General features: G+C 36.5%; 1 protein-coding gene and 1 pseudogene across 1 annotated transcript; both read right to left on the bottom strand.

The window, feature by feature from the left end:
- Nucleotides 1-11,480: 11,480 nt before the first annotated feature.
- On the bottom strand, nt 11,481-13,097 carry LOC141686176 (DNA polymerase-like). The gene has a single exon (XM_074491226.1). It carries the CDS (start codon nt 13,095-13,097, stop codon nt 11,481-11,483), a length of 1,617 nt encoding a protein of 538 aa, XP_074347327.1.
- Nucleotides 13,098-13,753: 656 nt separating this feature from the next.
- LOC141686175 (putative DNA-directed RNA polymerase) lies at nt 13,754-84,499 on the bottom strand (annotated as a pseudogene).
- Nucleotides 84,500-122,648: the final 38,149 nt, after the last annotated feature.

Below are 122,648 nucleotides of genomic sequence, written 5' to 3'. Positions count from 1 at the left end.
AGGATAGCAAGTTCCATCTCAAGTCTCAGGTGTAAGGCGGATTAGGAAATTAGATCCGGGCACGCGCAAAAGAGACAAGTTTTGGTCTCCTTTCAATGCTTATATATAATTCTCTTTACTCCATAGTTGGAGGGAGAATTGTTCGAAAAACCCGTGCAACTTCACTTACGGTTTTTCGGTGACAATAGAAGCTATATAAGGAGTCCCATCTTTCTGAGGATAAGAAGCCGCAAATAGCCCCCTTGCAAGCGCAGTTGACTTCCATAGAATGGCTTCCTTCGTTGACCTTTGTTACTGAACACCTCTCGGATTCTCTCTTTCTAGAATAGTGGCAAGATGAAACCAGCTCCTTGTCGTATTTCAACCCATATCTGTCATAAAGTCTGTCATAAAGGATCAAGACGAGAGTGTCTAGGAGTTCCTGCTATTTTAATGAGCTAGGAGCTTGTGTTGCTCTTGCCTATTGTAGTTCCTCCTGTCTTTATGAGGAGAAAAAGAAGCTATGCCCTCTTTTAGTAACAGTATTTGCGCCAGAGAATGTTCGCCTTTTTCTTTATTTTCCGAACGAAGTGGTTGGCCGACGAATGTGTGGAGCCTGATAGCTCACTCAAGTGTGGGTGGACTCGATTTCTTCCGGTTTGAAGCAATCCCTCTTTCTCATGCTTCACCATATGGATTACCTATCTTTCGGTTTCCTCCTGTAACTCCCTCCGGTCTCCTTTAGCTCTGGCGGGCGTGGTTCTGTAGTTCTTCTGGCCTTCCTTCATGTCGTAGCCTTAGCTTATCGACGGGTCTTGCATTATATACAACATTATTTTCTTTTACTCATGCCTTGGAAAAGAGCGTTCTTTGTTTGAGTTTGAAGTCGTTACCTTACGGGAGCCACCTGGGCGAGACCTTCTCTTCTTTCATATTTCAATATGGTATGTTGGATCCCCTGTGAAGTCGACTTCACTTGGCCGTGTCTGCTTCAACTTTACCCTAGACTCGTGTCGTGTAGTGTAGCAAGACTAACAAGTGGTCGAGTGGATTTATGAACGAGCAACTATTATAAGCAATACCTTTCTATTTTTAGATTCTTTCTCCACGGGCAAATAGAGTATACTACACTCTTTCTTGGCTGGTATAGTAAACTATATTATAGGTCATTCGGAAGGCCCCCGTAGAGTTTTCTTTTATGGCGTAACGTTGTGGTTGTTCCCTCGACTGACCGATAAAAAAAGTGAAAGAGGCATCTTCCATTCATATCGATTTGGGTTTTTCTGCACCATATTTTGATCTGCCTCTTCTTTGATCCGGAATTCCCAGCAAATCCTTGACTCCTCGAATACAATGGGATTTCACACCCGGCGAATCTTTCACTCTACCCCCTCTTATTAAGACCATAGAATGTTCCTGCAAATAATGACCTTCGCCTGGAATGTGAGCAAATATATCATGTCGATTGCTCAACCGTACTTTGGCTATCTTACGTGGAGCTGAATTAGGTTTTTTCGGTGTTCTCGTTGGTACACGCGGGCGTACTCCTTGCTTCTGGGGACATTTATCCGAAGCTCGAGTACAGTCCGTGCGCCGTTTTTCTTCTCTACCATGACGAATCAATTGATTTAATGTAGGCATCGCTCTTTCCTTTGTATTTCCCCCCGATTTTTGCCCTATCACTAGTGGTTACTCCCGATCCGAAGCACCCCTTTTCCATTCATAGAGAGATCCAATCGTCAAAATCAATAAAAAGGCCATCATGGACCAAGATCCAAACGGATCAATCTTGTTGAGAGGTACTGCCCAAGGAAAGGAAAAGGTTACTTCCGGATCAGGGATAATAAATAAAATTGAAACAAGATAAAATCGTATATCAAAACGACTTCTGGCATCACCGAAAGGATCGAAACCACATTCGTAGGCCGACAATTTGTCTGGATAGGTCGAACTATTGGAAGCAAATAGAAAAGGAACACCAAGTGGGATCAAAGAAACTAGCGGACTGATCACTAAATAGATACAAATAGGTGCAAATTCTGACATCACCACAGCCCGCTTGGTTCTATCGCTCCTTGCTCGCGGAGCGGCATACCGGAAAAAAAGAAGGATTCAATCCAGCCCATAGGTTCTCCCTACAGCTACCTTGTTACGACTTCACCCCAATTCTTAGATGCGGCGAAATCATTTGTTTCAGAGTCCACTGTCTTTGTCTTTGTTTGAACACCAACCCAAGACGAAAACAGTTACTTATCGCATTTCAAGCAAAAAGCGTGGTTTCTTATCTAAGAGATTTCTTATGCACCTACGGTCTTATAGAAAGAGTATATAAGCTGTGAGGTTACGTAGTATCTCGACTGTAAGGAACGTAGTATCTCGACTGTAAGGAAGAGGAAGAGGCTTCGCCGACTGAGAACTAGAGCTCAGGGTAATGGCTAGTTTAGAGTCCTGTTCTATGGCAAGTGAGTAACCACGTAAGAAATGGTATACGAACGATAAAAGCAAGAATAGGAAGCCTACGATCTTTGATCTGCCATACATAGTATACCCGTTGGAAGAGTTCGAATTCTAGCTCTTTCGCATCATACGGCTGGATCTGGTTTCTTTGCAGATGAATGATATGTACTCCAGGAACACAAAAGAGATATTTCACATACGAGGTGCTTTTTGACTTATTCATGAATTCCGGTTTCTTTGCACGTGAGACAGGTCCACAGGTCAAGAGATATTTGCAGATCTGTTCCAATGCATTCTTTTTGATCTTGTACCCTAGGTTTAGGCTTGAATGTAATGATAACACCTATAAAGAAAAGGAGTCCCTTTTGCGCGATAGAGGCTAAATAAGTAGGTTGAAGAACGAAGTCTAGTGCCAGTGGTAGAATCTCTTAGTTGTTAACAACTGCCTTCACTCCTTCAGTACTTTTCGGACTTCAGCCCCCACTCCGGAACCCAACTTTTAGCTTGACTCTTTCAGTCAGTTTTGAATTCTCTTAGCTCAGACAAGAACGAAATTAGATTAGTCCCACTTCCCGCAGGAGTACGCAAGCACATTCATTGATGCAGCGAATGCAAGCTCCTATCGAACTGGTGGAAGGTTTGACATGAGAATCCGCATCTACTGCTATCGAATCCCCTGTTTTCGCAAGTGAATCAGAGCTGGAAAGGGCTAGCCGATGTGGGACTGATGACTTTCCTGGATTGGATTCCTTGCTTGCATCCTGTAACTAGCAGTGTTGTGCAACAAGAAGGCGAAGAGTCGCTTTTGCTTGAGAAGAAGCTGTTGGAGGAAGGAACTGAGATATGTTTTCATACTGGTCACCTAACTCATGTTTAGGCACTCCCCCTACTAATAGGAATGTGACTGTCCTCTATCCCTAGTTGTAACTGACCTTTCCCGAGAAGAAGAGGATATAGCTAGTAAATGGAACTCCAACTCCCTCGCTCCTCTCACATTTTTTCGAGTGGCTTCGCTCCTAACTCAACTATGCCCAGATAATCTACTAAAGAACTTCATTCGTTGGCCGAAGCCGGCTCACTTCATTCTGATACTCCTCTTTCTATACTTAATCAGAAGAACTAGAAATCTTTTCTTTACACTTTGTCCTAGAAGCCCGGGACTAGCAACCAATAGGAGAAGAGGGCCCTAGCAACAATAGCAAGAGCAGCCCTGCCTGCGAGTAGAAGAACAAGGATACTAGCATCCGTAGAAGGAGCAGGGTACATTTCCAATTCATTCTTTCGGGCTTCTCATCATGTTGATCCTCTTTCAAGAGTCTGTAACTAGCATGTGTTGATTCTAAATACATAGTACCCCTTTTCGTTTCATATAGCTGCAAAAGCTACCTTTTTGATTTCCCCTAGGGATAAGCTTTCAAAACAGTCTACTTTTCTCGTTTTATATAGCTGCAAAAGTTACTCAAGCCATTTCCCTAGCGGGAAGCTAGAACTTGAATTCTTTTTTTCGTTTTCCCGGTATTTTAGGCAGCAAGCCATTTTCCGCCCGTAGATGCTATAACTTGAACTCTTGTTTTCGTTTTCCCGTGTTTTTGGCTTGTTTTTGAGCCATAGATAATCACTCTCTTTCCTGGTACTCCTGGTTGAAAGCATACCTTTGATAGAACTCCAATACTTATTGTCATCCAGTTCAAGCTAATGAGTTCTTTCAAGAATGGCTCTCTCTCCCTCAATCCAGCATATGTTCAATGGCGTCAACTCGACACCAGGGTTCTTACTTCTTACATGGATCAACTCCACCATCACCGTTGAAATCCTTTACTATGATCCTACCGGTACCACTACTGCCAAGAAAACTTGGGATGTAATCCACAAGCTTTATGTCGATCAAGCTGCTGCTTGTCAAATAAGCTCAAGTTTTACCTTACCTCTTAAAGAAAAAAAAAGAAGGATACTAAATATATGCATGAGTATCTCACCAAAATAAAAAACTCTTCGGGATTCTCTTTCAACTAGAGGAGTGTAAGCTACTTGACCGATAGGGAAAGGAGCTGGCTAGAAACAAGGGTGTTATCCTTAGTCACCTTTATAGTCGTTGTGCAGTCGTAGTTGTTCTTTAGCTGTATAGCGAAGCAAGGAATTTAGCCAAAGGCGACAGGGAAGGGGGGAATTTGAGTCGACAAAGAAGCTCACTTCTGGCTTTCTAAGGCTAGCGGTAGCAAAGTGGTCTCCTGCATCTATCTATAAAGTCGTATTAGTTCATTAGCCGCCCTACCCTATTAAGTCAGTTCGAAGCAAGGATTTCCGCTAGTAGCAGAAGGGTGAGAAGCATTCGTCTAGCTAAGAGTGAAGCGCTTTAGGTGGTTGTACGACACATGTGTGGAAAGGAAATATGCCCTCCTAAAACTAAAAAAGGGGCTATCGTCAATCTTCGCTTTCCTTTCCCGCTGGTCGAGTAAATAAATTACCTTTCCATCATGCTAGGTGCAGTAGTAGTAGCGCAGGCCTTAGGAGAAAAAGTCTCCACATTATAAGCTAAGCAAAGGCTAAGGTTAGAGTAAAAAAAGACTAGCTTGATGAGTCTTTTCTTTCAAATATTGAGTAACTTGTAGCAAGGGAATCCCGGGGAAGATGGTTATATAAGATGTTGTACAAGTGGTCTCGACTGAGTTCCGGCTGAGGAGAGTTGCCTACATACCTTCCGTGAAGAAGGATCAAGTCGAGTGTAGGTCGATCCACATTGTTAGGGGTATTGGGGTCGCAACAGAGCGGAGCGTTGCTAAAGTAGGTGCGCGCTCTGCCCGGGTACGAGAGGCTCATGACATTGTGCTTCTCCTAAAAAAGGTAAGAAAAGAAGATGGCAATGTATCCAGCTCTTATATACGTAACCGGTTGGTTACGGCTGAGGCCTATATTCGCGGTTCGTAGGTGGGTTCGGGTGGAGGTGGTGGTATAGGGGGAGTCGGGAAAGAATACTGGTTACAAGTAGAGCCTTGGTTCGTTTTTTGGTTATTTACCATAAATGGACAATCGAAAGAAGCTCTTACGGAATTGAGATAGACTGGGATCAGACCTTCGTCCCAGCCAGAACTCGATCTACGGCGGAATCCCTACTGTCCAGAGGCACTTTAGGCAAGGGCCATTCGGATCTATCTATATCTATATAAATAGATAGTGGCAATTCCCCCTCTACACCAGGACACCAATAAAAGAGTGGAATCGTAGTAAGGCGGGCTACTGATGGGACTGAGTAAGTTCCGAGCTTATTCGAGAACATCGTCGCAAACAGCCTTACTTAGCTCTAGCTGGATTCGTGTAGCCAGCTGAATAGGCTCTTCTCTTTGCAAGAATTAGCTCTTCGAGAATGCGCTGCAAGCCTAGGATTCGTATCATCTAGCGTAGAATCCCAATTGGCGGAATTGGCTCTGGATTCTCTTAGGTTCTTGGCTTTCCTTTTTGAGAAGGTAAAAGAATCAAGGTATGAAGTCGCTTATTATAAGCTTTTGGACAGAACTTTGGAACTTTTATAATATCGGCTTTGTTGCTTGCTCTTCACACGCCGCTGCTTTGTTAACAACAACCAGCCGAGCCGTTGAGACTCTCTTTCTCAAGCCAGCAGCATACCTTTCAGAACCAAAGTGACCCTGCGGCAAATCAACCAACGTCATGGATGGTAACTAAAGATCGGAATAGAGATCCAGTGCGAGCTAACCGAATTTACCCTGCTGCTATTGAACCGACTAGCTGAGCTACCTATGAAGCTACCGTCTCTGCTGCTGGTGCTGGTGTAGTAACCTTATTAGAGAGGAGCTTACCACGTGAGTTTACTCTGGACCTTCTACTTTCCTCAAGCGGGCTGATGAGGCCTGCTATGAAAAGGGATAGAAAGTCACTACGCCTAACTAGGTACTCCTATGGCGATATACATGCCATCTGGATACGACCCAAGAATCAACCATGATCTATCTTCCTAGTACTTTTGTCTTAGTACAGTTGACTCTCTTAGTTATAGTCCTTGTTCAGTTAAGATGTAAGGGTACGGTCATTACGCAGCAAGAGATCTTCTCCCCTGGCCTGGAATGGAATGGGCGCGTATGGTAAGATGAGATACATCCTTTGGGCTTAAGTCGATCCTAAAAGAGTCTCCTCGATCTGGATACAGAGGCTGCATCTAGGTAGAAAGAAAGAGGTTTTCTCCCAGCGAGGGAGAGATGAAAGAGGTGGTGGCATCGTATATAAGAAGAAAGTGTAATCGTTTTATCTAAGAAGCTTAGCTAGCTTAATCCGAGTACACGATCTTCGACGGAAAGGCACTCCCGGCCACCGTTACATAGGTTCTTCACTTCGGAAATGCGGGACCGGACCATACCAAAAAGTTTCATGATCACGAGCTGGTCATAGACCCTACGGAACCAGATCCATCCGAGCCAGACGTGGCAAAAGCAAAAGACAATGGCTTCGCCAGTAGCATAATCGTCGTTTAGGCACTCAAGCAGCACAGCGCAGCACCTGGTTCTATCAAACCAGACTTCATCCCTGGAAAAAGAAAATCACTTTCCACCGGCTCAGAGACTACGATCTCCAGTCTCTCTAAGCAGGGCCTTCTACTTTTCTTCTTCGATTTGGTCGCTACGCTTCGCTTTTGTTGGTACCTTGGTGCGGGCAAAAGAGGAGAAAGCTTGCTCACTCAAGAACTCATTCTTTGCCTTCTCTCTTTGAGCGGACTCTCACTTGCATTCCCAGATCTTAAGCACAAATCCATTCTATCGCGCAAAAGGGACTCCACAGGTGTTATGTGTTACATTAAAGCATAAACTACGGATGACAGCTTTCTTTAGCTGCATATCGAGGTCGGAATGGGAACGAAGAGGACGTTGTACATTGCCCCCCGCTCTAGGATAATGAAAATACAGACTATCTAACCCATAGTATCATGGTAATTACTTATATAGAGTATAGATGGGGCCTGTCTCTATAATGAACCCTATCTTTGGTTCTATTATCTATAGAGGGGATACAAAATCGAGGGTGGTGCTGTCCTTCCCATAGATGGGTATTGTTTTGTGTCCAGGTAGTCGGCCCCATAGTCAGCGTTTTGCTCTTTCCTTTAGAGCTTCTATACTCTAGTAATAGCATTCTATTAGCCTCATAGCTATGATATATAAATGGTATATTCTAGATACTAGAAGCAAATATCGGAATTAGCAGGCTATGCAAAATCCAGCCTATACTCTGTATAAACAGAAGTTGTCTTATGACCGTTCCAAGAATGAATGAATTACAGAATTATGTTCTCACGCAGCTAACGTTCTTAATAGAGCAGCATCTAATAAATGTTATTCCTAACGAGGTCCTTTATAAGATTGTCTGGGATGCAGCCCAAATGAATGGTATTACAATGAAGAGTTGTCATTATGAGTTACACCGCTGTATAGTTACTAGGTTGAAGAATGAAATCTATTTTGACTCATTAATTCCGTTCCTAACTCTCAGGAATGTCAAAATACCCGATTATTGGGTGTTTCCCAGTGATTTGTTTGAGGTATTGGAGCCTCATGTTGACATATACACTGTTAAGGGTGTAACAACTATTTACAAAAGCTTGGATGATTTGGGGCCGGAAAGCCCGTACTTTAAAATAGTTCTTGCTTTTCTAGAGTCCTCTCCCAAGTCGGAGAAGGGCGAGAGCGAAGAATAGGCCATTTCATCCCGGATAGTTCTTTTTCTCTTCTTTCTTTTTGCACCGGGGACACCAACTCATTACAGCCTTAAGTGCTGTTTCTTAAGTAGTACATATCTGCCTTCTCTTTCAAGTTTGTAATATTTTGAAAGCTATCTGCTATAAGTAAGTCAAAAAGAGCTGTAGATAAGCCTCTATCGTTCGTATACCATTTCTTACGTAACCTAGAAATGGTTACTCACTTGCAATCGTTCATTCGCGGATACAAGCTAACGCTTTGGGCTAACGCTTGTCTCCCCGCATTCACTAGCCAAAAGCACTGATGAAACTAGCACTTGTGAGCCTACCTCTAGCTCTGGCAATGAGAGCTCTGGTGGCAACAACACTTCTTCTATTACTTCTGATGCCCGGGAGCGGGTGCAAGAACGAATCAAAGACCTAGATGACCCATGACCGAGATCAATGTTGTTGAGTCTGAGGTCTATGGCAATGGCAGAGCGTGAGAAACGAGAAGCTACTAGAAGGGCTCACAAATTACCTTGATTTATCGAGCTCTTGATTCTATGGCTAGAATTGAGCGTTATATCGCCATTATGATAACACATGGGTGTTACGCTACATTCAAGCCTAAACTACGGATAGAAGCGGCAAAGAACAGCCGTTAGGACGAAGAAGACGTTGTACATTGCCCCAGCTCTCGGATAATGAAAATACAACCCCACACCTTAGTTGCATAAGATAAGTGTTCTAGAAGCTTTCTTTCTTAAGTGTTCTCAGTCGGCGAAGCCTCTTCTGTTCTCAGTCGGCGAAGCCTCACTGCAGTGGTACCACAGTAGTTGCATAAGATAAGTGTTCTAGAAGCTTTCTTTCTTAGGTGTTCTCAGTCGGCGAAGCCTCTTCTGTTCTCAGTCGGCGAAGCCTCTTCAACTCAGTCGAGATACTACGTAACCTCACATCCAACAGTGACGAAAGAGCACATGCAAGAGGTTTCTTTCTTTGATCGTTCTACTGCATAGCAACATCCTACTCGAATCAAATACAATCAAATCGATCTTCCCCACGTTCTAACGTGCCATCAGGTGCAATACGCAAGACTTTCTTGACAAGTCCTATTCTCGAGTACATACATCCTAAAGTATCGATAGACTTTATATAGCCGTTGATTAGATCAAGATCTGCCAGCATATCTTCTATCCCGGAGAAAGCCTGTTCTTGTTCATCGTCTTTAATAAAGATAAAAACAGTATCATAATACCTCTCAAACTCAATACTAGGATACTTTCGAGCAAAGCCAAGATCAAAGCTTTCGGCCAAGAATAGATTGAATAAGACTCTGCATATTTCACCTAGAGTTGGTATACCATAAGGTGATGGTGGATAATACATATCCTTATAGAAGATATTGAGTTCCAATAACTCTGATATGAGTCTATAGACAGACCTATCAAGAAGGATAGGAGACAGCGTCTCTAATAAAAGCCTTTTTTGAATGAAATTCAAGGATTCATCTAATTCAATAGAGTATAACCTTTGAACCCTTCTACCTAGAAGACTTTTATAGAATGACTCGATACTTGATTGATTCAATATTCGGCATTCCTTATTATGCGGTAAGCTACCACAAGAGAGACGATACAAGAAACGTGCTAAACCAGTGTAGACCACTACATCATCATTATGCGGTAAAAGAACCTCTATAGAACCAGGATGCTGTCGACATTTTCGAAACATGATATCAGGGTATGATAATACCAGTTCTTCGACAAAAGACTTTTGAAAAGCATACTCCGGGATAAGAAGATATCTTAGTAGAGATAGATGGTATTCATCCGATGCTATTTGTCGTAGAATTGATTCGAATTGATCAAGAGGCATAGACCATCTTGTAGTTGTAGTTAAATCGTTATAAACAAAGAGAATATCTTCCAATAGCTGTTCACGTCTACATAAAGACGAGTTAAAGCGCTTTAGAATACAATCTTCAAGGTTGTTGTTTTGAGAACGTAAGACGTTAGACACACTAAGTGAATGAAGTACAATGCCCATTTTGATCCTTCTATACATTGTTCATTACATTACTCATATCTACTACACCTATAGTAATTAAGAAGGCAATCATTATGCCTAAACATACATTCCGAAGAACCACACCACTAGCCGGGATATTCATCCCAGAAAACGGGGGAACATTCACAAATGATGATTTGATCTTCTCAGATATATCCTTTTGAGCTGTAAACTCAACACAATTGTAGGAGGGATCCAAAAGGTCCATATTATTGATAGGATCATATGAGACGATAGGTGTAAAGAGCTCCATAGGAACTTGACCATCAATACATGGGAAAAATTTATACCACACTGTGCAACCAATCCCCGAACAGGTTAATATTAAAAAACGTCCAAAGGTACCATTAAAGAGGGTTATAACCTCCACTAAGTTTTTATAGTAATTCAAATCTAAGACACTTCTCATTCCATCCTGGCGACTAAATGAACACAACTCCCGTGCCGATAACATCTTCTTACTCATGGATAAATGAAGCGAATTCATCCAGCAAGTGTAACTCATCTTCATCAACCTAGATGGAAATCGAGCATCATGCATGATAAACTCTGATTGGCCTGGATTAAAACGATATCCTAAACCCATAAAGGTTGTTCTTTGACTTTCGAATAGACAGTCTATCAAACCATGAGGAAAAGTCAACATAGGGGGACTTTGAAAGTGCGCTTGAGAACGAATATTCTTCATGTAATTACAGACATACGACATATGGGATCCCAGAACACTCTTAGGCATTATCTGAGTTCTATCTCGATTAATCGTAATATTACGAGGAATACGACGTGAGACAACATTGGAGGATGATGATTCATCAGATGGTTGATCATTACCCAGAGAGAGGTGTGCAACCTTATCGGGTAATCTAGCTACACCCGATGTCATAATATTTTTCTTGAGAAAAGCTATCGTAGATCTCATATTCCGACTGGTGGTATAACGATATAGCAAAACAGATACTGAAGGAGTAACATTAGATCCAGAATCAACAGACATATATGAACAGAACATATGATTTGGTCAGATTAAAAGCCAGAGTATAAGCCTTGGATTTTAGCATAGCTCTATGATATAGGCTATGTGGCCGCCACCGCTGTGACCGTGGTGTACTAGACTACCCCCTATATGCAGGGAGAGGCTGGAATCAATCAACATCCTCTATGCTTTCCGGGATTGGGCATCCATATGTTGAGACCTTATGAGTCTCTACTCTATGGACTTGGATCTCTTTTAAACGTGAAGTAGCTAACCCATCTCCCCGTTGCCCTACGACCACTAGTTCTAGTATCCAGCGTCCACACTCTATAGATGATAGAACCCTGGATAGAATTCACTATAGAGATATACCATATCATCTGAGAGTGGGTTACCAAGAACTATAGAGTCTGTGTCTGTGTAGTAACAGTCCTCTCTTGCTATATATGGATACATATGGATCCTTGCACATGCTGTAATAGCCGCTGCTAGTTGGACTGCAGCATTCTTAGGCGGGTCCCAACTATTTGTTGAACAATCTTTATTGAAATTCGCTACGTATGTATCTTCGTTCAGTTTGTCCCCATTTATGAAAGTATCCTTTCTTACTAATTGATTGTAACAATCTTGATCGCAGATCTCGGTAATAGTCATTTTTGGATTGATACCAAATCTGCCGTAAAGAGAATTCATAAGGATTTTGTAAACATAAGACATTCCTTCATTCCCATCTTTCTTAGCCTTTAACCTGCTATTATATAGATCATTGACAAAGGTCTTGAAAGGGCTTTCCGTCTTCTTAAAGAGATAGCCACGTAGAGGGTAGATGGTGTAGCCCAAATCGCGAGCATATTTCAACTCCTCGCTATAGTAAACACCTACAAAGTATCCTGTTGGAAAAATGAGAGATCCATTAACCTTTTCCCTATAGGATAGAAATGGGTTTTTGATAGAATCCGGGCATTTCACAAAAGCCTCAATAAATCCATAGAGGGTGTCTAAATCCTTCTTCCTCAGATCTCCATTCCAGGTTGGTTTACCAGCAGGCATTGGGTATTCTTGCATCACATAGGGATAGAGAGAGTTCACATCATAGTAGTACAAGTTCTCACCTCTTGGTTTATAGACATCAACATGACCTCCGTAGTAGCCCTTCCTGATGAATTTGTCTTCATTCACGTTTGGGATGTGGATTGGAAAAGACGAAGCATCATAATATTGAATACGAAAGATTCTCATAGCTAGGGATGATATGGTCAAGACTGTATTTATGTTCACATTATAGAGATTCAAGATGATCTCTTGAGCTTTTTTCAACACTCCTCCAAGTAGAAGCACATCCTGCTTCAAATACTCAAGCAATTCTTCTTCCCTAAGAGAGAGATCTTCCACAGTTTTGAGTTGCTCATGATCGAAATCATATTTACCCCCAAGATCCGGACACAGGCTCTGTGCCAGGGTAGCCAGTTTTCCAGGAAGTAGATTTAACGAATCTTTGAAGGAGAATAACAGAACACCTTTCTTATCAACCATCTTTTCATCCACCTCTTGTTGCATCTTTTTGTAGACTTTGATCTTGTAAATTCGATGGTTTCGAATCAGAGGTTTCATTATGTAGTATGGATGATGACAGATTAAGTGCTTAAGCAAGATTATTCCATCGAATCGTGATAAGTTATGGAAGTATATAGACAACGCTATCTTATACTGTTTAGTAGCTACTACATCAATCCATTTAACCATCTCATATAGGATCTTCTCGCTCCTATCTTTGAAGGATGAATAGATTTCTTTGTAAAGGAAATCCTCGCTATAGAAAGTCACAATATCCGCTTTATCCACTTCCTTTTCAGGTAGAACCACCAGTAAACCTACTGCGTATGGAGTCTGCACTTCCATCCCCGTATCATCCTTCATAAGGATTGTCTCAATATCGGCCACCATAAAGGGTCTAACAACTTTTGGATTTGAAGAAAGGATTTGTGATATATTACTATTATAAGTACGTTTCTTATTCGAAATAGGTTTAGCAACAGGGGGTTTTACATCTCTTTTGTCGTTTAAAACCAACGAAAGAAGACCAACACTGTTATTGCTATCGTTGTTGTTTCCAACATTGTTGCCATTATCACTACCGTCCCAGTCTGAATTGTAGCCATTATCATCATGAGAAAGATCCTCTAAAAGGGTATCAAGTACCTTTATGATTTCATCTTTTGATGAGAGATGTTTTTCAAGATTTTGACCAGTTAGAAAGATACGCAGGGCTATTTTTGTAATGATAGCACCTTTGTATTTCTCAAAAACTTGGATAACAGCCCTATAGATATAACGAAATAGTTCCTTATAAGGAAAGAACGCGCTACCATCTAGTGGAGTCAATGGTATTGCATCACATATAGTATATGTAATATCCTTACCATCCTTATCAATTAGGGTCAAGGTAATAAGGAATTTGGAATATCCTTCTACCGATGAGAAGACATAACGAATTAGAAGATCGAAAATAGCGTTGATTATTAAGACGATTTCCAGAACGGTGAAGCCCGGGTCTATATCATGTGCAGCTTGAATCAAAAAAGGATGTGGAGAAGCATATGTTGTATGACGAATACGCGTATAGAATAGATCAGAATCGAAGTAACGGCTTTTGTATGTAGTACAGTATGAACGGGTTGTATGAACCCTTTTGTATGCCCCCTTTTTGACTAACATGCTAATACTGTAAACAATATAGATCGGAAAGCTCTTTTTTGAAAGAATTCCACTTTTGCTCATGAGCCTCATATCTGGTGGCTAATAGGGTGGCTACAGATGCATTTTTTGTATCACTATCGATAGGACCGCATACAGCATTAATATAGGTATTATATGCATTCACTATAATTGTTTTCTTTTTATTCCAAAGATTGTTTTTCTTCCTAAGCTCAGCTGGAATACAATTATTTAAGAGAGATTCGAGTTCCCGAGAAGGAATAACTTTTTTTAATTTTTCTGGATCATGGTAACCTGGTTTGGTTAAATTCATATAGATGAACTCGTTGATCACTAGAAGAGGTGGACCCATCTCCTTATAGGCGTAGGTATAAAACAACGGTAATATAGAGCTACAGTCAGCTGTTGATAGAAAGTTGTCGTGAACTGTGTAGATAGGGGTAGAAGAATCAGAGAGTAAGAAATTGACTACACTCATAGCGAGACGGGCATCCTTTTGATGAATAAAGTTGACGAAGGTTGATGACATCGTTTTTCGACTATCTCGTTCCTCCGAAGGTATTGAGAGAGTTACCTTCTTCCTCGAATGTGTGCTTTTTGAGTAGACCCATATATGAGTCTCAGATGATTTTCGATAATCTTGTATTGTTGTAAATAATGGCACTTTATAGCAAACTGGTTGACCCCTCTCTAATGAGAACCAACCAATATTTTGGATCATATTCATCAAGCAATTCAGTCTAGAATATTTCTCCTTAAAGAAGTCATAAAAGACTTGAGCCACGGCGTTCTGGCACTTACCCAGATCGAAAGAGAAACTCTCTTGCAGAAAGATACCCGCGCTCATTATTGTTTTTCCATATATCATAGGCATAAAGATTCCTTTCACTATCTTACGCGTCAGCTTACTACCTACAAAAAGAATGAGTGAATCATTTTGATATTTCTTAGTCTCATTTATGTAGACTTGCACTTCCTCGAGAAGGTATTCATAAATATCTTGGATATTGGAATCACCCGGCCGTTGTATAAGATTTATATTCTTAGCCAGATCTTTATCTAATAAAAAGTAGCTCATTAGCTGATAAGCACTCGCGGAGGCGTCCTGGGTTATAGGATGAGATGTTATAACTTGTAGAACTTGAGTCGTTAAATACTCTTTAAATACAACAAGACATGACAGAAACTGTAATGGTTTTTTCGCATCACAAGCTAATCGGGTTAATTCATCATTAGAAGAGACTCGCAAAACTTCTATCATATTATTATCAAACCATTCCACAGCAGCCTTGTTATTCTCGAAAGATCCGTAAAGGAAGGATGCTGCACAAAAAAAGGAATCTTTGATATTCGAGGTTCTTTGAACGTCTTCTTTTGCAAAGATGACCAGACTTCTGGCTAGATCACGTTCGTGGAAATGTAAAATACCACTGCGGTAAATTCGACCTCGGAAATCCATAAAAGCTGGCAAATAAAAACGGTAGCCCTCGTAGGCTATTGCTAATTTCAATATGTATTGCTCATAGCCTGCACGCTGGATGAGTTTCATCAATTCTTTCAATAAGGTGGCAAGGCGTACACTCTTTGAGAAATGATATGAATAATACAACTTCTTCAATTTCTCATAAATATCCTTAATTTTCAATTTCGATAGAAAACTTGGTAGTATTAAACCCTGCTCAACCAATAGAGACTCATTGGTATGAATATATGACAAGAAAGAGCTATTTACCTTAAATGGTTGATTTTGTAGTTTATTCATGATACCACATAATTCAATGGAAGAATTCTCATGTAATTCGATATAAAAATTATCTAGGTTCTTTGAGCTTAACAAGCGGTAACGCTCATCTACATCCGCAGTTAAACTACTTAAATAACCACCCCTTAGATCTGATAGATACTTAGGCTTTTTATTATCCTGGAGAATACTTTGCCAATCTTCTGGTTTGCAGACCATGGGTAAACTAAACCTTATAGGTAAATCGGATGCGGGGATTTTGCAGTGTACGTAATAAGGTTTAGCTAAATAAAATTCTCCATTTTTCTTACGGATGGGTTCATCTTCAATATTCCCAATAGTCGATATTTCTATCAAATCCCTTATTTCCAAGAATGAAGCTAATTCATTACCAAAATGAAAGGTCCTTTTCGGCGACTCATTAACATTCGGTTTCGGAGCACCAGCTTTAGCAGTAGATATGGATTGTTCATACCTAGATTTACGATTCTTTAATAATTGGATCTGAGAGCGCACAGTAGTATCTAGACGATCTATTAGAGTCGATAGACGAATGACTGAATCTGATTCCACTGAATTAAACAAGACACTTAACACATGGATGAGTAAAACTTCCAACGTATGTTGACCAAAGACATTGAGTGAGTCTTTCTCTTCAGCAGTGAGCTTAGAACTTTGCAAAAGATAACTCATTGCAGATGAATCATAGCCTTTCTTGACTGATTGAAAACCGCCTTTCTTTCTCTTTCCAGATGAATTCTCAACAGTCGATTCCTCACCTCGCAGAATCAACATTTTGACTGCGTTAGGTACTGTCTTATACATCGATTTCTCATCAAATTCCAAAGTGGAGTCCTCGATGAAGAATTGAAGATTTCGTAACTGCTCATCGCTAAGATCTGCTCCCCTACATTCTTCCAGACGTTTGAATACAATCTGTTTGTAGATCGAATCATTTTTTGTAGGAAAACATTCAAGGTAGCTTGAAATAATCTCACTATTTTCTATGACCCAATAGTAAAAATCAGACCAGAATTGAATAACTTTAGAACGATCATTACTTCCGATAGGTGGCAAAAGCTCATGGGTTTGAGTAATCCAGGTTCTCTCCTGGGAATCTTTATGTAGATTAATCATATGATTTGGTCAGATTAAAAGCCAGAGTATAAGCCTTGGATTTTAGCATAGCTCTATGATATAGGCTATGTGGCCGCCACCGCTGTGACTGTGGTGTACTAGACTACCCCCTATATGCAGGGAGAGGTTGGAATCAATCAACATCCTCTATGCTTTTCGGGATTGGGCATCCATATGTTGAGACCTTATGAGTCTCTACTCTATGGACTTGGATCTCTTTTAAACGTGAAGTAGCTAACCCATCTCCCCGTTGCCCTACGACCACTAGTTCTAGTATCCAGCGTCCACACTCTATAGATGATAGAACCCTGGATAGAATTCACTATAGAGATAGGCCAGTCTTATCTCTATAAGGGGTATAGGGTGATATATTGTATTTTGTTACAACTATGGCATTAGTGGACACTTTGCAAGTGAGTGTAGGAAGCCAAATTTTGAGAAAAAGAAATTTGAGCAAGTTGATTACAAAAGAAAGTATTTTGATTTGCTCAAACAAAAGGAAAGAGCTTTTCTCACTCAAGATGATTAGGCAGCAGATGGGGTAAATGAAGATGATGATGTGGAATATGTCAACCTAGCCCTGATGGCTAATTCTGATGAAAATGAAACTAGTTCATCAAGCAACCAGGTAATTACTACTGATCTCTCTCAGCTTTCTAAACATGAATGCAATGAAGCCATAAATGATATGTCCAATGAATTATATCATTTGCGTGTTTCTCTTAAATCACTAGCTAAAGAAAACACTAGGATTAAAGAAAATAATGTGTTTTTAAGTGATAGGAATGCTGTGTTAGAGAGTCAGGTAATTGAGCTTGAAAAGATTAAACTTAAATGCTTGACTGTTGAGAGTGAACTAGAAGAAGCTGTTAAGAAAGTAGAAATTCTTTCTAAACAGTTAGAAAGTGAGCAAGAGGTAATCAAGGCCTGGAAAACATCTAGGGATGTTGGTGTTCAAATTGCCAAGGTTCAGGGAATTGAATCATTCTGTGAGGATGCCTGGAAGAAAAACAAAAAGAAGTTAGAATTAATTGATGGATTGTCAACGGATGTGGAATCAACGGATGATGAAAGTTATCCGTTGAAGGAAGAAAAGGAGCATCCGTTGAAGGCTCATCAATTAAAACAGGCAAGTTCTTTTAAAAATAAAAAAAATGATTCAACTCTCAAGAACTTTGTCAAAGAAGGAGCTAGCACATACAGAGATGTCAGTAAGGTGAATATAGGACACATGACTTTAGATCAGTTGAAAGATAGGCTTAAGTTGGTTGAGGATAAGAAGGAAACTAAAAGAAAATCTAAAAGAAATGGGAAGGTAGGGATTAATAAACATAACAATTACACACCTGATAGGTATGCTCCTAGAAAAAGCTGTGTACATTGTAAAAGTGTTAATCACCTATCTGATAATTGCAAATCTGTTAAAAATGCTCCCATGCCTTCAAATCCCTCCATGCCTAACATGTCTATGTCACCTCTGCATGCTATGCCTGTTATGTCTCACCAGAATCCCCATGCACATTTTGCAAACATGCCATACATTAACAATCCTTACTGTATGCCTCAAATGCCATACAATATGCCTATGTGGAATAACATGTTTGCACAACCTATGCCTTATCAAATTCAATCAAATGTGTTAAATGATTCTGTGACTAACCCTACACTTCAACCAACCACATCTGAGACCAAGGTTGACCCAAAGTTACCTAAGTCAAAAGATGCAGGAGGAATGAAGTCTAGGAAAAAGACTAACAAGGCTGGACCCAAGGAAACTTGGGTACCAAAATCAACTTGATTGATTTTGTTGTGTGCAGGGACAAAGAAGGAATCTATGGTACTTGGACAGTGGTTGTTCAAGATACATGACAGGAGATTTCACCCTGCTCACAGAGTTTAAGGAGAGAGCTGGCCCTAGCATAACCTTTGGAGATGACAGCAAAGGATTCACTATGGGATATGGCTTGATTTTAAAAGAAAATGTCATCATTGATGAAGTTGCATTGGTCGATGGTCTCAAACACAATTTATTGAGCATCAGTCAACTATGTGACAAAGGGAATACTGTTTCCTTCAATTCTGAAGCCTGTATTGTCACAAGTAAAAAGGACAATAAAGTGGTTCTAACTAGAGTTAGAAAAGGGAATGTGTACTTAGCTGATTTCAACTCTACAGATGCAGAATCCATTACTTGTCTTCTCAGCAAAGCAAGTCCAGTTGAAAGTTGGCTATGGCACAAGAAGCTGTCCCATTTGAATTTCAAGACAATGAATGATCTAGTCAAAAAGGACTTAGTTAGAGGAATGCCTCTAGTGGAATTCACAAGGGATGGACTGTGTGATGCTTGTCAGAAAGGAAAGCAAAAGAAAGTATCATTCAGTAAGAAGCTTGAATCTGCAATTGATGAACCACTGCAACTTCTACACATGGATCTTTTTGGACCAGTCAATGTATTGTCAATTTCAAGGAAAAGATACTGCCTAGTGATTGTAGATGATTTCTCAAAGTTTTCATGGGTTTATTTTCTTGGATCAAAGGATGAAGCTAGTGAAATCATCATCAATCATATCAAGCAAGTCAACAATCATCCTGATTTCAAAGTAAGGAATATTAGGAGTGACAATGGAACTGAGTTCAAGAATTCAACCATGAAGATGTTCTGTGAAGAAAATGGGATCATGCATGAGTTCTCAGCTCCAAGAACTCCACAACAAAATGGTGTGGTGGAAAGGAAGAACAGATCACTAATTGAAGCTGCAAGGACAATGCTTGAGGAGTCAAAACTCCCAACTTATTTTTGGGCTGAGGCTGTTAACTGTGCATGTTACACTCAGAATATTTCTCTAATCAATCAAGCAAAATGCATGACTCCCTATCAATTATTCAAGAGAAGAAAACCAACTTTAAACTTTCTACATGTCTTTGGTTGCAAATGTTACATCTTAAGGAATCAATCTGATCACAAAGGAAAGTTTGATGCAAAGGCTGATGAAGGAATATTTGTTGGTTATTCTGCTGGAAAATTATATAGGGTCTACAATCTAAGAACCAACATTGTCATGAAATCTGTACATGTTGTGTTTGATGATAAAAAGATTGATGGACTAACAGATGAGGGATATCATGAAGGACTCAAATTTGACAATATTGAGATATATTGTGATGATAGTGAAGATGAGAATGATGAAGAAGGCATCTCAAGAAGAAACCAGAGTCTGCCTTTGGATAATGCACAGAATGCTGCATCCGTTGAAAGTCATAATTCAGCTTCTGTTGAAAGAAGCAATGCAGCATCCGTTGAAAGACAAAATGCATCATCCGTTAAAGTTCATAACGAAGCATCCGTTGATCACAGTCTGTCAACGGATAATCAATTCACCTCATCAGTTGATAGAACTCCCAATTCCTTTCAAAGGATCAGCAACTCAGGGGGAGTTTCAACAAATCAACATTCTATCTCACATCATGACAATACTGAGGCAACCTCATCAAGGGCTAATCTACCACCTCAAAGGAAATGGACCAAGAATCACCCTTTTGAACTGATCATTGGTGATGCTACATCTAAAGTACAAACTAGAAGGGCTACTCAAGATGAATGTCTGTATAGTAGCTTTCTATCACAGGAGGAACCTAAGCGAGTGGAAGAAGCTCTTTTGGATCCAGATTGGATTTTAGTTATGCAAGAGGAGCTAAACCAATTTGAGAGGAACAAAGTGTGGAAGCTGGTACCCAAGCCAAAGAACAAGAGTTCTATTGACACAAAATGGGTATTCAGAAACAAGATAGATGAAAATGGCATTGTCATAAGGAATAAAGCTAGATTGGTTGCCAAAGGCTATTCTCAACAAGAGGGAATAGATTTTGATGAAACATTTGCTCCAGTTGCAAGACTTGAAGCCATCAGAATCTTTCTAGCCTATGCAGCTAATGCCAATTTCAAAGTCTATCAGATGGATGTCAAGAGTGCATTTCTAAATGGGGAATTGGAGGAAGAAGTTTATGTAAGCCAACCTCCAGGTTTTGAAGATCCAAATTTTCCAGACCATGTGTATTATTTGTTGAAAGCACTCTATGGACTAAAGCAAGCACCTAGAGCCTGGTATGAGACTTTATCAAAGTTCCTTCTAGATAATCACTTCACAAGAGGTACTGTTGACAAAACTCTCTTCTTTAGAAATGTTAATGGCTCTAAGATACTTGTACAAATTTATGTAGATGATATTATATTTGGATCTACAGATGATAAACTTTGTAAAAAGTTTGCTAAATTAATGCAAAGTAAATATGAAATGAGCATGATGGGAGAGCTAACTTACTTTCTTGGTTTACAAGTTAAACAAGTTAGTGGTGGAATTTTCATTAGTCAAACTAAATATATTTATGATCTTTTAAAGAAGTTTGACTTAATGGATTGTTCACCTACAAATACTCCCATGGCCACTGCCACCAAGCTTGAATTAAACAAGGCTGAAAAGTCTGTGGATATTACAAGTTATAGAGGCATGGTTGGCTCACTTTTATATTTAACTGCCAGTAGACCTGATATTATGTTTTCTACATGTCTCTGTGCTAGATTTCAAGCTGACCCTAAAGAATCTCACTTAGTGGCTATTAAAAGAATTTTCAGATATCTCAAGGGGACTCCAAATCTAGGAATTTGGTACCCTAGAGAGTCTGGTTTTGATCTAATTGGCTACTCAGATGCAGATTATGTAGGTTGCAAAATAGACAGGAAAAGCACAACAGGCACCTGTCAATTTCTAGGAAATAAGCTTGTATCATGGTTCAACAAGAAGCAGAATTCTGTTTCCACATCAACAGCTGAAGCTGAATACATTGCAGCTGGTAGTTGCTGTGCACAAATACTGTGGATGAGGAACCAGTTATTTGACTATGGTATAACTGTTGACAAAATTCCAATATTTTGTGACAACACAAGTGCCATTGCCATTACTGAAAATCCAGTGCAGCACTCAAGAACCAAGCACATTGATATCAAGTATCACTTCATTAGGGAACATGTGATGAAAGGTACAGTGGAACTTCATTTTGTTCCAAGTGAAAAGCAGATTGCAGACATATTTACCAAGCCACTTGATGAATCAACATTCACAAGATTAGTAAGTGAGTTAGGTATGCTTAACTATTCATAATCTATGTCATCTATGTAATCTGTATTGTAGCCTGAAATGAATTTGCTGCAAGAACAAAGTTGGCTTTAATCAAGACTTATCCTATCAACGGATATTCCCTATCCGTTGAAAGCCAAAATTGTTCTATCAACGGATATTCATTATTCGTTGAAAGACAAATACATTTCTGGTAATTTTATCCTTCAACGGATAAAATAGTGTTGTTCATCAACGGATAACTATTTACCTTATCCGTTGATGTGTCACGTCAGTGAGTCACAGCCGTTGATTCTTTTACTCAACCGTTGATACAGATATACAGTGTTGTATGTATTTGTATTTACGGTAGTTTTCAGAATTTCTACAGTTTCATTTATTCCTGAACGGCTATCACTTACTTAAAAGTATCATTTAATTATTTTATTTGTGTTTTAATTCAAGAAAGTATAAAAGCCCAATTGAATTCTTATTTTCACTTTACGCTTTCTTGCAATTATCATTCTCTTTCTCTCTCAATTCTCAAGTTTTTCTCTGCAACCTTTACTCACAACAATGGCACCAATAGTCAAAATTATGTCTCAAACAGGATTTGTTTATGAAAAGAATAATTTCATAGTCTTGGTTGAAAAGAATGAATCCCATTCTGATTATCACAAGATGATGGACTTCATCAACAACTGCAAACTAAGCTATGCAATGTTGGAAGCCCCAACCATCTACTGTGAAGTGATTGAGGAGATTTGGACAACTGCAGAGTTCAACTCCACATATATGACTATTGCCTTCTCTCTCAAAGGTAAGGACTATTGCATTAATTGTGATGATTTACAATCTTGCTTTAAGTTACCTGAGAATAATGCCATGACACCATACACTGATAAAGATGTCTCTGCTATGCTAGATTCCATAGGCTATGCTTTTGATTCTGCTAGTTTAGGTAGTATTAGAAGGAAAGGCCTTAGGAAAGAATGGAGTTTTCTTGGAGATGCCTTTATTAAGGTTTTCTCTGGGAAGATTAGCAATTTTGATGCTATCACTTCATCTCTTGTTAATATGCTCTATATGCTAGTTTCTGATAGGTACTTTAATTTTAGCAACTGTGTTATGCTAGAATTAGGTTCCAGATTAGGTAACAAAGCTAATAGACCACATAACATCTACTTTGCTAGATTCTTTATGTTATTGGCTAACCATGTTGCTGAAGGTTTGGTTATATCCAATGAGAATAATAAACTCAAATGCTGGGCACAAGAGAAAAGGGTCCTTGCAGACCTTTTGAGAATGAACCTCAACAGCCAGGTGCCATTGGTATACTTGCCAATCATGAATGCACCACAGGTAAGTGAGGTAAATGTTTCTATAACTCCTACTATTTCCAACCCCAATGTTTCTTTGCCTTCTAGTGTGGCTATGGAACCTGTGTCATTGTCCAAACAGGCTCCTACCAAAGCCACCAAATCTAAAATTTCCAAAGTCAAGTCAAAGAAACCTACCTCTGTTGTTTCTCAAAAGACAACAGTTGTAACAACTACCATAAACCCTGAAGGGAGTGAACAGGGTGTGAGTGGTGAGGGGAGGGGTGAACATCAAAAAGCCCCCCAGGATCAGGTGGGAGAGGTGAGTGGTACCCAAACCAGCCAAGCCACAGTCTCTCAAAAGACTGTAGTGGTTCAAAAGGAGTCCAGCACATCCCTAGTTGCATCCTCCCAAAAGGATGTAACTATTGAAAATAGTCCCCAACCAGGGACACAGAACAAAAGAGGGAGGGACACTGAAGCTACACATTCACGAATTCAAGCCTTTTCAAGGAAGAAGAAGGCCAAAACCCTAGTTTCCACACAAGGGACACACACAGCACAGGTACATCCACCAGTATCTGTGCCTTCTCAAATTCAGCTTGATGTGATTCCAGCAAATGTGGAATCACAGCCCCATTCTCTCAATATAGAAACACACCATTCCTCAAACTCTCCAACACCCTCTCTGGATGTGGATATGATATTCACATCAATTCCTGATTCTCCCTCATTAAAACTCAGGGAGGAGCCCCACTCAAAACCTGGTGATCATCATCTTTTAGATGATTTGTTGGATCATCAGCCAATTCTTTCAGATGTAGTTGCAGAATCTGTGTCACCACACTTAAAATCAATCCACACAGATTCTACAATTATATCACTTTCTATCTCTACATCATTTCCTTCTTCAACGGATATCTCTCATCCGTTGACAAGTGGTTGTTCTTCAACGGATAAGCTTAACAGCAGTTATTCGTTGATACCATCAGTTTCTACTTCAACGGATACTCCCTATCCGTTGATGGCCTCTACACACTTAACAGAAACAACTCCAACTGTAGAGGACATGGCAACTGTACAATCACTTTTAGGCTTGAGGGAAGGGAGTGATTTTTTGAGTGAGAGGCTGGGTTGCTCCCAGGCAAAAGGAGAGGTTGAGAGTCACCAAATGCATGCTATTTCTTCCAGCATGGCAAAAGTAAGTGAGAGGAGTGCCACCTTAGAAGGTGAAGGTGAGGGTGTGTGTGAGCCAGGGGGAGCCCCTGATGCAAGAAAAGAGAGAAATTGAGAGAAAGGCAGGTACAGAAGCTATAAGGGTGGATCCAGCCATTGCTAGTGAGTTAATGAAAGTGGATGATGCAGATAAGGAAAGATAATTTCAGCAACTCTACAAAGCTGTCATTGATAATATTTCCTTGGATGCTGACACTTTTACTCACCCTGTTTCAGCCTATCAATTATTGGCTGCACAGGGCAATGTGGAGGCAGAACATACACTACACATTGTACACACTTCAGAATATCTTCTCAAAGACAAAGCTGCTGTCAACAGGCTGCCTTCTCAAGCTGGTGAGCCATCTGAAGAATTTGGAGTAAATTCTAATGATGATGACTCTAATTCTTTGAATGAGAGCATGAACTTAGGGGGAGTAGCAGGCCCAAGTTCTGTTCCTAATCTTCCTGCATGGGCATGGGCAAAACCATCAACACCAGGAGAGTTTGGTGTCACTTTGGTCAAACAAGTCATGACAATTCAGCAGGCCATTCAGGAGACTCAGGATGCTGGTACCAAGGCCATTCTTCAAGCTCATCTGGAATCTCTGCATCTCTTGCAGTTGCAGCATTACCAGCAAAATCTAAGTGTGGATGAGCTCAAGCTGGACATTGCTGATCTGAAATCCTACAATGCTGAGAAATTGGATTCAGTTATACCCTATGGTACTATGCAAGATTTATTGGGGAGACTGAGGAAGACATCTGATGCTGACAAGAGGCTTGCCAGATTGGAAGATAGGGTTCAAATCATTGAATACTCTATGGTCACCATTCTTCAGAATCAACAAACTCAAACAAATCTACTCATGCAGCTGGCACAAGCACAAGGCTTGACCCCTACCCTTGATGATAACAAAAAGGGGGACAATAAAGGGGAAGGGGAAGAAGAGCCATCTACAACAGTTCAGATTTCTCAAGTGCTAGTTCCTGTCATCACAACTTCTCCACCAATTCAAGTCAAAGGAAAGCTAGATGGAATTGATCTAATCCAGATAGCAGCAGCTGAATTGCAAGTCAAAGAGCAAAGGAAGAAGATTGATGAAAAGATGCAACTAATATTTGGTTCTACAACTTCTCAATCACAATCTGTGAAGCATAGCACAAAAGTGGAATCAATTATTATGGAACTCAAGCCAGTAGGGAGGCATAAGGATGGAGAAACTTCTTCCAAAGATCTGCAACCTATGGTTCTCAAGCCCAACAACAGATCCAATAAGGACTCTACAAAGAATCCTCTAAAGAGGTGGATTTTCCTCTTCCAAAAGCTGATGAGGACAAGCTTTTAGGAAGAAGTATTGCATATCTCAAAGAGACCATGGATGAGGCTGTAAGGAGAAACATGGCTATTATCTTCAGAGAGGGAAAGAGCATATGTGTGATGCAAGGACATCCCAAATTCTCAATAGCCAAGAGGGAAGAAACCAAAAGGTTGAAGGAAGAAGCCAAACAGCTAAAGGCTGACAAAAGAGCACAAGCAAAGCTTGAAAAATAGCTAAAGTCAAGTCAGGCTGAAGAACAGAAAGAAATTGAAGACAAAGGTGAAGATGAAGCTATGGGGGACATGGTTGATCTGAGATGGAGGAAAGAAGTAAGGAAGAATGGCAGAAAGGGAAAAGAAAGAAGGTCAATGCAAAGAGAAAGAAGGTAGATAAGACTGAAGAAATCCAATCAATATCCAAACCACTACCCTCTATTCCTGAACCCATTGTACCTGACCCCTTCATGAACATTCATGGTGAAACAATCATTCCCAAGGAGGAACCAATTGATTGGGACACCATCAAATTGCCCACCTTCCTAACCTCTTCTCCACCATCAAAGAAGCAGAAAAGAAGAATTAAATCAACACCCTCTAAAGCCTCAATCAAATTCACACAGAAGCCTAAGCCTAAACCTCAAACCTCTAAAGATGATTATGTTCACATCTGTGACATAAAAGAATTTTCAGACATTGAACTCTATCTGGATGAGCTGGAGGATGTAAGGGGAATAGCTGCCTACAGACAGCTACCAGAAAGACTAGTGTTCAAATACAAAGGAGCTGGGGAAAGAACATGGCCTCTTCACAGAATTCTGAATGAAGGCTACTTTACCTTGATTAGAGTCTACTCAGCCATACATAAGGATTCTGGCTTTACCAGAACTGCCAGGACTGAGATTCTCAACAAGATTGCCAACATAAGGAAAACTTGGAGGGAGCCCAATGCCTTGCCTAGAACTTTACTCATTCAAGAGAGAGGTATTACAATTCACAAATCACCTCATTGGTTGATGGAGTTCAGAGACAACAAAGGAGTCAGAAGATTTTTCAGAATTGAAGATCAGCTAAAGATTGCCAGTAATGAAACTCTCAAGGATATGCAATCTAAGTTAGATATCAATGAAGAAGATGAAGCTGAATTCTACAGACAACTTCAACTTCAAATAGAGGAGAACGACAGGAGGCTAGGAAAGAAAACCAGGGATCAAAGGAAAAGAAAGTAATTTGCTCAGACTAAAGGAGCACCCTTGGAAACAATGTATTTCTTCAATTTCATCTCAGCATATACACTTTTGTAGCACTTTTGAATTTCTGCTTTGTTACAGTTTATATATTTGTTAAGTGTTTTGTTATCATCAAGCTAAACCCAAATTTATGCCTACGGTTCTAGTAGACATAAATAGGGGGAGATTGTTTGGAATATGTGTATTAGTTTGATGATAAGTTCAGCAAAACACTTAAGTAGAAATCTAGTGTTTGTAGCCTCAACGGATAAGACCATCTTGGCTATCCGTTGAAGGAGTAGCCTTACTTAGCAATAAGTTTGGTATTGTAGCACATCTCACTCTCTGGTTTCAAGCTATAATTCTTAGATGTTGTTAGGAGATAATCAGTCATGTTGACTGCTAATGGATGTACAAATAGGAGGGCTAATTGTAAATATTTCATGCCTTGTAATTTTGTATAAGTGAAGAAGTGTCAACGGATATAGAAGACCTTCAACGGATAAGAAACTAAGCTTCAACGGATGTCTCTAACGCTTCAACGGATAATATCCATCAACGGATAAGTGCTTCAACGGATAAAGCTTCAACTGCTAGAGCATCAACGGATAAAGCCATCAACGGATGCACTGCTAGAGCATCAACGGATAAAGCCATCAACGGATGAAAGCTTCAACGGATGCTCAGCCTCATAGCAGTTGATAGTGACAGTTAACAAAGCTGACAGAGGCACATGGATTAACAGAGATGTGGTAGCCTATTTCAGGAACAGCAGAAAAAGCAGCCGTTTTTAGTCTGGTTCAAAATGGAAAGTCAACAGATAATTCCATATTACACTGGATAAAAATGGAACAGAAACAAGTGGAGAACTATTGTCTTATTGTACTTTATCTTTGTCTTCACTTGTAAACTTGGTGTAATATAAACCAAGTAGTAGCTAGTAATTAGATGTAAATTTTTCCCTGAGCTGTTTAGAAATATCAAGAGAGAAAATCATCTAGTTTGTACTAGGAAGCAGCTGTGATTTAGTTTTGAATCACAGATTTTCTGAAATAACACATCTCTGGTGGAACAACAAATTCACCAGAAAAGTTTTTAAGTTCTTTGTGTTCATTACATTTGTGTTTGAATATATATCTGTCTGCATCAGCTCCAAGCAATTCACACACATTTGATCACTCAAACACTTAGTCTTACAAACTGCTCAAAACTTGAAAAAGTTTTGAGATTTACATTCAACCCCCCTTCTGTAAATCTCATTGTTAGTCCACTGGGAATAACAAGGTTATTTATTGTTAATTAAGTGAAGTGATATTGTGGAAAAAAAGACCGCGATGACCCGGATCCCTGACCCCGGATCTGGGGGTGTTACACTCATCCTGAACAGCTATCCAAATTTGATCTAAAAGCTGATGAAGGAATTTTTGTTGGATATCCACTTTCCACAAAATCCTTCAGAGTCTACAATTTAAGAACAAGGGTTGTCATGGAATCTATCAATGTCTCTTTTGATGATAAGAAAATTACTGGACTTGAAGATTTCAATGATCACGATCAGCTGAGATTTGAGAATGAAGTTTTAAATTCTGATTCTGTAAATTCTGATAGTCTAAATCCTGATACTACAAACTCTGATGGGTTAAACTCTGATGTTATTGAAACTGTGGTGACTACACCAAATGAAAATGCACCTGTGCAGGGGGAGCATATTGAAGATCCAATCACATCTCAAGAAGCATCAGAACCTAGAACAGGCTCTTCAAGTTCTGATTCATCAAGTTCTGATGGGCCAAGTTATGATAATTCTGGAAACTCAAATTCTGATTCATCAAGTTCTGATGGGCCAAGTTCTGATAATTCTGGAAACTCAAATTCTGAAGGATCCCACTCAGATAGCATAATTTCAGGGGGAGTATTAGAAAATGTTGATGGAGACAGCATGGATCATGGGGGACCATCCAGTTCTAGAGATCACCTTCCATCTGCAAGAAAGTGGACTAAAGCACATATACCTGACTTGATTATTGGAAATCCTGAAGCAGGTGTTAGAACTAGAATAACAACATCAAATGAATGTCTCTATGATTCTTTTCTTTTTCAGAATGAACCAAAGAAAGTGGAAGAAGCTCTTCAAGATGCTGATTGGGTGCAAGCAATGCCGGAAGAGTTAAATGAATTTGAAAGAAATAAAGTCTGGACCCTAGTGCCAAGACCAAAGAATAGATCTGCAGTTGGTACAAAGTGGGTGTTCAAAAATAAAACTGATAGTGATGGCATAATTATAATAAATAAAGCAAGGATGGTTGCAAAAGGATATTCTCAACATGAGGGAATTGATTATGATGAAACATTTACACCAGTTGCTAGATTGGAAGCCATAAGGATATTTCTGGCTTATGCTGCTCACAAAAAGTTAAAAGTCTTTCAAATGGATGTAAAAAGTGCTTTTCTTAATGGAGAATTGGAAGAAGGAGTATATGTTGAACAACCTCCAGGTTTTGTAGATTCAAAATTTCCTCATCATGTCTACAGACTTGATAAATCACTTTATGGCCTTAAGCAAGCTCCAATAGCATGGTATGAGACATTAGCTCATTTTTTTCTGGAAAGTGGATTTAACAGAGGGACAATTGACAAAACTTTATTTTATCTCAACCATGGAAAAGACTTACTTTTGGTGCAGATATATGTTGATGATATCATTTTTAGTTCTACAAATGACAGACTTTGTAAAAGGTTTTCCAAGCTAATGCAGTCAAGATATCAAATGAGTATGATGGGAGAACTTAGATATTTTCTGGGCCTTCAAGTCAAGCAAAATAAAGAAGGAACTTTTATTTGTCAATCTAAGTACACCAAAAATTTATTGAAGAAATTTTGAATGCAAGACTGTTCAAGTACATCCACTCCTATGGCCACTGTAACAAAATTGGATAAGGATAATGGTACATCAGTAGATATTACTGATTACAGAGGTATGATTGGCTCACTACTCTATCTAACTGCAAGTAGAACTAATATTATGTATGATACCTGTCTTTGTGCAAGATTTCAAGCAGATCCAAGAGAACCTCACTTAACAGCTGTGAAAAGAATTTTCAAGTACCTTAAGGGTACAACTGATCTAGGATTGTGGTATCCTAGGGAATCAGACTTTAAGCTAATAGGTTACTCAGATGCAGATTTTACAGGGTGCAAAATTGACAGGAAAAGCACTAGTGGAAGCTGCCAATTTCTTGGAGGCAGATTAGTTTCTTGGTTTAGCAAGAAACAAAAGTCAATTTCCACATCAACTGCAGAGGCAGAGTACATTGCTGCCGGAAGCTGTTGTGCACAAATTCTTTGGATGAAGAATCAGTTACTGGATTATGGGTTAACATATTCTAAAATACCCATTTACTGTGATAATCAAAGTGCTATTGCTATGACAGGTAATCCGGTTCAGCACTCAATGACAAAGCACATCAGCATTAGGTACCACTTCATTAGGGAGCATGTGATGGAAGGTACAGTGGAATTGTATTTTGTTCCAACAGATCAATAACTAGTAGATATCTTCACAAAACCACTGTGTGAAGCTACTTTTACAAGATTGGTAAATGAACTTGGAATGGTTTCATGTTCTTTCTCTAAATCTGTTTAGTTTATGTTCTGATACATCAGACCTTATGATCAGTATTTACAGATATTACTATCTTTATGTAATCTGTGCTTAAATTGAAATTTACCTAAGTGTTGATTGTTGTCTGATACGAATTTCTAAACTCTGATAATGATATGAATGTTTCTGTGACTATTCAATCCAATGAGGATAACTGTGCTAGATGCTGACCTAGTAGTCTCTAATTTACTAAAAATCCCATGTTTGAAGTAATTATTTATGTGGAAATCTTTTAACACAAGCAAATTCTGATATTGAGTTTGGTTAGGTTTACTTTGTGTATCTTATTACTAAGTCAAAAACTAGAATAGTGCTTCTTATCTGTTAAGTTCTGATGTTGGTAAATCTTATGGATGTACTAAGTGCTGATAAGCCTCACTTATCAAAAGAAAAAGTAAAGAAAAGAAATAAATATCAGACACTCCTTTGAGATCTAGAGAAAAATGTATGTGGAAGGGAAGACCCAAGTGCATTGCTGGTATTAAGTAATATGCATTAGAAAAGAAAAATAAAATTTTCTTGGTGACTTTTCACATTCTCTGATTACTGGAGAAATACTCTGATAATAGTATAAATTCTGATAAGCAGTTGTGACTCACTTACACTGAGGAGCTCCTGTGAAAAAGAATATCAAAAGATGCATAAAATGAGCACAAAATAGTTGAGGTGGACTCATGCATGAACTCATTCTATAGTAGACTTCAGACTAATGATAAATTTTGAGCAAAGTTCTTAGTTATGCCTTATTTCTAAGATGTACTGAAGTGAATCAGACTTTTCTCTTTGTCTGATATTTAGCTTAAAGCACACACTTACACTCCATATGAATGATGAAAATTACTGTGGTGATCCATGTTGTTTTAGATGAACAGTTTAAGTGTCAGTTGCATAAATTATGAGGACAAGTTCTGATGGAAGTTCTGATGATTAAGTTCTGCAGAAACCACATCAATATTGTGTGAAGAATTACAGAAATAAACATTCACTTTTTGAGTACAGAAGCCATATTCACTTTTACGTGGCAATATTTATTTACTTGATTTATTTTTGGTCAATACTTGAACAGTTCTATTTTATCAGAGTATTGGTTTAAGTGAGATAAAGACAGTCATAATTACTTGTTTAGTGGGAACAATTTTTTTTTGAAAAACTGCATGTGCATAGTAATCAATACTTATTTCCCGTGCCCATTAACTATTGTCTTAACTACTACATGGCTGACAGGTGTAAAGACTGTTCCAATTCGTCTTAACTGCTGTCAAGTGGCGTGTATAAGTAAAAGAGAGAAAAGATTTTAAATCTTTTATCTACTTTTGTATTCAATACTCTCTCTCTTTTCTCTTATTCTCTCTATATTCACTGACGGTTTTTACACAGGCATTTTACCAAACACTTTTCAGGCATTCTTATTTCTCACCTCTTTTTCAATGGCACCCAAGGATATAATCTTTAATGAAGCAAAGTCCGTCCCCAGCAACTATGCTGCCATTCTCACTAAGAGTGAAGCTCTTTCGGAACTTCATTTTATTCAGGATTTCTTATCTCATATTGAAATTGGGTTCGCTTTGACGCAACCATCAAGTTTATCTGGAACTCAAGTTCTGACATTCTGGCGTACGGGACTTTATGATGATGGTGGTAAGGATGGGACTCCAAGCATCGTGTTTACAACAAAGGAGGTTGAGTATGTTGTTACTCCGGCAACAGTTCAAAAAGCTCTACACCTACCTGAACACTGTCAATTCAGTTCTGCTGTAGAGGAGCCCTTGCTACAATAAATGATGGCTAATCTAGGGTATGAAAAGAGTTTGGCTAAGATGGGTCAACTCAAACGCCCATATATTCGAAGGGAACGGAGCTTCTTCTTCGATTGCATCACGAAGACGTTTGCCAACAAGTGCTCAAATTTTGATGCCATTCCTATTCTGACACAACAAATTGGGTATGCACTCTTAAACCAGTCTCATTTTGATTATGCAAAGATTGTGTTATGTTTTATAGGAGATAGAATGAAAGAGGACATGAATGTAGTTTACTTTGCTAGGTTCTGTCAGTTAATTTATAGTTACTGTACATCAGATGAACCACAACTAGCAAGTGAACATATAGAACCATTTAGATTAGCTAAGAGGGCTTTTACTGACCTCTTAACTGCTGAAAACAAGAATGAAGTTTTAAGACCCCTTAGAATTCCTTTATCAGTAAAGCAAGCTCTGGTAAATGTTGATTCTGATACCTATTCATTACTATATCCTAATATCCAACCCACCAACACACAACAACCATCAGAACCCACCACTAACCAACAACAACAACCACAACCACAACAGCCATCAGAACCTACTTCTGCAAATCAACAAAAACACACATCAGAAAATGCCAACCATCCATCAACACATAATCAAGTAAAGCCTTCTTCTTCTAGAGCAAAGAGGACTAAGACAGTACCTCAGGCACAGCAGAAAAGAAAGAAGATGATTTTAAGAGATGAGTCTAATGATGAGGTACAGGTTCAACCATCGGAACCTGTTGCTGAAGTAGCTGAGAAGGTCTCTTCTCAGACAGCTCAAGAAACTGGGAGTTCTAGGCCATTAAAAAGGCTTAGAAAGCTACTCTGATGATCAAGCTCCTAGAGTCTCTCCACCAGCTAAGAGACTTAAAAAGCAAAGAGCAAGTAGGGCTGTAGAAGAATCAACCTCTGAAGAAGGAATGAAAGCAGCAGCTGTGGAAGGGGGTCAGGAATCTCTGATCCCACAAGAACCTACTGTAGTTGAATCTCTTCCAAGTGCTGAGCCAGAACTTCATGAAGCTCATAAATCTCCAATCCAAGAGCCAGAGACTACTCCAATGTCTACACCTCCTGTGTCTCCAATAATCTCTCCAGTACATGCTGATAACCCAGTCACAAATGCTGAAATTGATATCAACAACTTAGATGTGCCTTTGGTCTTGTATCCGGAAGCTCCATCCACTTCACATCTTTCTCAGCACACTCCACCAACAACTCCATTGATAAATGCTGATGTCCATGAAGATGAATCTTCTATTGCTTCACATACAATTATTCTATCACAAGATGCTGATACTGAAGATTCTGCAAGTTCTGTTGAAATAAATGCTAAAAATACCGGTGAAGCTGCTACAAATATAAATGCTGATACAGCTGGTCCTTCTGGACATGCACCTTCACAAACAATTTGTAAAGCTGATTTGATTAAGAAGTTTGTGAGAAAGGATGCACCAGTTCCTTGGAGTGAAACTAATAGAGGAAGAGAATGGATCAAGGAGTGGAACAAAGTTGATTTTGTTCCTACTGCAGATATTCTTGCTGAGCACTTGGCTAAAGCTGATGAAATGCTGATGAATGATAACTTCAAAGCACACCTCAGAGTTACTGCATTGAGAACTCAAGCCAAGGTGGATAAACTTTAAGATAGAGTGACTAAGCAAACCATGAATTTCACATTGGACAAGAAAAGGTTTTTTAAGCCAGCCTTTGACCGCATTGAGTATATAGAAAAGACTCAAGAAAAGCAGCAAGCTCAACTATCTAATATTTTAAATAATCAAGCTGCTCAACAAATCCAACTCAATAAAATTCAAAACTCTGTGGAATTGCTTGTCTCCCTGTTTCTACCAGATGATGCCAAAAAGGGGGAGAAAGTAATTAAGTCCAAATGCACGATCAACCACTAAAGGGTAAGGATGATGATAATGAAGACCAGGGAAACTATGAAAGGAGTAGAGGTCTAAGTCAAGGCAGGGGTTCTTTATCAAGGGAAGCCAGAACTACAAGTCAAAGAACACGTTCTGATACTGGTAAAAGGATAAGTTCTGATGAACAAACTCTGAAACTTGATGAAGAGATCTCCAAAATGCTGTTTCTAAAGGATAATCCTTGCATGGATTTTGAAAGCCCGAAGGAAGAAGAGATTAGATTGAAAGCTGAAAATGACAAATCTAAGTCAAAGTCTAAAGCTCAAGTCATAGCAAAGAAACCACCTAAGCCTAAGGGCATTGTGATCAAAGAGAGGACAAATACTGAGGCATCTAAGGCCAAGTCCAAATCACAGGTGGAAGTTAATCCTAGATTCAAGGGTAAGGCAAAAGTTGATGAATCTGTAAAGATATATATACCAACTATGGATCTGGAAGCAAAATCTGATGAAGATACAAGTCTAAATTTGAAGAAGAAAAGCAATATTCAAGAAACCTCTGACAGAGCTCAAGTTGTCTTGACATCAGAAGAAAAGGAAACCTCTGACATTGCTCATGTTAAACCTTCAACAGTTCTCCTACCTGGGTTTACTAAAGCTCAACAATCTGCTCAACCTATGAAGACTTCAACAAATGTTTTTAAGGGTAGATTGCTCCAAGGGAAGGAAGCTAGAGATAAAACAGGACTGGGTAATGCTGATGAGAAAAGAGTAAACAACTCTACCTCAGATCCTACATCTCTTTCTGAACCAGGAATAAGGACAACTCCAGAAAGACTAAATCAATTAGAGTCTGTACAGATGGTCTACAATTCCAAGCTGAAAGAAGATATAATGTTTTATTTTATGACAGATGGGAGGGTATTCCAGATAAGAAAGGATGCAATTCGGTTGAAGTATTATGAAGAACTGCAACATGTTTTATTTCTACTTCAAGTGAAGAACAGGTCAACAGATGGTACTGCCAGTTACTTAAAATCTGATATTCAAAGTCAGAAGAAACTTTACTCTGTAAAGTCTGACTGATCATAATATCCAAAGTACATAGCTCACAATGGTGAATTAGTTGAGATGAAGCCTAATACCGCCAAGATCACTACTTTTCTGGGTATTAAGGGTGTTGAATTTAATTTGGAGTCTGACAAAGCTTATCTGATCAGATTGGATCAGGAAAGCAAAGATTAATGATCTCAGGCTGCTATCTTTCAGACAGGAGAAGATACATTTGAACTTAAAGATGCTAAAAGGAGGATGATAAATGAACTTGAATATGCTGAGAGAACTCTTCTGAAGAACTATCTCAGAACAACTCCTGACATTCAAGAGATCAAACACTAAAGCCAGGTTGAGGACTACAACTGTTAAATTTTGAAGGATATACAGGCTAAAGCTGATATTAGACTTTAAGGATGGTAAAATCTACAAGGACTGTGAGTTGTAGTTATCTAGTCAAATTCTCATATGCATTTGTACTTAATGTTTTTGACATCATCAAATATCTATTGAACTTGTATATTGTGCTAATTTACAAGTTGAGGGAGATTGTTAGATATATTTGTGATGTCATGTCTAATGATGATTTGTGTTTAGTTTTCAGATCTTAACTAACAGGACAAATCAGGACTTAACTGGAAATCAGTACTTATACTGAAGTCAGAACTTAAGATATCAGAACTTAAGTTATCAGAACTTAAGATATCAGAAGATATTTATCAGAAGATAATATTAGGACTTAAGAAGACTTTCAGATAAGAAAGGCGGCTGATTAAAGGGAAAGAAGATCAAGACTAAAACAAGAAGAGATATGCATGGAGAAGAATTTTACGAAGAATTGAAGACTTGGAGGAAAAGATAACTAATTGATATATATTAGGATACATAATTATATTCGATATCAATTAGAGATTATCTTGTAATTGTGTGGTATATAAACACGACATAGGGTTTACACTAGAAGTGTTATCATAATCGAGAATATTATTCATTGTAACCCTAGCAGCTCTCGTGATATTTGTTCATCACTGAGAGAGAACGGTTCCATTGCAATACTGTTTTATTAATAAGATTATTCTTTGTTACATACTTGTGTTCTTAATTCGATTTGATTATATTAAACACTGTATTCAACCCCCTTCTACAGTGTGTGTGACCTAACAAGTGGTATCAGTGCCTATCTGTTAACACATATAAAGTAAAGATCCAAAACAATCATGTCTGAAGAAGAACAAACTCCAACCAAGCCTACCAAAACTGAAGAAACTCCAAAGACTCAAATCCACAGTCGATATGAGACTATTAGGGTTCCCATGCTGAGACCTTCTGAGTATCCCATATGGAAAGTGAGGATGGCTATGTTTCAGGAAGCTACAGATCCAGAATACCTTGACATAATTAATGAAGGACCACATAAGCCAACCAAGCTCTCTGTTGTAGTTGCAGATCAGCCAGCAAAGACCGTACCAAAGGAGAAAAGTGAGTATACAGCTGAAGATATCTCATCTATTGCCAAGGATGCAAAGGTAAGGCATTTGCTGCATAGTGCCATTGATAATGTCATGTCAAATAGGGTAATTAACTGCAAGACTGCAAAGGAGATATGGGATGCCTTAGAGACAAGATGCCAGGGAACTGATGCAATTAAGAAGAATGAGAGGACTATACTCACTCAAGAGTATGATCACTTTGACTCAAAACCTGATGAGTCATTAACTGGTTTATATGACAGATTTGTCAAACTCTTGAATGATCTGTCACTGGTGGATAAGGAATATGATCTCGAAGATTCTAATCTTAAATTCCTTTTAGCTCTTCCTGAAAGTTGGGATTTGTAGGCAACTACTATAAGAGACAACTATGCTCTTGATGAAATTTATGGTATGCTCAAAACTCATGAACTTGAGATGGATCAAAGAAGCAAGAGGCATGAGAGAAAGTCAAGAACAGTTGCTCTTAAGGCTGAGGAGGAATCCCCCAAAGTGGCTGCCTCAAAGAAAGGCAAAGGAAAGGCTCTCATCATAAAGTCTGATTCAGATTCATCAAGTTCTGATGGTGATGATGAGTATTCAGAAACTGAAAGTCTATCTGAGATGGATGCTGATGAAGAGATGATGAAATTGTGTGCTCTTATGGTGAAGGGTATCACAAAAATAGCCTATAGGAAATTCAGAAAGGGAAAGAAGTTTTCCAGGAAAAGTGGAAGTTCTGATAAGAAGAGTTTCAGAAAATCTGAAGGCAAAGAAGGAAAGTCTGATAGAGGAGACTACTCAAATGTTAAATGCTACAATTGTGGTGAAAGAGGCCACATATCTCCTGAATGCAAGAAAGGAAAGAGAGACAAAGGAAAGGCCCTTGTCACATAGAAGAAAAGCTGGATAGACACTTTAGATTCTAAAGATGATGTGAACTATGCCTTGATGGCAAATGCTGATAGCAGTTCTGATGCTGCTGAGTTAAAGGTACCTCAAACAACTTATGCTTTTCATACTGATGATATTACTGAGTTGAGATCTTATCTTAAAACCATATTCATTAGCTATAGAGATCAGACTTTAACATGTGATAGGTTAACTTCTGAAAATCTGGCTTTTAAGAAAAGGAATGACTATTTAGAAAAGGAGTTATTTATGTTCCATCAAACTCAGAAAGAAAGAGATGATGCTTTTTATGTTAGAGATGAAGTGTTAAAATTGAATAAATCTCTAAAAACTGAGTTAGAAAAGGAAAGAGAGATTATCAGGACTTGGACTAACTCTGGCAGAACAATCAGAATTTGCTAAGTAGTGGAAACTGGAAAGAGGGCTTAGGTTATGGAGATGATAAAAGTGAAATAGGAACTGAACAAATTAAGCCAATTATTGTTAAACAGACTACTAAGCCAAAGGTAAATCATGTTAAGTTTGTAGCTAAAAATGTAAAGTCTAATTCTGAAAAGATGAAAGATAATGATACAGAAGTTAAGGCAGAGTCAACTTCTAACAAATTAAAATAGGATAAACCAACTGAAGTTAACATAGGCTTAATGACAAAGAAGCAGCTTAAGTATAAGCTGAAAGAGATTAAGAATGTAAACAAGGTAAAGCCACCTAGGAAAAATAGGAATAGAAAGGAAGGTGTGAATAAAAGCAATAATTATAAGTCTATTCCTAATGCTCCTAGAAAGAAATGCAATAACTGTGGAAACACTAACCATCTTGCTTCTTTTTGCAGGAAGAATAAGGATATAAACTCTTTACCTCCTAAATCAGGAGTTAAGAGTCAGACTGTTAGGTTTAAACCACAAAATCCTTGTTTTCATTGTGGTAGTTTATGGCATTCCATTTATACTTGTAAGGAATATCATAGTTTGTACTATGATTATTATCAAATAAAACCTTCTTTAAAGAAAGTTAGCATTATTCCTTCTAGTGTAAGTTCTGATGCAAAGTCTGATACTGTAAAATATGATATGAAAAATGTTAGCATAAACTCTGAAGTTAAATCCGCTGCAAATGCTAACAAACTTAAAAAGGCCAAAGGATCCAAGCAATTATGGGTCCTTAAAACTAATCATTAGTGGTTTCTGTGATTGCAGGGCAACAGGAAAAGCATCCTAGTTCTGGACAGTGGATGTTCAGGACATATGACTTGAAATAAAGCTCTGCTATCAGACTTTGTGGAGAAAGCTGGCCCAGGAGTTTCTTATGGAGATGGCAACATGGGAAAAACTCTGGGATATGGAAATATCAATCTTGGGAATGTCATCATTGAACAAGTAGCTCTAGTCTCAGGACTTAAACACAATCTGCCGAGTGTTAGTCAAATATGTGACATAGGTTATTATGTGGATTTCTTTGAAGAACACTGTGAAGTTGTAAGCAAATCTACAGGAAAAGTTATTATGAAGGGATACAGGCATGGTAACATTTATGAAGCCAAGCTTTCAACAAGTTTTGATGGTTCTGCAATCTGTCTGTTAAGCAGAGCATAAATTAAAGAAAGCTGGGATTGGCACAAGAAACTCTCTCATTAAAATTTTAACAATATATATGAACTAGTCAAGAAAGATCTTGTGAGAGGACTGCCAAAATCAGTTTTTGCTCCTGATGGCCTTTGTGATTCATGTCAAAAGGCAAAATAAAGAAAATCTTCATTCAAGAGCAAGACTGAATCTTCAATTCTTGAGCCTTATCACCTACTACATGTTGATCTATTTGGTCCAGTGAATGTCATGTCTATTGCAAAGGAGAAATATGCTATGGTCATAGTAGATGAGTTTACCAGATACACATGGGTGTATTTCTTACACACAAAAAGTGAAACTGCATCTATCTTGATTGATCATGTCAAACAACTGGATAAATCGGTCAAATACTCTGTGAAAATCATAAGAAGTGATAATGGCACTGAGTTCAAGAATATGATTATGGAAGAGTTCTGCAAAGACCATGGAATAAAGCAGGAATTCTCTGCTCCTGGAACTCCATAGCGAAATGGAGTTGTTGAAAGAAAGAATAGAACTCTTATTAAAGCTGCAAGAACTATGCTTGATGAAGCAAAGTTACCAACCTACTTTTGGGCTGAAGTTGTGCAGACTGCTTGTTTTACTCAGAATGCAACACTTATCAACAAGCATGGAAAGACACCATATGAGATGTTGCCTTATGAGATCCTTGAGGGAACACAATGTCGATCTCCCTTATATTAGGATGAAGTTGCAGAGCGCTAGATGCTCGGACCAGCAGTGGTCCAAAGGACCAGGGATATAATAGATCTAATCAGAGGACGGCTAGTAGTAGCCCAAGTTGGACATAAGAAGTATGTTGATTTGACACGAAAGGACAAAGAGTAGGAAGTATGGGACCTAATACAGTTATAGGTATTCCCTTGGAAAGGATGGATGAGGTTCGGAAAGAAAGGAAAGCTAAGCCCTCAAATTGTTGGACCCTTTGAGGTATTAAGACGTATTGGGAAGTTAGCATATGAGCTAGCCCTACCCCCGAACCTGTAGCAAGTTCATAACGTGTTCCATGTATCAATGTTAAGGAAGTGTAATTCGAATTCCATACAAATAGGGGCCTATGAGCGCATAGACATGCAACCAGACGTAACTTATATGGAACAACCAGGAAGGGTTATAGATCGAAAAGGGACAAGTACTTAGGAGAAGGGTTATCAAACTAGTCAGAGTTAGTGGTAGAACCACAATGTGGGAAAATTGACTTGAGAGTTAGAAAGTGCAATGCTAAGAAAGTATCCCTATTCATTTTCTATCTGATTCCGGGACGGAATCCTTTTAAGGAGGGGAGACTGTAATAACCCCAATTTTTGGAATTTTTGAAACACGGATGAATAGTAACTTTTGCTGATGATGTTGATTAAGGAAAATTATCAGATCCCGCTATATAGGAGTACTGTTATGGAAATTCTAAGATCGTATTAGTATTCCATAAAGTAAATGAGTGTATGTAAAGATTGTCAGAATCCAAATTCGAACACTTTGATTTTTCCCGAAAACCCACCAGATACAGAAAGAATTGAGTATAAGGTAACATGATAAAAATGATTTAAATTCAAGGATTTTAAGAGAGGATCATAAAAAGGAATATAAAATATTGAGAAAGGTTTAAGGGAAACCCAAGTAATAAGATCCCGGATATGATCCCTCAAACGATAAACGAGAATGAAAGTTAAGCGAACCGTATAACAGATAAGCGGTCATTAGCCAAGTAATTAGGGGTTAATCAAAGAGGTTAGTGGATGATGATGTCATCACACCACAAGGAGAAGACATGTGGCAAATGGATGAAATAAGTAGGGTGATGTAAGCATGATAAAGTGGGAAGGATTGGTTGGTTGATTGTGAGCCACACATTTTGCACCATGGTAAAAAGTAATTAACAACAAAAGTATATCAACCAAGCCAAGGAAAAATCAAGAACAAGAAATCAATTTCCAAGATCCAAGATTTAATAATTTGCAAGGTAATTATCTAAGGTCCCTTATACTTAGATATAACTATCCTAGGAATCTAAGCTTCCATTTCCTTCACAATCTCTTTCAATAAATCATTGAAGAAGAGAGTGAATAGTGTTTTCAAGAACTTGAAACTTTTGATCTTGTGTTTTTGTTTAGATATAGCTTTTGTAAGGATTTTCAAAGGTTGTTTCAAGCTCCTTAGTTACTTCTACTCACCAAGGAAGGTATAATATCTTATCCTAGCCTTATTATTGAATATTTAGAGCTTTTTATGATTGGTATAGTTCATGGAAAGCATGATTCTTGTATATTTAGAGTTTGGTTGGATTTGTAATGAGTTTGAGTTGTAAATCTTGGATTATTGGTTAATGAACTTAAGTATAGCTTTTAGTTCATGTTTGGGGGTAGTATAAATTGGAAAATCTTGAGATGTTGGGACTGATGTAGTGAAGTTTGGATGGAGTTTGGTTGTAATGTTGATTGTGGGTTGATTTGTTGATTGATTGAAGTAGTTTAAAATTTGGTAATCGCGTAAACATAGCCGTCGTAATGCCCGATTTACCTTAGACTGTTTTTGTTCTTAACTTCAGGACCCGTGAACTCACTGTTAGATTCTTACCATTGCCATGTTTTGATAGTTCATGTTACGAGCTTCATTTTGATATGTGGTTCGCTTGAATTCGATGTACGGTTTAGGAGAAACGACCGTTTTAAGTAACGGCGTTTAGCGAACGAACCATTACCCCTCGCCTTACTTTGAAACCTTGGTTAAGGCCCTTAAATGACTAATTGGAATATGAAACAATTATGTAAAGTGGATTAGGAAGTTGATAGAGTACTCGTGAAAGAATCGCCTTAAAATTCTTAATGGTTAATTTATTAAAAATGGTGGAGCCGAGGGTACTCGAACGACTTATGTGATTCGTTAAGCGTAGGAGTGACCATAAGCGAACGTTAGGGTTCAATTGGTTAAAGTCTAGTTTCTTAAGCGACCGTGGTTTAATTCTGACTTATGTTGTTGTTCATAGGTTATCGGACCCACTCTAAGCTTAAGTCTATCCGGGAACACTTAAGCAAGTTTTCTACCCGTTATACCGTTGTTGTGATGTAAATATATGTATATGCATTATCTTGTGATAAATGCATGATTGTTATTAGCAAATTTTGCGATATATTGGAGCATGCTGATATGGTATATATGCATGTCTATTTCATAATCTTGATATCTAATTGTTGATTCAAATGCTTATAAGTTGCATAATACCTATGCTAGAGATAAGCAGTAGTTGCGTATACCCTTAGTATAGGGGACCCAAAGGTGAACATTTTCTAAACCGAGAGTCGATGTTCTCGAGTATAATATATATATATATTATATATAGATATATTTTTCAAACTATTAATCGAATAAGGTTTATTTGATAACTTTATTTTATTTAATGAATATTATTTTGAATATTCATTCGAGGACTTATGACTCCACTTATTTTATTTAATGAATATTATTTTGAATATTCATTCGAGGGCTTATGACTCCGCTTCTTTTATGAAATAATATTCTTTATTTTATTAATGAATAATATTTCGATAATCAAACTTATTTTCTATTATTCAAATAAAGATCGTACTTTCGTATAAGTATATCTTTGGTTATTTATTATTTATTATTCATTTCAAGTATGAGTTGTAAAACTTCTACTTCGATTATTTTTATAAAGATTATCCTTTATGGGAATATTATTTAAATAATAATATTCAGATAATTTCTAACATATCGAGACTGATTTATTTTATTAAATCATCATTACTCTAAACATTCTTTAAAATGTTTTCGAGTCTTCAAAATGATTTTTAAAAGTTAGAGCGGATCCCAAAACTCATTTTTAGATTTAAGATCTTCCTTTCGAAGGGGATTTAAATACTCGCTCAAAACCCGAGGGATCCGGCTCTGTGGTGTATTTATATTCGCAACGAGGTTGCTGTTTTGAGAAAACATTTTGATTACTTTCCCAATGTTCGGGAAGTAAGTCCATCTATTTGAGCCGGCATAAGCAACATAGGCTCAGTGGGCGTCCATGAAAGTGTAAGTGGCTCAGTGGGAGTCCATCAATGCGTAAGTGGCTGAGTGGCAGTCCAACATAGGTCCTAATGCGGCCAGGGAGATGACCAGTGGGGAATTCGTCCATCTACTAGTAGAAAAGGTTACTTATTGGTATCTTTGCCTGATCAACAAGATATCAGGTTTATGCCAAGGTTTTCTTCTTTCCAAATTCATTGGATATTATAACTCTGTTTATACTTTTCATAACAGAGGTTTCCAAGGAAAGTATGAGATATATATATAGGTATATATATATATATATATATATATATATATATATATATATATATATATATATATATATATCGGGACTTAATGAATTATCTCGTAACTTCATTTCTTTTGAATGATATTTCAAAGATTGAATCTATTCAAATCTTATCTTGTAGTCTCATCTATGTGATGAACTTTTGAAACTGATTATACCTTGAACGGTAGTAGTTCAAGTAGTATTCGGAAAAGATATAAGTATATTGGAGTATCTCGTAACTTCACCTTTTTAACTTATATCTGGTTAATAATTATCTTATGCATGACAAAGTTTTTCAGAAAAACGTTGAGACAAGATTAGATATAAGAGATCACCTTGCAACAATATTTTTTATACAGTTATAAACTAGAACTCTGTGTATATTATACATGGCAGAGGATTTCAAGATTTTGAAAAGTATATATACATATATACTAAATATTTTACGACTTGGTCTCATTAAGAGATCAAACTTGGTTCATTTCTTTTTGACCAAGACTTTCATGAGTACTGTGAGAATGCTCATATTTTGTAAATTATTATGCATATTATTTCGGTGGGCTTGTTGGTCACCCTTGCTTTCTTCTTTCATCACACAACAACAGATAGAAAAGATGAACAGGACCAAACTTCCAATTCGCAAGCGGTTAGGAAACGTTCCGCAGTTTTCTGAAAGCGTTGATGCCGTGTAGTTGAGGTAGGATCTACCAATAGGCTAGGCTTTCGACTTTTGATGTACCAGACTTATGTATATTTATGAAATGTAATAATGGAAAAAATATGTAAATTTATTCAGAAACCCTTTTAAGGTGTAATGGTTTATAATTGTGGAATAAAATGACTTGTGTTATTGTTGGATATTCATCTCTGAGACTATAACTTGTGGTGTGTATGTATATTGTGGAGTCACAGTACGCAGTAGTTGGTTGAGTATTAAGATTAAGTATTATTAAGGGAAATGGAACTCGTGACAACCCGGATCCCCGACCCCGGATTTGGGGGTGTTACACACCCTCTGATCAGTGTAAAAGTAATACCCTAAAGTCTCTTTAGGATATCCCACAAAACTACATTTTACGGATCGAGATTCCAGCTTATCTGGGTCAACTTTCTTGACATAAGCTGGACATCCCCAAATCTTAACGTGTTTAAGACTCGGTTTCCTTTCTTTCCATATCTCATATGGAGTTTGAGAAACAGATTTGGAAGGCACCTTATTCAGTAAATATGCTGAGGTTTCCAATGCATAACCCCACAGGAATACCGGAAGATTCGCATAGCTCATCATGGACCGAACCATGTCTAATAAAGTTCGATTTCTCCTTTCAGATACCCATTTAACTATGGAGTATATGGAGGAGTCCACTGGGAGACTATACCATTTTTTTTGAGATAATCTAGAAACTCTCCATTCAAGTATTCACCACCTCGATCTGATCGAAGAGTTATAATACTATGTTTAGTTTGTTTCTCCATTTCATGCTTATATTCTTTGAACTTTTCAAAGGCTTCAGACTTGTGTTTCATCAAATACACGTATCCGAATCTAGATCGATCATCTATGAGAGTAATGAAGTATGAAAATCCACCCATGGCTTGCGTAGACATTGGTCCACATACATCTGTGTGTACCAATCCTAGCAAATCTGCAACCCTCTCTCCATGTCCACTAAATGGAGATTTGGTCATTTTACCCAATAGACAAGACTCACATGTAGGATATGATTCAAAATCAAAGGAGTCAAGTAACCCTTCCTTATGCAATGTCCGCAGTCTATTTTCACTAATATGACCAAGTTTGCAGTGCCACAAAAAGGTGAGATTTTCATCATCCCTTTTTCTTTTATTAGTATGTTCAATTTGTAGTAAATTATGCTCTACGTCACATACATACAGACCATTATTTAAAATACCACTTCCATTATGAACGTTATCTCTAAGAATTGAACATTTATTATTCTGAATAACAAACGAAAATCCAGCCAAGTCTAACATGGGAATAGAAATAATATTCCTTACAATCGAGGGAACAAAATAACAATTATTTATAAATAATAGTCTTGCCCGTAGGCATATGTAAATGAAATGATCCTACAGCTTTAGCAGCAACTCTTGCTCCATTTCCCATCCGTGGAATCACCTCCTCTTACTCAAGAGTCCTACTTCTCCTTAGTCCCTGCAACAAATTGCAAATGTGAGAACCACAGGCGGTATCTAATACCCAAGTAGAAATTTGATTTAATGACATATTCACTTCAATCATGAACATACCTGAAATAGAAGCGATAGTCTCACTACCCTTCTTCTTCTTCTTCTTATTCAATTCTGCAAGGTAAACCATGTGATTCCTCTTCAAGTGCCCCACCTTATTACAGTGGAAGCAAACATCTTTGCTCTTGGGGTCTTCAGCTTTTGGTGGAACAGATTTTTTCTCACCTACTTTCTTCTTCTTGGAAGGGTTCTTCTTCCTTTTCTTAGGATTGGAACCTTCACCAATAAGAAGAACATAGCTCTTCTTAGAGGGAAAATTCGATTCCGCAGTCTTCAACATGTTATGGAGTTCAGCCAGGATGACATCCATCTTATTCATGTGAAAGTTCACAACAAACTACGAGAACGAACCCGGAAGTGATTACAAGACCAAGTCTTGGCTCAGCTCCCCATCCATGGCAAAACCAAGTTGTCCAAGACGTTCAATCAAATTGATCATCTTAAGTACATGGTCATTCACAGATGATCCCTCAGACATCCTACAACCGAACATCTCCTTCGATATCTCATATCGAGCTGTCCTCCCTGCCACATCATACAACTCTTGTAGATGCATACAGATATTTTGAGCATCCATATGCTCATGCTGCTTCTGTAGCTCAATGTTCATGGAAGCTAGCATGATGCATTGAGCAACATTTGCATCATCTATCCACTTACGATACACAACATGTTCATCATTATGTGCATCGTTAGTAGGTTCAGTAGGTTTAGGTGAGTCAAGCACATATTCCAGCTTCTCAACCCTGAGAACAATTCTCAAGTTTTGAAGCCAGTCAGCAAAATTAGGACCAGTCAACATGTGAGCATCTAGTATGCTCCGGAGTGATAGTGCAGAAGACATAACGTATATAGTAAATCTGTAAATGATGAACACATAACAACACTTAGCAAATATTCAATTTCATTTCAAAACATTATATGAATTGGGTCTTTATTCATAACTGGCTCCCACTAGTTTATCTAATTTATACAACCCCCTTAAGTGAAAAATTAAGCATTCATAATGCTAGTGAGAATATGGATCCTACATTCCATCACACAACCTCGGCTGTAGCACGGAACGTCATGTGATGTTCAATAGGCAGACAACTCTTGTCAATTACATCTTATGTTATTCCCTAATAAAACTTTAGCCTCTTGAATAATTGAGTCACGGCTGTCGCACGACAGACTCAATATTCTAAGTCAAGTCTAACCCAACATTTCGTACAATTGAATCAGTCTCCAACGACCCACGGTTGTAGCACGTAACGACCTTTAGATTCTAATTCAATGTACACATCTCTATGTATAGACATGTATTTCTTATTTCGAAATCAAAGCCCTCGGCTGTAGCACGAAACGATAATGATTTAAAAATAAGAACTACTTTCTACCAAGTTGGAAGGCTTTGACCGACACAAGCTCGTTGTGTCATTGGCCAATTACTACTTGATATTATTTAATTTTAGAGGGATTATATTATGTTACAATCATAATCATATTATAAAGAGATTTTTCCTTTTAAATTAAATATTTCAAATCAATAATCGATAATCAGATGATTCCCAGATCGGGGGGAGCATTGTCAAGAGGCGTCACTTAATACCCCTTTCTTATAGATCGAAATCTGCTTTTGACAGAATCATCCTTTCTCTCAAAATTGAAAATTCATATTTAATTACGTGTTTCATAAACACAAGAATCTCATGATTGTATTCATAATATTATTGTTAAGGCAATAAACGATTCTTATTCTAGATTTTAAAGAGCACGCCTTATATTGATTTAAGTTCACCTCAATCTATCATCGCATGGTAAACATAGGCATATATCTCATACATAAAAATAAATAAACAAGTAAGCATGCAAGTAATATCATGTCACACATTGATATAATGATGTATGGATTTATTATAGCATTTAAAAGCAATTAAAACAATTAAAACGTGCTTTAAAATACTTTCGGGAATATAACAGTTCAAAACTTTTATATAACAAATATTTGACCACTCCATTAGATCCGTCTCGAAAAAACGAATCCAACGATATATTGCACGCCCAAAACGGAGTTACGAAACTCCCAAAAAATCAAATTTAATGTGGACAAACGGGCTGTAACGCGTTACAAGGGCTATAACGCATTCCGGTAATGTGTTACAACACTGTTGAGCCTTTTAAGTGTGTAACGCATTCCGTAAATACGCAACAGTGTGTAACGCATTCCCTCACTTAATAACCTTTATTAATATGTTATTATTTTAATTTTATTATTAATAAATTAATTAACAATTAATTAATAAATTAATAAAAATCAAAATAATATAATTTCTTAAATCAGGCAGTAGCAGAAAATTAACAGATCAGCCAAGGGTCCTTGTGCAAATTTTAATCATAATTATTCACATGCATAATTATTTCATGAATTTTAATTAAAATAATTTTAAAAAATTCATAACAAATAATCTACACATCACAAAATTATGAAAAAAATACATAGATGATCTATAACACTTGTAGAACCCAGATCCGTAGTCAAGATCTTATGCAAAAATTATTTCAAATTAATTCATAATCAAATCTAAATAAACTTGCAAAAATTATAACAAATCCATACATGCATTAAAAAATCTGAAATTTTTTATATGAATCTCTATATGTAGAACCTAGCTCTGATGCCAATGAAGGAATTTACGGATGAGCGGAAGCGTGATATAACAATTATTCCGTAAAAACCATGTATCGCACATATAGAAAAATGTATAAATCAGAAAAACGGAGGAATCGTAATCATACCTTGAAAATCGAAGCTTTATAATTATGGTTGCTAGCAGTTGCTCCTCAATGTGTGAAGCACTCTCCGGTATCCACCAAGAATGATCTTCTTCGATGAAACTTTTTATAAATCAAGCTTTTATAAAAATGGAGTTTTTGGGAGAGAGAGAGAGAGGAAGAAGATGGAGGCTAGGGTTTTCACAAAACCTAGTATGTAAATAGAATGAGCCATCTCATTCTATTTATAGGGCTCTCCTAGGGTTTTCATAATATATCAATATATATATATATTAGCCCCACATTTTATCTTTATAAAATGCTTTAATAATAATTAAAACTATTTTAATCATTATTTCTTTTTCTAAAATATTTAGAAAATAATTATCTCTCTCATTATTTTATCAAAGAAAATATTCTTTTATGGTGTGACCCTGTAGGTTCAATATTATGCCGATAGTAGAAATAAATAATAATAAATTTTTATTAAATATTTACATGAATACTAAAATTCACTAAATATAATTAACTGATTAATTATATTTATTCTACATCGTGAGTGATGCTTCTCAACATATCGCGACTATCCGGATAATATGAATTCACTGCTTAGAATACCAAGAACCTGTCAGTGACTAGTTACCGTACAATGAATTCCTTCTACCCTTACAATATCCCGATTAAATACAAGGCATGGATCTCGTGTCAGGCCTATCAAATTTAATCATATGATTTCTTATTCATAATGCAAAGTTCATATTAATGCAAATTAGAAACTCCTTTCTAATTTCATACACTATGGCCAGAGATTCCAGAACTCGCATACTAAGAATAACATAAGATATTCTCTTCCTATACTGGAAGGGGTAGATCCTCTATTGACGTTAACTATCTCTATACACAAATTCCTATGCCCAGAATAGACCTAATGGATGCCCTTGAGACTAAGGACTAAACCAAAGCACAGTTCATTATATACAAGATAACTTTAACGATCTCAAGTCTAAGTACACTTGTACAACTATCAATTAGTGAATAACTATTGACACGTGAGTAATCTCCATTAGTTGTTCAACTTATCGAGTCATGTTCAGTGAACTTATTCCCTAATAAGCACCTACATACTAGCTATAGTGTCAACACATAAATGCCTATGAGAACAGACATCCTCCTGAAGGGAGCAAGCATAGTATGTACCAATCTTTGCGGATCCACTAACATCCGATTAGTTATCCTATGATCAGGAACTATTTAAGTCTAGAGTTATCATCTTCTAGATCTCACTATTATAATCTCATTATAATTCTAGAAGCTTTACTTTAAACTATGGAGCATCTTATTTAAAACACTTTAAATAGATAAAGCCCATAATAAAACCAAAACAAGTATTTTATTAATATCAATGAAATCAAATATGAATACAAGAAAGTTCTTCCTAACTTATCATACATGATTGGATTTAGGACAAACACTTTCAGTTCCAGGCATATGACTGGTGATAAAGCCCTGCTATCAAAATTTGAGGAGAAACCTGGCCCATTTGTGACCTTTGGAGACAACATCAAATGATTCAAAATGGGATATGGCAAGAATGTTTTGAAAATGTTGTCTTTGATTAATGGAGCACTGGTAGCTGATCTTGAAGTGAGTCTTTTCAGAATTAGCATACTGTAACGCCCTCCAGACCCGGGGTATAAGTATGGGGGTTACTAGCTAATCACCAAACATGTACAATCTGATTAACAAATAATAAAGAAATGAATCTAAACCCCTTTAACACTAACCATGATCTTTTTAGGTTGACGTATGAAAACAAGAACCGCTAACTACTTTTATTACAAACCAAATTCAAAATCTCACAAACTCTCTTTATTACAAACCATTTTCTAATCAGTTTTAAACTAAGTTCATCTTTTATTCAAAAACACACACATTAACTATCTACACTCCACCTGTTCGGGCAACTCAAAGCTTTCTTCCTGGATTGGGATCAACACCTTGGGTATGAGAGGATCCCGAGGCTTGACCCGCTTCTTTACTACTCGAGTCCTGATGGGTTTCATATTCCTTCTTAACTGAAAATAATAAGGTGAATAACAACAAAAAGGGTGAGCCAAAAATTGCTCAACAAGTCCGCAAAATATAAACAGTGTTAAAGCAATTTAAATAAAACCGTAACCCGGGTATATCTGCAAAGATATAACCCCGCGAGGATAGAATAATTATTGAAAATTATTTGATTGATTATCGAAGTAATTAATCATTTTTAATAATTAATAATTAATAAATAACTAGTAAATAATTAATAAATAATTATTTAATAATTTAAAATAATTAATCCCTAATTATTAGGATTAATTACAATTTATTACAAATATTTACAATTTAATATTACTTACTCGATTAGATCGATTATTTACAAATAAATAATCGATACAATTAGCTGTTACGTTATTTATCGAATTAATAAGTTATTATTTGAATCATATTCCAATTCAACGATCAACTACTCGTATAAATACGAGTTACTCGCATTCCTCGTATAATTATTGAATTACTACGATTATTATTACGATTTAATCGATGATCTGTATTTAATTATTCGTTATGAATAATTATTCTGATATTCTTCAAATAATTAACTATCGCTCGAATGATAATAATCTGTTAGATATATTTGATAATGTCATGGCTAATATGATTTATGTTTAGTTTTCAGATCTTACTTAAACAGGATAAATCAGTACTTACTGGAAGTCAGGACTTAAGGATATCAGTACTTATATTATCAGGAGATAATCATCAGAAGATGGATATCAGAACTTAAGTGCTGAGGGACGTTCAGATAAGGACAGTAGCTGATTAAAGGAAAGAAGATCGAGATAAACATAAGAAGAGATATGCATGAAGAAGGAGTTCCGTGAAGAATGGAATACTTGGAAGAAAAGATATCTGATTGATATATTTTAGGAAGCAGAATTATATTCCATATCAATTGGCGATTATCTTGTAACTGTGTAGTATATAAACACAGACATAGGGTTTACACTATAAGTGTTATCATATTCGAGAAGATTATTCATTGTAACCCTAGCAGCTCTCATGATATTTGTTCATCACTGAGAGGTAACAGTTCCATACTGTAACAGAGTTTATTATTTCAATAAAGTTTGTTTTCTGTTACTTGTAATATTAAAAGTTCGATTTGATTGTATTTTACACTGTATTCACCCCCTCTACAGTGTGTGTGACCTAACAAGTGGTATCAGAGCCTATCTGTTAACACACATACAGTTAAAGATCCAAACACAATCATGTCTGACACAGAAACTCTAACTAAGCCTACCAAAACTGAAGAACCTCCAAAGACACAAATTCAAAGTCGGTATGAAACCATCAGAGTTCCCATACTGAGACCATCTGAATATGCCATATGGAAGGTGAGGATGACCATGTTTCTGGAAGCTACAGATCCAGAATATCTTGATAGAATCAAGGAAGGGCCTCACAAACCAACCAAGCTCGCTATTGCAGTTGCAGGTGAAGCAGCAAAGACCGTACCAAAGGAGAAGAGTGATTATACTGCTGAAGATATCGCATCAATTGCTAAGGATGCTAAGGTACGACACTTACTGCATAGTGCCATTGACAATGTAATGTCAAATAGGGTAATTAACTGCAAGACTGCTAAGGAGATATGGGATGCTCTGGAAACAAGGTGTCAAGGAACTGATACAATTAAGAAGAACAGGAAGACAATACTCACTCAAGAGTATGAACACTTTGACTCAAAGGCTAATGAGTCATTGACTGATTTATATGATAGATTTGTCAAACTCTTGAATGATCTGTCACTGGTTAATAAGGAGTATGATCTTGAAGATTCAAACCTTAAAATCCTGTTAGCTCTTCCTGAATGTTGGGATTTGAAGGCAACAACAATAAGAGACAACTACAGTCTTGATGAAACAACTCTTGATGAAATTTATGGAATGCTCAAGACTCATGAACTTGAGATGGAACAAAGAAGCAAGAGGAAAGGAGGAAAGTCAAGGACAGTTGCTCTTAAGGCTGAAGAAGAATCCCCCAAGGCAGCTACCTCAAGAAAAGACAAGGGTAAAGCTCTTTTCACAAAGTCTGATACTGAGTCATCAAGTTCTGAAAGTGATGATGACTCAGATTCTGAAAGCTTGCCTGAGACTGATGCTGATGAGGAGATGATGAAGCTGTGTGCTCTTATGGTGAAAGGGATCACAAAGATCGCATACAGGAAGTTCAGGAAGGGAAAGAAGTTTTCCAAGAAAGGCACAAGTTCTGATAAGAAGAATTTCAGAAGATCTGAAGGCAGAGGAGGAAAGTCTGATAGAGGAGATTATACCAATGTCAAATGCTATAACTGTGGTGAGAAAGGCCACATATCTCCTGATTGCAAGAAAGTAAAGGGCGACAAAGGCAAGGCTCTTGTCACAAAGCAGAAAAACTGGACAGACACCTCAGACTCTGAAAGTGAGGAGAACTATGCGTTGGTGGCAAATGCTGATAAAGAAAGTGCTGAGAGCAGTTCTGAAGCTGCTGAAACAAAGGTACCTCAGACTACTTATGCTTTTCATACTGATGATATTAATGAGTTGAGAAGATATCTTAAAACCATGTTTATTAGTTATAGAGATCAAACTTTAACATGTGAAAGATTAACTTCTGAAAATCTTGCTTTTAAGAAAAGAAATGATTTTTTAGAAAAAGAGTTAGTTATGTTCCATCAAACTCAGAAGGATAGAGATGATGCTTTTTATGTTAGGGATAAAGTGCTAAAAATGAATGAATCTCTAAAAACTGAGTTAGAAAAGGAAAGAGAGATAATCAGGACTTGGACTAACTCTGGCAGAACAACTCAAAATTTGCTAAGTATTGAAAATTGGAAAGAGGGCTTAGGTTATGGAGAGGATAAGAATGATAAAGGAACTGTAGAAATTAAGCCTGTTGTTAAGCAAAAGCCAAAGTTAAAACCTGTTAAGTTTGTAACTGTAAAGTCTGATAATGATAAATCAGAAGTTAGAGAGGGATTAACTTCTAACAAACTAAAACAGGAAAAGACAGCTGAAGTAAACATAGGCTTAATGACTAAGAAGCAGCTTAAGCATAAGCTGAAAGATGTTAAGAATGCAAACAAGGTAAAATCACCTAGGAAAAATAGGAATGGAAAGAAAGGTGTAAATAAAAGCAATGATTATAAATCTGTTCCTGATGCTCCTAGGAAAACATGTCATAACTGTGGAAGTTCTAACCATCTGGCCTCTTTTTGCAGGAAGAATAAGAACATAAACTCCTTACCTTCAAAATCAGGAGTTAAGAGTCAGTCTGTTAGATATAAACCACAAAATCCTTATTTTCATTGTGGTAGTTTATGGCATTCCATTTATACTTGTAAGGAATATCATAGTTTGTACTATGATTATTATCAATTAAAACCTTCTTTGAAGAAAGTTTCCATTATTCCTTCTAGTGTAAATTCTGATTCAAAGTCTGATAGTGTAAGTTCTGTTAAGAAAAATGTTAACATAAACTCTGATGTTAAATCCGCTTCAAATGTTAACAAACTTGATAAGGCCAAAGGATCCAAACAAGTCTGGATCCTTAAAATTAATCATTAGTGGTCTTTGTGATTGCAGGGCAACAGGAAAAATATTCTAGTTCTGGACAGTGGATGTTCAGGACATATGACTGGAAATAAAGCCCTGCTATCAGACTTTGTGGAGAAAGCTGGCCCAAGTGTTTCTTATGGAGATGGCAATATTGGAAAAACATTGGGATATGGCAATATTAATCTTGGGAATGTCATCATTAAAGAAGTAACTCTGGTCTCAGGACTTAATCACAATCTGCTGAGTATAAGTTAAATCTGTGGCAGAGGTTATCATGTTGATTTCTTTGAAGAACACTGTGAAGTTGTGAGTAAATCCAAAGGCAAAGTTGTTCTAAAAGGATACAGGCATGGTAACATTTATGAAGCTAAGCTTTCAACAAGTATTGATGGTTCTGCAATCTGTCTGATGAGTAGAGCATCAATTGAAGAAAGCTGGAATTGGCACAAGAAACTCTTTCATTTAAATTTCAACAATATAAATGAGCTGGTCAAGAAAGATCTTGTGAGAGGACTGCCAAAGTCAGTATTTGCTCCTGATGGCCTTTGTGATTCTTGCCAGAAGGCCAAACAAAGAAAATCTTCATTCAAGAGCAAGACTGAATCATCAATTCTTGAGCCTTATCATCTATTACATGTTGATCTATTTGGTCCAGTGAATGTCATGTCTATTGCAAAGAAGAAATATGCATTGGTAATAGTGGATGAGTTCACTAGATACACATGGGTGTATTTCTTGCACACAAAAAGTGAAACTGCATCTATCTTGATTGATCATGTCAAACATCTGGATAAATTGGTCAAAGATTCTGTGAAAACCATAAGGAGTGATAATGGCACTGAGTTCAAGAATTTGATAATGGAAGAGTTCTGCAAAAACCATGGAATTAAGCAGGAATTTTCTGCTCCTGGAACTCCACAGTAAAATGGAGTTGTTGAAAGAAAGAATAGAACTCTCGTTGAAGCTGCACGTACAATGCTTGAAGAAGTAAAGCTTCTAACCTATTTCTGGGTTGAAGCTGTGCAGACGGCTTGTTTTACTCAAAATGCAACACTCATTAACAAGCAAGGAAAAACACCATATGAGATGGTGAAGAAAAAGAAGCCAAATCTGAAGTACTTTCATGTATTTGGATGCAAGTGTTTTGTTCTCAGGACTCATCCAGAACAGCTATCTAAATTTGATCTAAAAGCTGATGAAGGAATCTTTGTTGGATATCCACTTTCCACAAAAGCCTTCAGAGTCTATAATTTGAGAACAAGAGTGGTCATGGAATCTATCGATGTCTCTTTTGATGACAAGAAGATTACTGGTCTTGAAGATTTTATTGATCATGATTAGCTGAGATTTGAAAATGAAGACTCTAATTCTGATACTGAAAATCCTGACAGTCTAAGTCCTGATACTGTAAACTCTGATGGATTAAACTCTGATGTTATTAAGACTGTGGTAACTATGCCAAAGGAAGATGCACTTATGCAGGGGGAGCATACTCAAGAGCTTACCATATCTCAAGAAGCATCAGAACATACATCTGGCTCTTCAAGTTCTGATTCGTCAAGTTCTGATAAGCCAAGTTCTGATAGTGCTAAAAATCTAAATTCTGAAGAATCCAACTCAGAGAGCATAGTTTCAGGGGGGGCATCAGAAAATGAAAATGAAGACAGCATGGATCATGGGGGATCATCCAGTTCTAGAGAAAACCTTCCATCTGCAAGGAAGTGGACTAAATCACATACACCTGATTTGATAATTGGAAATCCTGATGCAGGTGTCAGAACTAGAACAGGTACTTCAAACGAATGTCTTTACAATTCTCTTCTCTCTCAGACTGAGCCAAAGAAAGTGGAAGAAGCTCTTCCAGATGCTGATTGGGTGCAAGCAATGCGGGAAGAGTTAAATGAATTTGAAAGAAACAAAGTCTGGACCCTAGTGCCAAGGCCAAAGAATAGATCTGTTATTGGTACAAAGTGGGTGTTCAGAAACAAAACTGACAGTGATGGCATAATTACAAGGAATAAGGCAAGGCTGGTTGCAAAATGATATTCTCAACAGGAGGGAATTGATTATGATGAAACATTTGCACCAGTTGCTAGGTTAGAAGCCATAAGGATATTTTTGGCTTATGCTGCTCACAAAAAAATTACTGTCTTTCAAATGGATGTGAAAAGTGCTTTTCTCAATGGAGAATTGGAGGAGGAAGTATATGTTGAACAACCTCCAGGCTTTGTAGATTCCAAACATCCAGATTATGTCTACAGGCTTGATAAAGCACTTTATGGACTTAAGCAAGCTCCTAGAGCATGGTATGAGACTTTAGCTCAGTTTCTTCTGGAAAGTGGATTCAACAGAGGAACAATAGACAAAACATTGTTCTACCTCAACCATGGAAAGGACTTACTTCTAGTCCAGATTTATGTTGATGATATCATTTTTGGGTGTACAAATGACAGACTTTGCAAGAAGTTTGCCAAACTGATGCAGTCAAGGTATCAAATGAGTATAATGGGGGAACTTAGCTATTTTCTGGGCCTTCAAGTCAAGCAAAATGAAGAAGGCACTTTTATTTGTCAAACTAAGTACACCAGAAACTTGCTGAAGAAATTTGGAATACAAGATTATTCAAGTGCATCCACTCCCATGGCCACTGCAACAAAACTGGATAAGAATACTGGTAAATCAGTAGATATTACTGATTACAAAGGTATGATTGGCTCTCTACTCTATCTAACTGCTAGTAGACCTGATATCATGTATGCTACCTGTCTTTGTGCAAGATTTCAAGCAGATCCAAGAGAACCTCACTTAACAGCTGTGAAAAGAATTTTTAAATATCTTAAGGGAACAGCTGATCTGGGATTATGGTATCCCAGAGAATCAGATTTTAAACTAATAGGTTACTCAGATGCAGATTTTGCAGGTTGCAAAATTGACAGGAAAAGCACAAGTGGAAGCTGCCAATTTCTTGGAGGCAGATTGGTTTCTTGGTTTAGCAAGAAACAAAAGTCAATTTCCACATCAACTGCAGAAGCAGAATATATTACTGCAGGAAGTTGTTGTGCACAGATTCTTTGGATGAAGAATCAGTTACTGGATTATGGGTTAACATATTTCAAAATCCCTATTTACTGTGATAATCAAAGTGCTATTGCTATGACAAGTAATCCAGTTCAACACTCTATGACAAAGCACATCAGCATTAGGTACCACTTCATCAGGGAACATGTAGATGAAGGTACAGTGGAGTTGCACTTTGTTCCAACAGATCAACAACTAGCAGATATCTTCATAAAACCATTGTGTGAAGCTACCTTTACAAGATTGGTAAATGAACTTGGAATGGTTTCAGGTTCTTTCTCTAAATCTGCTTAGTTTTGTTCTGTTGCATCAGACTTTATGATCAGTATTTATATAATTTAATCTCTTAGTGTATTATGTGCTTATTTGAAAAATGTGTTTAAGTACTGACTGTTGTCTGATATATGTTTCTAAACTCTGATAAGTGATATGTCTGTTTAAGTAAATATTCGATCCTATAAGGATAACTGTGCTAGATGCTGAACTAGTAGTCTTCAATAAACAAGGGATCCCATGTAAGAAGTAATTATTTCTGTGGAAATCTATTGACACAAGCAAATTCTGATAATTGAGCTTAGTTGAGTTTACTTTGTCTATCTTATTACTAAGTCACAAACTAGAATAATGCTACTCATCTGTTAAGTTCTGATGCTAGTAAACCTGTTGAATGAACTAAGTGCTGATAAACCTCACTTATCAAAAGAAAAAAAATTATTGAAACAAGAATTAAAAATCAGGCACTCCTTTGAAATCTAGAGTAAAAATGTGGAAGGGAAGACCCAAGTGCATTGCTGGTATTAAGTAATATGCATCAGAAAAGCAAATAAAATATTTTCTTGGTGACTTTTCACACTCTATGATTACTGGAGAAATACTCTGATAATAGCATAAATTCTGATAAGTAGTCGTGGCTCACTTACACTGAGAAGCCACTGTAAAAAGGAATTTAAAAAGATGCACAAAATTAGCACACAATAGTTGAGGTGGACTCAAGCATGAACTCATTCACCAGTAGGTTTCAGGATAATGACAGCTCTTTAGCAAAGTTTTAGTTATGCCTTATTTCTAAGATGTACTGCAGTGAATCAGACTTTACTCTTTGTCTGATATTTAGCTTAATGCACACACTAATCACTCCATATGAATGATGAAAATCACTGTGGTGATCTATGTTATTTTAGATGAACAGTCATTGTGTTGAAAGGAATATGTCCTAAGTCCAATCATGATTTAGGATTTAGGAATAACTTCCTGTGTAATCTGTTTTGATTTCATTGATATTAATAAAAGACTTGTTTTGTTTTTATTACGGGCTTTATCTATTTAAGTGTTTAAATAAGATATACCATAGTTTAGAGTAAAGCTTTTTATGGATTATGATGAGATCATAATAGTGAGACCTAAAAGATGATAACTTTAAACTTAAATAGTTCCTGGTCGTAGGATTACTAACTGGTAATTAATAATCCACAGAGATCGGTACATACTATGCTTGCTTCATTATGAAGGATGTCTGTTCTCATAGACATTTGTGTGATGACACTATAGCTAGTATGTAGGTGCTCATTATAGAATAAGTTCACTGAACATGACTCGCACAGCTGAACAACTGATGGAGTTTCACTCACGTGTCAGCAGTTGTTCACATAGTGATAGTTGTACAAGTATCCTTAGACTTGAGGTCATCATAGTCATCTTGTGTACACTGAACTATGCTTTGGTTTAGTTCTTAGTCTCTAGGGACAATTATTAGGGCTCTACTGGGTATAGGAATTTGTACACGAAGATAGTGTATGATCAATAAAGGATCTACCCCTTCCAGTGAAGGAAGCGAATGTTCAAGGCTGATCCACTTATGCTAGTTCAGGAATCTCTGGCCAGAGTGAATGAAATTAGAAAGGAGTTTCTAATATGCATAGAACTAAGCATAGTAAATGGTAAGCAAGTGATTAAATTAGATAGGCTTGACACGAGATCCATGCCTTGTATTTAATCGGGACATTGTAGGGTAGAAGGAGTTTATTGTACGGTAACTATTCACTGAATAGGTTCTTGGTATTCTAAGCAGTGAATTCATATTATCCGGATAGTCGCGATATGCTGAGAAGTATCCCTCACGATGTAGAATAAATGTGATTAATTAATTAATCATATTTAATAAATTAGAGAATTTATATAAATAATGATAAAATAGTTTTATTATTATTTATTTCTACTACTGGCTTAATATTGAACCTACAGGGTCACACCATAAAAAGAGAATGATTTAATGGTGGAGGAATTAATTAATAATGGCTAATAATTATTTATTTGTGAAATAAATAATTAATTGGCTAATTTAATAATTGATTAAATGAGATTTAATTGATTATAAATTAATTAAGAAAAGTTCTTAATATTATTAATTAAGGATTTAATTTTTGGAAATTAAATCAAGAGAGAGAATTATTTCTAAAGTGTTTAGAAAAAGGATTAATAATTAAAAGGTATTTTAATTATTAATGAGAATAATAAATGGGATAATAATAATATTATTTATGGGAAAATTTCAGCTGAAAATTTTGCCTATAAATATACTATTATAGACCCTATTTTCATTCGAACCCAAAAAACCCAAAAGTTTTAGAAAACCAAATTCTCCCCACCTCAGCCTCCTCCTTAACGTCGTTTTCTTGGTGGATACCGGTGGAGTGCTTCACGTTTGAGGAGCAGCTGCTAAGGATCTCCGATCGTTGCTCTTGGATCGCATATTAAAGGTTAATAATCGATTCCTATGTTTTTACCACGATTTATATGCTTTTATTTGGATTTTATATGTGTAAAAGTGTTTTACCATGCCTCCGCTGCGATTAAAATCCTACAATGGTATCAGAGCATAGGTTGTATGTATATAGATCTGTGGTAAAAATTTCAGAATTTTATGTGCTTGTATGAATTAATTATGATTTTTACAAGTTATATCATGGATTAATTTTGTCTAATGAGAAATCGTTTCTCAGAATAATTTTGAATGTTGATCTGGGTTCTACAAGTGTTGTAGATCGTCTGGGTATTTTTTTCATAATTTTATGATGTATAGATTTTTTATTATGAATTTTTGAAGTTCTTATAATTAAATTCGTAATTTAATAAGTATAAATATATGTATATATAGTATATATATATATTGTATCTGCTGTACTGCTGTTGCTTGTCTGTCTGCTGCACGGAAAAAGTTGAAGACACAGATGTCTGTCATGCACGCTGTTCGAGAAGAAGCTGTTGACGGCTGCTGAAAAAAAAAGGGTGTCGCGCATTCCGGGAATGCGTTACACATCTGTGGCGCATTCACGGAATGCGTTACACCTATTAATTGGTTAAAAGGGTTGTAACGCATCACCGGAATGCGTTACAGGGCTTGTAACGCGTGCCTGTAATGCGTTACAGCCCGACTGTTTACATTAAAATTGATTTTCTGGGAGTTTCGTATCACCGTTTTAGGCGTGCAATATACCGTTGGATTCGTTTTTCCGAGACGGATCTAATGGAGTGATCAATTTTAGTTTATATAAAAGTTTTGAACTATTTATATTTCCAGAAGTGTTTTAAAGTTGTTTTTAACTGTTTTAACTGCTTTTAATTGCTTCATGTGATACATAGAGATGTATAATGCTTAGACTAATGTGCTAGATGATATAACATGCCTACCTTGATGTTTATTCATGTTTATATATGTGATATATACTTAGTTTATCATGCGATGATAGATTTAGGTGAACTTAAATGAACATAAGGCGTTTGTTAGACAACCTAGTATAGTGAAATTGTTTCATAAACTTAATAATAATATTATGAATACAATCATGAGATTCTTGTGTTTATGAAACACGTAATTGAATATGAATTTTTGATATGAGAGAAAGGATGATTCTGTCAATAACAGATTTCTATCTGTAAGAAAGGGTTATTAAGTGACGCCTCTTGACAATGCTCCACCCGATCTGGGAATCATCTGATTATTGATTATTGATTTGAAATATTTAATTTAAAAGAAAGAATCTCTTTATAATATGATTATGATTGTAACGTAATATAATCCCTCTAAAATTAAATAATATCAAGTAGTAATTGGTCAATGACACAACGGGCTTGTGTCGGTCATAGCCTTCCAACATGATAGAAAAGTAGTTCTTATTTTTGAATCATTGTCGTTTCGTGCCACAGCCGAGGGCTTTGATTTCGAAATAAGAAATACTTGTCTATTACATAGAGATGTGTACATTGAATAAGAATCTAAAGGTCGTTACGTGCCACAGCCGTGGGCCTTTGGGGACTGATTCAATTGTACGGAATGTTGGGTTAGACTTGACTTAAAATATTGAGTTTGTCGTGCCACAGCCGTGACTCAATTATTCAAGAGGCTAAAGTTTGATTAGGGAATAACATTATATGTAATTGACAAGAGTTGTCTGCCTATTGAACATTACATGGCGTTTCGTGCCACAGCCGGGGTTGTGTAATGGAATGTAGGATCCCTATTCTCACTAGCATTATGAATGCTTAATTTTTCACGTAGGGGGTTGAATAAATTAGATAAACTAGTGGGAGCCACTTATGAATAAAGACCCGATTCATATAGTGTTTTAAAATGAAATCGAATATTTGCTAAGTGTTGTTATGTGTTTATCATTTACAGATTTACTTTGTACGTTATGTCTTATGCACTATCACTCAGGAGCATACAAGATGCTCACAAATTGACTGGTCCTAATTATGCTGACTGGCTTCGAAACTTGAGAATTGTTCTCAGGATTGAGAAGCTGGAATACGTGATTGACTCACCTAAGCCTACTGAACCTGCTAGTGATGCACATAATGATGAACATGTTGTGTATCGTAAGTGGATAGATGATGCAAATGTTGCTCAATGCATCATGCTAGCTTCCATGAACATTGAGCTACAGAAGCAACATGAGCATATGGATGCTCACACTATCCTCATGCATCTACAAGAGTTGTATGATGTGGCGGGGAGGACAGCTCGATATGAGATATCGATGGAGCTGTTCGGTTGTAGGATGTCTGAGGGATCATCTGTGAATGACCATGTACTTAAGATGATCAATTTGATTGAACGTCTTGGACAACTTGGTTTTGCCATGGATGGGGAGCTGAGCCAAGACTTGGTCTTGCAATCGCTTCCGAGTTCGTTCTCGCAGTTTGTTGTGAACTTTCACATGAATAAGTTGGATGTCAGCCTACCTGAACTCCACAACATGTTGAAGACTGCGGAATCGAATTTTCCCCCTAAGAAGAGTTCTGTTCTTCTAATTGGTGAAGGTTCCAATCCTAAGAAAAGGAAAAGGAACCCTTCCAAGAAGAAGAAAGTAGGTGAGAAAACGCCGGTTCCACCAAAAGCTGAAGACCCCAAGAGCAAAGTTGTTTGCTTTCACTGTAACAAGGTGGGGCACTGGAAGAGGAACTGCAAGGTTTACCTTGCAGAATTGAAGAAGAAGAAGGGTAGTGAGACTACCGCTTCTGATTCAGGTATGTTCATGACAGAAGTGAATATGTCATTGAATCAAATTTCTACTTGGGTATTAGATACCGCCTGTGGTTATCATATCTGCAATTTGTTGCAGGGACCAAGGAGAAGTAGGACTCTTGAGGAAGAGGAGGTGATTCTACTGATGGGAAATGGAGCAAGAGTTGCTGCTGAAGATGTAGAATCATTTCATTTAAATATGCCTACGGGCAAGACTATTGTTTTAAATAATTGTTATTTTGTTCCCTCGATTGTGAGGAATATTATTCCCATGTTAGACTTGGCTGGATTTTCATTTATTATTGAGAATAATGAATGTTCTATTCTTAGAGATAATATTCTTTATGGACGTGGTACTTTAAATAATGGTCTGTATAAATGTGACATAATTTACTTCAGATTGAACAAACTAATAAAAGAAAAGGGATGATGAAAATCTCACTTCATTGTGGCACTGCAGTCTCCATTTAGTAGACATGGAGAGAGGGTTGCAGATTTGCTAAGATTGGTACACACAAATGTATGTGGACCAATGTCTACGCAAGCCATGGGTGGATTTTCATACTTCATTACTTTCATGGATAATAGATCTAGATTCGGATATGTGTTTGATGAAACACAAGTCTGAAGCCTTTGAAAAGTTCAAAGAGTATAAGTATGAAGTGGAGAAACAACCAAACATAGTATTATAACTCTTCGATCAGATCGAGGTGGTGAATACTTTAATGGAGTGTTTCTAGATTATCTCAAAGTAAATGGTATAGTCTCCCAGTGGACTCCTCCAGATTGGTATCTGAAAGGAGAAATCGAACTTTGTTAGACATAGTTCGGTCCATGATGAGCTATGTAAATCTTCCAGTATTCCTATGGGGTTATGCATTGGAAACCTCAGCATATTTACTGAATATGGTGCCTTCCAAAATCTGTTCCTCAAACTTCGTATGAGATATGGAAAGAAAGGAAACTGAGTCTTAAACACGTTAAGATTTGGGGATGTCCAGCTTATGTCAAGAAAGTTGACCCAGATAAGCTGGAATATCGATCCGTAAAATGTAGTTTTGTGGGATATCCTAAAGAGACTTTAGGGTATTACTTTTACACCGATCATCGGGTGTTTGTCTCCAGACATGCTACCTTCTTGGAAAAGGAGTTTATCCTTGAAGGAAACAGTGGGAGCAAAACTGAACTTGATGAAGTTCAAGAAGCACAAACTACTACGGATCAAGTGGAAACACCTGTTCTGACTGAACAACCTTTTATGGAACAGCCCATTCATAGATCAGGGAGAGTGGCTCGCCAACCTGAGAGGTAATATGGTCTTGTCATTGAGAATGACAATGAGTTGTCGATCATTGATGATGACGACCCTGTGACCTATAATGAGGCTATGAGTAGTGTTGACTCAGAGAAATGGCATAGTGCCATGAAATCCAGAATGGAATCTATGTATACGGTATACAAAAGATAGATTATAGCAGATGGCCAGGTGGAGACCTATAAGGCCAGGCTTGTGGCAAAAGGATTCAAACAAAGGCAATGGATTGACTTTGATGAAACCTTTTTACCTGTAGCCCTGTTAAAATCAGTTCGGATTTTGCTTGCGATTGCTGCTTACTACAACTATGAGATCTGGCAAATGGCCAGATGGTTTTCTTTCCAAGGGAAATGAAAACCTAGTGTGTAAGCTACTGCGAACCATATGTGGTTTAAAGCAAGCTTCTCGAAAGATGGAACATTCGTTTTGATGAGACAATCAAAGAGTTTGATTTTATCAAAAACGCAGATGAACCATGCGTCTACAAAAGGGTTAGTGGGAGCGCGGTAACATTTCTTATATTGTATTGAATTAGAGTTGACACACATAACAACATAGCAGACCCACTCACAAAGCTACTTTATGAAAGTCACTTTGATCGTCATAAAGACAAGATGGGTATTAGATACCAGAGTGATTGGCTTTAGTACAAGTGGGTGATTGAAAGGAATATGTCTAAAGTCCAATCATGAATTAGGATTTAGGAATAACTTCATGTGTAATCTGTTTTGATTTCATTGATATTAATAAAAGACTTGTTTTGTTTTTATTACGGGCTTTATCTATTTAAGTGTTTAAATAAGATATACCATAGTTTAGAGTAAAGCTTTTTATGGATTATGATGAGATCATAATAGTGAGACCTAAAAGATGATAACTCTAAACTTAAATAGTTCCTGGTCGTAGGATTACTAACTGATAATTAATAATCCACAGAGATCGGTACATATTATGCTTGCTTCATTATGAAGGATGTCTGTTCTCATAGACATTTGTGTGGTGACACTATAGCTAGTATGTAGGTGCTTATTATAGAATAAGTTCACTGAACATGACTCGCACAGCTGAACAACTGATGGAGTTTCACTCACGTGTCAGCAGTTGTTCACATAGTGATAGTTGTACAAGTATCCTTAGACTTGAGGTCATCATAGTCATCTTGTGTACACTGAACTATGCTTTGGTTTAGTTTTTAGTCTCCAGGGACAATTATTAGGGCTCTACTGGGTATAGGAATTTGTACACGAAGATAGTGTATGATCAATAAAGGATCTACCCCTTCCAGTGAAGGAAGCGAATGTTCAAGGCTGATCCACTTATGCTAGTTCAGGAATCTCTGGCCAGAGTGAATGAAATTAGAAAGGAGTTTCTAATTTGCATAGAACTAAGCATAGTAAATGGTAAGCAAGTGATTAAATTAGATAGGCTTGACACGAGATCCATGCCTTGTATTTAATCGGGATATTATAGGGTAGAAGGAGTTTATTATACGGTAACTATTCACTGAATAGGTTCTTGGTATTCTAAGCAGTGAATTCATATTATCCGAATAGTCGCGATATGCTGAGAAGTATCCCTCACGATGTAGAATAAATGTGATTAATTAATTAATCATATTTAATAAATTAGAGAATTTATATAAATAATGATAAAATAGTTTTATTATTATTTATTTCTACTACCGGCTTAATATTGAACCTACAGGGTCACACCATAAAAAGAGAATGATTTAATGGTGGAGGAATTAATTAATAATGGCTAATAATTATTTATTTGTGAAATAAATAATTAATTGGCAAATTTAATAATTGATTAAATGAGATTTAATTGATTATAAATTAATTAAGAAAAGTTCTTAATATTATTAATTAAGGATTTAATTTTTGGAAATTAAATCAAGAGAGAGAATTATTTCTAAAGTGTTTAGAAAAAGGATTAATAATTAAAAGGTGTTTTAATTATTAATGAGAATAATAAATGGGATAATAATAATATTATTTATGGGAAAATTTCAGCTGAAAATTTTGCCTATAAATATACTATTATAGACCCTATTTTCATTCGAACCCAAAAAACCCAAAAGTTTTAGAAAATAAAAGTGTTTTACCATGCCTCCGCTGCGATTAAAATCCTACATGTGTCACATTGCACACATTCTGAGGACAAGTTCTGATTACATATTCTGATGATTAAGTTCTGAAGAATATAAATCAGAATTTGTGAGAGGACTAAGATAGGCATTTCCTTTTCGAGTTAAGAAATTATGTTCTGATGACTGTTAAGTTCTGATATAAGTTTAAGTTCTGATATTAACGTATGATTCTTTACTTGACTTATTTGTGGATAAAATTTGGAAACAGTCTCAGTTTAAACCTGAATATGTTGAAGTGGAAGATTAATAGTCACTATGGTTAGGGATAGTGGTACTCGTACTTGAACAGTCAACTTTTACTTGCTTCTTGTGCGCATTAAATCATGTTTTCCCTTTCAAATGAATGTTTTTCTTTTTCCAAGTCTGGGGAGACGAGGTAAAATTAATTCTACCTGTCAGCATTAAATTTCTTTGCGTCTCCTGGCATTCTCCTGCCTATATAAGCAACCACTTCACTTCAGCCTTCCCATCAAATCTTTTCTCACAAAATCATATTCATACTTTTTCTATCAAAAACACCATGGTCAGATACAATATGTTTTTGAACTACGAAACCTTCAACATGGAGCTGAGCTGTGCCGATTGGCAGCAGGAATGGCACGTCACTGCCATTCCTGATGAGATATGGGACTCTGTTCCCCAGGAGGTACTCACCCACCTCCTGTTCTTCTATATGGACTACCATCGCAATCTGGAGCGATTAGAAGAGGAAAGGCTGGAAGCTCTCCGCCAGCAAGAGCGAATCATTCGACTCGCCATTCTGTTTGTCGAGAGTAGGAAGAAGAAATGATTTATTTTCTTCTTCCTGTTTTTCTTCATCATCAGCCTTGCCCTGCTTCTTGAGCTAGGACAAAGGCTGTTGACGTTAGGTTTAGCAGCTTAGGGAAATCTTGTACAAGTTCTGATGTAATTTAAATTTCATGAATGTATTCTCTTGATATATTAATGAAATTTGTTTTTTTTCAAGATCTTGTCTTTGAGATATTTTAATGCATTGTTAAATCCTGATACATATTCATATTCTGATGACCATATAAATTCTATTTTCATTTAAGTTCTAATTTTCCTTTATCAGTACTTACTCATCTGATTTATCTTGGTCATTTTCACTCGATTTATTTTCAGAATATTGATGTTGCAGTGAACAATAATTAAATAAGTGGGAACGGTTTCAATTCTGAATTAAAACTATTTCACCTTGATTAATGGAATAAATGGGTAAGTGGAACGGTTTCTCCTTGAAAAACTACAAGTGGGTAAGTAATGATTACTGTTTTCTCGCGCCCAGTAACTATCCGTTATTACTGCATGTCTGACAGGTGTCCAACGGTAACATTTTTTTTAAGAGTATAAGTAAGACAGAGAGAGGATTTTTTTTAATCTTTTATTTCCTTTCATACTTTTTTCTCTCTACTTGATTTTACTCTCTTTCTTCTTCTCACGTTGGTTTTTCATACAGACATTTTATCAAACACCTAACAGGCACTCTTAAATATCAATTTTTCTCATGGCACCAAAGGATTTAATCATTGATGGAGCTAAATTTGTTCCAAACAACTATGCTGCAATTCTTGATCATGCTGAAGCTCCATATGAATTGCATTTTGTGCAAGATCATCTTGCACACAGTGAGATTGGGTATGCATTAACCCAGCCTTCAGTCTTTTCGAGCCAACAAGTTCTGACATTTTGGCGGACTGGGCACTTTGATAATGGTGGTACACATGGCACTCCCAGTATTATTTTCGAAGTGGGTGATTCTTCATATGCAGTCACTCCTGGTACAATACGCAAGGCTCTACATCTCCCAGAAGGATGTACTTTTTCAATTCCAGAGGAATCAGCTCTTCAAGAGTTAATGGCCAGTTTGGGGTATGAACAGAGTTTGGCAAAGCTTGGGCAGTTGAAACGGGCTCATATCAGGAGAGAATGGAGCTTCTTCTTTGACTGCATCACTAAAGCTTTTGGGAACAAGTGTTCGAATTTTGATGCTATTCCTATAATGAGTCAGCACATCGGGTATGCTATTATAAACCGAACTCATTTTGATTTTGCAACTGCAATAATTGGTTTTATTGGGGATAGGATGACAGAGGATAGGAATGTTGTTTACTTTGCTAGATTCTGTCAACTTATATATACTTTTTGTACGGATGAACCTCAATTAGTCAGTTCCTCAACTCCACCTTTTAAGGTTGCCAAACGCTACTTTAATGACCTGATAAATGCTGACACTAAGTGGTTAGACCTTTACAGATTCCTCAGTCTGTAAAATAGATCTTAGTAAATGCTGATCCTGATACTTATAGTTCTGTTTATTCTGATGTCCAACCAACATCAACCTCTCAAACACCACAACAACCATCAGCACCTACCACTCATTCTACTCAACCAACCCTCATGCAATATATCAAATCCTATCTCTCCACTTCACCGATAGTTCAACCCTCATCCTCAGCACCTACTGTGAAGCCTTCATCTTCCAAACCTAAGAGGACAAAGACTGTTCCTCAAACACCTCAAAAGAGAAGGAGGATTGCTTTGAGAGATGAATCTGATACTGAGGAACAGGTTCCTTCTTCAGAACCTGTTGTTAAAGAAGCTGAGAAAGTGACTTCTCAGAAGGATTATGGAATTGGGGGATCTAGGCTTCTCAAGAGGCTTAGAAGAATGACTGTTCCTGACACTCCCAAGGAATCCATATCTACAATGAGATACAAGAAACAGAGGGCAAAAAGGCCAGTTTCAGATGATGAAGAAGCAACAGCTAAGGAAGGGGATCAGGAATCTCTGATCTCACAAGAAAAGGAATTTGCTAAAGTCACTTTTTCTTCATCAACTTCATCTCAGGAAGCTGTTTCTGAAAAGGTTAACACACCATCTGTATCTCCTGTTGATCCAGGCACAAGTGCTGATATTGATGTTCAGACCTTGGTTGTGCCTGAAGTAATTCTCTTAGAAGCTCCAATAGCAACTAATCCTTTAACAACACCTGTTACTGATACTGTACAAACTCCAGAGTTATCTACTACACCTTCTCTGCATCTAGATGTTGATGATCAGAATATAGGTGAGCATCAGGATATGGCTGTTGATCAGAACTTAGAACCAGATCAGCAATTAGAGGATGTTGAAGCCTCCATTGCTACTCACACTGTTGTTTTATCAGAAGATACTGATTCTTTAAGTTCTGATGCTGCAAATGCTGTAGATACTGGTGATGCTGCTCCAAATACAGATGCTGATGAAGCAGGTCCTTCAGGACATGCTCCTCAACAGACTATTCTTAAGTCAGAACTTGTTAAGAAGTTTGTTACCAGAGAGGCACCAATGCCTTGGAGTGAAACTCCTGCAGGACAGGAGTGGTCTAAGGAATGGAACTCAGTAACCTGTGTTCCAACTGCAAAGCATCTTGCTGAGTAATTGATAAAAGCTGATGAGATGTTAAATACCGATGATTTCAAAACACAGCTTAGAGTCACTGTATTGAGTACTAAATATTTACAAGGTCTTCATTCACATACTCATGCAGAGTTACATCTCTTAAGAAAAGAACTAATGAAGCAAGACCAAGTTCACAAGATTGATAAGAAAAAGTTCTTCCAACCTACCTTTGACAGGATTGCTTATATTGAGAAGACTCAAGACACACAACAAGCTCAGATTGATGATATTCTGAAAAATCAAGCTTCTCAACAATCTCAACTTACTGAAATCCAAGCCTCAGTGGAATTGCTTGTCTCTCTTCTACTACCTGCTGATGCCAAAAAGGGGGAGAAAGTAATTAAGTCCAAATGCAAGACTGCCAAGACACTGAAAGGGAAGGATGATGAAAAGGATGATCAAGGAAACTCTGGAATGGGTAGAGGTCATAGTCAAGGTAGAGGTTTCTCATCAAGAAAAGCTGAAATCACAAGTCACAGGACAAGTTCTGATACTGAGAAAGGAATTAGTTCTGCTACTAGTAAAAGGATAAGTTATGATGAACTTTTAGATCTTTATGAAGAAATGTCAAGACAGTTATTTCTTCAGGAAAATCCAGGAATGGACTTGGAGAGTTTAATGGAAGAAGAAGCCAGACTTAAATCAGAGAAAGTCACATCTAAATCTGAAGCTTCTGGTAAAAAGACATTTCCAAAACTCAAAGGCATTGTGATAAAAGAAAGGACAAATACTGAAGTAACATTGGCTAAATCACAACCACGGATAGATCCAAGGGTAAAGAAAAGGTTGGTAAACCTATCAAGGTTTATGTGCCTCCTGAGAATGAAGAAATCACTGATGAAAAGGATGATCTTGCTCTGACTTCAAGAAAAGTTCTTAAAACAACCTCTGACATGGCTCAAGTTGTTCAGAGTCAAGATAAAGTAAGTTCTGATATTCCAAAGAAGCAAGTAACCTCTGACACAGCTCAAGTTAACTTGATATCATAAGATAGACCAAAGACACTCCTACCAGGATTCACTAAAGCAAAACAGACTCAACCTTTGAAGACTGCTGCAAGTGATTTTGAAGCAAGAGTAGTTACTGGAAAGGAAGCAAGAGATAAAACTGGATTGGGAAGTGCTGATGAAAGAAGAATACAGAACACTACCAATGATTCAACTTCCTTGAGTGAACCAGGTATTGGAGCAACTCCTGAGAGATTGAATCAACTAGAATCTGTACAAATGGTTTACCATACCTACTTGAAAGAACACATCTTGTTGTACTTCATGACAGATGGTAGGGTTTATCATATAAGGAAAAATGCCATTCCATTGAAGTATTTTGAAGAATTGGAGCATGTACTATTCTTACTTCAAGTGGATGACAGATTGACATGAAGTGCTGCAAACTATTTGAAGGATCAGATTCAGAGACAGAAAAGACTTTATTCTGTTAAGTCTGACAGCACATATTTTCCAAAGTACATAGATCACAAGGATGATATAGTTGAAATGAAGCCCAACACTGCTAAGATTATAACTACCTTTCTAGGTTACAGGGCTGTGGAATTCAATCTTGAGTCTGATAAAGCTTACTTGATCAGACTGGATCAGGATATAAGAAAAACAAAGATTAATGATCTCAGGGCTGCAATCTTTCAAATTGGTGAAGATAATGCAGAGCTTAAAGATGCTAAAAGGAGTGTAAGTCATATGTCATAGGCCTACTTGTATATTCGAGGATTTAACTCAACTCAAATAAGAATGTAATAAGTAAATAGTGGATCTAATGTCAGAGAGGTCTCGCCAAGTAACATCTGTCAGAGGATTCAGAAACAACGTTCATCTACAGACTTGAGGAATTAATTTACTGGAAGAAGCTCAAGAAATTGATCATGCCTCAGTGATATAAATCAAGATTGTGGATTTAATCAAGTGACAGAGATCTCGTCAGGGTATCAATTAATTACAAGGATTTAATCTGAAGAAAATCAAGTATCAAAGTCAAGACATGAAGATATGTCACGGAAGTTAGTCACTCATGAACCAGACAGTACATCGAGTGTCAACATTGAAGTGGTGGAATTGATTCATAATTTTCAGTGATTAGAAGATTTGCAGAAGAATGGTTGCAGTTCAAGAATAGTATTAATTCTCTATTAATTAATTAAGTCATATAATTTAATTAAGAAAATAAATTATATCTGCAAAGATTAATTTATTTATTAATTGAATTAATTGATTAATTAATTCTGAATTAATATTAAGATTTTTCAGAATTGTTTTTGGATTAAAATCAGTTTAAATCAGCAAGACAATTGAAAATGAACTAGCATGACAATGTGGATTGTCATACCGATTGTCATGCCAAGTCATTTCAATTGTCATACCGAAAGTTACACTGGGAGGAGGATTGTCTTGCCAGTTCATTCTGATTGTCTTGCTAGTTCAATCAATAGTCTCACCGAAAGTCTTGCTAGCTCAATGGATTGTCTTGCTAGCTCAATGGATTGTCTTGCTGAGCTAAAAGGATTGTCTTACCAATTAAATAAAAGGTTGATTGATTACAAAAACAAGAGAAGCAACAGAAGTCAATATCGATCCGAAAAACTGTTCAAGAACAAAGAAAAGCAGAAGCTGAAAAATATATCATCTCTTCTCTGCTAAATTCAAGATCACAATTTCTAGCTAGTAAAGTTAAATCCAAACCACTAGAAATCATTATCTTGTTCTTGTGTAACTATCTAGTGGATCAAAATCCCTAGAACTTAATCTCAAATTGCGTTTAGCATTTGAATCTTTTTATTACAAAAATAGAAAAAGTTCATGTCGAATTTATTCTAGATTTGTGATAATTAATTTGAGATTAATTCCTTGTAATCGATACAGTTGTTGTAACACCTTTCAAGTTTAATAATATTCTTATTTAACTTGAATTTTGTTTCATATTTTTATTCGCATTTAATTCGATTATTCAGTACGGTTTGTATTCAACCCCCCCTTCTACAAACACATTGGGACCTAACAATTGGTATCAGAGCCTTCTGATTAATGAACAAATCAAGATCCTAGACTTTTGTGATTTTTCAACTCCTTGAATTTTTATTTATTCAAAAATTCATAATGACTTCACAAAAAGTTGGAACCGTTAAAATTCCACTATTTGATAAAGAAAATTATATCATGTGGAAGAAGAAGATGCTTTTGTTTTTACAAGTTGCAAATCCCAAATATCTGAACTTGTTAAAGAAGGGTCCAACAACTCCAATGGTTATTGAACCAGAGGTGATAGTAGATGATGTTGTGATTACCAAAGCTAGAACCTATCCAAAAGAGCCTGAGGATTTTTCTCCTGCTAAAAAAGAAGAAGCCTCCTTGGATGCCAGCCTTCAGTTAATTTTAGTTGATTCCCTCGATCCCTTGATGAACAGACATGTGATGAACTGTAAAAATTCCAAACACATCTGGGAAACTATTGAGGTGATTAATGAAGGTACAGAGGAAGTTAGGGAGAACAAGTTGGAAATCCTAACCTCTGAGTATGAACATTTTAAATCAAATCCAGGAGAAGGAATTACTGAAGTGTTTGAGAGGTACAATGCGTTGATCAACAACCTAAACATAAATGGGAAATATTATTCAATTAGGGAGGTCAACAAAAAGTTCCCGTTAACACTGCCAACTCATCTTGAACATAGAATCACTGCCATTAGAGAAGCTAGAGATCTGAGTGAGATTTCTTTGGATAGACTCTATGGTGTGTTGAAAACCTATGAGTTGGAGCAGATTCAGCAGAAGGAAGTCTACGGGAAAGATAGAATGGTCAGCACATCTACTGCTCTTGTAGCTGAAGGTCAACAACAGCAACAATCTCAACAGCCGGAGAGAATGGTACAGTTTTCCAAGGCTGAGGAAAATGTGATAGTAGCAGAATATGATCCTCCTACTACAAATCAATCCAGTGATGATTTTTATTCCTTGGAAGAGCTGGAGTAATTGGAAGATAAGTCAATGGCCCAAATTTTCAAGAGATTCTCCAATGTCAGATTCAAGAGAAATCCCAAGTTCAAGTACAAGTCCAACTACAACAGATTCCAGACAGGTGAATCTTCATCCTCTAACACCAGTAGTGGTGGATACAAAACAGGGATGGTTGATCGGAGCACCATTAGATGCTATAACTGCAATGAGTTGGGACACTTTGCCACAGAATGTAGGAAGCCAAAGCAAGTAAGAAAGAACTCTGAAAGGGCTTACCTGGCAAAGGGAAGAAGCTGGGATGATACTGATAGTGAAGATGAAGAAGATGAGAATCTTGCTCTTATGGCTATTGATGGAAAAGCTTCATCGTCAAGAATAGAGGTAAAACTTTCTGATGCTGAAATGGTTTATCATCTAAGAGGAAACTTAGATTGTGCACGTCGTGATAATGAACTGTTAAGTTTACAGATCACAGACCTTGAGAAAGAGGTCAATAAATTAAGACTTGTGCACATTAATCAAGACAAATTAAAAGAACAAGTATCTTTTCAAGAGAATAGAGTTGACTGTTATAGAAAACTCGAAATTATTCTCAAAGACAAGATCACCGGTCTTGAGACTAAGGTTAGAGCCTACTTCAATTCTTGTTCGAAGGCTAAAGAGTTCTACAGTAAGCAAGCTGTTAATCAAACATCTGGAATAGGTTATGATTACAATGTTGCTATTGGAGAATTAGGCATAAACTCCCCTCCTCATGTCTGTGCTAAAGGGAGGGAAGTACCACATGTGCTTAAGGGTGTTGATGAACCCCTCTATAAAGCATCAATTGCTGAACCATTTGATGCGACCTCTTCTGTTATTCAAGAAGAAATATGTGCTGAAGATCTTGCTAATGAGAAGGTTGTTTCCAAGTCGAGTGTGTCGAAAGTTCCAGTAAAAGTTGTGAAAGCAACTGAGACTAACTCAGACACACATGAGTTGGATAAAAAAAATGCCATGTCTACCATGCATAAATTGCCTGCTATTAATATCTCTCATAAAGCATGTGGTGTTTCTAATTGTATGTTTTGTGCTTTTAATATGATGTATGCTTATTTTAATGGTATGCATGTTTATAATGATAAGACTACTCCTCGTCAGCATGTGAATAACAAGAAGCATGATAGGTCTAAGACTGCTAGTCCTTCTAAGGCTAGAAAGGAGACATTTGTGCTTAAGCTTAAACAGAAATTTGTTAAAGCTGTTTACAAGGTCAAATGTTCAGTCATTGAGAAAGTTGAGACCATTAAAGTTAAAAATGTTGTTTTGCCTGACAAAGGACAATTCTACAAGTATGCCGGGCCCAACCAAGTTTGGGTTCCGAAGAAGGTCTAATCCATTTGTAGTGCAGGGCATTAAATAGGTGTAACCGGTAGTGTGGATTCTTGACAGTGGATCATCAAGACATATGACCGGAGATAGAGCCCTGCTATCAAATATGGATTGAGAAAGCTGGCCCACTGGTTACCTTTGGAGATAACAGCAAAGGTTTATTTGAGGGATATGGCTGTTTGCAAGTTGGATATGTTATCAGTGAAATTTTGTATAGTGTGCTAGGTTATTATCAGGAAGCAGTATCTAACATATAGCACCAGTGACGAGACTTGAGAATATTACGACATATCAGGCACCTGATGCACATTACACTTGGAATTGGACTCTAGTAAGATGTGTACAAGTGTACTCCTGGTTGGTGAGTCAAAAGAGGAAGTCAATGCACCTCAGTTCATGGACTTTGCAGTTGCAGATCTATTGGACTATGCAATCTCTTCTTCACAATCTCATTTCAGGTTGGTATGAACTAGTGTACTGCTCAAGTAATCGTCATATTTATAACTCTCTAATCACTAGGCATAATCATATTGTTTTATATGTGCAGTGAGTTTTAGGAGTAAATCAAACTTCTTTCTACATTAGTGATTTCTTATTTCATGTAAAATCTTTTGAAATCACTATTGTACATCATTACTCTCAAAAGATTAAATGTATAATTTTCATTCATTATAGATCTTAAGTAAATTTTATCTCTCTATTGCCATATGTTCTGTGATACTGTTTCAGTCTCCAATGACTTTCTTTCATTGACAGTCATGAGGTTGAAAACCCACAATTTCTATCCCAGACTGTAAAGACAAACACAGAAACAGAACCAACCAACACTCTCTTACCACTAAATGTAGTATGAATGAGCGTGAGGGAGATAGTGCCTTAGTGCACCACATAAGGAAGGTTCTGTAGTCAACCCAGTAGCTCTGTCTCCTACATAGATGAGTAGTATTTAAACCGAGACAACTGCTAGCCCCCATACATCTTCTCAAAAAGATGTAATGGCTGAAAAGGCTCAAAAATAATTACTAGATTCATTCTCTCAAAAGGGTGTGTCTATTGAAATTTGCCTGTCGGCCAGGGTATCCGATGTAGTGTCACCACTTCAAACATAAACAATTCTTGATGCACAAGGAAAGGTTACACACACAAAGGATGAGTTGACGAAAACAAGAGTTTCGACCATATTAAGGTCAGATTCGATTGTTTAAGGTTCGTTAATGGACCAATTGCCTTTACAGGTGTTAGGAGAGGATACTGATCCAAAAGCCATATGTCAGTGGTCAGTGTCTACCTCCCCAGGCTTAAATCCCCTGGATGCATCCGCGGATAGTGGATCTGACATAGGCGCAGATCGGCAACTTGTTGACAACGATTCAGATATTACCTGATGAGTCACAAGGAAATGTCTTCACATACATTAGAAGGGAACTTTGATCTTTATGCTAAATTCTATGGATCATTGTTTACCTTCCCAGAATTCAAATCTAGAACCCTAAAAGGGAAACTAGCAACTTGTAAATTATGACTCGGATTCATCTGACGAGTTTAACAAGGATGGGGATTTGTGAACTCCCATTGCACCACCTGTGACCTCCTTAAGGATGGCTAAGGTGATTTTCCTTGCAGGTACAGCTGGAATATGGAGCTATGAGAGGAGTGATAAACTTGTGAGAAAGAGTGTAAACACGAGTGGAGAGAAGAGTGAAACACATGTGAGGTACACTAAACAGAATCACACACTCACAGTGAGGAAGAAAGAGAAACTACTTGTTATTTCTTTTCCAACCAAGTGGAATATGAGAACTCCTTCAGACGACGGCATACATTCCTTCACTAAGGGGGAGATAAAAGCTTAAGTAATAGTTTGGAGGATTCCTCAACTAAGGGGGAGAAATTGTAGGGAGTAAGAAAAAGGTAAAGAACATGTACACTACACCACACCATTGTTGTTTGTAACTGCAGATTCTATTGTACAGGAGAGGTGGTAAAACACAAGGTGATTTCCTAGTGATAAGGGAAGAAGCTGTTTTCTAAATGAGGAGTACCATTGGTTTTTATCTGCGGATCCTATTGTACGGGAGAGGTGGTAAACAAAGGTGATCTTCTTTAATCAGTTGATTCTCATAGGGGGAGAAACTAGAGAGATATGAGCTTCTCAACAGGAAATGTGGTTGTACAGAAGAAAATGGAACTACTTGAAGATATGTTCAGTCTAGAGGAACATCTTATTTGGAATCTGGAAAATGTTATATTTATTCCAGAAACTTTTCTGCTATTTACTTTGCATTTCAGTTTATATCTTTTTCTTATTTGTTAGTTGAGTTATCCTCTAGGTATTTGTGTGTTATTGTCTAACAAACAAATAAGGAGAGATTGTAAGTCATATGTCATAGGCCTATTTGTATATTCGAGGATTTAACTCAACTCAAATAAGAATGTAATAAGTAAATAGTGGATCTAATGTCAGAGAGGTCTCGCCAAGTAATATCTGTCAGAGGATTCATAAACAACGTTCATCTACAGACTTGAGGAATTAATTCACTGGAAGAAGCTCAAGAAATTGATCATGCCTCAGTGATATAAATCAAGATTGTGGATTTAATCAAGTGACAGAGATCTCGTCAGGGTATCAATTAATTACAAGGATTTAATCTGAAGAAAATCAAGTATCAAAGTCAAGACATGAAGATACGTCACGGAAGTTAGTCACTCATGAACCAGACAGTACATCGAGTGTCAACATTGAAGTGGTGAAATTGATTCATAATTTTCAGTGATTTTCAGAAGATTTGCAGAAGAATGGTTGCAGTTCAAGAATAGTATTAATTCTATATTAATTAATTAAGTCATATAATTTAATTAAGAAAATAAATTATATCTGCAAAGATTAATTTATTTATTAATTGAATTAATTGATTAATTAATTCTGAATTAATATTAAGATTTTTCAGAATTATTTTTGGATTAAAATCAGTTTAAATCAGCAAGACAATTGAAAATGAACTAGCATGACAATCTGGATTGTCATACCGATTGTCATGCCAAGTCATTTCAATTGTCATACCGAAAGTTACACTGGGAGGAGAATTGTCTTGCCAGTTCATTCTGATTGTCTTGCTAGTTCAATCAATAGTCTCACCAAAAGTCTTGCTAGCTCAATAGATTGTCTTGCTAGCTCAATGGATTGTCTTGCTGAGCTAAAAGGATTTTCTTGCCAATTAAATAAAAGGTTGATTGATTACAAAAACAAGAGAAGCAACAGAAGTCAATATCGATCCGAAAAACAGTTCAAGAACAAAGAAAAGCAGAAGCTGAAAAATATATCATCTCTTCACTGCTAAATTCAAGATCAAAATTTCTAGCTAGTAAAGTTAAATCCAAACCACTAGAAATCATTATCTTGTTCTTGTGTAACTATCTAGCGGATCAAAATCCCTAGAACTTAATCTCAAATTGCGTTTAGCATTTGAATCTTTTTATTACAAAAATAGAAAAAGTTCATGTCGAATTTATTCTAGATTTGTGATAATTAATTTGAGATTAATTCCTTGTAATCGATACAGTTGTTGTAACACCTTTCAAGTTTAATAATATTCTTATTTAACTTAAATTTTGTTTCATATTTTTATTCCGCATTTAATTCGATTATTCGGTACGGTTTGTATTCAACCCCCCTTCTACAAACACATTGGGACCTAACAAGGAGGATGATTGATGAACTTAGATATGCTGAGAGATGTTTGTTGAAGAACTATCTCAGAACAACTCCTGACATCAGAAAATGAAGCCAAGTCAAGATCTATAACTGATTAAATTCTGATATTTGTACAGACTGAAGCTGTTATCAGAAGTTAAATGTTGGTAAAGCTTTAAGGACTGTAAGTTGTAGTTATCTAGTCTAATTCTCATGCATTTATACTTAATGTTTTTTTGACATCATCAAATATCTGTTAAACTTGTATATTATGCTAATTTACAAGTTGGGGGAGATTGTTAGATATATTTGATAATGTCATGGCTAATATGATTTATGTTTAGTTTTCAGATCTTACTTAAACAGGATAAATCAGTACTTACTGGAAGTCAGGACTTAAGGATATCAGTACTTATATTATCAGGAGATAATCATCAGAAGATGGATATCAGAATTAAGTGCTGAGGGACGTTCAGATAAGGACAGTAGCTGATTAAAGGAAAGAAGATCGAGATAAACATAAGAAGAGATATGCATGAAGAAGGAGTTCTGTGAAGAATGGAATACTTGGAAGAAAAGATATCTGATTGATATATTTTAGGAAGCAGAATTATATTCCATATCAATTGGCGATTATCTTGTAACTGTGTAGTATATAAACACAGATATAGGGTTTACACTATAAGTGTTAACATATTCGAGAAGATTATTCATTGTAACCCTAGCAGCTCTCGTGATATTTGTTCATCACTGAGAGGTAACAGTTCCATACTGTAACAGGGTTTATTGTTTCAATAAAGTTCGTTTTCTGTTACTTGTAATATTAAAAGTTCGATTTGATTGTATTTTACACTGTATTCACCCCCTCTACAGTGTGTGTGACCTAACATAATCGAACTTATCGTTCAATTACTCATTTTATTTAACTAATTATCGAATCTTTAAATCATAATATTCGTTTAATTTTAATCCTTAATTATTAAGTAATTACTTAATTACTAAATAATAAATAAATAGATAAATAATTAGATAAGTAATTAAATAATTAATTAAATAACTAAATTCAAATTTATAAATTAATAAAATAATTTAGAAATTATTAATAAAAAAATTCAGAATTTAAAACTAATTTTTAATAGATTTTTAGGATTATTAAAACTAATTTCTGTTTTTATAAAAATAAAACTAAATTCTAAAATTCTAAAAACATAAATCAGAAAAGGGATTAGGGTTTTGGAAGATTGAAACCGGTAACCCACCGGGTTTTCAATCGGGTTTCCAGGTTGAATCCCGGGTCGGGTCTCCAAGAACTCGCCGGGAATTCTCCAGAATCCGGCGACGTTCCCGGAGTCCGGCGCCTGCAATCTGGCTTATTCAGGCATCATTTGGCTTCAGTTTTTAGCAAGTTTTGTTCCAAATTCAATCACCCATCCATCCCCGGCCTTCCTTCATCGATTTAATCCCGGGAATCCGTTTTCCGGCAAACCTCCGCAAATCTCCGGCCAAAACACGATCTTTCACTTCTGAACATCAAACTTAATAATCTATATGCCAAAAGGAAGCTCTCAACTCACGTAATCTAACCCCTAACATCAAATAAACCAACAATCTTTCTAAATACAAAAACGATTAAAATTCACATAAACCCTAATATTCGAACTATGCAACACAGGTATCGTTTGATGTTAAAATCACTTGAAATCGATTATACTAGTCCACAAGAAGCTATATCAAGCATCAATTATAAACAATAACCCCATAAATCAAAACGCCTAACTCACATATAAACCCTAAAATATCGAATCAAAAATCACACACTGAAACATGAAATTGATAGTAAAATCAGATAGTAGAGCTCAAGAGCTTTCGATTGACTACTTACATGTTTGATTTGGAGGTGGAAATCACGATCAAATCGCTGGTTGAACTCAAGAACACCAAATCCTAATTTCTGAAAATTTGGGGAAATTGCAGAATTTTTCTGATTTTTAATTAACTAATTAAGAATAATTAGGGTATTTATAGTATGAAAAATAATATCCCTAAATAAAATTAAGGGGCTAATTACACATTTAATAAAATAATTTGGCCCTAATTTTTTTTATAATTTTTGAGTATTAAAATTTAATTTATAATTATCTTATATGTACAATATATATGCCAAAATTTCCCAAAAATTATGAATAATATAAAAAAAAACAAAGAAATGGTATAAATAAAAGTCCTATAATTTTATAAAAATAAAAATGTGATTTTTGTGGGGTTTTTAACACCCAATGGGGCCCGGAAAAGTCATTTTTCGCAAAACGAGAAAATTTATAAAATGTCTAGATGTTCAGAATAATGCGATGGTAAAAGCCGTTTGATGAAAATTAAGGCCCATTATTTTATTTGAAATACTGGATTTAAAATCATGATTTGGGTCATGAAACGTTTGAAATGAAACTGATGAATGCAAAATAAAATATCTGAAAAATATCTTAAAAATACCGGAATGACACAGAATACACGTAACACGTAGCAATTAGGGTTTGACAGATAATTACACATAATAACACTTTAATACACATAATTTATTATAAATATGATATAATACAGACGTAAATTTCCCAGATGTTACATCCTTCCCCCCTTAATAGGATTCTGTCCTCAGAATCTCATTATGAAAACAAATGAGGATATTTGTCTAACATTTCACTCTCAAGTTCCCAGGTTGATTCTTCAACCATAGGGTTTCTCCACAAAACTCGCACTAAAGATACAGACTCATTTCTCAACACTTTCTCTCGCCGATCTAAAATTCTTATCGGTTGTTCTACAAAAGACAAATCAGGTTAGATATCTACCGATTCATATTCTATTACATGCCTAGAATCAGGATTATATCGCTTAAGCATCGACACATGAAACACATTATGAATATGTTACATATGAGGCGGTAAAGCTAATTCGTACGCAACTTTTCCCACTTTCCTCAAAACTTCAAACGGTCCGACGTATCGCGGCTTTAATTTACCCTTGTTGTTAAATCTGGTTAATCCTTTCCATGGCGATATTTTGAGTAATACATGTTCTCCTTCTTGGAAGTTCATATGCTTCCTTGCTTGGTCTGCATATTTGCGTTGCCTATTTTCCACTGCGTCTAATCGTTTTCGAATAAGTTCCATCTTTTCTTTAGTCTGTTGGATTAATTCTGGACCCAAAATCTTGCGTTCTCCCACTTCATCCCAATGTACTGGTGATCTGCATTTTCTTCTGTATAATGCTTTGTACGGTGGCATTCTAATGCTTACGTGATAACTGTTGTTGTAAGAAAATTCAACCAAAGGTAAGTGCTCATCCCAACTGCCTTTGAAATCAATCGCATAAATTCGTAGCATGTCTTCAATCGTTTGGATAGTTCTTTCACTTTGCCCATCGGTTTGCGGATGATACGCGATACTCATGTTTAATTTAGTTCCAAGACATTCCTGAAATTGTCTCCAAAATCTTGAATTGAAATGGGGATCTCGATCAGACACGATATATATTGGAGCTCCATGTCGCATCATAATTTCCTTGAGATACAAGTGCACTAGCTTATCGAGTAAAAATCTTTCGTTAATCGGTAGAAAATGTGCCGACTTCGTTAGTTTGTCAATGATTACCCATATCGCATCATGATTAGCCTTAGTCCTTGGTAGTCCTACCACGAAATTCATCGCTAAATATTTCCATTTCCATTCTGGAATATCTAACGGTTGTAATAATCCGCTCGAACATTGATGTTCCGCTTTAACTCTCTGGCATGTGTAGCATTTACTTACCCATTCTGCTATTTCCTTCTTCATATTCGGCCACCAAAAGTTTTCCTTCAGATCGTGATACATTTTTGTACTTCCTGGATGAATGGAATACTTCGAACTGTGCGCATCTCATAATATTTCTTTTTTCAATTCCGCCACGTTAGGGATCCAGATTCTCGATGCAAAGCGTAAAATTCCTTCATTATCCTTCTAAGTTGTGATTTCTTCTCCGGTTAAGTCGTCATCTTGACTCATCACTTTTTCTGGACAGCGGCGAATCTTCTCTAGCAACTCTGGTTGAAAAGTCATAGCGTAGATAGCTTCTGTAGATTCATTGGGAACACGAATTTTGATTTCCAACTTGTCGAATTCCTTGGCTAATTCCTTGCATGAAGTTAACCAATTCAATCTTTCTTTCCTGCTTAGCGCATCAACCACAACATTTTATTTCCCTGGATGATAATTGATCGTAACATCGTAATCTTTAATCAATTCCAGCCATCGACGTTATCTCATGTTCAGTTCCTTTTGCGTAAAGATGTACTTCAGACTTTTATGATATGTGTAAATTTCACATTTCTCACCATAGAGATAGTGTTTCCAAAGTTTCAACGCAAATACGATTGCTGCTAATTCCAGGTCATGCATAGGATATTGCTGTTCATAAGGTTTTAGCTGTCTCGAAGCATATGCAGTGACGTTACCGTGCTGCATCAATACACATCCTAATCCGCGATACGAAGCATCGCTGAAAATGACGAAATTCCCATACTCATCTGGTAATACGAGTACCGGTGCGGTTACCAATCGATTCTTCAGTTCTTGGAAACTTTCTTCACATTTGTCATCCCATACAAATTTTTCACTTTTTCGAGTTAACTTGGTCAACGGCGTTGCTATTTTCGTAAAATCTTTGACAAATCTTCTATAATATCCTGCCAATCCCAAGAAACTTCGAACTTCTGTTGGTGTCTTTGGTCTATCCCAATTTAACACAGCTCCAATCTTAGCTGGATCGACTTTGATGCCTTCCCTACTGATGATGTGCCCTAAAAATTGTATTTCTTTTAACCAGAATTCACATTTCGAGAATTTCGCGTACAGTTGCTCTTTCCTCAAAATTTCTAAAGCTATCCTCAAGTGCTCAACATGCTCTTCTTCCATCTTTGAGTAAATCAAGATGTCATCAATAAATATGATCACGAATTTATCCAAATATTTCTTGAATACTTTGTTCATCAGATCCATGAATGCTGCTAGCGCATTAGTCAAACCGAAGGCCATTACCAGAAACTCGTAATGTCCATATCTCGTATGAAACGCAGTCTTGGAAATATCTTCAGATTTAATCTTCAATTGATGATAGCCTGATCACAAATCTATCTTCGAAAACCATGCGGCTCCTTTTAGTTGATCGAACAAATCATCGATTCTCGGTAAATGATACTTATTATTAATAGTGAGCTTATTCAATTCCCGATAGTCAATGCATAGTCGCATACTTCCATCTTTCTTATTCACGAACAATATCGGTGCACCCCATGGGGATACACTGGGTCGTATGATACCTCGGTCTAGAAAATCTTGCAGTTGCGTTGATAATTCCTTTATTTCGACTGGAGTCATTCGATATGGAGCTTTCAAAACTGGTTCTGTACATGGTGCTAGATCAATCGTGAATTCAATTTCTCGATCTGGCGGTAACCCTGGAAGCTCGTCTGGAAAGACGTCCGGAAACTCACATACAACTGGAATGTATTCTAGTTTAGGACTTCCTTTTTCAGTATCCAACACATAAGCTATGTACATCTCACATCCTTGTCGAAGCAATTGTTTGATCTGCATCACTGTCAGAAATTTCTTCTGCTGTTTTTCGCCCTTGAACATTACCGTTGCATTTTCCGCAGTTCGCAATTTGACTTTCTTATTCGCGCAATCGATCTGAGCATTATGACAAGCTAACCAATCCATTCCCAAAATGACATCAAACTCTCCTAACTTAAAAGGAATCAAGTCTACAGAAAAATGATGTCCAACTATTTCTATATCGCACGCAGGACATACTCGATCTACTGGAACTTGGTCGTCATTCGCTAATTTTATAATTAACGTCTCGCCCAACCATTCGATTTCGTAATATAACTTATCAAGAAATTCTTCAGAAATAAATGAACGGGTAGCTCCAGAATCAATTAATACTTTTGAATCTACAGAATTCACCAAAAGCGTACCTGCAATTACACTCGGACTCTACACTGCTTCTTTTATTGTCATGTGGAAAGTTCTTGCTCTGGGTTGATTAGGCGGCGGTGGTGGAGGTAATGCCAATACTTTAGGAATACTAGCTGCCATTGCTGGTCCTTTACAATTCCTAGCGATATGCCATTTCTTTCCACATTGGTAGCAAGTAATTTTTGTTGTCTTTCCCGTTGGACATTCGTTAGAATAGTGCCCTTTCTGCTTGCATTTGAAACATGTCACATCTGCTTTGATACATACGTCGGTGTGCTTACGTCCATAAGTTCTACAGGACGGCACTGGGACTCTGATAATTCCCTACTGTTTGGGGGCTTGGAAACGATTACCTGTTTTCTGGGTTCCTTGTCCTATCCTTTTGAAATTCAACTTTGTCCGGGCTTGAAATCCCGGCTTCCTGCTAGAGCGGTCTTGGAAACTTCCCTGTCCTCTATCCCTTTGAGATCTTTCACTTTCTCCTTCGATAATCAAGGCTTTCTGGACTACGGTGGTATATGTTGTTAATTCAAAAACTGCAACTTGTCCACGGATCCACGATCGTAATCCTTCTTGAAACCTTTGAACTCGTTTCTCTTCAGTATCCACTTGTTCTGGGACGAACCTAGCCAATTCAGTAAATTTGGCTTCATACTCTGTCACAGACATACTTCCTTGCTTCAGTTCCAAAAACTTAATCTGCATTTGATTTCTCACATAGCGAGGAAAATGTTTCTCTAAAAACAACTCTTTAAACCTATCCCATGCAATAACATCTTCACCCTCTAAAGCCTTTTTAGATTCCCACCAATAATTTGCTTCTCCTTTCAACAAATAACTAGCAAAGTCAGTCTTCTGGTCTTCACCTATCTTCACTAGTGCAAATGTTTTCTCTATTTCTTTTAACCAGGTGGTAGCTTTAATAGGATCAGCTGACCCATCAAATTCTGGAGGTTTAACCGACTGAAACTGCTTAAAAGTAACAACAGGTAATGGTGGTGGACCTCTGGGGCTCAGGACGAGGTGGCTGTTGTAACATTTGTTGTTGAATCTGCTGTTGTTGATGCTGCATCTGTTGCTGCATCATTACCATCTGTTGTTGCATCAGATGGAACATTTGGTTCATGGTCTCATTAGTCTGTCCTTCGGAATTGTTGTTAGAAGTCTCAGCCCTAGTCTTTCTTATTGGTGCCATCTTCTAATAATAAAACAAGTGATATTTCTTTAACAGTTTAATAAATAATTAACAGTAGGTAAGAAAACAATTTATCCTGTATTACCAACATGATTTAAATAAAGAAAACAATTGTTGAATATAAAAACTGGAAATGTAAGTAGTTAAATAAAATGTTTGTTCTTTTCTTTTTTCTTTTTTTTGACAGAATTTATAATATGAAAAGTTGTAAAATAATAAAGTGAAGGTAAATGCTGTAAAACTGTAAAGACTGAAATTTAAATAAAAGAAATTTGAAAAAGTTTATTTTATATATATGACACCAGCCTCAGGTGTAAATGCTTGCTACAAAATGTCTCGATTTGCTGGTTATCACCGCGGCTACAAGTCACACTAACTACTATCAGTCAAACTACTACTACAGGTTAAACTACTAATACACACATACACACTACTCACTATGTTATACTATGCTGCATCTATATACATCTGTACTATGAAGTCACTGTCTCAAAACCCAGGCAGAATACGCCTCAGCTCATCCCTAAGTGCCTGGACCAAAATCTGTGCCAAGCGGAATATCCTGTAGAACTCTGCGAAAGAAGGCGGTCCCTAATGGGTCAAATCATCTAGCTCCCAAGTGGCACTCATCAAAACCGACTACAACCTCTGTCTCATATAGTAATCTGGCTGAAGGGCCGCTAACGGTCCTCTGTCCTTCTGGTCAAACAAATGCATAATCTCTCGGCACTGTGCTCTCCAATACTCCACATCATCTCTCATAACCCTGTACTCATGGTATGGTACCATATGCGACTGTGCAACCTGACCCACTGACTCCTGTGACGGAACCCTCGGTATACTTGCACCCTGCTGTTGTAACCCTAACTGTAGATCCACATCATGCTCTCCCATTCCCTCGACTGGAATCATCTGAAATGCGTCCGGCTCTGGGGAATGCACTGGTATAGGAGGTAACACTGGTGATGGTAACTCCGGCTCAATCCCCGGTATAAACTGATGCTCAACTGGTAAAGGAACCATCGGCTCAAAGAACTCAAATGGATCAAACATCTCTATAGGGTCATGGACTATCCCCTGTACTGGTGGTACTGGCTCCTGTGGTAATGGTGGTGGAGGTGGTAGATGAGGAAACATGTACTCAGATATTGGAGGTATAACTGGTGCTACTGGCCCGGTGAATGTCCTCTCAAAAGAAGCCGAATAACCTGAAGACGCAATCTGATAATATACCAAAGAAAGAAGAAAGGACACTGAACAATCCTAAGATTTATACTTTCCTATTCTAATCTGACCAAAATCCTAACACTACTCTTCCTATTTGACTATTCATATCCTATGTGATCTCCCTATCTTATCTTAACCCTAATGTTCTTATTTTCAGGGACCAAACCTACGGCTATGATGCCAAACCTGTAACGCCCTCCAGACCCGGGGTATAAGTCCGGGGGTTACTAGCTAATCACCAAACTTGTACAATCTGATTAACAAATAATAAAGAAATGAATCTAAATCTCTTTAACACTAACCATGATGTTTTTAGGTTGAAGTATGAAAACAAGAACCACTAACTACTTTTATTACAAACCAAATTTAAAATCTTACAAACTCTCTTTATTACAAACCATTTTCTAATCAATTTTAAAGTAAGTTCATCTTTTATTCAAAAACACACACACATTAACTATCTACACTTCACCTGTTCGGGAAACTCAAAGCTTTCTTCCTGGATTGGGATCAACACCTTGGGTATGAGAGGATCCCGAGGCTTGACTCGCTTCGTTACCACTCGAGTCCTCGGGGTTTCATATCCTTTCTTAACTGAAAACTATAAGGTGAATAACAACAAAAAGGGTGAGCCAAAAATTGCTCAACAAGTCCACAAAATATAAACAGTGTTAAAGAAATTTAAATAATACTGTAACCCGGGTATATCTACAAAGATATAACCCCGCGAGGATAGAAAGAAGGCCATTACTGGCGAATACAAATGAACTAAACTGGACACAAGTTCGCATCTATACCCTGTTGATCAGCCAAGATACAGTGCAGATCTATATCTCACTATATAGATCTCGTCGGGCACCCAAGTACTACGGCCCATCTCAAGGATCCGGTTATGTCCCGGTCCTTAGGATTAGGTAAACTTAATCCCCAAAGTATCATTATCCAGTCCCTGGAATAGCAACCGGAATAATCGGTATGCTTTGACATATTCTAATCACCAGAATATATCAATAATTATGAGTAACAATTGGAATATGAACAATAAAGTCAAATGAAAAGGATAAGCAAGAATCAAAATGAAATATGAAAAAGAGAATCAAAAGAGTGCAAGCGTGATAAGAATCTGAAGAAATATCACTATTCTGAAAATAGAATAGGGGAGAAACTTGCCTTCTGCGCGACTTACTGTAAATATGACACCTTCGTCTATCACCTACTCAACCTGTCTTGCTGGCTTAGCTTCTGTTAGCAAAAATAGACTGGTTAGATCATTTCGTACTTTAACTGCATCTTGAATCGACTTAACATCGTTCTCATTGTCTACCCATGCGCTTTTGACTGACTCATATATTACATATTAGCAAGCAAGACTCGATTAACCATATAATACACATAAGCACATAAGCACATAATCATTTTTATGGTTAAAATAATTTTTAAAATCAAAATTGACTCGCTGATGGCTCAACTGATCATTATCTGACTCGTTTCCCATTTTTCCAGAATTTTTCGGACTCTTCTCGGCACGCTCTTCGACTGATAATCAAAAAAATAACAAAGTCAACTAATTTATAGAAAAATTTAGGTCTTAATATTAATTTTAATGAAAAGAATTCATTTTTCTGAGTCAAAGGGCTTTCATTTCACCCAAATCGGACTAACGGTCTAATTAATATCAATTAAACACTGATAATTCAATTTATTATTCAATATAAATAATTACTACTAATTTTTAAACCCTAAAATAATTTTTAAATAATTATTTAAGAAAAATCAGAGTCAAAAATGATTTTTTATAATTTTTGGAATTAAAATGAATATGTTATTATTTATTGAAAATTATTTGATTGATTATCGAAGTAATTAATTATTTTTAAATAATTAATAAATAATAAAAAACTAGTAACTAATATATAAATAATTGTTTAATAATTTAAAATAATTAATCCCTAATTATTAGAATTAATTATAATTTATTACAAATATTTACAATTTATTATTACTTACTCGATTAGATCGATTATTTACAAATAAATAATCGATACAATTAGCTGTTACGTTATTTATCGAATTAATAAGTTATTATTGGAATCATATTCCAATTCAACGATCAACTACTCATATAAATACGAGTTACTCGAATTCCTCGTATAATTATTGAACTACTACGATTATTATTACGATTTAATCGATGATCTGTATTTAATTATTCGTTATGAATAATTATTCTGGTATTCTTCAAATAATTAACTATCGCTCGAATGATAATAATCAAACTTATCGTTCAATTACTCGTTTTATTTAACTAATTATCGAATCTTTAAATCATAATATTCGATTAATTTTAATCCTTAATTATTAAGTAATTACTTAATTACTAAATAATAAATAAATAGATAAGTAATTAGATAAGTAACTAAATAATTAATTAAATAGCTAAATTCGAATTTATAAAATAATAAAATAATAAAATAATTTAGGAATTATTAATAAAAAAATTCAGAATTTAAAACTAATTTTTAATAGATTTTTAGGATTATTAAACTAATTTCTGTTTTTATAAAAATAAAACTAAATTCTAAAATTCTAAAAATATAAATCAGAAAAGGGATTAGGGTTTTGGAAGATTGAAACCGGTAACCCACCGGGTTTTCAATCGAGTTTCCGGGTTGAATCCCGGGTCGGGTCTCCAAGAACTCGTCGGGAATTCTCTAGAATCCGGCGACGTTCCCGGAGTCCGGCGACTGCAATCTGGCTTATTCAGGAATCGTTTGGCTTCGGTTTTTAGCAAGTTTTGTTCCAAATTCAATCACCAATCCATCCCCGGCCTTCCTTCATCGATTTAATCCCGGGAATCCGTTTTCCGGCCAAACCTCCGCAAATCTCCGGCCAAAACACGATATTTCACTTCTGAACATCAAAATTAATAATCTATATGCCAAAAGGAAGCTCTCAACTCACGTAATCTAACCCCTAACATCAAATAAACCAACAATCTTTCTAGATACAGAAAGGATTACCCCAGAAATTAAAACGCCTAATTCACATATAAACCCTAAAATATCGAATCAAATATCACACACTGAAACATGAAATTGATAGCAAAATCAGATAGTAGAGCTCAAGAGCTTTCGATTAACTACTTACATGTCTGATTTGGAGGTGGGAATCACGATCAAATCGCTGGTTGAACTCAAGAACACCAAACCCTAATTTCTGGAAATTTGGGAAAATTGCAGAATTTTTCTGATTTTTAATTATATAATTAAGAATAATTAGGGTATTTATAGTATGAAAAATAATACCCCTAAATAAAATTAAGGGGCTAATTACACATCTAATAAAAATATTTGGCCCTAATTTATTTACAATTTTTGAGTATTAAAATTTAATTTATAATTATTTTATATATACAATATATATGCCAAAATTTCCCAAAAATTGTGAATAATGCAAAAATACAAAGAAATGGTATAAATAAAAGTCCTATAATTTTATAAAAATAAAAATATGATTTTTGTGGGGTTTTTAACACCCAATGGGGCCCGGAAAAGTCATTTTTCGCAAAACGAGAAATTTTATAAAATGTCTAGATGTTTAGAATAATGCGATGGTAAAAGCCGTTTGATGAAAAATAAGGCCCATTATTTTATATGAAATACTGGCTTTAAAATCATGGTTTGGGTCGTAAAACGTTTGAAATGAAACTTATGAATGCAAAACAAAATATCTGAAAAATATCTTAAAAATACCAGTATGACACAGAATACACGTAACACGTAGCAATTAGGGTTTGATAGATAATTACACATAATAACACATTAATACACATAATTTATTATAAATATGATATAATACAGACGTAAATTTCCCAGACGTTACACATATTGTAGACAATGGTCTCAAGTCTTATTCTACAAGGAGAATGCACTATTATCAGCAAGAAAACCGGTGAAGTTGCTCTTAAGGGAGCAAGGAAAGGAAGCTTGTTTGTTGAAGATTTTGACTCAACAAATAAGAATGGTATTTATTGCTTCTACACCAAGGTATCAGGAGAATGAAACAAGCTTGCTCAAGTTGAAGCTTGTAAAGTTTGTCAGACTGAGGAAATGAAGAAATTACCCAACAAGAGAATCATGGCAAATGAAAGCTCATTTCATTCACCTGAGCTTGATTGCACAGTCTCAAAGAGAGAAAGAGGATCTTCAGATACTGGAAGGAAGCTCAACTTGGAATCATGACATTACAAGGGAATCATTTATGGAGCCGTTGGTTTCACAGATAAAAATTATGTCTTTCTAAGACATGTATCCTGTTTTAGCATTCAAACTTCTTGCACCAACAGAAAAACAACTAGCTGACATTTTTACTAAACCTTTGGATGAAGAAACTTTCACTAGACTTGTAAGTGAAATTTGTTTGCTCAATTCTTCATCCTAAGGCAAGAACTCAGCTAATGTTGTGCAGCAGATTAATCTCCAGTAAATCAAAATTAATTTGATTAAAATTGGAAATTAACTGAAATATGAATTATAAATACTTCAGAAATCTCTGTATATTTGTCTTTCAAATTCATTTAGCTTGGAATTTTTCAAATTCTGAGTAACTGCTTATATTTTAATTTACATCCTTAATATATAAAATTAACTCAAGGCAGAATTACAATAACCAAAAGTATCTAGCAAACTGAGTTCTCGATAAGTTTAAATTGACTTCTCGACAAGTCATTTTAGGACTTCTCGAGTGAGTCCTCAATAAGTTAACTTACTGACTTCTCGAGTGACTTCTCGATAGGTTTAAAATGACTTATCGACAAGTCCTTGTAGAGTTCTCTAATAATGTTCATTCACAGAGTTCTCTACAAGTACAATTCTTCACTTATCAATAACTCAGAACTGAAATAATTTAAACTGATAAATTATTTTGGTAAATTACTTTTGGAAAATTTATTCTAATTTTATTTGAAATTTATTCAAATAAAAGTTAGAATTGATTCAATCCACTTTTTGGACAAACTGGGTATTTATTCGAATCTATAAGAGTAATTTAAAATGACTTCTCGACATGTACTTCATTTCTTTAAATGACTTCTCGATAGACAACTCCAAATATCTATTTTTGAGTTCTCGACAAGTCATCTACTTTCACTATAAATACCCAGACTTATCGATTAATTTGAACTTGGAATTTTTTAAAATTCTAAGTAAACTGAATATTTATTACTTCATATCCTCAGTATATGAACTTAAGAAATAACAGATCAAAAGAAGCAAAAAGTATGAATAACTGAACAAAATTAATTCATAAATTCTGTTCAGAAAAATACTTTTGACATACTTGTCTCTAATTTCTCTGACTTATTGACTCATTTACATGATTATATGATTTCTTGTTTACGTGGAAATAGGTTAGTCCAATGTTAGTAGATTAGTACATCATTTGTGTTGTTTTGAGTATGCTGATAGTGGTTAATTTATTTGACTGAATGCTAATAGGGGTAGTTACTTTTTGTGTAAGGAGTACGTGCTTATTTGTATGGGGAATAGTCACTCTCTAAAGTAATTAATATTCTTCAGTACTTGCATGGGGAATAGTAACTAGTCAGTTAACTATCTAATATGCGTATGTGTTTATTATTCGTATTATCCGGGTAACTCAAGAGTCTATTGGTTTCTATCTTTACTCCCTCTATAAATTAAAAACGCCTCCCTCTTTATCATTCATCTGCACTCTCTTTCTAATAAACTTTTTAGCCTCAAAACTCACTTATTGTTCTTTTCGCTCCAATGGCTGCCCCCGTTTTTCACACACACAACCACGGTGTTTATCTTCCAGCTCGGAACTTGACTGATGATAAGGTCTATTATGACCCTTTTGGACTTCAAATCCGCATCAAAGAGATCGTATGCAGCCCTTTTGATCTTCCACGAGAGATCTTTGATGAACTCTCATGGGATGATCAATTTGATATTTTTTTCTTCGAGATGGAAGTCTCTCTCGAGCAGGAGAGACGAGCCACGGTGGCTGAGCAGCAATGACTTGCTGCTCTGGAGCTGCATGAGAGAATCATCTCTCTTGCAAACTCCAGGTCCAGGGCTTACGAGCGCAGGGCAAGGAGATTGGAGGCAGAGAAGAAGGAGTCCAAACTAGAGTAGTTAGGATTAGGATTTACTTGTTAAATCTATATCTTGATGTACTCAGTTTCTATTATTAATGAAAATCGAAATTCTTCTCTAAGTTTTCTTTTATTTGTGTAATGATTCCTATGTGCTTATATCTATATTGAATTTTTCCTTCTCTGCAATAATGCTTGCAACTAAAATATATTGCAATGTATTTGTCTAATGAAACTCCAAAAAGATACATTTGTTTAATGCATTACAGGTTTATACAAGACATCAACAGGGAATTCAAATAATCAATTCACAAGGTATTGGTGCTAGAACTGCAGCTAAAATAATTCAAAACCAAACTGCAGTTTACCCAGGCACATCAACACAAATACAAACTCAAACACAATCCTACTCAGGTAACTCTCAAAAGGAACCTGTTTTACAAAAGGACAAAATACCCAAAATGTTCTTCAATTATTTTGTTGTTTGAGAAAAAGGAACTGGTATCACAAACATGGAAATATATCAGCTTTTCATGAATATCACTAATGCACCTTCATGTGCAAAACAGTCTTAACAGACTGATAGGTTTGAGGGTAGTACTCCTGAGGGGGAGATATATAAATCCTCTCCAATTCAATTGGAGGTTCCTCAAGAAGGAACAAATCCCCTCATAACTCTAGCAGAGGCTGCCCTAGCAGTCAAAGCTAGAAGAACAATTGCCTATGACAATGTCATAAGAAAGGCAAGCTTAGCACATTCAAATGCCAGTGTGTTGCAAGACACACAAGGGTTTGAGGCTAGTGCACATGGCAGTAACCCAGTCAAATCCCCTCCAATTCAATTGGAGGTTCCCACTACAAGTGGAGGACAACACACTGTCATAACCACATAAAAATCTGTGAGTCAAACTGTGACCCCAGTCATAGATGCTTATGCACTCATTTTTCTGGTAAAATGAGTATGATTAGCCCTATATGGTCTTCCCCTAATCATATGATCCCAGATTTACTCTCCTCAGCCGCCTCTTATTTCTGTAGGACAAACAACAATTAAGCCTTTCATGTGAGAATGAGAGAATAGATTGAGAGAAAAATAGAAAATAAGAGAGGTAGGATCCTTCCTGGCAAAAGGAGAGGTAGAATGAGTATCTGGATTTAGCAATCCTTGTGAGGTAACTCTGACTCTTAAAAGTCATGAGACTAGTGCATTGAGAAGTAGTGAGACTACTTATTCAAAAGAACAGAGAGCTTAGGATTTTCCTATTCTAATCTACTTGGTAAACTCATCACTACAGACTTCACTAAAACTTGAAGCTACTGATAGTGTTCTACATGAACATTGACAAAGGCTTGAACAATGTACATCTAGCTGGATCTTTCTTCCTGAAGATAATGTCAAAAAGGGGGAGAATATATCTAAATGCCAAAACAGTTAATGGATGTTGCCAGATAATAATATTTTTTTCTCGATAGGGGAGAAGGAATCTTTTCTTGATAAGGGGAGAAGGAAGAATAAATCTTAATGCAACTCTGCAAAAGAAGATCAGATGGGGAAATTGGGTTCTTGGGTTCTACATTTAGATAAAGTTTTGACATCATCAACCAGAACTTGTGCATAATTTCATAATGAACAAGTTGGGGGAGATTATAATATAAAATAGATGATGTCAAAGATTACTGAAGCTAAAAATGTCATTAACAATCAGTTAAGCTTGGGCCAATCCTAAGTAAGTTGTATTGTTATCTAAATTTATATTTTGTACTTGTAACACTTAAAGTCTGTAAAAATGCAAAGGAGCAGACTAGAGTCTTTTTCCTAAAATAGTATCAAGCCTAAGGATTCTATCTGGAAGAAGATCAACAAGATCATGCCTCAGAAGAATTTTGAAGAAGCTTGGAGTTGAATAAATCTGTTTGGAGAAAAATGTTCTAAGTCAAGATCTCTACAAGTCATAGATTTAAAGTTATAGAGAAGTCATTCGAGAACTCCAGAATGACTTATCGAGAAGTCATTCAAACTCCAGAGAGTACCGACGGATAAGCAATATCTACTCGATGGATGAGCTATATATATCCACTCGATGGATGAATAACATCTACTCGAAGGATGGGTAATATCTACTCGATGGATAAGTTATACATCTACTCGACGGATGAGCAATATCTACTCAACGGATAAACAATATCCACCGGGAGTAGAGAAGTCAGGAAAGTTACTCGAGAACTCAAAAAGATATTGACAAGTCATTCTTTCACTAGAGAACTCAGAGTTATCGAGAATTCTATATCCATTCGAGAACTCAGAGATATCTACAAGGCAAGTGAAGTTATGAAGACTAGAGATCTCGATGAGCTGAAGACCTCTACAAGCCAAACTCATTATGGAGTACCAGACATCTCGATAAGCCTTTATACTTATCGAGATATCAAGTTTTCAAATAAATCAAACTGGAGATCTCGAAGTACAGTCTCAAAGTACAGAATTGCAGATCAGCATTTTTAGGTCACACAACACTGTAGAAGGGGGTTGAATACAGTGTTTATACAATTAAATCGATTTAACACAAGTATGTAACAAAGATCAAGTACAGTGAATAAACTTTGTTACAATAAGAACTATTTTTCTCTCTTAGTGGTGAACAGATATCACTGAGAGCTGCTAGGTTACAATGTATAATCTTCTCGATAATGATAACACATATAGTGTAAACCCTAAGTCTGTGTTTATATAGTACACAATTACAAGATAACTTCTAATTGATATAGAATATAATTCTGTCTCCTAAAATATATCAATCAGATATCTTCTACAAGACTTCTAGTCTTTTAACTCTTTCCATGCATATCTTCTTTTGTTTTAGTCTCGATCTTCTACTGTAAATCAGCTTCCTTCCTTAACTATAAGTCTTCTCGCACCTAAGTTCTAATATAACCTTAAGTTCTGATATTAAGTTCTGACTTCCAGTAAGTCCTGACTTCAGTAAGTCCTGATATGTCCTGTTTTTTAAGATCTAAAAACTAAACATGAATCATATTAGACATGACATCTCAAATATATCTAACAATCTTCCCCAACTTGTAAATTATTCAAAATATACAAGTTAATAGATTTGATGATGTCAAAAACATTTAAGTACAAATGCAAATAAGAGTTTAACTAGATAACTAACTACAACTTACAGTCCTTGTAGCTTTAACCAATCTCACTGAGTCAATCTGAATCCATAATGATTCTTGACAAAGCTTGATATCAGCTTTTCTTCTTTACTCCTCAGGACTTGAGACATTGTAGCTCTAACTTGCTTCATCTCTTCATCTTGACTCCCAATATAGTATATTGCAGTCCTTAAAGCAGAGATATGGTTTCTCTCTAAACCATCATTCAGTCTTATTACCCTAGGATGAGAAGAATCTTCATTGTAGCACATACATTTCTTATCCAGTAACACTTCAAGCTTAGCAGAATCCTTCTTCATTGGAGTTTCACTTCCATCATCTTCAACAATACTAGGAATGAATTATGTAACCTTTGAACCAGAAATTCTTGCTTTATCTCCGATGGTCTTCAATATGAAATTTGACCATCTCCTGGTAATATCAGACTTTACCTCTAAAAGGTAATGAAAGAATTGAAGTTCTTTCAGTGATTTGTTTAGCATGTCTGATTCTGACATCTGATATGTCCTTCCATCTTCAAGAAATAGAATCATATTTTCCTTGACATTTTACTTGTCATGAGCATCCAGTACCACTTGAACAGAGATAACCTTATCAAGGTGTTTCTGTGTAACATCTTCAAGAGGTTGGTCAGTTAATAGAAATGGATCTCTTGTAAGCACTTCAACTCCTATTTTGATCTTAGCTTCATCAGAACCTAGCCCAGCCCTGTCTCTTGCTTCTCTAGCTTTCAATCCAACAGTCATGAAATCAGATAACAATTGGCTTTTCTTTGGATCTGATGGTTTGACATTTTTCCACAGAAGTTTCTTTTTATCAGCTACTTCCATCTTGTCTAAATCAACTTGAGCACTGTCATAGGTTGATGTCTTGATGACTTTATCAGAACTTGATGTTTCTGTTGTAGCTTGCAGTTCTTCACTCTGAACAACTTGAGCTCTGTCAGAGGTTGTCTTTGATTCTTCAGAAATCTTCCTTCTTTTCAGAGTTTGAACATCTTCATCTTCAGCAAGAGTATTATCAGTAACTTGAACCATTTTGCACACTAGTTTTATCAGGATTTGAGGAATTTTCATCTCCAGTGGCTTGGTTGGTTCATCAACTTTTCATTTCCCTTTGTCTTTGGGATCAATCTCAGATTGTGATCTTGTTTTGGGCTTTGATGCCTCAGTATGTGACTTCTCCTTGATCACAATGCCTTTTTCCTTACTTGGAGGTTTCTTTGCAACAGAAGCTTTTGGCTTTAGATTTTTCTTTTCAGCTTTAAATCTAGCTTCTTCCTCCTTGAGATTTTCCAAATCCATTCCAGGATTATGTTTCAGAAATAATCTTCTAGCAATTTCCTCATCAAGTGTCTGAATCTTGGGATCTTTGTAGTAGAGTATTGTCTGCTTCCCCTTTAGCTTCAGAGTTTGCATAAACTTCTGAGAGTCGTGATTTCCACCTCGTATCAGAACATCAGGCTTTGTCATCAGACTTTGCTCATTAGAACTTGATATCAGATTTTGAGTATCAGTACTTGCTATCAGATTTTGAGTTTGAGCAGCTTCAGAACTTGTCTTCTTTTGAATAGAAGATTTGCTTGCATCAGTAATTAGTTTCCTTGAAGAAACCTTGCTGCTCTGCCATTTACTTTGAACTTGACCTCTACCTTTGCTAGGGTTTCCCTGGTCATCAGTTTCATCATCTTTCTTCTTCAGTACTTGATCATTAGAGCATTTGGACTTACAATCTTCTCCCCCTTTTTGGCATCATCAGTTAGTAGGAGAGAGAGAGAAGAAGTTCAACTGAAGATTGGATTTCATCTAATTGAGCTTTCTGAGAGGCTTGATTTTGTAGGACCTCGGTAATTTGGGCCTGTTGCTTCTCTTGTACTTTCTCAATTGCTTCTACTTTCTCAAGAGTAGGTCTGATAATCCTTGTCTTGTCAAGCTTGATCTGCATATCTAGCTTATTAACTGATTCTTGTAGTTTATCAACCTTTGCTTAAGTTTCAGAGTGTAGACCTTGAAGGCTTTTGGTAGTTAGAGTTGTGATTTTAAGTTGAGTCTTGACATCAGAACTTGTCATCAGCTCATCAGCCTTAGCAATGTGCTCTTTCAAAACTTTAGAGCTTGGAATGAAATCAGTTTCATTCCACTTCTTGGTCCACTCAACTCCTTTGTTAGTTTCTTCCCAAGGAACAGGTGCAGCTTGCTCAATAAACTTCTTAACCAATGCTTCATTTCCCAGAATGGGAGCTGGAGTATCAACAGAATCACTGTCTCCAGTACTGGAAGAAGACTCATCATTCTCTGATAAGACAAGTGTATGTGAGGCAATGGGAGATTCTGGAACTACCTCTTCTAAATTCTGATCTTCAGGTTCCTGATCAAGAATTGGTGTGGATGGTATCTCAGCATTTAAGATTGGAGAATGAGTTGGAGATGTCTGAGCTGTTATAGGAGCTTCCAGATAAAGAACAGTAGGAATATTCAAATTGTGAATATCTATTTCAGAACTTGTTGCTTATTCTTCAGCATCATCTGTTACTTTTATTGGAGAGATAGGAGAGGTGAGCACAGTATCTTGAGCAGTGTCTTGAGCTTGAATTGGAGATGGCAAAGCTTCAAGTACAATTGGCTGTGAGATCTGAGATTCCTGATCTCCTTCCTCAGGTTCTTCAATATCTTCTGATGGAGGCTTAGCCATGTGCCTTTTTGCCCTCATTTTCTTCAATATTCTTGATAATGAAGGAGTTGCTTGAGCATCAGAACTAGCAGTTCTTTTCCTCTTCAAAGTATCAGAACTTTGAGCTTCAGCATTTATCTGTTGGGTTGACCCTTCAGCATCTGTTTCTTTCTGAAAAACCACAGTTTCAACTTCAACAGTCACAGGTTCTGATGCATGAACCTGTACTTGTTCCTCTTCACTATCAGATTCATCCCTGAGAATCATCTTTCTTCTCTTTTGTGGAGGTTGAGGAACAGACTTTGCCCTCTTAGACTTGGAAGATGAAGGTCTGATGGTATGTGCTGATGATTGTTATTGTGAGGATTGAATTGATGGTTGGAAGTAAGTTCTGATGGTAGGTTGAATTGGTTGTGGTTGAGAAGTGGTTTGTTATGTAGGTGCTGATGGAGGTTGGGATGGTTGAACATCAGGATATATGATAGAATATGTGGTTGGATCAGAATTTACCAAAAACTATTTGACAGAAGTAGGAATTTGGAGGGGTCTCAAAACAGTCTTCTTATTATCAATAGATAATAAGTCAGTAAAGGCTCTCTTAGCAAGTTTAAATGGTTCAATTAACTCACTTGCTAGTTGTGGTGCATCAGAGCAACAAAAACTATAAATAAGCTGACAGAATCTAGCAAAGTAAACTGTATTTCTATCTTCTGTCATCATATCCCCAATAAAGCCTAAAATAGCACTTGCATAATCAAAATAAGTTTGATGAATAAGAGCATACCCAATTTATTGACCGAGAATTGGGATTGCATCAAAATTAGAACATTTGTTGGCAAAGACCTTTGTGATGCAGTCAAAGAAGAAACTCCATTCCCTCCTTATGTGAGGTCTCTTCAATTGACACAGCTTTGCCAATATCTTTTCATAGCCCAAACTAGCCATCATCTGCTGAAGGGCTGGCTCCTCAACTGTTGAATGGTAGACATAGTTTTCTGGCAAATGTAAAGCCTGTCAAACTGTAGCCAGAGCCACTACATGCTCATCCTCCCATGTTGAAAAGATAATACTTGGGGACCCATGAGCACCACCATCATCATACATGCCACTTATTTAAAACTCCAACACTTGAGTTTCAGAGATGGCTTCTGGTTGGGTCAAAGCATACCCAATCTCAGAGTTAGCAAGGAAATCCTGAATAAAGTGAAGTTCTGATGGAGCTTCACCCTTGCTAAGAATAGCCAAGTAGTTGTTGGGAACAAACTTAGCTCCATTGAAAACAATGTCTTTGGGTGCCATTTCTGTGAAAAATAAGTGAGAAAATTGAGTGCACAAGGTGTTTGATAAAAGTCCTGTAAGAAAAAGGCTTCATAGAATATTAGAGAGTGAGAGAATAAGAGAGATTAGAGAAAGAAAAGTAGGTAAAAGATTATAAAATCTTTGAACTCCCATATTTATACTCTCTTTTTGACAACTGTTATGATTGAAGCAGAATAGACTTTAGACACCTGGCAGCATATCATTAGTCAAAACATTATTAGTGGGCACGGGTATTAAGCAGTAATAAATGTGCACATGCAGTGTTTCAAGGAAAACACGCTTTCCACTCACTTAATGATTATGACTATTTTTATCTCACCTAATTATATTCTGATAAAATATGACCATTACTGTATTTACCACAAATGAGTCAAGTAAATAAATAATGCCACGTAAGCATCAGAGTTTGCATCAGGATTTAATATCAGAACTTGACTATTATCATATTTTAACAGTCATCAGAATATGGCTTATGTACTCAAAAAGTGAATGTTTGTTACTGTGATTCTTCATACAAATAATGACTTGTTTCTTTAGAGTTTAATCATCAGAACTTCCATCAGAACTTTTCCTCATAATTTATGCAAATGACACTTATCTGTTTGTCAAAAACAACTTAATCACCGCAGTAATTTTCATTATTCATATGGAGTGCGTGTGTATTAGCAGAATATCACATAAAGATTAAAGTCTGATAAACTTCAGTATATCTTAGAAATAAGGCATACCTAAGAAAAGTGCTTAAAATATGTCACTAATAATGAAGTCTACTATAGAATAAATTTATGCAAGAATCCACCTCAACTGTTTGTGCTTATTTTATGCATCTTTTAACATTCTTTTTCACAGTGGCTTCTCAGTGTAAGTGAGTCAAAACTGCTATCAGAATTTATGCTTTTATTAGAGTATTTTTCCAGTAATCAGAGAATGTGAAAAGTCACCAAGGAAAATTTATTTGTTTTCCAAATGCATATTACTTAATATCAACAATGCACTTGGGTCTTCCCTTCCACATTTTTACTCTATATCTCAAAGGAGTACCTGACTGCAATTTTCTTTTGATAAGTGAGGCTTATTAAGTATGTGATTCATCCTTAAGATTTACTGACATCAGAATTTGACAGATAAGAAGCAAGAATCTAGTTTGTGACTTAGTAATAAGATACACAAAGTAAATTTGACTAAGCTCAAAATCAGAATTTTCTTGTGTTAATGAATTTCCACATAAACAACTAATTCAAACATAGGATTTCCAGTATGTTAAAGACTACTAGGTCAGCATCTAGCACAGTTATCCTCATTGGGTTGAATAGTCACAGGACATTCAAAACACTATCAGAGTATATAGATCCACATTAGATAACAATCAGTATTTAATGTATTACAATTTAAGCACAGATTATATGAAGATAAGACAATCTGTAAACACTGATCATAAAGTCTGATGCATGAGAACAAAAACTAAACAGATTTAGAGAAAGAACCTGAAACCATTCCAAGTTCATTTACTAGTCTTGTAAAAGTAGCTTCACATAGTGGTTTTGTGAAGATATCTGCTAGTTGTTGATCTGTTGGAACAAAATGCAATTCCACTGTACCTTCCATTACATGTTCCCTGATGAAATGGTACCTAATGCTGATGTGCTTTGTCATTGAGTGTTGCACCGGATTACCTATCATAGTAATAGCACTTTACTTATCACAGTAAATAGGTATTTTAGAAAATTCTAACCCATAGTCCAGTAACTGATTCTTCATCCAAAGAATATGTGCACAACAGCTTCCTACAGCAATATATTATGCTTCTGTAGTTGATGTGGAAATTGATTTCTGTTTCTTGCTAAACCAAGAAACCAATCTGCCTCCAAGACATTGGCAGCTTCCACTAGTGCTTTTCCTGTCTATTTTGCATCCTGCAAAATCTGCATCTGAGTAACCTATTAGCTTAAAATCTGATTCTTTAGGATATCACAATCCTAGATCAGTTGTACCCTTGAGGTACTTGAAAATTCTTTTCACAGCTATTAGATGAGGTTCTCTTAGATCAGCCTGAAATATTGCACAAAGACAGGTAGCATACATGATATCAGGTCTACTTGCAGTTAAATAGAGTAAAGAGCCAATCATACCTCTGTAGTTAGTAATATCTACTGATGAACCAGTATCTTTATCTAACTTGGTTGCAGTGGCCATGGGAGTGGATGCAGTTGAACAGTCTTGCATTCCAAATTTCTTCAGTAAATTTCTGGTGTACTTGGATTGATTGATAAAGTACCTTCTTCATTTTGCTTGACTTGAAGTCCCAGAAAATAACTAAGTTCTCCCATCATACTCATTTAATATCTTGACTGCATTAGCATTGCAAACCTTTCATAGAGTTTGGCATTTGTAGAACCAAATATGATATCATCAACATATATCTATACCAAAAGTAAGTCCTTTCTATGGTTGAGGTAGAACAATGTTTTATCAATTGTACCTTTGTGAAATCCACTTTCCAGAAGGAATTGAGCTAAAGTCTCATACCATACTCTTGGAGCTTTCTTAAGGCCATAAAGTGCTTTGTCTAATCTGTAGACATGATTTGGAAATTTTGAGTCTTCAAATCCTGAAGGTTGTTCAACATATACCACTTCTTCCAATTCTCCATTGAGAAAAGCACTTTTCACATCCATTTGAAAGACTTTAAACTTTTTGTGAGCATCATAAGCTAAAAAGATTCTTATGGCTTCCAATCTAGCAACTAGTATAAATATTTCATCATAATCAATACCCTCCTGTTGAGAGTAGCCTTTAGCAACCAGCCTTGCTTTATTCCATGTAATTATGCCATCACTATCAGTTTTGTTTCTGAACAACCATTTTGTGCCAACAATTGATCTGTTCTTTGGTCTTGGCACTAGGGTCCAGACTTTATTTCTTTCAAATTCATTTAACTCTTCCTGCATTGCTTGCACCCAATCAACATCTTGAAGAGCTTCTTCCACTTTCTTTGGTTCAGTCTGAGATAGAAAAGAATGATAGAGACATTCATTTGATGTTGCAGTTCTAGTTCTGACACCTGCTTCAGGATCTCCAGTAATTAAGACAGGTGTATGTGATTTTGTTCACTTCCTTGCAGATGGAAGTTGATTTCTAGAACTGGATCCTCCCCCATGATCCATGCTGTCTCCATCAGCATTTTCTGATGCTCCCCCTGTAGTTATACTCTCTGAGACTTCAGAATTTGAGTTGGATTCTTCAGGATTTGAAGAATCAGAGTTTCCAGAATTATCATAACTTGGCTCATCAGAACTTGATGAATCAGAACTTGAAGAGCCAGCGACAGATTCTGATGCTTCTTGAGAGTCTTGAGTTGTGGTAGGATCTTCAGTTTGCTCCCCCTGGACAGGTGCATTTTCCCTTAAGTAGTTACCACAGTTTCAATGACATCAGAATTTAACCCGTCAGAACTTACAGGATCAGGATTTAAACCATCAGAATTTGCAGAATCAGAACTTAAATTTTCATTTTCAAATCTCAGCTGATCATGATCATTGAAATCTTCAAGTCCAGTAATCTTCTTATCATCAAAAGATACATTGATAGATTCCATGACAACCCTTGTTCTTAAATTGTAGACTCTGAAGGCTTTTGTGGAAAGTGGATATCCAACAAAATTCCTTCATCAGCTTTTAGATTAAATTTTGACAGCTGTTCAGGATGAGTCTTAAGAACAAAACAAATACAACCAAATACATGAAAGTATTTCAGATTTGGCTTCTTTTTCTTCACCATCTCATATGGTATTTTTCCATGCTTGTTTATGAGTGTCGCATTCTGTGTAAAACAAGCAGTCTGCACATCTTCAGCCCAAAAGTAGGTTGGTAGCTTTGCTCCATCAAGAATAGCTCGTGCAGCTTCAATGAGAGTCTTGTTCTTTCTTTCTACAACTCCATTTTGCTGTGGAGTTCCAGGTACAGAAAATTCATGTTTGATTCCATGCTCTTTGCAGAACTCTTCCATGATTGAATTCTTGAACTCAGTGCCATTATCACTTCTTATTATTTTAACAGAATCTTTGACCAATTTATCCAGCTGTTTGACATGATCAGTTAGAGTAGATGCAGTTTCATTCTTCGTGTGCAAGAAATACACCCAAGTGTATCTTGTGAACTCATCCACTATAATCATATCATATTTCTTCTTTGCAATAGACATCATTGACTGGACCACATAGATCAACATCCAGTAGATGATAAGGCTCAAGAATTGAAGATTCAGTTTTGCTCTTGAATGAAGATTTTCTTTGTTTTGCCTTTTGACATGAATCACAAAGGCCATCTGGAGCAAATACTGATTTTGGCAGTCCTCTCACAAGATCTTTCTTTACGAGCTCATTTATGTTGTTGAAGTTTAAGTGAGAGAGTCTTTTGTGCCAATTCCAGCTTTCTTCAATTGATGCTCTACTCAACAGACAAATTGCAGAACCATCAGAACTTGTTGAAAGTCTGGCTTCATAAATGTTACCATGCCTGTAACCTTTCAGAACCACTTTGCCTGTAGAATTGATTACAACTTCACAGTGTTCTTCAAAGAAATCCACATGATAACCTCTGTCACAGATTTGACTCACACTTAGCAGATTATATTTAAGTCCTGAGACAAGAGCTACAGCTTCAATGATGACATTTCCTAGATTGATATTGCCATATCCTAGAGTTTTTCCCATGTTGCCATCTCCATAAGAAACTCTTGGGCCAACTTTCTCCACAAAGTCTGATAGCAGGGCTTTATTTCCAGTCATATGTCCTGAACATCCACTGTCCAGCACTAGAATATTTTTTATGTTGCCCTGCAATCACAAAGACCACTATTGGTTAGTTTTAAGGACCCAGACTTGATTGGATCCTTTGGCCTTTTTAAGTTTGTTAGTATTTGCAGCGGATTTAGTTTCAGAGTTTATGCTAACATGCTGTTTATCAGAATTTATATCAGACTTTGCATCAGACTTTACACTAGAAGGAACAATTCTAACTTTCTTCAAAGAAGGTTTTATTTGATAATAATCATAGTATAAACTATGATATTTCTTACAAGTATAAATGGAATGCCATAAACTACCACAATGAAAAAAAGGATTTTGTGGCTTAAACCTAACAAACTGACTCTTAACTCCTGAATTAGGAGATAAAGAGTTTATATCTTTATTTTTCTTGTAAAAAGAAGCAAGATTGTAACACCCCCAGATCCGGGGTCGGGGATCCGGGTCGTCACGGTCTTTCTTTCCACAATATCACTTCACTTAATTAATAATAATAACCTTATGCTGTGACCCCACACTAACACACACCACAACCCGTTATAGTCTCAGAGATGAAATTAAAATAAGTACAAGTCTTTGAATCCACCATTTAACAGTTATTACAACCCAAAATGATTTCTTGATAAATTTACAGTTAATTGCCATTATCTGCCACAAGTTATAATTATACATAATTGATTCTCAAAAGTAGATGGTCTGATCTACAATAGATCTACCTCTGCAGCTATAGCAGCTACAACATCATCGGGAAGACGCGGGACGCTTCCCACGCGCTTGCGCTGGGTCTGCTGGAGTCTGGCCATCTCTCCTAACTGTTGTTGTATGATGAAGAAATAAAGCAAGAGTGAGCCTTACAGCTCGCAAGATAATACATAGTGATAACAATAATATAAGTATCTAAATGGATACTTACTAGAATCTTTATCATGTGTAAGATAATTACTTACTAGATATAAGAAAAACAAGGAATGAAGTTACCAATACTTCACTACACTTATATCATTTATAAAGCTACTTGAACTACCATCGTTCAAAGTATTATAAGTTTTTTAAAAAAAACATCCCATAGATGAGACCACAAGTTAAGACTTGAATAGATTCAATCTTTGAAATATTATTGAATGAAATAAAGTTACGAGATACTTTATTTAGTCCCGATATATATATATCCACATATATATCTCTTAAACATTTCCTGGAACCTCTGTTATGTAAAGTATGAACAGAGTTTGAAACATCCAATGAATTTTGGAAAGAAAAAGAATTTTGGCATAAACCAGATATCTTGCTGATCAGGCAAAGATACCAATAAGTAACCTTTTCTACTGTAGATGGATGAATTCCTCACCGGTCATCACCCTGGCCGCATTAGGACCTCGCGCTAGACCGTTACCCGGCCACTCACGCGTTGATGGACTGCCACCCAGCCACTTACACTTTCATAGACCGTACCCCGGCCTGTCGCTTATGCCGACTCAATCAGATGGACTTACTTCCCGAACATTGGGCAAGTAATCAAATTGTTTTCTCTAAAACAGCAACCATGTTGCGAATATAAAATACACCACAGAGCCGGATCCCCAAGATTTTTGAGCGAATATTCAAGTCTCCTTCGAAAGGAAGATCTTAAATCGGAAAACGAGTTTTGGGATCCGCTCTAACTTTTAAAATCATTTTGAAGACTCGAAAACATTTTTAAGAATGTTTGGAGTAAAGCTGATTTAATGAAATAAATCAGTCCCGATATATTAGAAAATATCTGAATATTATTATTTAAATAATATTCCCATAAAGAATAATCTTTATAAAAATAATTGAAGTAGAAGTTTTAAAACTTATACTTGAAACGAGTATTAAATAACCAAAGATACACTTATATGAAAGTATTATCTTTATTTGAATAATCGAAAATAAGTTTGATTATTAACACCTTATTCTTTAATAAAATAAAGAATATATTTCAGTAATAAGCGGAGTCATAATACCTCGAATGAATATTATAAATAATATTCATTAAATAAAATAAAGGAGTCATACATCCTCAAATGAATATCCAAGTAATATTCAATAAATAATATAAAGGAGTCATAAGTCCTCGAATGAATATTCAAGATAATATTCATTAATAAAATAAAGTTATCGAATAAACCTTATTCGATTAATAGTTTTGAAAACTATAACCATATATATATGTATAAATATAAATATATATATAAAATCTACTCGAGATCCTCGACTCCCGGTTTTAGAAAATGTTTTCACCTATGGGTCCCTATACTAAGGGTATATGCAAGTTACCGCTATTCTCTAGCATAGGTATTATCAACTGAACCAACAGATATATATGGCAAGAATACGAAACAGGCATGCATATATATACTATATCAGCATGCTTCAATATATCGCAACATTTGCTAATTAACCAACATGCATCTATCGCAAGATAATGCATATACATATATTCATCACAACAACAGTATAACGGGTAGAAAACTTGCCTGAGCGACTTGGGGGTTACGAATGGCTCGGGACGAGTCTGGTAACCTATAAACAACAAGTAAGTTGGAATTAAACCAAAGTCACTTGTAAATCTATACTTTAACTAACTTAGACTCTAACGCTTGTTTTGCGCTCACTGATTCGCTTAAGTCACTCGGGTACCCTCGGCTCCACCATTTTTAATAATTTAACCTTTACGAGTTTTAAGGCGATTCCTTCGCGAGTATCTTACTAACTGCCTAGCACACTTTCCATAAATGTTTCATACATTAATTAACCCTTTTTGGTCTTTAACCTATGTTTCAAAGTAAGGCGAGGGGAAAAGTTTCGTTCGCGAAACGCCGTTACTTGAAACGGTCGTTTCTCCTAAACCGTGCATCGGAATCGAACGAACTACATATCAAAACGAAGCTCGTAACATGAGCTATCTAGACATGGCAATGGTCATAATCTAGCAGGGGGTTCTCGGGTCCTAATGTTATGCACAAAAACAGTCTAAAAAAAATCGGACGTTACGACGGCTATGTTTACGCGATTTCCAATATTTTAAACCATTCAAAACCATCCCAAATCAACCTGAAATCCAACATACCACCAACATCCATCCTTATCACATCATAACAACCCCAAACAATTTAATTTTAACATTTATACTTATGCCTAAGCTTAACTTTAACCATTCTTAAGTTCTTTTAATCAAAACCACAACATTTACCATTCCATTTCACTACCATTTCAATTCCCAAACTCTAATCACAACAACAAGCTACAATATCATCCTACTAATCAAAATCATCTTATAATACATAGGAATCTAGGGTTTGGATATGGTATACCTTCCTTGAAGTGGTGGGAGGAGCTAGGAAGCCTTAAGAAGCTTTGAGAAGTCTTAGGAATGCTTGGATCTTCAAGGAAAACAAGAAAAACTTCAAGTTAAAAACTTGAAAACACTATTCGTAGTCTTCTTCTTTGATTAAATGAAGAAGATTGAGAAGGAATTAATGGCTTAAACTCATGATATAGCCCTAACTAAGCATGAAGATGATTAGGGAATTTACTCACCAATTTAGGAAGCTTGGATCTTGAATTTTTGAAATTTCTTGCCTAATGAATAGTGAAAAGCCGAGAGCAAGGATGAACAAGGCCTTGGTTCTTTTTGATTTTTGATGAAGAATGAATTTACTTGGCTTGGTTGCTTTGCTTTTGTGTTTGATTTAGTCAATTACCTTCTTGCCCTTGAATTTGTGTGGTTACAAAGCCACCACACCTCCTTCCTTCCCATGTCATGCTTGTGTCATCCTCATGATGTCATCCTCCCTTCCTTGTCCTCTTTCTATTGGTTGGATGACATCATTCCCACTAATCCCTTTGATTAACTTCCTAATCGTTTGCCTAATGACCGCTGATTTGTTATACGGTTCGCTTAACTTTCGTTCTCGTTTATCGTTTGAAGGATCATACCCGGGATCTTATTACTTAGGTTCCCTTAACCTTTCTCAATACATTATATTCCTTTTTATGATCCTCTATTATAATCCTTTAATTTAAATCCTTTTTATCCTGTTACCTTATACTCAATTCTTTCCGTATCTAGTGGATTTCCGGGAAAAACCAAAGTGTTCGGAATTGGATTCTGACGATCTTTACATACACTTATATACTACATAGAGTACTAATAAAATCTCAGAATATCCATAACAGAACCCCTGCATAGTGTGGCATGAAAATTTTTCTCGTTCAGCAAAAACACTATTCATAAGGGTTTCAAAATTTCTCAAAAATTGGGGTTATTACAGTCTCCCCTCCTTAAAAGGATTCCGTCCCGGAATCAGATAGAAATGAATAGGGATACCTTCTTAATATTGCACTTTCTAACTCTCAAGTCAATTTTCCCACATTGTGGTCCTGCCACCAAACTCTGCCTAGTTTGATAATCCTTCCCCTAAGCACTTGTTCCTTTTCACTCTATAACCCTTCCTGGTTGCTCCATATAGGTTACGTCGGGTTGCATGTCTATGCGCTCATATGCCCCTATTTATCTGGCATCTGTACACTTCCTTAACATTGATACGTGAAACACGTTACGAACTTGTTACATGTTCGGGGTTAGGGCTAGCTCATATGATAACTTCCCAATATGTCTTAATATATCCAAGGGTCCAACAATTCGTGGACTTAGCTTTCATTTCTTTCCGAACCTCATCCTTCCTTTCCAAGGGAATACCTATAACAACACTAGGTCCCCTACTTCCTATTCTTTGTCCTTTCGTGTCAAATCAACATATTTATCATGTCCATCTTGGGCTACTACCAGCCGTCCTCTGATTAGATCTATCATATCCTTGGTCCTTTGGACCACTGCTGGTCTGAGCATCTTGCGCTCTACAACTTCATCCTATCATAAGGGAGATCGACGTTGTCTTCCCTCAAGGATCTCATAAGACGACATCTCGATACCTGACATACGATCTATTGTCGTAAGAAAACTCAATCCGTGTTAAGTGATCATTCCAATTTCTTTCAAGTCTATTGCACAGACTCTCATTATAGCTTTTAGCATTAGAGCTTTTGCTTCTCACTACCCATCCTTTTCCAGTTCGTAGTCGTTGCTATCTTCCGTACATAATATTATACTGGTTATACTTTTGCTCGATAGCGTTCTATAACCTTTTAATAACCACGTCAACCTTAGTATTACGAATGTGTTCCCATTCTGAATACCACCATAACTTTACTACTCCTTTTTCAGCTGTTTCTATTTTCGAAAGCTTAATCCTTCATATAGAAGTAAAAGAATTTATTGAGAGATCACTATGATCATGAACACTTGTTATCTCGCATAGTTAGTACAGAAGGTGGCCAGCCTTTAGTACTTGACAAGCAATTAAACAATAGTTGGTATCCTACTAGGCTTCTATCACACAGATAGATAGTCATTCGGCAATACCTCCCCTTTCTAGAAGGGTTGTTCTTCTCAGCTTACATGAAATGAAAAGAAGAGAAAAGAACGAATTGAAGAGAATTGTATATATGAAAAAAAAAATATACTGCCACAAAATATCTGGCTTGGAACCTACCTCTGAACTATAGAGGTTTGTCATAGGAGAACAAATCATATACGTATATAAATCAACATTAAGCATTATAGCCTCGCATTTCCCATGCCTAAATATTTCTATTCCGTCCATCATTCTATGGACCCATGCTCTTCCTCGAGCTTATACATAATCACCTTTGAAACTCCCTCGACATCGAAAATCGAATCCGGGATCTCATTCTATACATCATCGTTACTAGAATTCTATGCTTGCACCGCAACCTTCCTCGTATAATAATACGACTCTCTATTGATAAGAAAGAATAATTATTCACTAGGTAGATACTCTACTTAATTAGTCTATCAATGATAACTTATACACTACCACGACCCGATTAGTGGTACTCAATCTCAACACCCATTCCAATACAACTCTCACGGTTGTAATCAGTTCAATACTCGCATAATCATTGCTGCCTTACCATGGTCCACCACTGACCTACTGTAGTCATTCATTTTCCATGAAGTCTTAATAGCTAACCATACGGAGTCCATACATCTCGTATCTAATTCTTCTAAGGAGGTAACATGATCACCGTTCATGATTCCTGAAGAACACTCCTGAACTTGACGTACTTTCATGACATGAAGTAGATAAAATTGCAGAAGAGTTTCAATCAAAGCAACGATAGCAGGTTAATACCATTCTTAATCATATGCCTTAAATAGAAGACTTAACTCAAGGGTTCATCTAGTCCTTTTTGAAACATGGTCCTGGCTTATCTCAAGATAGGACCTTCTAAGATAGATAGCCCGTTCATGGCGATTACACGAATTAAACCTTTACCAACTACTATTACGGTTGGGTATTGCACAGTCATCAGAAGGAATGTCAATCTTCCAAACCATAATTCAACCTTCACATTTTTAACCATCATCACTGTATTCTTTTGGCACACGCGCCTATAATTATCCACTTACCTTTAAAGTGTCGGCCACCTCTTTGGCCTTTCCTGATAGTAAAATTTCCTTACAGTCAATGTCATTTTAACCACCTCCAAATAAATTTTCTACCTTATTTCCGATCACTGCTTGAGTGAAGATGTTTTCCTTAAAATCAGATGGGAAAAAAAATATCACCATTTTTCCATAAGTTATTGCCTCAGTCTTTAGAGGCTAATCACTGTCAAGACTGACTCTCAATCATACTTAGAACATTTTTTTATCTTAAGTCCTAATTGCCCTGAACAATTTCGACCATTACTGGTTTGATCCATACTTTCTCGTGGTTTAACACGTGCCCCACTTGGCATCATTATAATTACGTCATATTTCCTTTATCCACATTTCTATTCTTGAGAATTTTGAATATTACATTTTTCCTTATAAAACCTCTAAGGTTATCCTTCAATCGTTCCTCCTGTATTCCCTAGATACAGGGCATATCACAATACCATTTTTTTTTAATACCAGAATCATTGTCTATATACTTCTGAAAAATTTCTCCACTGATTCTTAAAGGTTGTTGTTACCTTAACCCTTTCCCAATCATACTGTCAAAACTCATACTGTCCCTATTAAGGGTAACATGCCAACCTTTATGCAGTCCCCTAGGATTCATTTTAAGTTACCAATGTTCTATCCTTAATTCCACCTTTAAAAGGTACCTGCATCCTTCCACGAATAAATCAAGTCATATATCCTTGATAGATTATCATATTCATCATTCCCACCTCGATAGTCTATACTTAACTTCATAATAGCATCCTTATTCAAATTGAGGTCAATCCATATGGCCTCCAAAAGATAACAACGGTTATCCGCTTGTCTTGCCTAATTTGGTAACGATAACAAGGATGTTCTGGAAGATATTGGTCGTGTTCAACGTGAACTTCTTCTTAATAATTCCTTATTTACTTTTGTTGTTTATCTCAACAGTCACCTCAATGTTGGGATATCTCTCATACCTGGCGTCTCCCTTTCTGAGTATCGAGCCACCGGTCTTACATTTCACATTATTGAAGGTCACTTCCTTCATCCAATTTTCCTACTTTCTTGTCTCCTTAGTCTATCCGCGTCTTATTATTTATCCTTCGAACTATCTAAAGGTTTCCTTGAATCCTCCCAACTTAAAGGGGATAAAATATATGTATCTCTTATGCCTTCAACCATCAATTTTAACTCATGGTAAATCACCCTCATCCTGACGATTACATACTTTTCTATTTCTATTGCTACGAGTCTTTAGGGTTTCCTCATACCCATCTTCCTTATCATTCCTCCAACTCTATTGCCTTTATATTCCTTTCCACTTTAGTTTCTTTTTATTTTCCTTTCTCTTATCGTTATTTCATGAACCAACACAACATAAGCATTGATTTCAAACATCCCGTCATTCTGGATTCGTGTCCTCAGAACGAATCTTGACAACTTTTACAACTTAGATTCATAATTTATCATACTCGTCTGCCTTTGTTCTGACTCTAAAGCTTTTACACTATCTCCTTATCTTTGGGAATTACTTTCCCGAAAACAATTGACTGGACTTAAATCAGTTTATTATAATCTCTTGCTCCGTGCCTTTCTTGGTCTTTCACCAGTGGGTGGTCTCTCTCTTAGGAGGGTAAGTGATAAAAACAGTCCTTTTGAGATTCGTCAATCATTTAGAATCTCAAATGATTCCTATATTTCCTTTAGGCAGGCTCTTGCCTCGGCTGGGTCAGCTTGTTCCATGGAACTCTGAGAGCTTAGCGACTTAAAGGTCCTGAAAGAATTTCTCACCGCACTGTCTCCTCAGGGTGGTGGTTGGGGATAATAGTCTAAGTTCTTTTTTAGACAGGTCCATGAATTGCCGTATAGGAGTACGGTCTCGGGTCTCCTTTCCTTACTCGACTTTCTGTTTCCTTATGATGAAATATTTCATCCTACTCCCCATAATTGGGGTCATCTTTTAATTTAAAATCCTCATTTTCCACTCCATTATGTCATGGGTTCCTTCTATCTTGATGGCGACCTCCCTGACTATCACGTTCAGGGTTTGCTCTAAATCTTATTCCTCAAACTATGGCTCTCATCTAAGTTCTCATCCTTACGCTCTTGAACTTTCGGAACCCAAATTCTATAGGAATACCTCATTATTCCCTTATCATCTTTCTCGATATTAATCTTTTATCTAATTGTTGGCTCTCTGCCTTCATTCATAACTTTTTCTGGCATAATATGATATTTTCCAATAATTCGGGCTGTATTGCAATCTCAAACAGCTTTTCGGTACCGGCTCCGGTTACCTTCACTTCTATTTCCATTTTCTCAAAATCTCTTATAAACTCTCCAAAAGACATTATCATCTTGAGTCTCTCCTTTTTACTAAGGGCATCAGCCACCATATTGGCTTTCCCCGAATGATAAAGAATCTCCCAATCATTATTCTTGATTAGCTCTAACTGCCTCCTCTGGCATACGTTGAGCTCTTTCTACGTGAAAATGTACTAGAGCACTTATGGCTTAGGTAATTCTCGCACTTCTCTCCATACAGGTAGTGCCTCCAATCCTTAGGGTAAAACTATTGCCACGAGCCTAAGCTCATGAGCGGGGATATCGAATTTCATATTACCTTAATTGTCTTGACATGTACGCGATTACCTTACCGTGCTTCATAAGCACGCACCCTAAGCCCTTGTGCGAAGCGTCACTACCCTTCACAAAATCTCTTTTTCCATCCGGCAACGCCAGTATAAGGGCCATCACCAACCTCTGCTTCAGTTCTTGAAAGTTGTTCTCGCATTTCTCTGTCCATTCGAACTTCTCAGTCTTACGAGTAAGCCGCGTTAAAGGGGCTACTATCTTTACAACTTGTACGAACCTCCGGTAGTCGACCTAACCATGGTCATCAATTCATCAGTGGTCCTTTATTCATTCTTGTCAGGATCCTTCATGGGATCCTCCCCAACAACTATCCCTTCTAGGACAACATCCTCAACCGCTACATCCTCAATATCAACATCATCCGGTCCTGCATTAGGCCACTCTATCGGACCCATAATCCGATCTCCAATTAGTAATAAACATCATCGCGTTGTTGCTCCTCAACCTCAGGGTTCGGAGTCCCGCTACCATCTACGATAACGAACTACGCTTCTATCACGATATTTATAAGGGTTCCCATAAGGGTTTTAACTATCAGTACTACGTTAGGTAGTCCGACTATGAACTTGGCAAGAGTTCTTATTATCTTAGTGAACTTATTATCTTAACGTCCCATCATCTCTGAGGTTTATAACGCTTCGCTCTGATACCATTTCTGTAACACCCCCAGATCCGGGGTCGGGGATCCGGGTCGTCACGGTCTTTCTTTCCACAATATCACTTCACTTAATTAATAATAATAACCTTATGTTGTGACCCCACACTAACACACACCACAACCCGTTATAGTCTCAGAGATGAAATTGAAATAAGTACAAGTCTTTGAATCCACCATTTAACAGTTATTACAACCCAAAATGATTTCTTGATAAATTTACAGTTAATTGCCATTATCTGCCACAAGTTATAATTATACATAATTGATTCTCAAAAGTAGATGGTCTGATCTACAATAGATCTACCTCTGCAGCTATAGCAGCTACAACATCATCGGGAAGACGCGGGACGCTTCCCACGCGCTTGCGCTGGGTCTGCTGGAGTCTGGCCATCTCTCCTAACTGTTGTTGTGTGATGAAGAAATAAAGCAAGAGTGAGCCTTACAGCTCGCAAGATAATACATAGTGATAACAATAATATAAGTATCTAAATGGATACTTACTAGAATCTTTATCACGTGTAAGATAATTACTTACTAGATATAAGAAAAACAAGGAATGAAGTTACCAATACTTCACTACACTTATATCATTTATAAAGCTACTTGAACTACCACCGTTCAAAGTATTATAAGTTTTTAAAAAAAAACATCCCATAGATGAGACCACAAGTTAAGACTTGAATAGATTCAATCTTTGAAATATTATTGAATGAAATAAAGTTACGAGATACTTTATTTAGTCCCGATATATATATATATATATATATATATATATATATATATATCCACATATATATCTCTTAAACATTTCCTGGAACCTCTGTTATGTAAAGTATGAACAGAGTTTGAAACATCCAATGAATTTTGGAAAGGAAAAGAATTTTGGCATAAACCAGATATCTTGCTGATCAGGCAAAGATACCAATAAGTAACCTTTTCTACTGTAGATGGATGAATTCCTCACCGGTCATCACCCTGGCCGCATTAGGACCTCGCGCTAGACCGTTACCCGGCCACTCACGCGTTGATGGACTGCCACCCAGCCACTTACACTTTCATAAACCGTACCCCGGCCTGTCGCTTATGCCGACTCAATCAGATGGACTTACTTCCCGAACATTGGGCAAGTAATCAAATTGTTTTCTCCAAAACAGCAACCATGTTGCGAATATAAAATACACCACAGAGCCGGATCCCCAAGATTTTTGAGCGAATATTCAAGTCTCCTTCGAAAGGAAGATCTTAAATCGGAAAACGAGTTTTGGGATCCGATCTAACTTTTAAAATCATTTTGAAGACTCGAAAACATTTTTAAGAATGTTTGGAGTAAAGCTGATTTAATGAAATAAATCAGTCCCGATATATTAGAAAATATCTGAATATTATTATTTAAATAATATTCCCATAAAGAATAATCTTTATAAAAATAATTGAAGTAGAAGTTTTAAAACTTATACTTGAAACGAGTATTAAATAACCAAAGATACACTTATATGAAAGTATTATCTTTATTTGAATAATCGAAAATAAGTTTGATTATTAACACCTTATTCTTTAATAAAATAAAGAATATATTTCAGTAATAAGCGGAGTCATAATACCTCGAATGAATATTATAAATAATATTCATTAAATAAAATAAAGGAGTCATACATCCTCAAATGGATATCCAAGTAATATTCAATGAATAATATAAAGGAGTCATAAGTCCTCGAATGAATATTCAAGATAATATTCATTAATAAAAAAAAGTTATCGAATAAACCTTATTCGATTAATAGTTTTGAAAACTATAACCATATATATATATGTATAAATATATATATATATATATAATCTACTCGGGATCCTCGACTCCCAGTTTTAGAAAATGTTTTCACCTTTGGGTCCCTATACTAAGGGTATATGCAAGTTACCGCTATTCTCTAGCATAGGTATTATCAACTGAACCAACAGATATATATGGCAAGAATACGAAACAGGCATGCATATATATACTATATCAGCATGCTTCAATATATCACAACATTTGCTAATTAACCAACATGCATCTATCGCAAGATAATGCATATACATATATTCATCACAACAACAGTATAACGGGTAGATTACTTGCCTGAGCGACTTGGGGGTTACGAATGGCTCAGGACGAGTCTGGTAACCTATAAACAACAAGTAAGTTGGAATTAAACCAAAGTCACTTGTAAATCTATACTTTAACTAACTTAGACTCTAACGCTTGTTTTGCGCTCACTGATTCGCTTAAGTCACTCGGGTACCCTCGGCTCCACCATTTTTAATAATTTAACCTTTACGAGTTTTAAGGCGATTCCTACGCGAGTGTCTTACTAACTGCCTAGCACACTTTCCATAAATGTTTCATACATTAATTAACCCTTTTTGGTCTTTAACCTATGTTTCAAAGTAAGGCGAGGGGAAAAGTTTCGTTCGCGAAACGCCGTTACTTGAAACGGTCGTTTCTCCTAAACCGTGCATCGGAATTGAACGAACTACATATCAAAACGAAGCTCGTAACATGAGCTATCTAGAAATGGCAATGGTCATAATCTAGCAGGGGGTTCTCGGGTCCTAATGTTATGCACAAAAACAGTCTAAAGAAAATCGGACGTTACGACGGCTATGTTTACGCGATTTGCAATATTTTAAACCATTCAAAACCATCCCAAATCAACCTGAAATCCAACATACCACCAACATCCATCCTTATCACATCATAACAACCCCAAACAATTCAATTTTAACATTCATACTTATGCCTAAGCTTAACTTTAACCATTCTTAAGTTCTTTTAATCAAAATCACAACATTTACCATTCCATTTCACTACCATTTCAATTCCCAAACTCTAATCACAACAACAAGCTACAATATCATCCTACTAATCAAAATCATCTTATAATACATAGGAATCTAGGGTTTGGAGATGGTATACCTTCCTTGAAGTGGTGGGAGGAGCTAGGAAGCCTTAAGAAGCTTTGAGAAGTCTTAGGAATGCTTGGATCTTCAAGGAAAACAAGAAAAACTTCAAGTTAAAAACTTGAAAACACTATTCGTAGTCTTCTTCTTTGATTAAATGAAGAAGATTGAGAAGGAATTAATGGCTTAAACTCATGATATAGCCCTAACTAAGCATGAAGATGATTAGGGAATTTACTCACCAATTTAGGAAGCTTGGATCTTGAATTTTTGAAATTTCTTGCCTAATGAATAGTGAAAAGCCGAGAGCAAGGATGAACAAGGCCTTGGTTCTTTTTGATTTTTGATGAAGAATGAATTTACTTGGCTTGGTTGCTTTGCTTTTGTGTTTGATTTAGTCAATTACCTTCTTGCCCTTGAATTTGTGTGGTTACAAAGCCACCACACCTCCTTCCTTCCCATGTCATGCTTGTGTCATCCTCATGATGTCATCCTCCCTTCCTTGTCCTCTTTCTATTGGTTGGATGACATCATTCCCACTAATCCCTTTGATTAACTTCCTAATCGTTTGCCTAATGACCGCTGATCTGTTATACGGTTCGCTTAACTTTCGTTCTCGTTTATCGTTTGAAGGATCATACCCGGGATCTTATTACTTAGGTTCCCTTAACCTTTCTCAATACATTATATTCCTTTTTATGATCCTCTATTATAATCCTTTAATTTAAATCCTTTTTACCCTGTTACCTTATACTCAATTCTTTCCGTATCTAGTGGATTTCCGGGAAAAACCAAAGTGTTCGGAATTGGATTCTGACGATCTTTACATACACTTATATACTACATAGAGTACTAATAAAATCTCAGAATATCCATAACAGAACCCCTGCATAGTGTGGCATGAAAAGTTTTCTCGTTCTGCAAAAACACTATTCATAAGGGTTTCAAAATTTCTCAAAAATTGGGGTTATTACAAAGATGGTTAGAGTTTCCACAGTTATAACATTTCTTTCTAGGAGCATTAGGAACGGGCATATAATTATTGTTTTTATTCACACCTTCCTTTCCATTCCTATTTTTACTAGCTTCCTTTACCTTGTTGACATTCCTGATCCCTTTCAGCTTATGCTTAAGCTGCTTCTTCGTCATTAAGCCTATGTTTATTTCAGCTGGTTTATCATGTTATAATTTGTCAGAAGTTGACTTTTCCTTAACTTATGTCCTAGACTCTTTCATCTTTTTAGAATCAGACTTTACAGTTTTTGCTACAAACTTAACAGGATTTACCTTTGGCTTAGTAGTCTGTTTAACAACAATTGGCTCAATTTGTTCAGTTCCTTTTTCACTTTTATCATCTCCATAACCTAAGCCCTCTTTCCAGTTTCCACTACTTAATAAATTCTAAGTTGTTCTGCTAGAGTTAGTCCAAGTTCTGATAATCTCTCTTTCCTTTTTTAAGTCAGCTTTTAGAGATTCATTCAATTTTAACACTTCATCTCTAACATACAAAGCCTCATCTCTTTCTTTCTTAGTTTGATGAAGAAAAACTAACTCATTTTCTAAATAGTCATTCCTATTTTTAAAAGCAAGATTTTCAGATATTAATCTTTCACATGTTAAAGTCTGATCTCTATAACTAATGAACATAGTTTTAAGATATAATCTCAACTCAGTAATATCATCAGTATGAAAAGCATAAGTTGTTTGAGGTACCTTTAATTCAACAGTTTCAGGACTGCCATCAGCATTTGCCATCAAGGCATAGTCCACCTCATGTTCAGAATCTGAAGTGTCTGTCCAACTTTTCTTCTTTATGACAAGTGTCTTGCCTTTGTCACTTTTTCCTTTCTTGCAGTCAGGATATATGTGGCCTCTTTCACCATAATTGTAGCATTTGACATTTGAGTTTTCTCCTATGTCAGACTTTCCTTTACCTTCAGACTTTCTGAATCCTTTCTTATCAAAACTTCCACTTTTTCTGGAAAACTTCTTGCCTTTTCTGAATTTCCTGTAGGCTATCATTGTGATACCTTTCACCATAATAGCACACAATTTCATCATCTCTTCATCAATATCCATTTCAGGTAAACTTTCAGTTTCTGAATCATCATCATCAGAATATGATGACTCTGAATCAAACTTTATGATGAGAGCCTTTCATTTGCCCCTCTTTGAGGCAACAACTTTTGGAGATTCCTCATCAGCTTTAAGAGCAACTGTCCTTGACTTTGTTCCATGCCTCTTACTCCTTTGATCCATCTCAAGTTCATGAGTCTTGAGCATACCATATATTTCATCAAGAGTAGTTTCAGTAAGGTCATAGTTGTCTCTTATGGTAGTGGACTTCAAATCCCAACTTTCAGGAAGAGCTAAAAGGAATTTTAGATTTGAATCTTCAAGATCATATTCCTTGTCTACAAGTGACAGATCATTCAAGAGTTTTGCAAACATGTCATATAAATCAGTTAATGACTCATCAACTTTTGAGTCAAAGTGCTCATACTCTTGAGTGAGTATAGTCTTCCTGTTCTTCTTGATTATATCAGTTCCCTGGCATCTTGTCTCCAAAGCATCACATATCTCCTTTACAGTCTTGCAATGAATTACCCTGTTTGACATGACATTATCAATGGCACTATGCAGCAAATGCCTTACCCTTGCATCCTTGGCAATAGATGAGATGTCTTCAGCTGTGTACTCACCTTTCTCCCTTGGTATGGTCTTTGCTGGTTGATCAGCAACTACAACAGAGAGCTTGGTAGGCTTCTGTGGTCATTCATTAATTCTGTCAAGGTATTCTGGATCTGTAGCTTCCAGAAATATAGTCATCTTCACTTTCCATATGGGATACTCAGAAGGTCTCAGTATGGGAACCCTAATAGTTTCATTTCGACTGTGGGTTAGTGTGTTTTGAGTTTCTTGAGTTTTGGTGGGCTTGGTTGGAGTTTGTGCTTCTTCAGACATGATTGTTTGGATCTTTACTGTATGTGTGTTAACAGATAAGCTCTTATACCAATTATGAGGTCACACAACACTGTAGAAGGGGGTTGAATACATTGTTTATACAATCAAATCGATTTAACACAAGTATGTAACAAAGATCAAGTACACTGAATAAACTCTGTTACAATAAGAACTATTATTCTCTCTCAGTGATGAACAAATATCACTAAGAGCTGCTAGGTTACAATATATAATCTTCTCGATAATGATAACGCATATAGTGTAAACCCTAAGTCTGTGTTTATATAGTACACAGTTACAAGATAACTTCTAATTGATATAGAATATAATTCTGTCTCCTAAAATATATCAATCAGATATCTTCTACAAGTCTTCCAGTCTTCTAACTCTTTCCATGCATATCTTCTTTTGTTTTAGTCTCAATCTTCTACAGCAAATCAGCTTCCTTCCTTAACTGTAAGTCTTCCCGCACTTAAGTTCTGATATGACCTTAAGTTCTGATATTAAGTTCTGACTTCCAGTAAGTCCTGACTTCAGTAAGTCCTGATATGTCCTGTTTGTTAAAATCTGAAAACTAAACATGAATCATATTAGACATGACATCTCAAATATATCTAACAAGTTTAATATCCAAGATAAACAATCAACAAACAATCCAACAGCTGGATTGACAAGTCTATAAAAAGCAGCTTGAAGAGTGTGCAAGATCAATGGCAAAGATTAACTGACAGAGGAAGATTAAAGTAAACACGAGATGCTAAAGATATGTTAAGCTAGAAATGGAAGATTTACTTTTTTATAAATAGAAATGACAAGTGACAGTTTAGAAAAGCTAATAGCATGTTTATTATCCACTGTGTAAACCAGCAGTTAACTGAGCTATAAAGTTAACACTGGTCCTCTAGTTAGAAGTAAAAATTTAGATAAAAAATTATTGTAACACTCTTGAGAAGAAGCTGAGCTCTTTAACTTCAAAGAGCTTAGAAATTTTGTAGCAAAGCATCACAATTTTTAATACAAAAATTAAGTGAGTTTTGAAGATCTGTGTTCTTTATTTTATGCGATTTTAATTTCTGCATGAACACCTTTCTATAAAAGATTTAATTTACTTTGTTCAACCATCATCTTTCAAGAAAAGTCCAAAATCAGAAAAACGCATTCACCCCCTCTGTGTGTGATTCATTGCCTAACAGAGGAGACATAGACAATTTTAGTACAACTTGAATGACTTGATTTCGCTAAGAAACAAATAAGATATTCAAATTTTAGTTCATCAAAAGTTTCAACAATGGTGGACATAAGTTTTAGTAACAAGATGAATATAAAAATACTGAAATACTTTCCCAAAAAGTAACAAAGTTAGGCTAAATTGACGGAAGTACACACGTTTGATTGAAATTTTAAAGTGTAGGTATATAAAATAAGAGTTTTTAAAGTGTGGTAACTCAAATGGTCTAATATATAAAGTTCACATCCACAAATTGCACTTTATTTTATTTGAAAATATAATGTTGTACCATTTGTCTATAACAAACAACAAAGGGAGTTGTTTCCGA

The sequence above is a fragment of the Apium graveolens genome, chromosome 9 (genome assembly GCF_009905375.1).
Source record: "Apium graveolens cultivar Ventura chromosome 9, ASM990537v1, whole genome shotgun sequence".
Taxonomy (NCBI): Eukaryota; Viridiplantae; Streptophyta; class Magnoliopsida; order Apiales; family Apiaceae; genus Apium; species Apium graveolens.
Note: the sequence above shows the minus strand (reverse complement) of the source record. Positions and strands in the feature narration are given on the sequence as shown.

Bases quoted from the DNA above. Each gene is read 5' to 3' on its own strand.
- LOC141686176 (XM_074491226.1), bottom strand. From the start codon at position 13,097: ATGGTGGCCGATATTGAGACAATCCTTATGAAGGATGATACGGGGATG.